We start from the raw sequence: 108,787 nt of genomic DNA on the forward strand, positions 1-108,787 counted from the left end.
AGTGGTGGGGTCTTCTGCTGGTGTAGCCCATCCACCTCAAGGTTGTGCGTGTTGTGGCTTCACAAATACTTTGCTGCATACCTTGGTTGTAACGAGTGGTTATTTGAGTCAAAGTTGATCTTCTATCAGCTTGAATCAGTCGGCCCATTCTCCTCGGACCTCTAGCGTCAACAAGGCATTTTCGCACACAGGACTGCCGCATACTGGATGTTTTTCCTTTTTCAGACCATTCTTTGTAAACCCTAGAAATGGTTGTGCATGAAAATCCCAGTAACTGAGTAGATTGTGAAATACTCAGACCAGCCCGTCTGGCACCAACAACCATGCCATGCTCAAAGTTGCTTAGATCACCTTTCTTTCCCAGTCTGACATTCAGTTTGAGTTTGGAATTCAGGAGATCTTGATCAGGACCACACCCCTAAATGCATTGAAGCAGCTGCCATGTATGCATTAATGAGAAATTTAACACGTGTGTATACGTATATATATATATATATATTTATTTATTTTAGGGCTGGCAAAATAACGCGTTAATTTCAATTAATTAATCTGAGAAAAAATAACGCGTTAAAAAAAAATAACGCAGATTAATCCATTCCATATTGACGTTTGACCCGGAGCCGTTCTAGCCACCATTGGACTGTAAAATAAAGGAGGGAGACGAGAATGTGCTGCCTGGATCATTAATTGGAATATTTACTTGTAAGAATCTTCTTCCTGCCAACCCTGGCTACCGAAATCTGGTTCCACTGATATGTCTGAGCTTCTCTCTGATGCTCTGAAACAGACGTTACAGGCAACACAAACACCGCTGCACGTGACGCTAGTTAACACTATACTCAACAGCAGCTAACGTTAGCCTACCGCTAGCTAGTAGCTGGATTAAAAACGGTTAAAATGCTGACAGCTAACGCTAAACGGTGTAAAGTTTGACTGTGTTTTACTGTAGAGGATTCAACACCGGTATGTAACAATCTGCAGCTGCCGTCGGAGAAACAACACAGACGCTGCGTTCAATGAAACTGGTAAACTACAGCCTTGTGGTGCATTTGAAGTTATTGTAAATGTCCTTTTCCCATCTGGTGGTTGTTTTTGTCGTTCAACAGCAATTTACTAGTGAAATAAGTTATTGTTATTGTTATACATTATTATTAAATCATTTAATTTTGACTATATGGCCTTAGCAATAAACAAGCCGTTCTTTAATGTCACCAATTTCGATTAATTAATCACAGAGTATGTAATTAATTAGATTACATTTTTTAATCGATTGACAGCCCTAATATATATATATATATATATATATATATATATATATATATATATATATATATATATATATATATATATATATACTCTATGGCAGAAACCATCATTCATGCTTTTATAACCTCTCGTTTGGACTACTGCAATGGAATCCTGTCTGGGGTCCTCACCTGCACTAAGAGCTGGCAGCACATCACCCAGGGGGGATTCTAGGATCTGACCTTTGGGGGGGCCCAGATAGCAGTTAAGCTAGGGATGTCCGGGGGCATGCCCCCGTACGATTTCTTTTTTTTTTTTTAAACCCTTAAAGCATGACTTCTGGTGAGTTTTGGGGAAATAAATAGACAGATTGAGACATGCAATTATGACAAACTATCAACAAATACAAGGCATCTGCTGTGAAAAAAGATGGCAACTACAAAGCATGATTATTGCAGCACATACCCAGGGGCGTCGGACTGGGGGGAAAAAGGGGACTGAGTACCCAGGGCCCTCATGTGAAGAGGGCCCAAAATATGCTAGAATGAATAGCTGTGGATGCATGGAGGGGCCCATAGAAAATGCCTTTCTACAGGGCCCAGAATTTTGAGCTATGCCCCTGCACATACCTTGAACTGGTAAAATAAGCCAACATATTTTTAGACAGGATTATTTATGTTTTTTTCTGCTGTTAATTTTCAGAAACTGATATGGTTATACAGCTAAATGATGAATAATCTAATCTCATAATGCCTCTGAACCAGATGGGTAAAATCCAACATCTCTTTTTCTTAAGAGCCTGGGCCTGATAATAAAAGCATTTACTCTAATACAACAACTACATTATATGATAAGTAAGACATCAATAAATCTGAGAAGACCAACTTTAATGATGAGCCACAAAACAATATTATGCAATACAGGAATAGGATGTATATAGCAGCAAAAAAAATACTTAAAGAGGGAAGGAAACTAGTCCTCCATGAAATGCATATGTAAATATAATGTGAATGGAATATTTTAAGTTTTTTAAGTGTTTTTGCCCGTACAATATATGACCACTTTCTCACATTTCTCTGGTTCTTCTAGGTCCCTCTCTTTGTCCACTCTCTCTCCATCCTCCTCTCTCCCTCTATCCCCCTCCCTCTGTCGTATCACTGACAATCACATACAAAATATTTTGTAATCAACTAGAAAATAATCTTCAAATAAAAGAGAAAACAAAACACAGTAGTCCTACTATATATATATATATATATATATATATATATATATATATATATATATATATATAAATATATATATATATATATATATATATATATATATATATATATATATATATATATATATATATATATATATATATATATGTATATGTCTTATAGGCTACCTAGCCATTTTCTCACCTTGTTCATCTTGCTCTCTGCCCTTCTCCCTCTCTATTGTCCTCACTCCTTTGTGGTATCAACCAGAAGGCAAATTAAATCAACTAATCAACAGAGAATGTATCGTGTAGGCTACCAAAGGTTATACATTCACCTATTTATAACATATGTGAATATGGGGTTGCTGTTCAGTGCAGTGGGATAATGTTAAAGGCTTATCTTATACTTTATCACCTGAACCTGGCTGTTTTCTTTAAAAAAAGAAAGGTATATCCATCCATGGGGAAACAGACAGTGAGTCAGGGTTTGTTGTTCCAGTGTTTCAGTTCTGATATGAATGAGTCTGATGATCTGTCAGGTCGAATTATTTATTTTTCATTGGCATTGACAGTTAAAAATAAGAAAGTGTCTGGTAGGGAGGTAGCTGCAGCGGCAGTGCTAGGCTATTTTTAGCGGTGCTCAAGCCGTTACGTCAGGCTATTAATAGCACACTTTAAAAACTTGTTGTAGGCTACTCCTAAGCTACATTTGCCTACAGTTAGCAATTTTGTCTAACGTTGCGCAACAAAATTGGACTCCTTGGTGAATAAGCCAGGCTAATTCAGATATGATTGCCATCATTGTGATCAGGGAATCACAGATTGGTTCCACAGATACTACACCTGTAGCCTACTTAACGTGTTCATTCGATTAGATTTAGATTTAGATTTCTATTCCATTAGCCATACCTTTTCAGTGGTTGAAAGTAGCCATACTCTGACAACCGAATTCCCCAAAGTTATCTGCGCAGACTGAACAGTAGGCTGAGGCGCCCTAGTTCAGGGAATTGCAGATAGGCTGTTGACTTTAGGCTACAACTGAGCTGAGCCTTTTGTCATTTATCCTATTCCATCGCTAAAATGAGGTTTGCAAAAGTAATAAGGTTTGAGCACTAAACGATTTCACAAAATCACAATGATAAGGACTTTATTTTTCAGGGGTGCTGAGATGAAAATGGCCTAGCGCCGCCTATGACATCACCCCAACCCTCATCCACCTTCACCGGCTCCCAATTAAGTCCTGCATCAAATATAAAATCCTCTTTCTCACCTACAAAAATCTCCATGCCCTAGCCACACTGTACCTCTCCGACCTCCTCCATCCATTCACCCCACCCCGAAACCTGTGGTCCTCAGACGCTGGCCTGCTCTCCATTCCCCACACCAGACTCTGCACCTTAGAGCCTTTAGTGTTGCAGCCCCATCCCTCTGGAATACCCTCCCAGCAGAAATCGCAGAGACGATTGATATCACTCTCATGTCTGTACAGTAGACTACTAAACGTAAAGCAACAACCATCAGCTGGCTAACTTATTAGCATGAAGACTGGAAACAGCTAGTTTGGTTCTGTTTGACGGTAACAAATTCTGCCCATACCAGCACTTTTAAAGCTCAATAATTAGCATGTTATATCTTTTTTGTTTAATCCATACAAAAACCAAAGTGTGCAAATGATAAGTCGCTGTTTTACAGGGAGTCAGGCTAGCTGTTTTCCCCTGTTTTCAGTGTTTATGCTAAGCTAACCAATCCAGCTGTGGCCATAGCTTAATAATCAGCATCATAGACTGTAAATATTTATAAATATGGATGACACAGCTCCCCAAAAGTAAAGCTAAAACATCTTGATCAAAATTGATCGATTGAAAATTAATACACGTGAAATAAATGATTCCCAAATATGGTTTCTGTCATTTTAGGTAGTTCTTATCAAGCTGATCTATGTTGAAGTGTTAATTTTCCTGATGAGTTTGGTTTTAATTAGTTATTTCTTGTTATAAAAAGGTGGTGTAACTTTAATATTGACAGCTGTGATTGACATGCAATTTTGTCCGGCGGATGTTTGTGCAGGACCTCGATACCACAGCTCCAACCCTGATCACAACTGGGCAAACTCTGGCTCCAAACAACGTCACTAGCGCAAAATGGCAGCACCTGTATCTGGAATGTTTTGGCTTAATTTTTGTACAGTGGGAGGAAATGGAGACATGTTGTCCAACTTCATAAACAGTCTATGTTTAGCAGTATGAGACAAGAAGGCGAAGAAGTGAATTTCCCAAAATCTAGAACTATTATTTTAACAGCAGAGGGGAACCCTCAGGGACATCTAGGACTTCAGGGAAGGCCCAACATATCAGCAATTTAAATGTCAGGTGCTGTTCTATGGGCCCTAATGCAACCCTGTAAAAGAGGCCTGATTGAAATGACTGGTTTTCAGCCTTATATAGTATGCTTATGAATATTTAGATGAGCTGTGCGCTGATTGGTTGAGCGAAGCACACACACACACACACACACACACACACACACACACACACACACACACACACCAATCTCCAATTTCTGAGATCTGCACGACCTAGATACACAAGACAAACTGGTCCCAGATCAGTGGCCTATGTAAATTTTAGGGCGTGACAAAGGTACCAGCTAGAACCAAATAAGGTACAGCCACCGAGTTGACTTCAACTATTGTTGAGATTCACCCATTTTCAGCAGCAGTTTCAAATTGTGAGATTTGCATAGGAAAGAGGTTTCAATGGGACTTTGAGGTTCTCTGTATGTCCTTTTTACCCACCAAACTGTCGTAATTCAACTATGACAAGGTAAACTCGGTTTTGCATTCTATCACCCCTTTAAACAGAGTTGTCCAATCAGATTTAGTTGTTATTGTCTCTAGGTAAAAAAAAAAAAAAGGTTACTGCTCAGTCACCAAGGGGGTAAGCTTCTCCTCGGACCGCGAACCTCCTATGGCGCCATTTTGATGCTAATAAGCCATCACCTCCCGTTAGCATTCCATTGACTGCCATTCATTTTGGCACCACTTTGACAACAAATAACTTTACATCTGAAGCGTTTAAAGACTTTATTTGATGTTTTTGTAAAAATAGGCTAACAATTGTGTCATAACCACGCGACTTACTGTCGCATAGTAGAGGAATTACCGTATAGTACAGGAGAAGCGCGCAGGCAGTTTCGTCTCACATTAGCTGTTTAAGTGTAATTACTAACGTTAACTAGCATTTTAGTTAGCAATAATTAGCCTGTGTCTATGTTATCTCATTACATATACCTATGCTCTCCGTCTCTGCAATATTCAGAATGATTGAGATTTCTCTTGGCACAGCTACCAGAAGACTTACAACTTTCAGATACGTTGCTCATGGCACATTTACGTCGTCTCTCTCAGTTGGAGGCTGCGCAGTAACACTAGCCATCACCGGAAAAGTGCTTCTAATGGCCTTCACTGGTCTCCGTCCAGAGCAACGGGATCTGTTGGTCCATTATATATATGTCAATGTCGGTCACTCATTGGTTAGGACTTCATGACAGAAGTCAGAAGTCCAGAGCTTGTGTGTTAATTTAGTAAGTGAAGGGTGAATCAGTCAATCACATTTCACTATTGTAGTGGGTGGGACAAAAAACATCGCCCTATGCCTTCCAGAAGGCCGCTGACATTAAGCTAGGGTCAGTGAGTGCGAAGTTAGAACGAAGTACTATGGAGGACAACTGCATTGTGGCTAGCTTGATAGCATTGCCTTTTTTAGGGCATGCTCTCAAAGATAAGTGATCGATAATCCGAAATGGAAGACAAAGTCCAGCATTGGATTTAACGGAAAAGGGGAAAAGGGTTGAAAGGCCTTTTAAGACTTTGGATTTTATATTAAATATCTAAGTAATGTTAGCCAAATAAGGTAAGCTCCCTGATTTATCATATTTTGCATAGCTTTTATTGTTATTTCCATTCTAAGTATGGAGAAAGACAGCCAATGGATTTGGGATTTTTGGAGCGCATTGAAGTTGTGTGTCGGAGCATGTTGTGCAGTGTGTTCATATCTTTAAAAAGTACCCCAAAAAACGTTGAAGGCCCAGTGTCAGACCCCACGGTTCGCTACTATCTAACCGTCGCCAAGGCAAAAAGCTCACCCAAAAAGGAAGTATAAGGGAAATTAAATAATTTGCTTCCCTTCATGTCAGAAACTTCTGTGGATGTAATTGTTTAATGCTCTGTGAGAAAACTCTGTCACCCCAGGTCTAATTTAAAAGTGTACAAGCCAACAGGGTTGGACTAACACTGACTTTTTAGCATCATAGTCAGCCATACTTTCTACAAGAATACTGCAGTGAAACATGAACAGAATTTAGAGCTGGTAGTGAAGAGAGGAGTTTGTAATCCACAGGCACTTTAGAAATTTACTGACTCATCATCATGGCACAGCACAGAGCAATGCAGCAAACATTGGATGCTGTGGTACTTGGGATTTTGAAAAAAAAATTGGTTGAGGTTTGCTTGCTTTTTAGTGTTTACTTTGCTTTGCTTTTGGTTTATTAGACAAACAATGGGAGTCTGGAGGTTTTCAGGAGAAGCATGGGAAGTAAGTGGAGAAAAAACAACATCCAGAACGTAAATGGGGGAGGACTTTTTCCCTTTCTATGAGATTTTAACCTATCTTAGAAGTTTAAAGAGGTAGGTTTTGGCAGAAGAACTGCACCATCCTAATGCCATTGTTTTACTACTTCCCACTTTCTGGAATATTTTACAGCCAGTTATGACATGAAACATTTTTCTGCCTCTTATCCAAATATTGCACTGGTAAGTAGGAAAAAATAGGCTGGAACTGAAGTACACTTTTGAACTGATGATGGATTTAAGCCCTCTTGAGAACCTTTTGAATGTGTAGGAGAAAGTAAGTGAAGTCTGTGAGATGTGAGAGATCCCACATCAATGATAGAGATTAATCAATAGTTCCACACAATGGCTCCAAATGAAAGCATCGATTAGCTTTGTCTGGGAGTTCTGTTACCAAGATGCACTTTGCAATATTGTCTGCCATTCAGGAAATATGCCTTTTCTGTATGTTGAGAGAAATGCAAAGAAAGAGCAGCTAATAAGGATAGATAAATGCCTTTAGACGCTTTAAGGGTTTACCCCAGAAAGCAGCCCTCCATTTTCTGTAAAAAAAACATACAAATTAAATGATGTAGAGTTTTTTATGTTTTCATTATTCCCTGCAGTGAGGGTAGTGTATAATGTTGTAGCTGCAGAAAAACAAACTGTGGGTTTATTGGCAGAAATCACATGAGATACAGTATAAATGATTAGATGTGCCTTAATAGAGAATATCTTATATAATAACGGAAAATAAAATGACTTATTTCACTGCATACTGTGCAGTTTACCAGTTTGTCTGTTAAAGGCAGCTGTGTAAAATCAAATTACCTCATGCAGAGATAAGTCTACTCTCTATATTTATCCTTTCTTTTCTCTCTCCCTATCTCTCTCTTTTTCTAACCATCTCTCTTGCTTATTGAGTAGGTAACCCTCATGACTCCTCTCCCTCCTACGCACCAAAACAATACTAGAACAGGAAAGAGAGCTGTCCGGTTCTCACCTGCCTGTGGATGATCATCGCAGCACACACACATGCATGGACGCAAATTGTGAAATCCATCAATAGAAATCAATAGGTAATTTAAAATGTATCATGACGCTGCTTTTGAGAGACTTTGAACTGATCCAAAGTATCACAAGTGGGTCAGTCACAGGGTCTAAAACAATGGATCAAAAGACAGCTAACTGCAATTCCATGTGTTGTCCTAAAATTGAATTTACTAGAGCCCTCCTGTGCCTCTGAAAACGGGAAAGATTGAAACAAAATTTTCAATTCCTCAGCCAAGCTCCAAAATATCACATATTTGATGCTTTTTCTTAAAGTCTGTTACCCAATACAGCACTCTACCAGCTGACAGAGTGAGTCCACTGCCAGCCAAATCATTGCCTCTTAAAAGACATGCTCAGTTATTACTCATACCTCCGAATCATATCGTACAGTACAGTACGAACACTGCCTCACTTCAACATCTGTGGGTTGTTTGGGTTTTGAGAGAAATATCAAATATGTATAAATGGGACTAAACTGTGCTGTGTTGGACTGTACTGAATTGAAGCATTTTCATTTTCCAGGCCTAGTGTCTCCTTTGGGTCCTGCCATTTGCATGCATCTGTGAGCTGCTTTGTGCTATAATTCTTCATGCATAAGTCAGCCGTCCTTTATGAGTCATACTATAATCACATCAAGCATATACAGCACTACACATACATATGCATTCACAGCAGGCCACTCAGAGTGCGCCTCTTATGGAAACGCTATCTCGCTTCCTTTATGCAAACTAAGCCGATGGGTCTCAAAGACTCTTGAAGTCCCAGAAGCTTTATGCATCTTCAACACGTGCTTCCTTGTCACATGCATGTCCTCCCTCCAGCCAAGCTAGTTGTTTTGCCTGTGACCTTTTAACAGATTCCCCTGGCATCACTGCAGCCTGCAGTCATTTGCAGTGTGCTCCGTCCCAAACAGCATAGTAAACGTTTCCAAAAGGGTCATAAACTGTATGTCAAGCATCAGAGGCAGTCCGTTTGATGATTTTTATACAGATGTGTGCATGTTGTTGTCATGATAAAAATATTTCAAGGGTGAAGAATTAGAAATATGCCTCCCACACAGACTGTGATTAGTTTGTTTGCCCTTTAGCATTGGATTAGGACTATAATTAGACAAATGAAGTATGCTAATGAGCACTGAGCTTCTGGAAAGCATATCTGACAGCCTCCAACAAGCGCTCTGCCAAGTCCATAATCTTTACCCCAAATCCCTTTTTTTTCAGCTTCTAATTTTTTCTTCACTCTATTGTGATCCCATTGTTAAAACGCTCATTGAGTTACATAACATAAGGTTTGTTCACATTGATATGGGTGTGAATGGTGAGGGGAGTTCTCACATTTATTAGTTGTTTAAGTGCATTTTAATTTGACCCTAAGCCCCCAGAGAAATAAAACTATTGCATAACTGTGCTCTCTCAGATGGAGATAAGAAATGTGTCCCCTGTCAGCACTGTGCTGACTGTCCTGGTGAATCATACTCGCACTCACGTACCTTTTTATGCTGATTCCATGATCCAGATCAGGCTGGTTTTCCTGTCTCCTGGCAGTCTCACTGTTCACTCACTGTGGACATTTCATCTTGTTTGAAATTTCATCTTATTTCATCCAACACACCAATCATTTTGGAGTCCTTCACAAACAAACCTTTTCACTTATTGTCTTATGTTGCTGGTATGCTGTTCAACTGTTTTGTTGCTGTCTGTTATTTCTGCTCCTTTCTTTTTAAATTGCATTGAGACCATGTCCAATGGTGATTTTAGACTTTAAATAAATTTGATTGATTGATTGATCGATTTAAAAATCATTAAAGTTATTTTTAGAACAATTTTCCATCAGACAATTGCTACTAGCTTTCTAGGCTAAACAATAAGTGCAAACAAGCAAGGACAAAACTCAGCCGCGAGGCTTTTAACTCACACAAGCAATAAGGCGCACATCACACCTGTTTTAGCATCACTTCAGTGGTAACCAGTTCATTTTAGAATTAATTTTAAAGTTCTGATCCTTACTTTTAGAGCCTTGCACAGACAAGCTCCTTATATATCTGACCTGATACAGCGTCACACTTCTGTCCCCCGCACTCATTTTAAAACCAGAGGGGATCGATCATTTCTGTCAGTGGCACCCAGGCTGTGGAATGCACTGCCCCTCTCTTTACAGTGTTCAAATTATGTAGATTTTTTTAAAAAGCAGTGGAAGACTTTGCTATTCAAACAGGTTTTTAGTTAGACAAGGGCTTTTATGGCTGTCTGATTTGATGTACCTTTGTTTTCCTTCGTATTCGTATGTCTTTTATTTATTGTATTTGACTTTATTGTGAAGCACTGTGATTTTTATCTGTGAAAAGTGCTATATACATACACTTTACTTACTTACTTACAAAAACAAAATCCCTAAAACAAAATCACCAATATCTTCAAAATCATCCACAAAAGCTTGAAATAATGAGATGTTAGTCAAGGGAAGAAAGGAAGAGCTGTTCACTGTTTCTAATTAAAAGGAGTTCACAGTATTCCTTAAAATCAATGGAAGCTATTTTCAATACTAAGCGTTTAGACCTCTGACAACAATACTCTGTAAGCAGTTGGATTAGTCTGACAAAAAGGAAACTTGGAAAGAATCAAATATAAAAATTCCAGGATTGATTATATTTTTTTTTAAAAAATAAAAAAAAAGGTATGATATCTATTTTGTTGTGTTGCATTCCTATAACATTGTCAGACAAGTAAAAGGAAATCTTTTTCCTTAAAAACCTTGGTTTTGCCTAGTGAATGTCTGAGGATCGTGAAGAAAGTTGAAGTGACGGACAATGTGCGATATTCTTTGAAGTTTTTGTTCTAACTTTGATGTAAAACCAAGAGACTCTCCTTCCCAAAAAAAAACCACATAGGTTGTTTGTACAAGCAGTTTACTACGACCTACTTACAATAGTGGCGGCAACCTCTAGTGGCTGTAGTAATTATGATCGGAGCAAAGGAGGAATTCAGGTGACAGAGTGTAAAGAGTGATTGGTCTGGATAGGATGGATGGTTCAAACAAATACAGGACTTTAACCCAATGTTGACCTTTACAATAACTTACATACACAAGTTACCTTGTAAGTTAAGTTACGTATGTAACTACATTACGCTACATTACGTAACTAACATACTTATTTTGCTAAACCTAGTTAATCAGTTTTTCAGTTACTCCGAAGAATGCTTATTACCTCAATCTTGGTTCTAATCACATTAAGAGAGTATATATATTATATATGGTCCAGCTGGTTCAAAGCTGATAACATTTTACATCTCTGTTCTTTTCCTTCTTTCTGAAAACTCCAGAAAACTTTATAGTGGATTTCAATATTATCCATGGTGCAGTGCAATTTGTTATCCTGAACATCAAATTAAAAAGTCCTTAGAACTTCTCAAGGGTCATATGGTGGCTCAGCAGATGGTCGTATGTGTCCCTTCAAGTCATGCGGTCCAAATTTTCACATTTGTTGCATAATGAAACCTAATCCCTTACACTCTACACCACCTAATCAAGCAAAAACCCCATGATAGCAATCTCATCATGGCTCTCAAGAGATGATGAATAATGTTTAGTGAATCCTTCAGTGGACTGATTTACCATTTATTAGCATGCTGCTAACATCTTGATGGGCTACACAATCAGCTTGTGGCTCTTAGGATATCATAATATGTTGTCATCTTGATTGACACCTTTACAGTTGATGAGGCAAAGGCGCAGTCTGAATTAAAGAATGTTTTCCAATAAATAGCAATTTTTGGGCATATGTTGTCTTGCCAATAGATAAGAAGATTGATGTTACTTTCATGTTGTGTACGGTAAAAAATGATGCTACAACCAGCAGCCAGTTAGCTTAGCACGAAGACAGGAAACAGCTACAGTGTATCATTTTTTACTCTTTTGTTTTGGATTAAACAAATACGTATAGCGTGTTATTAGTGAGCTTTAGAGGAGCTGGTATGCCGTTTTTGTTCAGATAAAGGACCAACCCTCCTGTCTTTATGCATGGATAAGCTATAATGAGCCTATAAACTATAACCTGCTACTGGTGGTAGCTTCATATTAAGCGTACAGACATTTACTTAAAAACATGTTAAATTTGAAACAGAAAAATTGTGTTTTTTTAAAGATTATTTTTTGGGCATTTTAGGCTTTTAGACATGAAAGGGGAGAGAGAGGGGGAATGACATGCAGCAAAGGGCCACAGGTCTGAGTCGAAGCTGCGTCGAGGAGTAGACCTCTATATATGAGCGCCTGCTCTACCAGGTGAGCTAGCCATGCGCCCTTGTTCAAATGTTTTGTCCTTGTAGATGTGTGCCATCACAGCATTCCGCCCTGGCATTTTCTGCATTTGAATGTGTGCCTGTATGTGCATGGCTGCCTGGGTATGTGTGTCTGTGCATGTATTTATTTGAGGACTCAGCTGCAAAAGGATTTAATTAGGATTGGATGGCTCCTCGTATTCCTTGTATTCTCAGCTATTATCCAGGCAGAACTCCTGTGGGACAAGCTCTCCTAAATTAGAAATGGAGAACTGCTTTTCATTCAAATGTATTCAACTAAGTTTCATTGTTGATTCATCTAACAGCAAAGGTGTCAGATTTGCCTTTGTCTTCGTATGTCAGGAACCTGGGACCATCTTGCAGCCATTCAACTACAATTGTTTTATTTAATCTCCAATAAAAGACAATGTCTTACAGTTTATTGCTTTAGCCTCTGTGCTCCATTAAGGTGGCATTCAGAATGATGACAAAGCAGCAATGGCATCGCAAGATTTTGCAATTTTCAAAACACTATTGCTCCATCTGACAAATGCCCCTTGATGGCTCTTGTTAATGTCATTTTTAATCCGCACATATCCCTGCTGGGTAGATGTCATGGGTAAAGTGGCTGTCAGCCATCTGCGGTATGACAGCTTCATCAGGAAAATATTGTGTGACTTGATGAGCTCACCTGAGATCTTGGTGAAGTGTGTGACACTCTTTTTGTGCCACTGTACAACTGGATTTGAAAGTGGTCTTTAACACTTGTGGGAAATAATTGCAGGAACTATTGTCCGTTGGTGGTTATAACAGCAAGACAATGGCGTATTATGGCAAGTTCATAATTTCCGATTCAGTGCAAACATAGTAAGTGTTGTTTCACAATGTAGATGTATTAGAACAGTTAACATCTTTACAACAACACAATAGTGTTCAACAATATCAGAATCTATTTTCTGTGCAAGTAAGTGTTCACAGATATTCAAACCTTAAAATAAAATAAAAGAATAAATACAAATTTAATTAAAATGACATAAAGAATAAAATAAAATGTATTGCACTTTCTAATGACGCCATCATCTATTTTTTACTTTGTGTAATATTTTATATTACTTTCATCCTATTCCGTGGGCTTTGTATATTATATTCACTATCCTACTTTCGAGGATAAAAGGCATTATGGGTCACTAGCAACATTTGGGGATAGAAATTGGTTATATTGTGACTAATCTGATCATGTTTGCTGGTTTACACACTGTGGTGCATCAGCTTACAGTAGATATCCCTTGCACACTGCTATCCTTCTGACACAACATCAACTTTTAAAAATTGTCATAATTCTCAGCACAAAGCTCCCCTTTTTAGAAAGCTTTCTGATCAAGTCAAGTCAGTTTCATTAATGTAGTGCTGAATCACCTGGCATTATTATCTCAGGCCATTTTATTATGTAGAGCAGGCCTACACCATACTCATCTTATAATATTCGCTCAATGAACAATCCTACCTGCCTACTCTGGAGTTCTGGGCTCAGTGCAGCGGCTCGGCTCTTCATTGTCACTGTTAGCAGCAAACTGGACCAGTGGCTGCTGCTGAGGAGCTACAAGAAAAAGTTGAATTCATAAACATGAACAGTGGTTTGCAGGCAACGTGTATTATGTTCTGCACGACCGCTAGCATCCGGCACTGCTCGAAACTAGCTTAGCTTACACGTCTCAACGTCTTCATTTCGCTTTTCACTGGCAAACTGCGCGCTGGTTTTAATGGAAAAAGTTCCTTAGTTTAGCACATTTGTCAGCGTCACTTTCTAGAGCTTTCCTTTACCCGCGGATCGCATCCTCTGACAAGCCCCGCTGACTAAAGTGTACGAGGTAAGGGTTTGTTTTTTTTTTTGTTTTTTTGAGGTGCTGCCGTGCTGTGAGTCAAAACATAATTACGTCATAATAACAAGACTGCACTCTGTAGTGGGCTGCATTAATGTAGAGAATGTTGGGCTGCAAGATTAAATAAATGAATAAAATGGGCTGCAAGTGCAGGCAGCCTAGGGACAGCACCCATGATATATTTCAACTTTGATTTTAACACTGCCATGACTGAACACCGGCGACCAAAAAAACTACTTTTAGACAAATGCATATTATGATGTTTTTCAAACTGTTTAATGCTATTAGCGAGTAAATCTAGTTCTGAGCTGATCAGAGACCAGTCAAGACACTTCCCTGCTGGCACAGACAGAATCATCAAAAAAAATGTCTTGGCTCCTTCCAGTTGAAAAGGTAAAACTCTCAATCAGCGCAGTCTGCTTTGCTCAGTGTGCCAGCTCTAAATGGTTGAAATTCATGCCCACTTACTGCACTGGTGTGTTCTATTTCGTATAGGCTTCGCCCTCTAAGATCTATCGCTATTGGGTTTATCCCTTCGCGCATGCGCAGTCGTGAAGATTTTCTTTCGCGCCCTGTGCCCCGCACAGGCCTCTCTTACGTCAGCAGATACTGTATATTACAGTGGCGCGACCAGAGATCTGCTCCCCATTTTTTCTTTAGCGACAAGCAGTTTTGAAGACTTCGAAGAACAGTGGTGTCCGCCATGTACCGACCACCGACCGCCTACATCCTTCCACCGGCCCACTGGCACCCCGCCGGCCACCGGCAGTTCTGCGGTTGCTTACCGCCGGAGGAAATGAAGCAGCAGACGATGGCAGCCGCGCGGACAGTCGAGTAAGGCCATCAGCGGCCTGAGGCGGCACCCAGACGGCCGGGAAGGGGACCCCTTTGGCGGGCACGAGTCCGCTGACTCAATCCCCCGAAGATGGTTCCCTTGCCGGCTCTCCCTCCTCCCAGTTGGGAGGACTGAAGCTCGTAAGGGCAGAGGATTACGAGTCCCGTTATGGCGACTGTCTCCGTCCCAGGAGAGGAGCACCACACCGGTGGCTTTTTCTCCTCTTTCTCTCCTCCACAGCGGGCGGGCTCCCTGCCCATCACTAGGTTCTTGTTCTTGACCTGTGCGAATGCCCAGTAGCATTCCCCTAACCAGGGAAATGGATGGCGGCCCCTTCACGGCGGCAGAGCCTGGCCCCATCCCGCTTCCGATGGCCCCCTTTTTCAGCCGACGGAAGCCCACAACGCCGTCTCCCCGAAACCAGGTCCATGCTCGCTCACTGACCGCACGTACCAGTGTACCGCCTAGGTGGCCGCAGCGCTGAACGATACCGTTTTTTAGCTCTGCTGTATCCGCAATGACCGCTAAGCTTGGCTGTTCCCCGCTGAGGCTGGGGCAGCCACGGGCTGTAGGTTGTGGAGGGGATGCGGTAACACACCTCCTACAGTGCGGCGCTTCGGCCACAACGGCGGCACCGAGGTGTCGGCGCAAGGAGACGGCGCCCCGCGGGCTGCGGTCTGCGCCTCTCCAAGCCCCGGCTCCAGCTCCACCTACGACGACGCTGTCATGAGGCTCGGCGGGCAGCACCCACCTCGCCGTTCCGCTAACGGCGGCGGCAGTGACGGGGCACCGGGAACGCGTGTCTCACTCCAGCTGGAGTTGGAAACATAACACCATTTTTTAAGGGGCACACAGTTTTAAAACACAGCTTTTTCCCTCTCAGTCAGTCTGCCTTGTCCCCCACTGGGCATCTTGCAGCCGCTGGACCCCACATTTCACCTCACACACTCGCAGACAGGCTCACCGCCACGCCCACAGGCAGTATGCGGTTGGAGCCAGCCACACTGTGTCAGAATTGTTAGGCATACACACACCCACTCAGAGTGCGTGTTTATTGCCTACTCGGTTTTTCTCCACCTCCCAACTGATTACTCGGAATGGTGAAAGTGATGAGAGAACGGGTCATGAGAATGCCTCACACACACAGGCCAGAGACTGTATATTACTATTATACAGTCTGTGAGACAGGCTCGCCGCCACGTCACATGCAGTATGCGGTTGGAGCCAGCCACACTGTGTCAGAATTGATATGCTTACACACACCCACTCAGAGTGCGTGTTTATAGCCTACTCAGTTTTTCTCCACCTCCCAGCTGATTACTCGGTATGGTGAGAGTGTTGAGAGAACGGCTTGTGAGAATCGCAATCCTCACTGCTGTGTAACAGCCGACATAAAGGCGTGTGCGTGCCACTCTCTCGGTCATGCTCTAGCGCAGGAAGGCTCAGCGCTCTCTGCTATGGCAGCAATCAACACACGGCTATACGCCTCAACTCGCCAGCTTTCCCCCGGCTCTTACCGGCGTGGTGAAAGCTATAATGCTATCTCGAGTTCAGATAACGGCTCTGATGCCTTGCACACATGCGGTGCCGTAGGCGGAGCCCGGTCACTCCCACACTGTGCAAACAACGGGAGCGAGCGCCCACTCAGTATGTGCGTGCTACACAGTTACTCCTCCCCCGGCCGTCTGGCGGGACGGGGAGAGCTCTGACTCGATGACTGCCCCGTCATGCATTCTCTGAAACTACAGCATAGCATTGCTATGGCAACAGACAACACATGGATGTGCGCGCTCAGAGCGGGGTGCAGTGTGGGAAAGCTTGCCACCCAGGAATGCATGGCTGTCAAGCTTATCACAAAAGGCTATACGCTCCAGTTTACCAGCCTCCTCCTCCTTTTCAACAGTGTGTTGGAAAAAGCTGTGTTACCTCAGGGGAGATAGCTGCTCTGACGTCAGAGCTGGCAGCGCGGCGGACAAGGATGCTTTTCTTTTTTTTTCTGTTCCCGTTTCTTCTCACACCGGGAAAGATGGGCAGACTAGAACCTTTCTCAACCTTTCTCAATTCAATTATGAACATTATGAGGCACCCATCCCACATGCTGACGGTCAGACACGTGTTTGAATGTGTATGCCACCACGTATGGCTCACTTCCGTGGATCTGAGAGAAGCATTTTCCACGTTCCACATTCTCCAAATGCATGAAGATGGCGTTACAGCCGTTACAGAGAAATGGGATCAAAGCCCCCTTCTTATTTGGACGATTTATTCAGTCCAAATAGTTTGGGCAGCACCTACAGACACTGAGTTTGCCATAAACTGGCAAAAAGAGCTTGCTGGTCCCCTTACAGACAACCACTATGAGAGTCAAACTGTCAGCGCCAAGGCTGGACGCACTAAGCTCTCTGTTGTCACGTATCACGCCTCATACGACAGTGTCAGCGCTGTCTGTGATGCGTCTTCTGGGCATGATGTCTGCGAGTCACGTGGTAGTCCCCCTGGGTCTCCTCTATATGAGGAAAATCCAGAGGTGGTTCCATTTTCAGCACCTCGACCCTAAACACCACAAGTGGTGGATGCAGACCATCCCGCCTTCTCTTCAGTCAGACCTGGCATATTGGGGAAACCTCCGGATCCTGTCAACCAGGGTTCCCCTTGGCAAAAAGACATCATACGTCACAGGGTACACGGACGCGTCCCTTACCGGCTGGGGAGGAATGTGCGAGTCACAGGTGGTGGGAGGAGAATGGCCACCTCCCTCTCTCCCCCACATAAACTGCCTGGAACTGCCCATGGTGCTGAAGGTATTGAAACACTTCACCCCAGTGGTAGCAGGGAGACATGTCATCATGCGGACAGTCAACATTACAGCAGCAGCGTTCATAAACCGCCAAGGCGACGTGCGCTCTACCCACAGTCTACCCACAGTCATCTGTTGTCCATCAGCAAGACCTAATGTCGAGGGGAGGGCCCTCTCACAATGAGTGGAAATTGAATCCCACTATCGCTCAGAAGCTGTGGAGCAGGTTCGGGAAAGCGGAGGTGGATCTGTTCGCCTCACAAGACAACACACAGTGCGCACTGTAGTTTTTCCTCGAGCACACGGGACAATCCACCCCTCGGCGTCAGCGCCTTCTCCCACCAACCCTGGCCCAGAACCCTGCTATACGCTTTCCCCCCGGTCCCTCTGATCCCTCGCCTCCTGGAACGCATCCAGGAGGAGAATCTGTCATTCTAGCGGCACCGGAGCGCACGAGCGCATCCTGGTTTCCAACTCTGGTTCAGCTGCTAGAGTCCCCTGGCAACTACCGTGGCAAGAGGACGCTCCGTCACAACTGAGCGGGAACGCTTGCAGAGACTAGGCTTGCCACCCTGCCATGGTGCACACTATTCAGGGCGCAAGAGCCCCCTCTACTATGGTGTGAGGGAGTTTTCCCTCCGCCTCATAAAAACGACACGGAGGAGGCGTCTCACCGACCTGCCCAGTGCGCACGTTATTCCAGTACGTTTTATGCACGACAGACATCAGACGAACACAGCGGCTGTTCGTTAACTACAGAGAACGCACACAAGGTGCAACTCTTTCGGAGCAGCATCTGTCTCGTTGACTGTGTGAAGCTATCACCCACGGCTGTAGTGCGGAGGGAGTGGAACCCCCCCCCTCTCAGAACATTCAGGCCCACTCCGCGAGAGCGCTACCAGCGTCCATGGCCCCCTTAGCGGCGTGACGGTGGCCGACGTTTGTGCAGCGGCCTCCTGGGCGTCCCCGTGCCCGTTCAGCCGTTTCTATCTACACGGTGCGTCTGAGTCCCCCATGACTCACGCAGTTTTATCCACACTTGACGGCGGATGATCCGCTGTCAGGTTTGGTTTTGCTGCTGTCTCCATCCTCCTGCACTTGAGTGGCTTGGAGGAATGCAGGGTTTTATGCAGCTATTAATTGTGATGTTAATTTTTGTCACCATAAAACATTTTCACAATCCACATGACATGGGCCTCACGATCAGTAGGCCTACTCATGATGATGACAGGGTTTTTCTCATCAAAATAATGTTTTGATTCATTAAACCTTGTTCAGTTGAAATAGGAAGATGAATTAGTCTATGTTCTGCTTGTGGACCTTGTGTCGCAGGTGGCGTTGACAACGTCAGCTTCGCCCTTAACCCAATAGCGATAGCTCTTAGAGGGCGAAGCCTATACGAAAATAGAACGATAGCTACGTATTGTAACTCCAGATTCTATGAGTATAGGCTCAGCCCTATAAAATGCGGGCCACCTTGCTTCACCAACATTGGCTGAAGAAAAATGCTGATGTTGGGAGCAGATCTCTGGTCGCGCCACTGTAATATACAGTATCTGCTGACGTAAGAGAGGCGAAAGAAAATCTTCACGACTGCGCATGTGCGAAGGGATAAACCCAATAGCGATAGTTCTTAGAGGGCTGCGCCTATACTCATAGAATCTGGAGTTACAATACGTAACTATCAATCTGCATTGTGAAGGCTTCACAGTGCAAGAAATACAATTTCTCAACTCATTTATTCAGACGCTTGTTGCGTTGACTACATAAATGGAACAATATTTTAAGAAAGTGACAGCTCCATAGACAAAAAAGATTCATATCTGGGGTTAACACTAGTTTGTATTATTTAAGCTTTAATCTTGCTTAAAAGGGACATTTGTAAATGTTCATAATAACATAAAAGTAAATAAACATGTTAAATAATGAATTTGTGTTATCAGCCTGACACTGTGTGCTTAAATATGCACATTTGGCTGCAATTTGGCTTTACTGTGCTTTGTAGATGGGCTGTAGATATCAGAAGTAATAGCAAAACCAAAAATGATTTAAAACAGTGGGACAGTAACGCAGCAAAAATAAATAAGCCAGGCAAGACTAATATAAAACACCACAAAACATCTGTAGTGTGTGTTCCTTTTTTGCTGCAGCTTGTCTCCATCTAGCATCTGTTATTTCGCCCCTGTTATAGCACAGTACATACAGTACAGTTGCTTCTGGGTTAAAAGTTCTGGCTCTTTCCAACAAACCCTTTATGTTTCGTGATGATGATGCATTTGGTAGTAATGTACTCCATCACTATATCACTTGTCTTCTTACTCTCAAATAGATACAGTGCAGAAATAAATTACCAAACCTAAATACAACCTTTTTTGTAAACAAAGGAGCTTTACCCCTCTCTTCTCTGGGTAAGTAAGTAATTAATGGACAAAGCAGCTGCAGCTGAGCGTAACACTTTGATGTAGGGCTATCAGAATGTAATATGCCCCTGAGGCTGACTTTTTTATTAGCCAGTGTTTTGATATAGTGAGCTGAGCTAAGGTTAAGGGCTCCTTTGTCCTTAAATCGCTGCAGGGAGCCTGTCTAATGACCCTGATTCCATCCTCCACTCCAACCTAATCTTACACACATCATCTGTTAATGATCAACATATATTTCTCCATTTTCATCCACCTCAATTTTAGTTTTTTGTATTACCTTTACATTTACTTGCTCAGTCTGTAGTTATGTATGTCTCTCTGACTGCTGTCAATCACATGCAGACAGATGGTAGCTTATATTTAGCCCAAATAGAAATTTGGGACATCTGCAATTCTGCACCAATGCCAATTCTTTTCCACCACATAAACTGAAAAGTATTTGCAGGTTTATGTGAATGGACATGCATTTGATGTCCACAGAAAGAAGTAAGACGTTTAAAATTCTTTGACTGTCTAACACAATTTCACATTTATTCAATACCAATAATTTAGTCTGAATATTATATGTCCCAGACTAAATTCAAAATATCCTCTACAGACATTCACTGCAAAAGCATAGGGTATTCAAACATGCTGTCTTAAAGTGCTCATATTATGCTTTTTGCCTTTTTCCCTTTCCTTTATTGTTATATATCTTTTTTGTGCATGCAATAGGTTTACAAAGTAAAAATAGACCAAAGTCCACCTTAAAGGGACTTACCATCTCCAACTGAAAACACTGTTCACAAACTGCTCCAAACAACTCTATTGTAGTCCAGCGTTTACTTCCGTGTCACTTTGTAACACACGTTATAATGCTCACCTAGCTGCTAGGGTTGCACGCCCTCATGCTCTGCAACTGTCTAGCTAGCAGTCCTTACCTAGCTACTGTGCATGTGCGACTCCCAACAAAGCTAGTACAGAAGTGAGATGTCTCACTCTGTAGCTAAAACAGAGAGCTCAACACACAGGGTGAAAAGAGGAGCTGCAGCAATGTGAAGTACAACAAAAATATAGTGTTTTTTGAAAATTAAACTATGTAAACCTATTCTGATATAACTTCTAAATACAATTGTGAACCTGAAAATGAGCATAATATAAGATAATGGATTTTAAAAACCCTTCTCATTCAAAAACTTCAAATTAACTTGTGTCGTTCCTCATCTGCAATATCCCGTTGCACCAAAGTGTAACATTCTAATTCATATTTGCCTTTTGCAGTTACAATTTATCTTTCCCAAGTAAAGCTTGGTCAGTTCTACCTGCTGGAGAACTGTCTAAGAAGAAAATCCCTCATTGATCCTCTCTGCTCTATATGTCTACTTTTTACAGCATTGATGCCAGCATCATTATCAGCATGGTTGCGAGGATGCTGTGAAAAAGTAAACTAAGGACAGTGCTGTAACACAGACTGGCAACTGCCAGGGGAAAAAGCAAAGGGATGTGGTAAGAACTCAATGGTATACAAAAAGAAAATGATGCTTATTAGGTGCAGATAGCATGTGCCAACATGGTTTGTACTGTAGGAAATGCTCCCTTAAAGAGCCAGACTCTGGGTTAGTAGTAGCCTACTAATGACTATCCACGCTCTTCACATTCACTGTAAATTTGGCTACCAGGCAGTGACAATTTCCACATTGAATAACATTAAAATGTAAGCATTGCTAACTAAAATGGGTTGCACCTCCACATAAATTTATTCTTGCATAGAGCTTTGTTGTTCAAAATTTAAGGACCAATTTTCTTTTTACAAAAATACCTTTTTCTAACTGACCCTTTAGGGTCTATAGCCAAGCTGTTAATTAATGGTTTAATATGGAGTTCTGAAATATAGCATAATGCTATATAATACATTATTTTTTATAAAATATCAATTAAAGCCACTTTACATACTTTGACATTTGAAAATATATTAAAGAGCTTATGTTCATGCAATCAGTTTGATATAAATAGGAAGAAGTCTAGATACCATAAAGCAGGTCTTATTTGTGCTACTCTCATGATACAACATGCATAACTGTCATTGGATTTAATAATTAAAATTTAATTATAAAACACCAGGAGAATCACTAGAGGGGATGGCTCGCAGTGATAGGGAAACTAGATAGCCGCTCAGGGGTGGGTTGCACACACTCAAACACATAACAGAGTTACTTAAAAAGATCAGTTTTTCACATTTCTCATTTGACACTTACCACTTTTGATTAATTTCACACATAATTCAGTTTGGTGTGTAGTGATGAAGCCATACAGTATCTCTGACTTTCTCTCTGTCTCAGTTTCCCAATATGTATCGAGTAATCTTTAGGTCCTAATACAGTACATTGTGTGGGACAAATGTGCTGTCTTATAGCTTTAGGGTGTAATATGTCCCTTAAACCCTTTAGAAATAACACGCCTGGGTTATATAGGCCTAGTTTTGCCTTCAGGGTAATCCATTTTTTTAAAATGATTCTAAAATGAATCAGTAGCCAGTGAAAGGAGGCCAATATAGGAGTGACAAATGAAATGTTTCCTTGAAATGGTGAAACCTTGAGGCTGCACTTTGGACCAGTTGAGATAACTCTGTCTTAAGCCCTATTCACATGGGACAGTATTACCAAGACATCTCATGTGATTTACAAATTTATAATTGCCAACACAGTGTCCATAATTCTCGCCTGGGAAAGAGACAGACAAAAGACCCCAAATCACTGAGATGTCTGTACGCACGGCACTAATACGATCACATAACCTCTGTGTTTGGCAAAATATGGTAGGTAATTTGCATTGAAATTTTAACTTGACAAATTATGGACATGACAGATTCACACAGGATTGAGATCACAGACCACCTATGCAATTATTACAAATTACCAGAGGTCCCCAAATACTAGTCTTGTGTGAATAGAGCTTTAGGCAGAGATACATTTGATAAAAACATGTACAACTTTCTTAAGGGCAGCAGTGCAAAAAAAGACCATATGTTGGCGATATTTCTTAAATGAATAAAGCAAGGCTGTACAACCTCCTATCATTTGAGCAGAAAAACCAAGGTCTGTATCAAATAGGTGACTCAAACAACTTGAATTATGACTTGTACTATTGCATTAAACCCAACTTATCTGGTGTCCAAAGAAGGAGAAAATCAGCTATTTTAAGTAAACAGTCAACTACAGTTGCATGTCATGCTTAATTTCAATTCTGATGCTGCAAGAGGTTTGGGACTTAAGAATCCTAGAGTTACCCCATACTATAGTCTATATGTACTGTGTGTGTGTGTGTGTGTGTGTGTGTGTGTGTGTGTGTGTGTGTGTGTGTGTGTGTGTGTGTGTGTGTGTGTGTGTGTGTGTGTGTGTGTGTGTGTGTGTGTGTGTGTGCGTGCCTGCCTGCCTGCGTCCGTGCGTGCGTGCGTGCGTGCGTGCGCGCGTGCGTGCGTGTGTGCATACATCTATGTCCATGCTAATTAATTGGGACAGGAACCAAGGGAGAGTGGATCTCCAGCTGCTCTTCCCTGCCTCTTTACCCCTGGGTTAATTCACTCCTCTGAGACCAATACACACATATGCACATGCACGCGCACACACACACACACACACACACAGAAAGAAATAGAGAGAAGGTGTGTCATGAAAGGGAAAGAAAATCTGAGGTTAAGACTGATATAGCTTAGAAGAGGCAAAATGGGAGTCAAAAGGGACATTTGCAGCTGCACATACGCCACTGAACTTGCTGTCAGAATCTTTTTGAGGTAACAGCCCCCAGGATACTACTATGTAAGCTTGGTACTGAATACAAAACTGCACTGGACTGTCACTGCAAACTTTAGATGTACAGTGATCAATGACACTTTGACTTTGGGGCTTTTTGCGTGCCAAGATCACCAAATGAAATAATTGTAGCCTAATGGAGCGCCCTATTTTCATGTGGTGATGGTGATATGAGCTCAGCAAATATTTGGGAAGTTATGTCTATTTCGATTTTAACAAATTTAAGATAGATATTACATTAATTGACTCCTCTCAGTTATGATAAATGGCCACAGAAAGGAACCCAATTTTACTTCTCTTTATCTGGGAGCAGAATTAATTTAGAAAAACATTACCAATATTATATTATTCATCTTGTAGCACCAACACTAAAACCTGTTAACTTGTGTCATGTGTCAGTTATTGAAAATGAGTAGATACTGGGCAACTTACTCAGGTGTTGTGCATGGTTCATGCTTCTTTCAGTCATGCTTTTGGAAAAATTATAATTTAATAAAAATGATATTGTAATAGTCTGCCTATAATGTTATAAAAACAGTGAACGGTTCGAGGCCTATTACATGTAATGCAAGAAGACCGATGGACTTCTACTGTACTACCGTACTGTTTTTTTCGTCGCAACGGCCGGCAGTGTTCAGTCAAACAATTATTTTTTAAATATTTTTAACGATTAATATAGCAATTATTTTTTTTATTAGTCGACTAATCTAACGATTAATTTCTCAATTAGAGATTATTTTCCCATTGCTCAATTATTAAAAATCCCATGGCATGAAAATGTCACTTTATGAGATTGTTTAACATTAATATGCGTTTCCCCAGCCTGCCTATGGTCCCCCAGTGGCTAGAAATGGTGATAGGTGTGAACCAAGCTCTGGGTATCCTGCTCTGCCTTTGAGAAAATGAAAGTTCAGATGGGCCGATCTGGAATCTTCCTCCTTATGAGGTCATAAGGAGCAAGGTTACCTCCCCTTTCTCTGCTTTGCCCGCCCTGAGAATTTGGCTCGCCCATGAGAGAGAGACATCATAGCTTTCAAACGAGCAAATTGGCAGTTGGTCAAGGCCAACCTGCAACCTGAAGCCAGATGTAGGCTATCAATCCAACCACAAAATAAAGTCACTTTCAGGAGGAATACAAAAATAAAAACTGTTAAAGTAAACAGAGCAAGTGCAAAAAGAGTAGCCTGTATTTGACAAGAGGGCATGACACAGGAGGCTCCAGGCTGCAGCCATACAGTCTCGAAAAGAGGCCGGCAGGTCCTCTAACTCTTGTGGGTCGCCATCACTCGCCATACATGTCTTTTCGTGCTGCTATCTCTGACTCACTCACTGGACCGTCGATCTGACAAAAAACTGCATGTAGGCGGAGAGCTCGGCTAACTTCAGAGCTACAGATTAGGTGTCCCTAGAACCCGCGTATCTAACAGTAGTTCCGCATTACTTTAGTTCCGCATTACATTAATTAATTTTTTTAATTTTTTAAGTTTTATTTATTTATTTTATTTAGTGACGCGTCGACGCAAATTATTTGTAATTTGACGCATTTACGTAATTGATGACGTCGACTATGTCGACGAATTGTCCCAGCCCTAATTTTGATGCGTTTTTCCGTAACCTTTGTAATTTTACAAATTAATATTGATATCGCAATATTCATAAATAATATCACAAAATCACATTTTGTCAATATCGTGCAACCCTAATTCCAAAGCACTGACTGTCAAATTACCACACCTATGAGCCAATCTGTGAAACACAGCCATCAGGTGCGCAAACACATGATTGCTTAATTGTAGAGACACCAATCAGGTTTAAGCACTATAAAAATGCAGCAGGTAAGTCTAGTATTTTCTGTACTGTATTTTCTGTTTTTTTCAGAGCTTTTTTTTATTTGATGTTTTTTGTTTACTGTAATTGTAACCTGTACTAGATACAGTATATTTGTCTATATGTTTGTCTATTGTTTGCTGAGCTAACAGTGTTATGCACACTAATGTAGTAGCATGAAAACTGGGACATGTTTTGTTGTGATTCTCCAAGTTGACTGATTTGGATATATGGAGAGAAATAAATTATATTTCTTCAGTCTGCAGCATTGGTCTTGTGTAGTGTTTGGTGAACTTAATGTATATTTGCACTTGCATCATGGCCCAGAATCACACCATAATCAAAAGTTGTTGCGTGTAGACACACTAAATATGATTTATTGTTGCCTTGCTTCTGGTCATGGTTTAACCAGGCACAACACATTGTATTACAAAAGTGATCTTTTAGAGCTTAATCATTTATTGAGGACCACAGGGAGGACTTTTTCCCCGTTGAACAGGATGAAATAAATTCAGATGTGTCAGATCTCCTTTAAAATAATCTGTAGGGAGCTTGAATACAGAAGGGGAGTTGATTACTAAGTAGGCCTATGTGTAGCTCTCACTCCACTAAGCATATTGATGTTGCCTGCTGGACCATGACTCTTATTCAATCCTCCTGTTATCCTCAGATTTACTAACACCCCGTATCCTTGGGGTCAATTTGACCCCAGAAATTTAAACCTCCAGAAAATGATTGTAATTAAAATGATCACCCAATTTTATGTGTCAGGTACTTGATGTTTCTTTGTTGACTACCTAAATACCCCTTTAGATCAAACATAGCCCGCCCTCTGCCCCCCTTATACATCCAGAATACCCTTTACTCAACTAAAAAATATGCAAATTACCATTAAATCACTGATTGACCTAACATTTTAAAGAAAGCTTTGGCATGTTTTTTCTTACTGTCCTTAACATGGTGAGCTTCCTTTTTAGCAGGTCCTAACCCAGGGCGTCCAGTGGGAAAAAATTATCACATGTAATTCTAGTGCCATTTAAACCTTCTGCCATGTCTAGTACCACCCTCATGCCCTAATTCTCTCTTCAGGTGCTTTCCCAGTTTACACCTGCATACTCCAGGGATAGCTGAACTGTGCATGCTACCCATATTTTGATACCGCATTTGTCCAGGTTGTTTGGTATGCATTGTATGAAGGGATAGCGCCAACGAAATGCAACGAGACATTTATCCACAGTCACGTGGGGCCTGCATTGTAATGAGAGGGTAATTGCTGGACCCACTTATCCCATGCATCCTGTATTGTTGAGAGTTTGTCACAAAGTGTATGACAGTTGGAAACATGGAATTTCTTATGTTGCCTTTGCTGTTGTTTCAACTTTTGACTTGGACACTCCTGCCAAAATGAGTAACTCAATTTGGGCTTGTAAGTGGGTCCCATCCAGGTCTTTCCAACTGTCCCAATACAGTTCAAGTAGGGAGAGGGACCATGATAACTTTCCATTTTTGGAAGGTGAACGTGTTCACTGGAGGCTAAGAGAGAACAGCATCTGCTGATGGATGAGAGACAACAAGATTGTCAACCCCTACAGTCTTTTTCTCATCAGAGGAGGATGCCTCATAATCATGATCCTCCTCAACATTTCTCACTCTCAGACGCATTCTCGTCTATGTCAATTTCCCTGTCAAAGAGCTGTGATAAAACCTTAGAGGTCATTTTTTCAATGGAGAGAATATAAAGAGAGAGCCCACAGAGCACTAAGAGAAATGGTTTTGAAGGCTGCATTACAAACAAAAAAATATTTGTTCTGCCCCTATGTTGTGTGAAGTATCGATGTCCTCACAGGAACCATATTTCCCCTCCCTCCCAGTGTGGGACATATCAGGGGTTCTCGCATTACTACAGGTGGTTATGGCAGGCCCTAAAGATTATACAATTGCATGTGATAGTTGCCTGAATATCAGCCAAAATAACCTAAACAATGTGTGTAAAATGTTCATATTTGCTATATGTTTCATACAGCTAAAACATCCTGGGACACCAATGTGTACAAAATGCATACAGGACATTGAAAAAATATCCTCATGTTCATTTTATGTTTACTTAGTTGTCTCCATTTAATAAGGAAAAGGATCCTGAGTCAAGGGGAAACCTTAACTCAGAAGTCAGAGTTACTGGTTTCTAATTTATGTTTGCCAATGAATGAGACCACTGCCCAGATCCCATCAGTCCCCACATGGGTCTCAGTCATAGTGCAACAATAAATGTAGATAAATATGAACACTAAATCAACCATACAAAACTAAAACCCAGATAACATAAATGCACACCCAAACCATTGTTATAACATTATTAAAACATACTTTAACTGGGACAGTTCAGAACATTACATTTTTCCCATGAGCCTTTGCATCGCTTCAGCACAGAACAGTTCAAAGGACCCCGCCCCTCCCATCCAGAAACTTAACATCCTTAGTTATCTCTGCTTAATATCATCTGTGTACTGCATACTTAAGCTGATTATTACAAACAACTAATGTGATTTATTAATGAATATGGTTCTAACAAAACATAAAATAATAGGTAGTGATCACTAAAAAGTTTAATTACAACTAAATCTGGGTTTACAGTGCAAAATAGACACTCCCATTACCGTGACAGCGTTGACGAGTGGATTTTGTAGAGGAGCTCTTTTGAACCACTCAGAGTATTTGATTATGAATATCATTTAGACAGGAACAAAATCATTTTTAGGCATTATGAAACCATCCACCTCTGGCGATATTTTTACATTATTTTGTATGGTCATTACTGAAGCTTCTGTATTACAAGCAGACAAGGAGAGGGAGAAAGAGAGAATTGACCTCTTGATAACGTGGGTGGTCATTACCACATCCAGAGGTGGTTGACAGGTACAAAAGGCTTCAGCTTACTCCAAATAGTCGATTGGAGATTGAAAAAGCGACAGCATTATTATATAAGTGCACATTGCAAGCAAAAAAAAACACATTTCGCCATAAGAGTGCAATATGCCGCTCAATTATCCAAAGCAGCTCTGATTCTATTTCAGAGAGAAAGATAGAGGCAGAGGCAGAACATGATGCAAAAGAAACCCCAATGTTTACCTCGAGCTTACAATATCATCATGTATTCAGTCTTTTATTTATCTGTGTATAACAATAACAGTAAGATCCTGTATGACAGATCCCATCATCACTCTTTTCCAAGCTCTTTTCGTCTGGATTTACAGTCAACACAGCATGAGTGAGGTGCTCCCATGTGTCAGCAAACAATTTTAATAAAGAATAAATAGTGTCAGTGTGACATAAAGAAACAAGACACATAAGGGACTGTCTCTGTTCTATCCTGCTGGTGTCACCACATGTCAGTCCCATATAAATGTCTACTATGCACTTACAGTATAATACGAAACAATTCAGTAGTAATAGAAAACATTGAGGAATAAGGGTAAATAAGGTACAATTTCTTTGAAAATGTGCTAAATGAAAATGAAATCCTTTATGACAGCTATTCTGCTATCTGTAATGATCAGTGGTATTATATAAAACTAGATATGATATATTGATTAATAATGAGTGCAAATCAAAACATTATATCCACCTCTCTTTCTCCATATCTCCTTTCTCAGAGTGAGGAGGAGGCAGCATCTGTCCTCCAAAAAGTCAACTCATAATGCGCTCCAATAGCTCTGATGTTAATATGTATCAACTACTGCGGAGGTGTAAAGTTTGTAATATTAGATGCCTGTGGACTGGGAGCTCACATTGTTCACATCTCCCACCTTCTTACTACAACACAAACATTTTCTGATGAAGTTTGGTTATTAAAAGGTTTCTGTATTTCTTTGTTCTCTTCTCACTGGTTAGAAGTGGGCAGGGCTGAGTTGAAATTTGTGATGTCGCCTATTTTTATGCAGGGATCTGGATTTAACAAACATCTGAATCAAAATCTGATGAATCCAATAGTTATGAGACAGGAGTCCATGACAGGAGTCCATGGTACAAATACGTATTTTTAATGAACTTTTTGAATTTATTCTCCTCTCAGCGTTGAGTTAAAGGAACACGTTGACTTATTGGGACTTTAGCTTATTATTCCCCCAGAGTTAGATAAGTCTATACATACCCTCCTCATGTCCGTGCGTGTCGTAACTCTGTCTGACGCACCCACCGCTAGCCTCGCTTAGCACAAATGCTGGAGGTAACCATCTAGCCTACTGTTCCCAATAAGTGACAAAATAACGCCAACATTTTCCTATTTAGATGTGATTTGTATAGTCACAGTGTGTACAAATAACAACGTCACATGAGAGACAGCCATATTCTAACCGTATACATACTGGGAACTACAGAAGGCAAAGCTACTTCTGCTATACAGTGATATTACTCCAACTCTGAGCGAACTCCAGGCGAACTCTCTACTCCTTACCACGGGGCTTCTCAGGTGCTACGAGCAAATCACTCCGCCCAAGTAGCAGAAGTAGCAGTGCTTCACCTTCTGAGAATATAATTCCCAGTTTGTATACGGTTAGAAGATGGCTGTCTCATGTGACCTTGTTATTTGTACACGCTGTGACTATACAAATCACAACATGTAAATAGGAAAATGCTGGCGTTCCAGCATCTGTGCTAAGCGAGGCTAGCGGTGGGTGCGTCAGAGTTACAACACGCACGGAGATGAGAAGGGTATGTATGGACTTATCTAACTCAGGGGGATACAGTGAATAAGCTAAAGTCCCAATAAGTCGGCGTGTTCCTTTAAACTAACGGGCTAGCTGACCATTAGCAAGCTTTTTAGCTTGTGCTATCTCGTTTTCCCTTTTTAATAATTTTGTATTGAAAAAAAGGTGTACAATGGGGAAGTAAACAGAACAGTAGAAAATAGAAAGAATCTCCAGGAACTACTTTTTAAAATTGTATTTACTGTCTTAAAACATTGTAATGGTTTTAGTCAGTTCCAAAGAATTGTTACTCATTAATGTATTACAGACCATGAATGCTTTTAACTTTAAACAGGCAATGAGTATTTTATATTTAAACTTGTCACAAATCTATTCAAAGCACCCACACCGATTATCTAAGTTTTTGAGTATCAAACTCAAAATATTGAATGTGAATTGTTAATTATTTTGTCATGAATATTTACAGTTATAGAGATATACTCGAGATTAGAAAAGGTTTTTACGGGTTTTATAGATAAGGGCCTTATTCTGCTTTGGAGTCTGTTCATGCCATATATTAGATTTTTGTTTCTTTGTCTGTAGGCCTGTTCAGCATTGGAGGGGACAGGAACCCTATGCCCCCACCCCACACAGACAAACACACACACTGTACAGTCTGCCACACCACTCTGTGTGAAGTTGCCTGATTCAGCATTCAAGTCATGCAGCATGTGTGTGATTCTTTGCCATCTCCGAAAACACAAAATAAAATACTGGGTCGTGTGTTATAGAGGTACTGCCACCTCCAGACATCCAGTCCTTGAGGACAAGCAGACAGATGTACCAACAGACAGAAAGAGCAGTGCCAAGATAAAAACTCCACCCTCTTTGGCACAACAGAAGGAGGACGGGATTGTCACACTCTACAGTATATGTGTAGCAGGATAACAGTCTTATGTGGCTTAGCGGTACAAACAACCTGGAGATCTGCACATGGAGCCAGAACAAATCAGTACATTAAAACACACACAACACATTTACAGTGTAATTTGTATTCCATGCTGTATCTGGAGGTCATTCAGAGGTTAGGAAATCTATTCTCTTCTGACCTCAGACCCCTAATTTGCCATGGCTGGTGTTCAGAATATGCCAACTATCTGTGTCACAGCCTCATCAGAAAGAAAGGGTGGGGAAAAAAATCGAAACCGTATGTATCGTGAAATCGATTATTTTCCTAGAATCAATATTTTCTTTCTCTTTTTTTTTTATTTTTTGTGTTTATACGGTACAGCTGACAGCGACTACATCATATGTGTTTCCAGCAAAACACATCGAAAGCAGAAAATGCAGAAAATACATGTTATGTATATGAAATGTCTCATGATATATTGTCTCCAGAAGCGTATTATTCAATTTTTGTTTTTGTTAAAGAAGGAAAAGAAAATCGCAATACTGAATACTATCGAATTGCAATACTTCTAGAATCGCAATGAATGAAAATAGCAATACAAATCGAATCGGCACCCATGTATCCTGAAAGAATCAAAACAGGACAAAAGCATATCGTCCCAGCCCTATCAGCAAGATTGTTACATATTTATTTGTTTCTTGAATCATTGTTTTTTTTTTGGAAGACTATAAACGTGACTTGCTCTAACTCTAACTTGTGGCTTAACTTGTGCTCAAAACAGGTCCTGTTTCCTCCAGCATTCACTCCACAGTGACTTTATGTCTTTGTAATAGCCTTTATTAAAAGACATACAAACATAACCTTCATAAAACCTGATAATAAAACCGTCATACAAACTTAAATTTACATCTAAGCAGCCCATTTACTGAATGTGAATGAATGTTGTGTCATTTTTAATGAGTGAACAAATGAGCTAACAGAAAATACTCCTTTGGCTGCCTGTGAGAAAACAATGATGGCGTGTTAGCCTTTAAATCAGCTGAGTTGGCTGACCTTTTGGGCTGAGCAACAGATACATGGAACTACTTAGCATAAAGTGTTGCGAATTAGTCTCTTTTTTTTGGTAAGGTTTTTTTCAGTTTGTTGCTATTTTTGACAGTTGTCCTTTTCAGTTACCGAATAAAACTGTGCATTACACACTGCTTTTTTTCCAGCCCAAAGCCTCTCTGCAAGGAGGAATGGATGGAAATTATACTGAACATCACATGGACACAGTGCCCACATGAGAGTCGGGAAAAGGGGCTTTATGAAGGAAAAAGCAGAACTAGCAAAACTCACACTGGAGAAAAGCGGCTTATCTTTTTTTTTTTTTTTTACCTCACTCTTCTTCTTTTCTACTCATTCTCCTGGTTCCCATGGTAGTGTTGTGTTGTCACGAGCACCTGACTCACAGCAGCTCTCTGGGCTGTGGGGGAGTTATCAGTGAGCCAAGCAAGATGCCCTCTCTCTAGGTAGCTGGCTACATACAGTACTGTACCTCTTCTGCCTCTTCCCACACAAACTGTCCGCTGGGCTCCTTACACAGACACATCATAGAGCCACATTGTGTGTCTTCATTCTTTTTCAACAAGGATGAAAACAAGGCGTCCTCGTGTGCCGTCACTACATCACTGTGTAGGCTACCTGACTTCATCAAGTCAATGATTAAAGGTAGAAAACCGACACCTTGCAGCACCTAAAAATAAAGTCTTCCAGCTTCTGATCCCATTTGTCGACACCAAACTGCTTACGAGAGCTTTCTTTTTCACTTTTATTCACAGAAAACAACTTATTTAAAGTATGATGTGGCACTATGAGGCTGAGAGCATAGAGCAGATGGTGTAATGAGATATACTGTAATAATCACACTGTCAGAGCTTCGGCCTGCATGTGACTGCACTTACACAGTGTCACAGCAATCATCATGGGCCATGTATTTTTCTATGAAATTGCTGCTTTGGAAAATTACAACCAATGCATTTAGGGTCATAGTGTGCTGTGGGTCTGCCAGAAAGTTCAAAGCTTTGCATTTCAAACGAATCCTATTGTTTAGTGCAGCCCCAGTCTCATTCTGTCACCGTAACATGAATAAATGGGCTTAGTTAGTACACCACAGCGTGATCGGTGCAAGGGTTAAGAGTTAATTCACAGAGGAGCTACCCAGGCTAAAAATATGTAGTCACTGTACCGTAAGATGCTTTGGTTAACAGCGCTGTACATAACATGTTCCTTCTGTGGCATACTAAAGCCCAATGTGGACCTTGGGGTTCAAAGGTGTGCTTACAGTACAATAGATTCTCCTGAAAAGTCTGACCTGATTTTCAGTTGTCATATAAACAGCCCCTAGATTCACACATATCCTAAACAAGTATGTAACTTCCTGTTGTGTAAGAGCAGTGAACAAAGCCCATTAAGCGTTATGTGACTGGGTTCTTCCTTCAACACTTCCTGTGTTGTACGGAAAACAAATGCTTATCAAAAGTACAGCTAATTTACATAATGTCTAGTTACATATTTTAAAGAATCAATATAGGTGAGGTGTTTTCAGTCTTTGTACATCTGAGTAGAAACATGTGGAGCTTGTGTGTCTGTGCTATGCCTGAATGCTTGAGGAGGGGATGAAAAAGGAGGGTTTTCCTTGGCAATTTTAGACCCTTTTTAGGGGGGCTTAAGCATGTCAATAGTGTTCATAGTGTCAAAAAAACGTTAGCTGACGTTCAGTAGCTAGTTCAGAGATTATCGGCTAAGGAAATTACTGATTTAGCAGGGGGGTTAACACTTTTGCAAGGCACTGTATCCATGTCACATTCTCATTACGGGCTGAGCCCCCCTAAAGGTCTGATCCTAGAATCGCCCCTGATGGTTTTACAGTATCAGACAATACCTCTCCACACATATAGATAGCTCTCAGAACTGAAATGATAAGCTTTAAATGGGCTAAAAAAAAGGACGTTTTTTTTTTTGTCAGATTGGCTTTCAGTGGTAAGAAAATCAGTACCAACAATTGACAATTCTAGTAAAGTGAATACGAAGGTAGGCATATGATTGTGGTCTTTGCTGTGCTGCAAACAGGATTGCCCTCAATATCAGCAGCATGCAGGCAAAACACAGATTTAGGCAGAACAGAACACACAGCTGAGCTAACATGCAATAGCAGAATTAGTACACGGTAGTAAAAACACCCCTTCATGTCAATTGAGTTCTGCTAGTAGCAGACAATGGCACAGTTCATCTTTCTTTCATCATTCTTACAGTCTGATCTTGAGGAGAAGATCACATTCACACCAGAATATGTAATGGGCATAGGAATGTGTCACAATAAGTAAGATGTTACTATTGTTATTATTATTATTATTATTATTATTATAAGTGGTAGTAGTAGTAGTTATAGTAGCAGTAGTAGTTATAGTAGCAGCAGTAGTTATAGTAGCAGTAGTGTTCCAGCATTGTCTGTACATTCCTATGATTGAAAGCACAACAAATGTCTACTATCGTTCTGATCTCAGCTGATAAACTGGACCCTGTCACAGCTGATATTGTACCACCATACAAGTGAGCCTAGTTTATAAATGCCAAGGGCACAACTCCATTCAGGCCGTGCTTACAGAGAGTAGAAACCATCGTTAACATCTGTCGCTACTGGCATATGCGTGTTCGTCATTCTCAATTATGTGAAATTTTCCAGTCTTCCAGATGTCCATACTGTACATGTACATGTGTTCCCTAACTAACACATGTGCTAGTGCTAGTTTTGCTGTTAACATTACCCCAGGCACCTTGAGATGGCCTGCTGCATGACTGCACCATGTGCAGTGCAGTAGATTACCTACTGTAATATGCATGCAATAGAGGCTGTCTGCCATCTAGTGGTGTACAGTGATATTAATGTTAATGGAAAGCAGCAGCTCAATGCGGGTTGGGATTTCCATACAGTGGATATATGAGCATGTTCAATAATCAATGTGAAGTTGACAAAAAATATGTTAAATAAGAATCAAATGAGTTTAATTTTGATTTACTTTTAATTAAAAAATGATTTCATTTTCTGTACAATAAAAATATCCAGTGGCACCATTTACTGGTATTGTAAAAAAAAAAATAGCTCCCCACCCCAAACAAAAAGGATTGAATAAATAAAAAACAGACAACTGCAATCAAACACTCTAAGAAATTGGCAAAATACAAGTTGTATTTCCAGTCCAAGAGATCTAAAGGTAAAGTGAATCTAAAACTGTGTAAATCAGGATTGGGATCAATTCATTTTCCTTTCATTGAAACTAATATGTACATTGAAATTTAAATTCACAAAAAAATCTGTATAGATTCTTACACACATCTTTACTGTAAAATAGATTCTGACTTGAAAATAGTGATAATGAAACTCAAACCGTGGCGAGTGTATACAGCGAATAATAATCTGGTCTGCTTAGTTTTGCAGCTCAATTATATGCATGAAATATCTGCAAACAAAAAAAAACATTTGAGCTGTAGATCTAAAATGCTTGATTCCTATGATATAGCAGTTATGAACCCACACTTTCAGATGGCCATAAAAACAACAATAAAGCATTGGAATTATCCAAAATCCAGATATAATGTGATGTAACTTTGCTTATCACAAACCGACAACTGGGTTGCCACATGAATAGTTAATGTCCTGCAAACTAACTATGAAAGTTGAGATTCAAAACCTTTAAAGTTACAAAACTTTAAAAACTGTGAGCTATGTTACCAACGTTTATTCTATTGGACAAATTGAAGGAAAGTTGTTTAAAAAGCAGGTAAATCACGTTTCATGTCTTGGAGTTTGACAGAACATTAGGCGCTAGGGGTGTGCAAAAAAATTGATTCACATTCGTATCGCGATTCAAGCTCTACCGATTCAAAATCGATTCATAGTATTCCAAAAACAAAAATTTCGTTTTGTAATGGCGTGTATACTATTGTCCTGAAATGAGTTTAGCTCGCCATACCCATAGATGGCGCTGTGTCGAATTCACAGTGACACCTGTCATAATCAAAAGAAGAGCGAGTGCAGCGGAAGTAGTTTAGTCGGCGCAAACAATGGCAAACCTCACAGAAAGAATCCATCCTCATTGAAGGCGAGAGTTTGGGCACATTTCGGCTTTTATAACCTCGAGGGGAAGAAATCGAGGAATCATGCTACATGCAGGCTTTGCAAAGCGAAAGTTAAGTATTTTGGAAACACCACAAACTTGAGAACTCACATGGTACGGCATCACCCAGAGATTAACATTAAAGACGTGGACGAACAACAACCTAAAGTACCTAACATGCCAGTCAACCAACGCACTCTCTTTCAATGCTCTAAACTCCCACCGAACTCTGAACGAAAAGCTCTTTTTATTTAACAGTTTTATTTTATACTTGAATTAAATGTATTTGAAAGCTGGCCAAAGCTTGGCACTCTGCAGATTTTAGTTGCAAAAGTTTTTATTTTTGTATGGAGACATATAAAGTAATATCAAACATTTAATCTGTTGTGTTTCTTTTCTTTTATATTATATGTCTACTGCAATCACATGGGAAAAGTAACTACATTTACATACTGTGAATCGTTTTTGACTCGAAAATCGATTTTGAATCGAATGTTGAGCCAAAAAATCAATATTGAATCAAATCTTGACATTTTCTGAATCGTGCACCCCTATTAGCCGCCAGGAAGATAAACATTCTTCAAAGCTAGAGCTGTGACACTTGTGTCACCAAATTATGCCTTAATGCACCAGCATAATGTCTTGCATCCCACTGCAGAAGGCACATTAAGATTTCATTTGGATGGGATTACCTAAACCACATTCAAATGTGATTTGGTGTGCAATCATTTCTTTTTGGATTAAATCAAACTGGAAAAGTGGGTGTATCATCAATGTGGGTGCAGGTACAAAATGGCTCCCGAATCCTCCAGTCTTTTTAAGGCTTCAGCTTCATGATTGAGGTCATGGTAAGAATTCTGCACCAGATAGAAAAAGGAGCATTTGTATGTTATAACACAGCATGTTAAAACAGAGATTACATTTGAAGTAGATGACTGGAACCCACCTTCATAGACTTCATAGTGTCATATCCATAGTAATGGATAGGGTGCTTTTGGCTCTTTGTGTTGGGGTATCCAAAACCAGCAATGTGGACCACATCACAGTAGTTGAGAGCAACAAACACAGCGAGGATACCCGTGGTAGGATGCACTGGCTGCTGAAACAAACAAAACTTAATGAAAGCACACTGCCATAATGCTGTGTCTCCTGTTCTGTGACAAACTTTTTAAAGCCCATCTGTATAGGATTTGAACATTTCTGAAATTGGTGACTCCCTGGCAGACAGTTGATAACACACAACTGCACCAAATTTCACTCGGATTATGGCGATTCCTACAAATAAAATCAGAAGCACTTAAAAATGATCATCATACACATAACAGCCTGACAGATTAAGCAGCTCTTGCAATACAATGTTTGTCTGTATGGTGTGTGATGTTAACTAAAAATCTACATGCACTCAAAATAACATTTCCTTGACACATAAAAGAGGTTATGAAATGAGAATGTATGTAAAAAGTAAAATGCTAATTGTGCATCTGTTTTGTAGTAAAAGCTAGTGTTGAGTGTTTTACACAGCCAGGAATAATAAGCTGAAGTGCAGCCACTCATTCCACCACTAGAGGGAAATAGAGGGCAACAGAAACAGCTGCTCCTGACCTTCACTTGCAGTTCATTAACACAAGCCTTCCACATGTACATAATAGGCTACAGTCCAATCCCCTCTGCATTAATCTTTGTGAACCTTGTACAAAACTTACAGCACAAATTTTATGACATCTTGCTCTTGTTCCTACAAAGATTGGATGTGCTTACTGTAAGTTGCTTTGAAATAAAGTAGGCTATCTGCCAAATGACTGTTATGTAACGTGAAACATCATGTGAGCCTCTTGCAAAACAAAACAACCCAAACACTTTAAAGGAACATTATAAAATGTGCAAAAGTGGGATCAAACTTTCCAGGTTATTTAAAACAAAGATAACCCTCATTTTCAGCTCAGCTTTTTTCAGAGAAGAGGTAATTAACATTAGGTAAAATATACAGTTAATGCACACTTGTGTGCACTTTACAGTTGTAATTCAGTCACTGCATATTTGTTCAACAATATGGTGTCTTCATTTACTCAACACTACCTGTACCCTTGACCCCTCTTCCCTCACAGCTTCCTAAAGGTCTATGTTGTGTGACAGAAGAGTTACTGCACGTTCCCCTGCAAACTGGGACTTTTCCAGCAGCTTATTCACTACCTTAGTATGGCCTCTTCTGAAGAAAAGCATTCTTGAGACCAGTACCAGAACAAGTAACAACTTCCCCTTGATGTATTTGAAGCAAAATACTTGAGAAATGTATTAACCTTCAGCTAAGAAAATAATGTATTAAAAGAAAAAAAACCATTATAGTGTATGCTGGTGCTTTTTTTAGTTGATTACCCTGTCCTTATTGAAAGGTTAAAAACATGTAGACTATTGTATTGCTGGAGTGTTATGTTCATCATAGTAATTTATTTCTATGTGTAGCTGCTATTTGGCTGCTTTTAGGCTTTATGCATAGCAAATAAAGAACAGTAGGCTATGTGTCCACTGTAATGTATACAGTTTTCTGCTTCATCTAGAAAATTTGAGACCTGTTGACAACCTTGTTATTTGCCTTAAGGAAATCAATGCCAGGATCAATGCATATGGTTCATGACATAACAGCCTGCCTGGATGGCACACAACTGAGATTCTGTTAATGGTAACATTTTGATTGCAATTTGAATGGTTCAAAACAATGGCCTTCAACCATAATGGGAACATTGTGGTCAACTCCTATTGTAAGGCACCACAGTGAAAAATAAGGAGGAGCTCCTTGAGACATGCCATCTAATTTTTGAGTCCTCAGACACAAAAGCATGGATATTAACAGACAATATAGAAAAAATATATGAATACATAAATTTAAATTATAAACAACAAAATAATGAATATAATAACTAGGGCTGTCAGCATTAACGCGTTAATCGTGATGCGATTAAAGGGTCGAGCATAACGTGTAAATTCTTTTTCATCACATTAATCGCATGCCGCCATTTATTAATTTATTTTCACTTCACTCGGCTTCGCTTCGTGCCTAACAGGCTACTATTTTGACCCGTTGCTGCACTCTGCTGCTGCAGGCTGCAGGCATGATAGAGAAAGACAGCAGCAACACAATTCTGAATGGCGCTTTTTATTTTCCAAAACTCCCAGACGGGTCGAAAGCCATATGCACATTGTTAGTGTTGGGGAGTAACGGAATACATGTACCGGCGTTACGTATTCAGAATACAAATTATGAGTAACTGTATTCCGTTACAGTTACAATTTAAATAGTTGGTATTTAGAATACAGTTACATTGTTGAAATCAATGGATTACATGATGATACTTCTCTGTTTCATGAGTTTATTCACTCTCTGAATAAATTAAGGCAACTCCATGCATTTTCCAGAAGCCCCAATATGAAAACGAAAAAATTTGCTATTTGCGTGATCACCAAGGGGGTAAGCTTCTCCTCGGAACGTGTAGCTCCTATGGCGCCATATTGATGCTAACAAGCCATCACCTCCCGTTAGCATTCCATTGTCTGCCATTCATTTTGGCGCCACTTTGACAGCGAATAACTTTACATCTGAAGCGTTTACAGACTATTTGTCCATTGTTTATTTCTAAAGAAACACGACAATGTATAAAAGGCGCCATTACCTTGTAGCTCACGTTATGGCTCCGTAGCAGACGATTTTGTAAAAATAGGCTAATGATTGTGTCATAACCACGCCACTTACTGTCGCACAGTAGAGAAATTACCGTATAGTACAGGAGAAGCTCGCAGGCAGTTTCGACTCACATTAGCTGTTTAATTACTAATGTTAACTAGCATTTTAGTTAGCAATAATTCGCCTGTGCCTATGTTATCTCCTTACAAATACCTACGCTCTCCGTCTCTGCAATATTCGGAATGATTGAGATTTCTCTTGGCACAGCTACCAGAAGACTCACAGACAGGTTGCTCACGTCACATTTACGTCATCTCTCTCAGTGGGAGGCTGCGCAGTAACGCTCAGCCATCACTGGAAAAGTGCTTCTAATATCTTTCACTGGTCTCCGTCCAGAGCAACGGGATCTGTTGGTTGTTTGATATATATGTCAATGGTGATCACTGATAGAGGTAGAGATGGAGCCAGAACCGGCACAACAAAGCCAGGGCCGGATTTAGGGACAGATCAGATGGCCAGAGACTTGAGACTTGACTTGGACTCGAGCTCAAAGACTTGAGACTCGACTTGGACTTCCAAAAAATGACTTGTGAACATCTCTGATGTATGCTTGTGTGTATACATGTATATATGTATGTGTGTGTGTGTGTGTGTGTGTGTGTGTGTGTGTGTGTGTGTGTGTGTATATATATATATATATACATATATTTATATATGTTAACACATCTCCACCCCAAGCAGAAAACAGTCTGCTAAATTCCGCAGATTTTCATTCTGTATCACCGCTGAAAACTGTAAAAAGGATTCCGTTTTGGTCTGCTGATGAGTGTGTCATGGTGAAGGGTTAAATTTAGTGTTGGTAAAACATGAAACAAGCCAAAGACCAAGAGGAAGGGTGGATATGTATTATTGGTACTGTGAACACATAAACTGGTATCACTAAAACTTATGTTGCATGCTATTTCCCAAAGGGATTAGTCAGAATGAGAGATACAAGGAGATAAAAGAAAGGACAATAAACTCCCGCTGTGATGACGATTACACCCTCTGGCTAACTCAAAGTCGAAAAGAGATTGCATACAAATAACAGGGCATCCATGGGAAACTTTGTTGCATGTCTTCCACCTCTGTCTCTCTTCTATTTTTTCAAATCTATTTTCAACTGAAAAGAAAATGGCAATATCCCATGTAACGCTACGTAAATACCAGTATTTACGATTGTCGAAACCATTGATTTTTACCAAGACTAAAGGTCCTTTGTATACTGACTATTCATTCAGATAAGATAATGTAAATAAACGAGAACAATTTCAATATGATCTTATTGATTTTTTAGACTTTACCTATGGTACTCAGCTGCTAGTTGTCAAGTGTTGGGTCTATGCAAATTCAGCTCATATGCGAAAAGGAGTTTTTATCAAGCGTCCAACTCTTTAGCCATAACCCCTTAGATGGCAGAGAGACAGACTCTCTACTTCTGGTTTCTCTGATAAAAAGAACAAAAAAAAAAGAAAAAAAGAGCACAGTGTAGGGCAGTGTGTGTTTAGTATCTGTGTGTGCGTGTTGCTATGCTTAAGTGCACTCATGTTGAAATTTTGCCATATCTAGGCAGCCTTTACAAGCAATTGAAACACAGTTTCTTTACTGTACTCTTCATTCCTCTCTAAAACATTACACCATCAATTTGCTTTTGCACTGAGCCCGTCTTTTTTTCTTTAATTCAGAAACTGAGGACCCCACAATGGGACACAGCTGACATTCTGTGTGTATTAGCCTCATGTGGTCGCCAGCACACGATCAAACACCACAGGTCTGCAGCGGACCGGCGCATAGTTTGGATGTAGGCCCACGGAGCAGGGGGGGGGCGGGGTGTTTGGGGCAGAGGCTTGGGTTTGGGGAAAGGGGTGTGAACATAAGAGTTATGTGTGTGTGCATGTGTGCCTGCAATGCAAAGGAATGAAAAGGTGGGGAGAAGTGGCTGCATATTTGTGTATTTGTGTGTGTGTGTGTGTGTGTGTGTGTGTGTGTGTGTGTGTGTGTGTGTGTGTGTGTGTGTGTGTGTGTGTGTGTGTGCTGAGGTGGTACTTGTCTATCTGGCAAGTTCATTAGCTGAAGGTGGTATCTGCAAAGAAGAGGTCTGCTACAGTAAGGACTCCTGCTGGTATTTTGAGGATGAGGAATAACAAAAGACTGCGACTCCACTGGTTGCAAAAAGTAGTCGGCTTACATAGAAGCCTATGAGAAAATGACCCTACTTCTCACTTGATTTATTACCTCAGCAAACATTTTCAGATAATGGTCTCAATCTCTAGTTTTAAGTCTTCTTCAATACAACATGATGTTCATTTTGTAAATTATGGACCTATATTATTATATAAATTATTTTTATCTATTCTAAATGTCCCTAGATTTCTTTTTGTCCAATTATTTTTTCTCATTTTAATGCTCTTATCAACATGGAAAAGTGGATCGGCTTGCTTTGTGCTTTTGTTGCCTGGCGTTGATGAGGGGGCGAAGAATTGGCATCAGCTGTGTGCTTGGCCATCATTTGGTATTTCAGACTGGACGTGCTGCGATGATAGCTCAGTTCACAACGACAAAACACACAGATCACTTTGGTCTTGTCAATGGAACCATTTGGCAACTTTTTAAAAGTAAACTTTCCATTCAGAATCTTATTGGCATCCATTTCAGCGTCTCGCACTCACCATCCACTCAAAACGTAACGTTAGCCTACTACTCTTTGGCCGGCTCGCAAGCCCAAACAAGTGTGTGCGGCGTGCCTGTTGTTTTGTTTCCGGTCTAGCTAGATCCGGTGTGGTGTTGTAGTTTCTCTAATGTTACTAGTTGTTGCAACAGCATGGCCAAAAAGAACGTTAATCTCGCGATAAAAAAATTGCCGCCGTTAAAATGGGTTTGCGTTAACGCCATTAATAACGCGTTTAACTGACAGCACTAGTATATATATATATATATATATAGCATCCATAGTCCAACACCCAGGGACCAGCTCTTGTTGTGATGCCAGTACCTTCCTCTAGGGTAGCGGCAGGAGGAGAAAATGCAAACTCCAATAAAGCTAGCTCAGTTTCTGATGTTTTAATACTCTTAAAGAAAGCATAATGTTCTGTAACTGTCTGTAGGCTCTAGGTCTCCCCATTCCTTTATCCCTCCATCTTTCTCCTTCTCTTCCTTCCACCGTTCCTCTCCCCGTTGGCCCTTTCCAGACAGTCTGTGCAGATGGCGCAGAGCTCCTGTCGGGCGAGCCCGCTGATTGCCTGTAGGATCGCTGCCTTACCACTGCTCACTCTTCTCATGCACCAGCTAGCGTGTGTGTTTGTACTGCAGTCAAACACACATGCTGCAGTCAACCCCCCCCTCACTCTTTGACAAAGAGGGCTCAGGAGAGGGGAACAAGCAGAACCAAAACAAAACTTGGCTCGGGCCAACGTCAGAGACAAGATCCCTACCAAACATACAACAAGACCCACTTGGCAGATGGGATGCAATGGGCCAATAAAAACATCTACATGACTAATGGTTCTAGTCAAATCCCAGGGTGGTTCAAAATCCAATCACCTCAGCCAAAGAGTTGAGGTCCAATTTGTGAAACTAAATAAATCAATGGTAGCCTACACTTAAAAAAAACTTCATGTGTTATGTTTTCTCATTGCACAATCACTGCTCCTCAGTCATAGTTTAAGGTTATGTTTCCATTTTTGTTTGATATGTTATGCTAAAGTTACCTTGTATTTCCTTCACTTTATCCTTTACTCTCATGTTTGTTTTATGGAGCCAAACATGAAACAACAATGAATATAACAATAAAGATCGACTAATCTGTTGACACAGGGATTTTTCCTGAAAAAACAGCAATAATCAGCTTTACAGAAACGAAACACTGGGAACCGTACTTTTTTCTAAAAACAGAGCATCTGGTTGAAATGTATACAATATTTTGGCTTTCCTTCAAAAGCCAATTATTTTCCCAGGGATTCACTGTGCAGCCTAGAAGACACACAAAGCTTATCATGTAATGAGCTGCCAGAATGCCAAGCAGAAGCTAATCTTCATCATGTTTTGCAGTAATTGGATCCACAAAATTGCTATTGACCCAGCTACATTTCAAGAGAAATGCCTCTTTCAGTAAACTGTTTATCACAGCACTTAAGACATATCATTCTACGAGCTGTGGCTAATCGGTGGATGCTCCATCCAGCCTTGTTCCAACATTCATGTGGGGAGTAGTGAAGGGGAAAAAGAGGACAAAAGGAGGTATGGGAGAAAGGGAACAAACAAGAAAGAGAAGAGAGAAGGTTCTAGTGGGAAAATTATTTTAAGGTTGACAGAAATGGTAAATATTAATGAGCTGCAACAGAGGAAAAGCATTGCCACCACAGTTACAGTTCATGATTCTCAGTGACGTGGAAGTGGATCTCTCACCTGTTTACTTTTGGGGTGCAGTGGGATCCGGAGCAGTTTGTCTGCAGTCTTGTGCAGAAAGTGGGGGTCCAGCACTCTGATTTTACTGATGTCACCCAACCAGATTTGGGGAGGGGGCTTCCAAAAGCCTTTCCTGACCTGGAAAGCACACATAAACATGGATAAAGATAAGACACCAGGTGTTGTGAAATTGAAATGAAAAAAAGGACAGAAATAAGAGTAAGTAAGAGTAAAAGATTGCTATTTTTAGTTAGAAAACTGAGTTCATTTGCAGAAACATAGAAACAATTGAAGCTATGATGCCCTTATGTCTGGAGGCAACCAAATTGATGTTCAAATTAGCAAGTAATGACCCTGCAACTATTAGCAGAAGGAAACCGGTGGTGCCGTGAGCAATAGAGTGAAGGATGTCTGCGATGGAAAATACATTTAACTCTGAAGGGCACAGGCATCACTGAAGTAGAACCTTTTAAGTATTTGTTCCTGAAGAGAAAATGTATGCTTAGAACGGTTTTGCTTCAGTTTCTTTGTTAAACCATTTGCATCCAAACTGCTGTATTTCTGTCTATGAGATGCCGGGCATTACCAGAGATAAGACGAAAAGCTACTGATTGCATGAACTGTAATGAACACATGACACTGTCATGACACAGTCATGACACATGAACCCTAACCCTAACCATAACCATAACTTGGCATGACAAAAACCGAATAACACTTACTAAAAGAAGCGTTATGTCATAAACATTTATGACTTGTTTATAATGTTTATGACACGTTCATGACAGTGTCATGTCACTCTTATGTAGCTACCTTCAAGTAAAGTCTAACCAAATCTTTTAAGAGAACTCCAGTGATTTTCATCATCACCATTCTTTGATAAATAATTATCCTAACAGTTCCTGATATGGATGGCTGGCAAGGGCTGGAAAAGAATCTAAAAGGAGTGTGTTTATGTGAGACAGAGAGGGTTGGAAAGAAAAGTGAGACGGAGTGAGATGGAAAGCTGTGTGTGTGTGTTTGTGTGAGAGAGAGTGCATTCTCACACATATCCTGTACCCTCTTCTCATTATAGAGGATCTCTTTGAGCCAGCGGAGATCTTGCGGCTTGAAAGGCACCAGGACCATAAGCGTGCCAGGCTCGTTGTGCAGTCCAGGGTTGTAAGAGGCCGACTCGGGGTAGAAGAACCTCATGCTGGTCTTGTTACCCACGTCCTCCTCATAGCCTCTCACTGGGGCATCGTTCAACCTGAGGCAGGGACACAATGCTATATTTAGGGAAAAAACTTGTCAGGTTTGTTTTATTTCCATTTTTAGCAATTACTCATGTAGTAATATTGGAGTTTTTTTTCTTTAATCAAACAGTATTATCACATCATGACCTTTGCTGTAGGTAGGATTGCGAAAATCCAGGATTTAGCAAAAAGATTTGAACATCAACAACTTCTCAGTTCCTCCCCCTTTTCCGTTAAAGCCCAAAACGGTCTCCGAAGCCCCTCCCCCCACAAGGGAGAATGAATGCGTGTGCATGAGCAGTGATTGAAACGCAGTTAGACACCCACCCTGGCCCTGATTGGTGCATCTGAACAGGGAGCGGTGCATTTTTACAAATCGCACTACAGGCTGTAGGTGGTGCCAAAAAGACAGATTTATTTTTAAATTACCTGCTTCATGTAGTTCTACTCGAACATAGGTTCAGTTTCACCAAATATGACAGAAAATTAGTTTTATAAGGCTTACCTACTGCACCTTTAAAGGAAGCATTTTCAACCTGGGTCTTATTCTCCTAATTGTCTATTCTGACTTATGCTAACTTTTCATTTGCATTTGACATTTCCCATCTCTCTTGTATAAATTTGGTAAACGCAACTCTGGCTTAACAACGTATATCAGTGTTAGCAGTCTGAGCCTCATAAAGCTTTACAAATAAACTGAAAAACTCATTTAAAATCCCATATGCATTTGTAATAACACAAAATACAAATAAAATACAGGCTTGGAACAGAGCCTTTCTAAACAGCACACCGTTTTAATTTTCATGACAGGTATAGTTTTTTGTATGCTAACAAAGTAATTGTTGCACTGGAATATGGAGAGTAAGGAACATGTTTGGATTTTTTTCCCAGAAGGAAATGAAAATTGCAGAAAAGTTGTAGAAGCTAGTACAACAGAGGCAAGACTATAATGCCAGAGCTGTGCCTCTTAGCTACTATAAAAGATCCACCGGCTAACCAAGCTTGTGTGGCTAGTTAGTAAGCTAACTGTTTGGTTAGCCAACAAGTAAGCTGTTCATCTGAACAAATAACAAAACATCTATGATCAATCATTTCACAAGGTTACATTTTTTCCTTTAACAAAAGTGTAAAAACATTAATTTCACTTAGGGTGACCAGATTTCCCGGAACTAAAACCGGGACACTTTGTGCGTGACCGTAGTGCTCGTGCACGCACACACTTTTTAACGTGAACATGTGCCAGCCCATGTCAGACATAGACACAGACAGATTAGACACAATTTTGCCAACAGCACACGTAGGCCTACTGCTCACAACATAATGGAGTATCTCAGTTAATATTCATGAATTTTCTTGGTATGTAGCCTACATATCTAAGAAATAATATTAAAAGACATTGAGTGAGTTTCGTGTGGGACCAACTTTATTTTTCAGAATTAAAGCATTCTTTTGGAAAATGCACCCACTGAACTTGTGAAAAACTTTGTGAAAAGGTATTTTTCATTGCATGGCACTAAACAAATTATTTGGAACTGCTCCCACAGGCTTGATCTTAAGTTATGGTAAGATTTTACGGTAAGGGTACATGAATTATGAATTCATGCATGAATTAATTCATGATTTGTGCATTACTTCATTCCTTTATATCTTATGAATCATCAGGAATTGACATGAGTTCATAGCCTCTCATTCATGACCTCATGCATGAACAACACATCAACTAAAGCATTAGGTAAGGTGGGTACATCATTATGCACAAGTTGTGTTCAAATCAGAATTTGCGCAGTGATGACCACATTTTCTTTCAGAAAAATAAATAATTATGATCATGCTTAATAAATCACAATTCATAATGATGTGCCCACATACCTAATGCTTTAGTTGTGTTGTTCATGTATGAGGTCACGAATGACAGACTATGAACACGTCAATTCCTGATGATTCATGGGATATTAAGGAATGGAGTAACATCATTAATCATTAATTACATAATGCATAATAATACATAGCCTACATCAATTAATTCATGCATTAATTCATGATAATTCATGTACCCTTACTGTAAAGTGTTACCGGTGTTATTCTAACCAACAACACACACAAATGTAATCTCATTTGATAGAGCAGACAGCTTCCATATTGGAAAAATGTATTCCGTATACAATATTTGTTAGAGGAGTGAATTTGCTCAAGAATCAATTTGTTGGCGGAAAGCCTACTGTGAAATTGCACACAGGTAAGATTGGCCTGTGTCATGAGTAGCGCCTTTAAGGTGGGAATGGTCATGCGCTTCCTCTCGTCAGTCCATGTGTTGTTCATGAGCGAAAAGATCAGCTCAACGGGACCATTTGTGTCCGGTAGACACATGGCGAACTGACAAAGGAGACCTACATTTTTGAACGGAATCTCCCTGCTTTTGAAATGCGCGAACATTTCCACCCAGCGCTCGTCCGTTGACTTTCCAGCGGACAGGAGGAGGTGGAGGGACTGGTTAAAACGAGACAGATAAGAAGAGGCATTGTGACAATGTTTACTAATATACATTGTAACGCTGGCTGCACAGATTATGCAGACGCAGACCGCTACGATTGACTGACACACAGACACACAGACACACAGACACACACACACACACACACACACACACACACACATACACACATATTGTTAAAATCATACACTGGATGCTTCATTAGTCTTTTTACATGGGTTTAGTTAATGATTGGGCTTTAATAAGACCTGCTATGTAATCGCTGACAACCGGGACAATTTCATAGTGGTTAGTGTAAACCGGGACATTTTAGCGTCCCGACAGGCTTTTGTCAGGACTCGGGACACACAACTCAGAATCGGGATTGTCCCGGTCAAACTGGGACGTCTGGTCACCCTAATTTCACTGTTACTTGATTCCCCCAGCCAGATGAGTGTGATTCATATAAGCTACTGTTTCTTCAGTTAATGTTTGCTCTATTTCTGCCTGTAAGGAATTATGTTATGCAAAACTAAATATTCACAGGTCGATTGTGGTGTCAAGTTGACCTGTTGATGTCGACTTTAGCAAACATTCAGGTAAAAGGGAGAAGTCAAAAGATTAGTTCAATCCGAACAAAAACTGAGGTTTCAAAAGTGCAGTGTTACAGGAGATTTTGTGTTGGGCTTTTTCTTAGCTGGGCACAGAGAATTCATGTAGTCTCCACTGCATTAAATCAGCAACCAGGATGGTTTTTCAGGTTCTTCTTTTCGCTCTAGATATCTCCTGTAACTTTCCAGAGTTTCTTTTAACAAATTATTGACAACTCTTTTAACAAACATCCTAACATATTCCTTGACGAAATAATTAACACAATAGCACAGCCTGAGACCCTGCACTTTGGAAACCCAGTGACGTCAAACTCTCAGGCATGCATTGAATTCTGAATGTCAATAACCTTACTCTGCTTGGCCAGGGAACGATTAGCTTCTAGAGAGGAAAAGATGTGAGTGAGGGAAGGGGGGGGGGGGGCTGATGGAGAGAGAAAAATGCATTGTGGCCAGGCCAAATTCTGACTGTTTGAAAAAGGCTAATAAAAACTCAGAATGCATGTGTTCATTCCAAGGCTGTAAAGTCAGATTTGCAGAGTGCCTTTGTCCCTGAGTAAACTAAACACTTTCTTTTCTCCTTTAAAAGAACTAAAGAAAAGGTTTGCTAATTGCTGAGAGAATGGCTCTGTTTTCAGGGTCAGATGGTCACACAGTTGGATACTGTCCATCATTAGTCTACTGTCAAGTGAATTTATATCCTGATTTCAGTGGCGGGGAAAATCACCACATTGCCTTTTTAAGGTAATCTAGCAAGTATCTCTCTGTTCCTTATTTATCAACCCAAACAAGCATGAAACATTAGAGTGGTTATGAAGAGGTCTTGGGTTTAACAATGGTGTTATCAGAAATGATTATATAGTACAGTCACCTCCTAAAAATGCATAGCTTGGAATGGAATCAAAAAGCAGCAAAGCAAGTTTAGAAAAAAAATATTTTTTACCCTAATGTATTCATCTTCTCTACAAACAAACAGCATGTCATAGTGAACAGTACTAATAATAACTGAAAGTAATTCATGAGGTGTTCTCCTACGTGCTTACCGAATGACCACGTCATATTTGTTGATGGTGCTTCCCAAGGAGCTGTTTTTAATAGCAAAGCCATTGCCTATGACAACACAGGTTCTGCATTCAAGGCTGTGGAGACAAACACCACGTAAATGAGTGTTTTAAAGTTTTGTACAATGAGAAGCACCCTCTCTAGAGACATAAATGACAAAATATTTATCTAGAGCAGAGATCTTCAACAGGGGGTCCGGGACCCTTAGTTACTGCAGGGGGGCCCCAAGTTATTGTTATATATATATATATATATATATTTTTTTTTTTTGTAAAAGTTAATATGTATACAAATATACATAAACATGAGTCCAACATATTATTAGCAAAGATATATCGGCCTATTTGTGATTTGTTTTTAATTTTTGATTGACATTGATGACAGGCTTACTGGCCTGTAGTTAAGGTAGCCATCCACAGATACAGTTAATCCTAAGGATTCACTGTGCTACATGTATGTTTAACATTAAAACATGATGTGTAAATATATGAATATGTCAATAATTATAATTTTAATAGCTTTGTATTGTATGCACCATAAAAAAAGGTATGGAGTGATGAAGGCTTTAGGCCGCCCTACATGTTATTGTAGGCCCAGTTTAATATGCAACTCAATTTTATACAATATGTTTGTACAAACATATACAAATTGTGGGGGGTCCCTGCTCCGTCTCTCTTTCAGCCAAGGGGTCCTTGGCCTAAAAAACACTGATTGAAGACCCCTGATCTAGAGCAGTAGAACCCATGGTTGCTTTCTTGACCATAATGATGGACAGTTATGTAACTAAGCACTAACAGCTACCCATAAGTGCCCATAATAACAGTGATGAAGTCATGCAGGACTGAAAACGTATTACAGGATGTGTACCACAGCTGGAACACATCTTCGACCAATCACAATGTTTTGTCCATCCTGTTAATCCTGGATTTATAGTATATTGTAATTACTACTGCAGTGCACTGTGGACTTAGTAAATCAGTAGAAACCTGGGTTAATAAAACATTGAGCCAGGTATCATGAGCTAGGTTGGCTGAAGTGTGCTCACACTTACTTTGCAATGTTGGCAGGTACCTCATCATTTCCAATTACAGCAAGAACTTTCACTAGCAGTGGCTCTGAAGAGAAAGCGAGAAATGGAGTCATTTAAATGGTGTAATTGTTTGAAAACGTTGAATACTGATGTGCAATTCACATAAAAGACTGTTTGTAGTGCTTTGGCTGTAATACAAGGTAAAATACATGGTTAAATTCCACAATGACTGAATTGCTATGTTTTTTATCAAAGCACTTTGACTTGACTATAGCAGTAAATCATCACTGTCAGATATGGTCACAGAATATAAAGTGTCATGTAGAAATAAGTGAATATTTTAAAAAAGGATAACACATACATCTTCATACAGCAACCAGTAATACCAGGGTGTAGGACATGTGCTGAGTAAACTGAGCAGAAAGAGCAGGGGATAATATAAAGTCAACATACCACTGCTCTTAATTCCATAAGGTAATGCCAGATTTGACAGATGCTTCCGCCAGAAGAAATCCTCCATTTTCAGAAAGAGCTGCATCTGTCTGCTAATGCTGCATGAAACATGTCAGAGCAGGAATTACAACATAATACTGCAGTGCACTGTTTCACTGTATAGATGAATTATATTACAGGAGGGGTTGTGGCTGAAAGAGAGGGGAGGATATGAATGAGGCGTAAGACAGCAAGGATAGAGAAAACTACTTTCCATTTTTTGGCTATAACAACTATCAAACCACACAATGGACAACACTAACTGTGCTGCCAAACAGTACAGTGTTCATATTGGCGCATGGAAAAGCTTGTCTTCGCTTTTCCAAATGTTCTGGTATCTATTAAGCAGGTAGTCCAGACTCATTATAGGTGAACCAGCCATTTACATGATGCCATTCAATAGCAATTTCCCTCATTAAAAGCCCCTGTTGGCATTTCTCTGCTGAGGAGAGGGGAAAAAACAATAACATTCCCAGAGCCTGTGGAGTGAGACAAATGTGGCAGGTTGTAATACGTGAAACAGTTGCCTTTCTGTGTTCGCTGGTTTCAGACTCCAGCTGTTTATGACCTACTGTATTTGACAGTGAGTTTCTAAGACATTTATTAACCTTTTGTGCCAGCTAGCTCGTCGCAGGAGATCAGGATAAATCTCCGGGAAGGAGTCTAATTAGAGAAATGTCACTCTGATTGCCTGGAAGGCCTCCCTGTGACTGTAATAACTGATGTGAAACCCCTAGAACAATCGGTCAGCGACTTTATGTAAGCATGACCGCATTTTCTTTAACAGTGGTTAACACAGGGATTAGTAATCTTGAGGTCAAAGGGTGGGCAGTGGTAGATGGTCTACTGAGCTGGAGAAATAAACAGTGACCTTGGAGGAGGTTGGGACAAACCACAGATGGAGACCATATCAGTATTTTGTAACAGAACATAGCCCGCAAAAAAAACAAAACAAAAAAAACAGTAAATATACAGCTGAATAAACTGATAATAGAGCATGAGAAAAAAAATGAGAGGGGGCTCAGGGCTGTGGAACAATGATTACATGTCAAGGCAGACAAACAAGCTATTGTCTGGCTTCCAAAAATGTAACTTTATCAAGAGCTCATTCTTAGCCAACATTGGTTTTTATATTAACCCTCCCTCTCAACCATTTAATTAACACATTCCACTTGAGTTACTAAAACGTACATTTAGATGGCAAATTGTTTCTTATAATATGTCCTGTTCTTTTTCAATGAAATGTGCTTTTCCATCATGGCTGGTAAAGACCAGTCCTAACGCACCGAGGAACCTGGAACCTTATGTTTAAATAAAAATATTGGCATATTTTTCTCCTTTAATAAGCCATCCACTCCCTCCATTTTGTAAAAACAAAAACACAGACATGCCATTACTCACTTAAAGTTAAGGCTCTCCCACTTCTTATCGGTTAGCCAGCCACCACACAGCAACTTGCTACTGTTCAGAGACTTGCTGGTGCCTCCGTAGCTGAAAGACAGACAAGCACCACAAATGGCATTAAAGTTACTGCTGACTCCATAAAAACAGTGTGCCAGTAACTGGGTCCAGAACACTCAAAAAGTGCAAGAATGGGCATGTGTGAGGGCCTAACTTGACCAGCAGCTTAGACGTCCAGATGATTGCGGGTTGTCCTTTTAACTTTTAGTGACTCAGCACTGCACAGATTTCAAGAATTTACAGTTTTACCAGCAATGGGCATGACTGTAATTGTGTGACCTCAATACCAAGAGCAACCAAGAAAAAAAAGAAATGGGTGTGTTAGTGTGTGTGTGTGTGTGTGTGTGTGTGTGTGTGTGTGTGTGTGTGTGTGTGTGTGTGTAATTACCTCTGAAGTATGCCATAGGAGCAGTAGTATGTGACAAAAGAGATGAAGAAGAGGATAATTAGGAGAAGCCACCAAGCTGGAGTCAAAGAAGAGAAAAACAGAAGAAAATGTACAAGAATAAAACATCACATCCAACACATTCTAGTTTCAAATTCTTGACACATTAAAGTGCGATTTCTTCAATGTTATGGCCATTTATGTAAAGGGCCCTGCAGTGAAGGACCCTATGAAAGAAAATAATCTACTGTAATTGTGATTTTTATTGACAAATAAAAAGCTTTTGAAAAAAGTTACCACTTAACAGTTGGCATCCCATTTAACGCAGGTGTGCTTTCAATATCAGACGGGGTACTGAAAAATGAAACTAAACTGAATATTACTGGCTTCATGCAAATTCCACTTGCTATTTAGCTGCTCAGGTCCACAGGAAATGCTGCACCCTCTATGGTCTCAATTTGACAGCAGTGAGTGACACTCACAACTTAAAGACAACCGTTTGAATTAACACACATTACCTATTCAGTAAGACCTAAAATGGTTCTTCTCTAATTTCGTAATCAGTAGTATACCTTAGAGTTTTGACAGGTCAGTATGATAATAGAGTAGAAAGCTACAGGTACCACTGGCCACCATGCACAAACTTCCAAAGTAATAATAATGGATACTTAAAAGAATAGTTTAACATTTTGGGAAATACAAATCTGTCCACAGTTTGATGAGGAGATTGATACCACTCTCATATGTGTATACAAAATATGAAGCTATAGCTATATTTAATATGACACTATAGCTTTATATTTAGTGTATGTATATACATATATACAGCCGAGCCAGCTGCTGGTTAGCGTAGTTTGGCACAAAGACAGGAAAAAGGGGGAAGTCCAAAAAAACTAATAATTAGTTTAATCCGAACAAAAAAACAGGTTTCAAAACGACAAGTTGCAGTGTTACAGGCGGTTTTGTGTTGGGCTTTTTCTTGGCTGGGCACAGAGACTTTATGTAGTCTCCGCTGGATGCATAGCAACCTCACTGTGATCAAAATATTTCTTTGTAGACAAAACAGCCTATAACAAGTACCAAGAAATGTACTGTAACTGACATTCAGTGGCAGACTATATTTAAATCAAGCAACCTTGAATGCCACCTGTACTCTTTTGTACAAAAGAAATCACTGCAAATGGTCTCTGTCTATGGTATAAAGGCAGGAGCCCTCTCATCTAAAACAAAATCTAAAGAGCATCAACACAGCTTTGTGTTTGTTTTGTAATTTAGTCAACATCTGGAGTGAACAAGGCTTGCAATTTTTGAGAAGTGACTAAATGTTGTGTGGCCGAAGCACAGTAGACGGTAGTAGGGATAGTTATCATTGTGGAATCATTGTGCAGTGCCATTCTAGACCAATGGTTGTTGATTATTTCAATATGTGACCTAAGGTCAATTGTCTTAACATTCTGCTGATTTTAAAGGCAAAAATCTCGTGGTACTAAACACAGGTTACCCAATAAATATACAATAAAATAAAATAGTGGTTAGAATGTTAAAGATCGGATCATTAAGGGCATTTTGGTCCATAATCCCCTCAACATCAGATGAGAATTAACACAGAGCTCAGATTAGTGCTTTACTGAATATCAAGAGAGGGAAAAGATCCATTTAAGTAATCATTATCAAATCAGCATTAACAACATCTGATAATTAAAAAAAAAAACATACCAAAAAAGAGCTTACTTTTAGTTGCCTTCTGGGACATCTTCACATGCTCCATTGACCTATCATGTCTACACAGTGCATGAGGTCATCCTGGGTGAGGGGTACAGAAAGGAGAAAGACCAAATGTATTAGAACCTCCTTCAAACTGCTTCATGATAAGCATTCTCCCTTTCTGAGGAGATGATTTGAAAGAGGATCCACCACAAATTAAAATATACAGCGTGTATACATTGACTCATGGTGGGCATTCCATACCCACATTTCAAATAATTGCATTGACTCGCTTAGATAGAGTCAGAGTAAGTAGGAGGATCAGAGCAAAAAATGAATGCAATGAAGCAAAAACACAACAGGAGTGTGCATACCACAGAGAAGGGGAGAATAAGAGAGAAAAGCTGAGAGAGAGAGAGAGAGAGAGAGAGAGAGAGAGAGAGAGAGAGAGAGAGAGAAGGGCAGCAGATGAAGGCCGATCAGTTTAAGAGGATCATGCTGGACTAAAAGACGCTTGGTCCATGAACTGAGGGATATTTGCAATCCCACATCACATCAGCTACAGGGCTTGCTTGGTTGCTTTAGAGATTTCAGATTACAGTGAAAACCAGATAAAAATTCATGGAACCTTACACACTTTTGACTATTTAATGCACAATGCACATCTTATCAACAATCATCCTGATTCATGATTTCCAGAGGGAGGCCATAGCCATCCACTCAACCAAAGCGTTGCACAAAACATGCCTGGCACTGCTTCAGGGCCAGCCCATCACTGAAAATCATTAGCGAACTGAAGGAGTTCACAGCTGAATATCTATTTTGAGACGTGCGTGTGTGCACATGTACTCGCTACATTGCAATAACAGTAACGTAATACGGCTGTAAATCTACCAGTAAATCATGCACGCCCCAACTTAGAGACAGCGAAGGAGAAGAAACCACATGATTAACACCCTCAGAAAGACGCTCTGCACATATAACTGCAATATTTAGACACTCAAGCCCTTTCCTGTTAAACAAAACCATCATTTCACAACATAAAATATGATATGATGCTGCTGCCTCCTGAATCAGGGTGTAGTTTCTTAAAGTTAGAACATTAAAGTGTTTTCATTCTGAACCGGACATGAGGCTGGGATGTGTTTGTTTAGAAAACTATGAAAACACAAAAACATGTCTAGAGGAGCACACTTCAAATGCATCTTTTTCTCTTATGAAACAATGAGTCACAGTTGTGTTGTCGGGTTTGATGAGATAGCACACGTGCTCATTAGTTGACAAAGCCATTAGTCAATCGTCCGGAAATGTAATCACCAATAATTTGTATTGTTATTGTTAAAAGCTGTGGTAGACAATTTATTTTTGGCATTTTTGGGCAGAAATTCAATAATAATCTTTCAGCATATTGTAATTCAAGTGGTCTGAGAGAAGACTAGACTTCTGCATCTCATTTTGGCTCTGTTTTCAGACTTTAGAAAATCTAGCAAATTGAAGCGTACGTTTACAAAAAATGTAAATGAGGTTCTCAGGGAACAGCCACCAATTACAAATCAACAAAAAAAACATTACTACAGAACATCTTACCTTTTCCCTCTTTCATTTCCGATTAGTATGTCCTCAGTGGTTCATATGTAATGAGTCGGGGCTTCTCCCTGTAGTAAAAGCAAAACATAATTTCATACATGAAAGCCACAGGAGACTATCTGCACAACTAACTTGTTATGGTTTGTTTTCTGCTTGTCTTTGGACTTGATTAGGGTACTAAAATAAAACTGCCAGTTGTGTATTGAAAGTAACAGGAAACTCCATACATGCATGGCAGATCATTTTGTATAGATGAACTAAATTCTTACAGTCTTGGATATGGGCTGATCTTCTAGTCTTCAATTTGTAGCATACAGTTAAAGCTAAAATGATTATTATGGTTGATTGAAAGAGATTCAATTTGATAATTGGTGAACAAAATGTAAAGATTTGCTGGGAGATTAACAGCAAGTCGGACAAAACAAGTAATTTAAAGACGGGAATTTATGATGGCATTTTTGCAATTTTCTGACATTGTATAGACAAATTAATCATAAAAATAACTGACAGATTAATTGCTAAATGCAAAATAATTTGTTGCAGCCCTACATAGTATAGCCCTATAGCCCTCTATCAACATCCTGTATAAAATACTACCTATCACTTACAGCCTCCTCACCCTCCTGAACATGAGGGAGTTTAAACAGCTGGACATACAGGAGGCACAGGACCCCTCACAGACATAAGAGGCAACACAAGAGCAGAGCAGCATGGCTGTGTGTGACACTGTACGACGTGTGGGGGAAGGAGGGGCAGCTGGGAGAGCACAGGGGGTCAAATGCTGCGCAGTACGATGCCGGGGGGCACGCTGGCCTGTTGACTGACACTGGCAAGATGTGAGGGACCAACAGAGTAAGATTTAGTCCTGTCAGAAATGCCCTTCACCACAGACCTACTTAAAGCATTGCTGCAAGTCTAACCGTGGGTCACCAAAGAAATGCAGACAGACCACTTAAAGAGCTGAGTCACACACTGTAGTGATTAAAGATGAGTCAGGCTGCACAGTGGAAGTAATTGGAGCAAAAGCACTGCATGGGAAAATATTGTCAGGGATTTGTTGGTTCTTTCCTCCCACATTCCAAAAGTAGGCGAGGGCTGACAAGGCTAATACTGTAGGTACTTGGCCTAAGTAGAAGAACATGTAATTATCAAGCTAATTATTAAAGATTAACATTTATTTTAAGATAGTGGCATTACTATGAGCTCTATATTAAGATAGTCTTGTTTTATGGTAGCTTTGAGTAAGGATGTAAACAAATAATCATTATTTCATTCATATTAATCAATATTACCAATTAAATTGCACCATTAATACTCGCTGAGCAAAAAATACAAGGCCTAACAGATTTATTGTGAGATTTATTTGGGTCGATTCTAAATGGGTAAAGTCATTGCAACGCGGTCAACACAGACAAAAATGATGAAGTTACAGAAACTAAGTATACACTATATAACCCAGAACAATACAAACAATCCCATACATGTTGTGTACGTTCTGGTATTCACACTTCTGTTTTATATTTGTTAATCACCTTATGTTTAAATTAACTTTTTTTATCGGTAGATTGTGTTACACATTTTCATGTCAATTTCACAGTGTACAGTAGATGAGACAGGGTAACTCCCTGCAGGGTTTTTGTGGTATCATGTAAGGGCAATTTTGATCCTAGGATGTGGCTTCTCCTTCAATATCCTAAGCTTCTTTGTCAACTTCCATGTTCCCAGATTTCAGACAACATATTATTAGTAATCCATACTAAAAGATTTTTATCTCTACATCTCTAACCAATTCCATATATAGACAAAGAATTAGCTATAGGCCTAAACTGCTTTACTTTTTTCTCTTTTTTACTCAATATGTAAAGTACCCCTTCCTGCTATCCTGTAACATGCAGTGATTTCCAACCAAAGGTAGTTGCACCCCAGGGGGTACTTCTGCAGTTGCTTAAGGCTGTTTTATGGTTTTGCGCAGGCTCCACGTAGAGCTTTCGCCGTAGCCTATGTAAGTGGCCTGATGTTTATACTTGTGCGCTGGTGTGTGCCTCGAGCCGGCATGTGTGTGTGTGTGTGGGGAGTGTGTGGTAGAGCGAGGGATAAGTGAGAGAGAGATGGCGATTAGCTTCGGAGCGAGTACCGACTCTAGAGTCATAGTGAGAGAAACGAAGTGTATCCCCTGTGTTTTCTGACCACGGTGGGAAATCTTTAGCAGGAAAATGTAACCCTCTACTTGATTTCATGTTGTTTATGGAGAAGGAGAACCAGGAAATGAGTCAGGGGAACTGCAACTCTACCAAACCACGGCTGAGTGACGTGTAGTTACATTTTCAAGAGGCGCACGTCAGGCTACGACGTAGGGTCCGGCGTAGACACAGAGGGGTCTGCAGGGGTATGCCGTTGATTCAACGCAGAAGCACAAAAAGGCCTTAAGGGGTACATGGAAAGCCTAGTGTGAAAACTAGTTAGCAAGCGAGCAGGGAAATCTAAACAGTTAGCTAAAAGTAGGCTAATGGAGAAATGGTTGAAGTCATTCGCTAAAGGTAATGAATTAACAGCTCAAATAGGTAAATGTAATGGGTAAACCGTCTAAATAGTTAGCTACATGTGGATAAATGGTTGAACTAATTAGCTAAATGCGATGGATAATTTTGGAACAGTCAGCTAAAATAATAAAGATTTCAACTAATGAATGCAATGGATAAACAGTTAGCTAAACATATTGTATTATTGGTTTTAACAGCTAAATATTACAGTCCAGGGGTTTATTAATAAATTAAAATGAATTAATGTATCATTGAGGTGAATAATTGTCATATGCACATTTAAGGACGTTACTTCCTCAACAAAAGATGCAAAAGAGGAGAGAAGAGTAAATGATGCTAGGCTACATGTGTTCTGACTCAGATATAATTAGAAAAGTTGATCCAAAGGAGAGTTGAAAGCAATACAGAATGCCTGAGAGCCTTACTGCAATATATTCCATTATGTTTTTATGTTTGGATTGTAATCTATGTTTCTCTTTACATAAAGATATTTGCAGCATACACTGATTCAGAAAAAAAGTAGAAATAGGTGCATAAAATTCACCATCACAATCACTTTAATTCTTTTGGTGTTATTGGAATAAATAACACTTCAAAAAATCTTTTTTAGAAAAAATCTCAACATAAATCTGGTCACCCTATGCTAAAAGAATGGATACATGATGGAATTAGACAGCTAAAAGTAGTAAATGGTTGAAATAGATGGCTAAAACAGTTGGGTAAAAGCTTATAACGTCTAGCTTCTGCCACTCAGTCAGTGCAAATGCAAACTTGAACAAACCAACCGAAACACCAGTATCACTTGTATAAAAAAAATAGTCAACTATTATATATCCAATATTGTTACAGTAAGATAACATCCAGTTTGAAATCAGATCAAATGAACACATTTAGAACATGAGGGGTGGTGTCGATGCGTTGGTGTATGAGTCTGACAGGGCTGAGGGATACATTAGAAAAAAAAAGGTTGGGAACCACAGCACTAACACACAGACATATAAACTATGGAAGTAAATCGATTTCATTGGATTTTGAAATTAAAAAAACATTGAATTTCTAGCACCAACTTATGTATCTGAATTGTTTGCCTCTGAATTTTAAAAAAATTTCCAAATTGTCAACAACTACTTTTCACCTTTATTTTTCAAAGTTCATACATTCAGAATCAAAAATTCAACATTAAAAAAATCCATATAACAAATTCAGATGCAAAATACAATGTTTCAAATCCAGTGTTAACATCCGGGAACCCAAGGAAAAGCAATCGATTCTAGAATCTAGATCGGTAGTAGTGAACATTTGTTGTTGAAAATTTGAAGAGTAAAATTAGAGGCAAAAAATTCAGATACTATCAGATAATATCAATGCATAAATATTCAGTGCTAGAAATTCCGTGGCTTTTAAATTTCAAAATCCGATGAAACATATTTACTTCCTCATTTCCACACTTATGGTTAGCCTGTGGTTTTCACTTTGTTGCTTCGCTTCTGCTGTAACTGCTTCATAATTGATGCTGCTTGTTGATGCTCTCCGCAATACGCAGAGTTTGCTGAAGCGGGTAATTGCATTGTTTCATGGCATGACCAGATATTTTATAAATATTTTAGATAACACAAAACAACTAAATGGTGGTAGGTAATATATCTGATTTCATATAGGCCTATTGCTTTAGTAAAAAAAATATTTTTTCAGGGCTCTGGCTCTCACCTGAGACCATTGTTGACGCATATGCAGGACGCAAAAAAACAAAAATTACTGTTGCACTAGTCTGGACATCTTACCATGCCAATGTTGTAATAAAGGTTTCCTAAATGCCATGTATATAAATTTGCTGTCAACTTACTAATTGATTGCACGTTTTGTGTAGATTTGGACTTTTATACGTTTTATTCCACATTGTTTAAACGGCGAAGTGGATCTCCTGATCGCTGTGGATTACTTACTTACTTACAAAATACGGATCTTTTTTCTCAACGTGTCTTAACGTTTTACGGTGTGACTGTGCTTGGTTTCTGCGTTTGGAGAGCCATCTCAACAGACTGGAGGTCCAACACTGATTGTTCACGGTTACATTTTAGTTGAATTTAAGTGTGGGGGCAGTTTGCCACCGTCTGTCTATTGCGTTCCAAGACAGCCGTGCCGCAATTGGATTTCATAAGGGCGAGTTGTTAAATTGATACAATGTAATTTAAGATCTTCTTTAAAAATAAACATATGTTTATTTAGCATGTTTGTTTTGTCCATATGTGCTCGTGTTGTGTTCCCCAAGTGGTAGGCCAGGTCTCAGCTTCTACAATGAGTTTTTTTTTTTTTTTTGCCCCCCCCCGGCTCAAATGTCAAACTCCGCTTATGCTCTGCGCCCATCCTGTGTTCCTTGTCATCCACATTCCATTATGTAATTTAGGTAGGTCTTTGTATCTAAAGACATCTTCCATGGTCAAGCTTTCTTAGCCAGCAGCATATCATTCATTATTTTTAGTCAAATCTTCTTAATGTGGCAACAGGGTACTATTTTTGATGTTAAAATTAAATGAATTTCTATTTGGATTTGGATTGGGACATCTAACTATAAAACGAGGAATCTCTGCGCGTGTGTCTCAACGCATGCGCAGCACAGCAGCAGGGACGGGGAGTTGCTAGATCCCTAGAAGGCTCATTGATTGCGGTTAACCGGCTACCGGTGTTGTGCCAAAAAGTGGTCATCCTCTAAAGATATATTGCTGTCCACCCTTATCCTAGAAATCTAGACGCACCCTAGCGGCAGCAAATGTACTTTGCAGCCAGGGGGTCTAGCAACTCTCTGTTGGCTTGCGAGCTGGAAAAACCCAACTCTAGTCAGGCCAATGACATTGTGTATAGAGTCAGTGGGCGGGTTTAACATAATGACGGCCGAGTTGCAACGGTTCTGCGTGAATTCCCTGCTACTTGAAAACAAAGAAGATGGCTGCTGCTGCTGCTGGCGAATAGCGGTCTTTCGAATCGGCTATGGCCACGACTCTGGAAGACTTGGAGTTAAGTTAATGGCACTGAAGTCATTCTTAAAAAAGGAAGATGTGTTCAGACTTTCAATATGGTTTTCAATGTCAGGATCAATGTAGATTCAGTAAATTGAAAAAGAATTTGCCTGACAATATTTCACTCATTCGATCATATTTTTTTTTGAAAGATGACATCATGGTTTACATAATCATCCTCACACTCATTCATAATCAAGAGTTGTGCCAAACAAAACAAAAATGAACATGCCTCACACTAACAAGAAACGAAGAATCCAATAGGGGAATGCAATGGTGGCAATGGATCAAAAATCTGTAATCCCAAATTACCTTTTTTGAAACAACAGCAGTTGAAATTTCTGCACCCAGTTTGGGCAGTATGCGTACAGTTCCATTTCTGTACCATACGCTGTCACATCAGACCTCATCGTGGCTAAGTTCCTATTTGTCCTGCCTCCTACATAAAAGTTTGAGACAATATTTGCTTTCCACTCTGCAACTTTGGCAGTTTGTCTTTTATGATGTGACATGCACTGTCCTGATCCAGCTGGGAATATTTGTGGCACATTGCCAAACAAGAACAGGGATCTTATCAGCTATTTCATCTTTGGAAGGGCGAAATGCAGTTTAAAGCCACTAAATTACATTATATGACTTCATCTTATCTTTTAATGTTATCCTGCAGGTTCTGCAGAGCTCATAAATGAACTCTGTTGTTGTCGCAGGTACCTCACCTAAGGATATTGTTAAATCATTTACAGGTATATATAGGTGGAGAGATATAAATGGAAAAATGAAAGCCCTTTTCATAATATCTTCTTGATTGTCATATTGATCTTGTTGCTGAATGCAAACTTGCGATTAGTTAACTTCCTAAAGCAGGCGCAATCGCTTGTTTGCTAAGAGCACTGTATTCAGAATATAAAATATTTTGACAGCAATTTTTAATGTGTGATTGTGTAAAAGTGTTCACGAACTAGATACCAACCTTTCGTGAACTTGTGAATTTCGCCAGCCGTCTTCTCTCCTTTACGGAGACAGACGCTGTGTGCACAGTGGGCTCAATGGTGTTTTCCTTCCTCCAACGTCACCTTCCAGGCAGCTAACCCTCACCTTAACCCTTGAAACATAACCATTGCCACGCTGCTGAAAGGCGACGTTGGGGGCTAAAAACACCAAACTCTGCACGGTGGGAGGAGCTGTGTGTGTGTGTGTGTGTGTGTGTGTGTGTGTGTGTGTGTGTGTGTGTGTGTGTGTGTGTGTGTGTGTGTGTGTGTGTGTGTGAGCAAGACACAAGTGACAGAGAGAAGGAGGGGGGCAGGAAAAGGAAATGGAGCTGAACGTGTTTTAAATAGCGTTTAAAAACATATATATTAATAACGAAACGCAATGTGCTGCGGCCGGTGTTGATAGTGCGGCGCACTGCCATGCATTAGTCTATGTGTGGGAAACACTGATCTACAGAAAACTGTCTTTTATCAGTACAAATCGTCTACTCTCAGCATGTTATGTGAGTTTGTGTCACATACCAGAGGCTGCTTTGCCTGGCCTTAAACAATTGGCAAGTTACTTTAAAGGACAATTCCGACACAAAACAAACCTAGGGGTTAATAATGGATGTGTACCCACTCTGTCGTTCTCTGGGAAATGTTTTCAAGCTAATTGATTGTGTTTGTAGCTTGAACGACGCTAGCGCGAACTGCTGGTTAGCTTACAACGCTAGTATTTGGGGCACAGGGAAAGTAAAATCTAATCGCTATTTATACCACTAAAAAGGCTCAAAATATCACCAAACTTCAACGGTAACATAATGAGGGTCCCTACATGTTAACCGAAGCATTGAGAACTTTGTAAGTGTACCGACAGTTTATTGAACGAAGAGCTGCGGGAGCTTCATGAAAGGGCTACAAGAGAGAGAGAGCTATGCCGCAACAGAGCCTCGTACTTCGGGAAACCAGTCATGACTTACAGCTGGCGATGCCAACTAAAATCAAAAGCAATTTGCACAATATATCTGAAATAATCGCACCGATGTAAAACATAACTTGTCTAGTTTACTTACTCAGTGGATAACTGTCCATCTGGTCCCTCCGGTCTGGGTCGCCTTCTCCAATTTATTTTCAGGACATGGAAAAAAGTTTCCCTGTTCATCAGAGAGGGGGAATCTTCAGACTGTAGTCGGAATTGTCCTTTAAGTTTGAGTTTAAACAGAGCTGCTGGTCAAATATTGACCTTGTCAAAACATAGTGTGTTTTGAATTTCGTGAGCTCCTATCTCGCTGGCTTGCTCATCACCATGGGCGTCAGTTTGGTTTGAAATGTGCTGGGGACAGAGACGCATTCGGAAGTACACTTCCAGAAGTGCTGGGTACAATGACGCATTCATTTTTTTTTTTTCTCTTGTTTTTTTTTTCTCATGTTTTGAAAGACGCTGTCCTGTAGCTTACTAATGAATATAAACGTGGTTTAATGTACGTAAACAATGATCAATGATTACCAAATTTCTCTCTCATATTGCTCCTCATAACCACTGAGAACTGACACAAAAATCTAACCCAAAGTCCAATTATTATGGAGGTTATCTGACATTAAGCGTTTCTGCTTCATTAGAGCCTATGTAAGGAAAAAGCTTAACATGGTTTAAGGTACCTAAACAACGATCAGACATCACCAAATTTCTCTCTCATATTGCTCCTCATAACCACTGAAAACTCTCAGAAAATCGAACCCAAAGTCTTATTATTATGGACGTTATCTGACATTAAGCGTTTCTGCTTCACATTTTCAGCAGGGCAGCGGAGCGGCTGTGGGTTGACTCCCCACGGTTCTCATGGGGTTTATAAGTCATAACGTGAAAAAGTTTAACGTGATTTAATGTACCTAAACAACGATCAATCATCTGATTCCGATCAAGAAGTCTGACCTTGTCACTTGACCCCAAAAAAAATATGATTTGGGCCACTTTTGCCTGCAGTCTGAACCTAGCCTTATATATGTAGGTTGAGAGATGAAATGAGTGAGAAAAATGAAAGCCCTTTTCATAATATCCATTCTTGACATTGTCATATTGATCTTGTTGCTGGCTGCTAGACTACACAAATTACACAAATTGTTCTTTGCTTAAACTAAAAGGCAGACTGCAATCGACTGACTGATTCAAGGACAGGTGCTTCCCAGTGTGTGTGTGTGTGTGTGTGTGTGTGTGTGTGTGTGTGTGTGTGTGTGTGTGTGTGTGCGTGTCTACGTGGATCCCTTGACCTTGTGTAGTAACAAAAAACAAACAAAGTCCCATTAAATGCAACATCAGTGGTTAAGTTACAAAAGAAAAGACAGTATTACTGTAATAAATAGAAGTCTATTGTTAAAGTAACAGACATATCTGAAACATACTACAGTAAATGTATACTCGTCAGTCAAATGTTGTGTTAAACTACATTCAGGAGTATGTACTGTAGTGTAAAAACACATCTGGGTTTTGCAGCACTAAGGAACACACAGGACTGATGCATCAAAAACTATGTATATGACTCTGTTACTGTGTTATCCATGCAGCAATGCCAATGCAGCTCCTTAGTCTTTATCTATTAACATTGGCCAAACGTATTTCCCCGTGTACCCTTGCCTGATTATTAAAGTGAGAAGAGAGAAATGATAGGCTAACTGGAAGCTCGTGGTTTAGTTCCACTTCACGTCGGATTCAATGTCACTGATCACAGGACATAATAACTCTCGGTGGTTGAATACATTCAAGAATACAAAGTCAATATCCTTTACAGACATGATGGCTTTTCCAGCCCAGTCTAGTCTATCTATCCATCCAACCGATCAAAAGGAAAACATAACTAAATACACTGATCCAAATGTACAAATAAAGGCTCGTGCCAGCCAAATTAAATTTCCTATATTGTGATCCAATGAGACCAGTTATAGCAGATCAGTTGTGCCCCATGCCTCCCTACAGGCATGTAGGCTAGAAAACTCCCACACACAGGCATCTCTAGGTTAGCACGAAAGGGTGTTACTTACCAGCAGCGCTGCCCGACAGATGAGCTCTAATCCGTGGAACAAGCCTGTTGTACTGTACAATGACGTTGCAGCCAAGTTCACGTTGCTCTTGGTGACACACACTGCGTGGGAACATGCGAAATATGCGTCTGCCTGTAGCGCACACACCCGGGTAGAAGCACTGGTGTGATGTGACGGAAACAAGAAAAGTACACGCTAACCACAGGATCGTTTACAGTTGGTCTGAGTGGCCTGGAGTCTGTCTGTAGGAACGTATAGCGGTTCACTGGAACGATTTCTTTCCGTTACAGCGCGTTCCCTTTTCACTCAACGCAGGGACGCATGCGCATGTGGTTACGCGCACTGGAGAGAACAGATCCAAATGCCAAATGTACAAGCCGAAACTTGGCGGTGCTGGCGTTGAATTTTAAGTTCACAGGTTGTCGAATCGTTCCATGTGATCTCAAGTTTATTGTGATTATATGCCCCATGCCTCCTCAATCCGCCTCAAACTGGACTTGTAGCCCAGAGGAACAACATCTGGAAATACTTTGCTGTTGGCTGTGAGATTCTTCTTTTAAACCTCTGAATTTAAACGATAACAGTGAAACACAGGGACGAGCAGTGGTGGAGGAAGTACTCAGCTCTGTTAGTAAATGTCCATAATAGCAAGTCTACTCATTATGCAGAATGGCTCTTTTCAGAATAATAGCCTATGTTGTTGGAGTATTATTTTTAGTAATGAATGATTAATATGTCATCATTTAAATGTTGCAGCTTATATAACCTACAGCTATGGCTTAATTAATAAAAACTCAAACAAATGTATAATCATAATTTATTGATTGATTGTATTTTGTCAAATGAATAATCAAATAAAGCTTTTATTTTACTTTAAGACTCAAAAAAGTAACACAGATAGAAATGTCCAGGTCCGTTCCACGGCTCCCATGGTGACTAGCAGCTGATTGCTTTTCCATACTGTTGGTGTTCCACAGCACACCAGCTTGCCGTCCTGTGACCTGAACTCTTTCCTCTCTTTCATTTGTTGCTTCATACTGAAAGTGCTGGGATGCTGACACAAAGCATGCCTTTTCAGGGGCTTTTGTCAGCTATGTTTAGATATTGCTTTAGTCTTAGGCCTAATATCAAAAGTTCATGTGGGTATTAGTCAGTCATCAACTTTATTCTAGTTTTAGTCCGTTTTTAGCAGACTTAAACACATTTTAGACTTGTCTCAGTCATACAAAAATATTTAGTCAAAGAAAATATGCAACATGTTATTCTAGTGGTAGACCAAGAATGAGCATATCAACTTTATTACAGCTCTCATACTTTTATTTTGACACGTTAATGTTACTTCCAGTCCAGAGCGCATTGGTTTTAGTCAACTTTTGACTTAACACGTAAAACCAAAATAACATTATAAACAAAGTATAATCCGTTTTTCGATGAGACATGTCATTTAGCTGGCGCTTTTATCCAAAGCGACTTACAATTAAGTGAAAGGGAGGGGAACATGTTTTATTTTAGTGGAGAGGGAAACCAGAGCACATGGAGAAAACCCCATGCAGACACGGGAAGAACATGCAAACTCCATGCAGAAAGGCCCCGGGCCACCAGGGTTCCCACCCAGTACCTTCTTGCTGTGAGGCCACGGTGCTTACCATTGATCATTCCTTATTGTAATTCAACCACACACAGTGTTGGGGAGTGTTAGAATATATTTTGTGAAAAGAGTTAAGAAGAGGTTTTATAGTTTATGGTGTTTGACCTTGTTGCCTTTTTATGCATCCTGGGTTATGAGAGGCCATCTAGTTTTACAGTGATTAGACATTATAAAAGGAGTGTGAGAAAGATCTTCTCTGATCAGGGGAGGGAGCGAGGCAACAATGGTCAACGTTTTGCAAGCGCGGGATTTGTGATACAAAGTATGGAAAAGACCTGGCTCTCATGAAAACTCCTTAAAGTTTGCAGGAGATTAAAACACACAGGTGTTCAAATCCAACAATAGCGACTTGTTTCATTGAGCTGAGAATGGGAGAAGTCAAGGTCATTTTTCATATAGTGTGTTACAAACCGTTAGGAGCTGGCTGTAGCCAGAAGATCTGGACTGTATCCAATCGATGACAGCACCACCAGAGGATGAGATGGAAGTGAATAAATAAGGCAGATTTTTAACTTAGGACATCAGATGCTGGGGGAATCTTTGACTGACCAATAGGTGAAAGGTAGACCTGTGTAGTATCTGATCTGTATGCATACACTCTTGTATTTTGCAATATCATTTTTCACTAAAGCTTGTTGTTAACTTTAACTGGACGAATCCTGAGTCTTATTTCTCTGATCTACCAGTAAACAAACACCATCCAGAGTGAAGTGGCCATAAAATTGGAGTCAGATTAAGTCTGGCCTTTTTTAGGGCCAGACTGGTCAATTACAGTAACATTTTAAAATAAAATCCTACAGGAGTAACGGAATACATGTACCAGCGTTACGTATTCAGAATACAAATTATGAGTAACTGTATTCCATTACAGTTACAATTTAAATAGTTGGTATAAACTAAAAAGTATTTAGAATACAGTTACATTGTTGAAATCAATGGATTACATGACAATACTTCTCTGTTTCACGGGTTTATTCACTCTCGCAACTTCATGCATTTCCCAGAAGCCCCAATATGAAAACGAAAAAATGTGCTATTTGCGTGATCACTGATAGAGGTAAAGATGGAGCCGGAACCAGCACAACAGAGCCAGGGCATGCTATTTTATAGTTGACGTGCAACTTTACATTCTCCTACATGCTGATTTACTAGCCCCGTTTGTACGGAAGTGCAAATCACAACAGCAAATAGAAAAACGCAACAGCAAATCATAAAACACAACAGCAAATAGGAAAACACGACAGCAAATAGGAAAACACAACGGCAAATAGGAAAACACGACAGCAAATATGAAAACACGACAGCAAACATGAAAAACACGACAACAAATCATAAAACACAACAGCAAATATGAAAACACGACAGCAAACATGAAAACACGACAGCAAATCATAAAACACAACAGCAAATAGGAAAACACGACAGCAAATAGGAAAACACAACGGCAAATAGGAAAACACGACAGCAAATATGAAAACACGACGGCAAATAGGAAAACACGACGGCGAATAGGAAAACACGACAGCAAATATGAAAACACGACAGCATTAACTTCTACCGGAAAAGGTAGGGCCTATCTAGCAGAGGACGGACCCTCCTGATTGGACAGGCGGACTGTCTGTCTTTTAACAGGAAGGAGAGGTGAAAAACACGGAAAAGCGCCTACTTTTAACAGAGAGATAGTCCGTCTGTCCAATCAGGAGGCTCCGTCCTCTGCTAGATAGGCCCTACCTTTTCCGGTAGAAGTTTTGTACCGTTTTGTTTTCCTATTTACTGTCGTGTTTTCATATTTGCCGTCGTGTTTTCCTATTTGCTGTCTTGTTTTCATATTTGCCGTCGTGTTTTCCTATTTGCTGTCGTGTTTTCATATTTGCTGTCGTGTTTTCCTATTTGCTGTCGTGTTTTTGCTGTCGTGTTTTCATATTTGCTGTCGTGTTTTCATATTTGCTGTTGTGTTTTCCTATTTGCTGTCGTGTTTTATGATTTATCGAATTGTTTTCCTATTTGCTGTCGTGTTTTCATATTTGCCGTCGTGTTTTCCTATTTGCTGTCGTGTTTTCATATTTGCTGTCGTGTTTTCCTATTTGCTGTCGTGTTTTTGCTGTCGTGTTTTCATATTTGCTGTCGTGTTTTCATATTTGCTGTTGTGTTTTCCTATTTGCTGTCGTGTTTTCGTATTTGCCGTTGTGTTTTATGATTTATCGAATTGTTTTCCTATTTGCTGTTGTGTTTTCATATTTGCTGTTGTGTTTGTTTGCTGTCGTGTTTTCATATTTGCTGTCGTGTTTTCATGTTTGCTGTCGTGTTTTCATATTTGCTGTCGTGTTTTCCTATTTGCTGTCGTGTTTTCATGTTTGCTGTCGTGTTTTCATATTTGCTGTCGTGTTTTCAGATTTGCTGTCGTGTTTTCATATTTGCTGTCGTGTTTTCATATTTGCTGTCGTGTTTTCAGATTTGCTGTCGTGTTTTCATATTTGCTGTCGTGTTTTCATATTTGCTGTTGTGTTTTCCTATTTGCTGTCGTGTTTTCGTATTTGCCGTTGTGTTTTATGATTTATCGAATTGTTTTCCTATTTGCTGTTGTGTTTTCATATTTGCTGTTGTGTTTGTTTGCTGTTGTGTTTTCATATTTGCTGTCGTGTTTTCCTATTTGCTGTCGTGTTTTCATATTTGCTGTCGTGTTTTCCTATTTGCTGTCGTGTTTTCATATTTGCTGTCGTGTTTTCCTTTTTGCTGTCGTGTTTTCATATTTGCTGTCGTGTTTTCATATTTGCTGTCGTGTTTTCAGATTTGCTGTCGTGTTTTCATATTTGCTGTCGTGTTTTCCTATTTGCCGTTGTGTTTTATGATTTATTGAAGTGTTTTCCTATTTGCTGTTGTGTTTTCATATTTGCTGTCGTGTTTTCATATTTGCTGTTCTGTTTTCCTATTTGCCGTTGTGTTTTTCTATTTGCTGTTGTGATTTGCTCTTCAGGGCCACCGTACATTTGACATGCTAGCTAACGTTAGCTAAAATTAGCTCATGGTCGTTTAGACTGGGTTAGATTTTTGTAGTATGCAGTTCAGGACTACAAATACAAAAATCTATCTGCTTGTTTAGGTACACATTCAGCCAGTTGGAACAGAAGAACACACCAGAATAGGGCTGTTTAGTAAGCTGTATGTGATGGCCGCATTCCTACTTATAAAATGCAATTCAATGTGGAAGTAATCCAAGTATTCAGAATACATTCAGAATATGTTACTCAGATTGAGTAACGTAACGGAATACATTACAAATTACATTTTTGGGCATGTATTCTGTACTCTGTAACGGAATACGTTTTGAAAGTATCCTTCTCAACACTGACCACACATTACCTATAATGTATTATATTTTATTATCCAGTATTGGCCAACTACTGTTACAAGGGCTTAGTATGAGCAGTGAACATCTAACGAGCTGGGTGATCCAGGCACAGGCCCAGCAGGGAGGAGGTCTACCATGCTCACCATGAACTCTAGTCCAGTCTGCAGGGCCTGAGGAGATCAGACCAGAATGAGAGAGTCTCCAGTACACTTTAAACAACAGGCTAGTAAATTTAGCTTGCTCGACTTTGGGTTAGGTTTGGGTTAAAACGCAGTGTCTGTAATGGGCGCTAGGGTTAGGGGCTAAGTTAAGTTTGGCTAAACCTCCATATGCAAGCAATGTCACATTGTTGTTAATATTACACCAGTGTTTTTTGGAGATGGCTTAAGGAATAGCTTGACATTTTGGGAAAAATGCTCAGTCGTTTTCTTGCCGAGAGTTCCGTAGGTATGAGAAATGTGAAGCTACAGGCAGCAGCCAGTTAGCTTAGCTTAGCTTAGCATACAGACTGGAACAGAGGGAAACAGCCTAGCTGGCTCTTTCCAATGGTAACAAAATCAACCTACCAGCCAGCTTGTTATTGTACCAGCACCCCTGAAGCTCACTAGTTAACACGTCATATGGCATTTGTTTAATCTGTACAAAAACTAAAGTCTAAATAATGACAATTCACCATTTTGTGGGGTGTTATGAGCCAGACATTGAGGTGTCTCTTAATTTTTGTAGTATTCTTCCCAGCTATTTTTTTTATTTTGCCATGAGGCTTCTCTCCCAACAATACTTACTTTTTCTTTCCGTAGCATTGTATTTGAAAGTAGTCCAAATTAGAGATGGTCCGATACCATTTATTGCTTTCCGATACCGATACCTGAACTTGCGTATCGGCCGATACCGAGTACCGATCTGATACCAGTGTGTCATATATTTTATTATGTTTTAACAACTGTATACTACTATCCCTGTATGGATGTGATATTATTTCTATCTTTGTTGTCGGTCTGGCTCAGGTTAAACTCTTTGTGAAACATGAATGCCACAGAACGTTCTTTTATTATCCAGTTTGACAGTCAGTTATAACGGAAAAAGAACATAAATAAACTACTTTAATGTATTTTTTCTTTAGGGCTTTATTACGCGGTATCAGATTGGTGCATAAACTCCAGTACTTCCCGATACCGATACCAGCGTTTTAGGCAGTATCGGAGCCGATACCGATACTGGTATCGGTATCGGAACATCTCTAGTCCAAATGTCAACCCATTCATGCTGTTGCCATCATGTACGTTTTCAGTCTCCATCTCTTGTAAGTCAAACTATATAGCTGTAGAGTACACACTCTTGCTAGGTCAAGGCTTTAGCACACCATTGGTGGTGCATTGATGGTGTGTAAAAGTTGCCAGCCAAGATGAAAGAAATTTGCAAGTATCCAGTGACAAAAAGGAGATTTGGATTGTGATTTTTTTATTCCATTTTAGTTTCCTGTTTTGTCGTGTCATCTGGAAGAGGATTTGTTATGGCAACAGAAAAAGCCTCTTAGAACATCTGTGTCTTTCAGAGATTAGTCTGAATATGTTATAATGTTGGCTTAAGAGGCGATTATCAAAGGTCTTTTATTGTGGCGCTAAATGTCTGTTGGCGTTTAGGGATAGGGAAATGGGAGGATGATACAGATTAATAAAAAGCAGAAAAAGAGAACATGTAGACAGATGGTGTCTCATGTAAAAAATGCAGCCCTTGCCTGCATCAAAAAAATGATCAGGATCACAAATGTCATGCTCCAATTGACTCAATAAACACCTGACATTCCACATTATAACTGATACACATTCAAATGCCAACATTCTGAAATGAAGCGCTGCCCATATATTTGAATAACAATGGAAGGTGCTGCTATGGGCATTTAGGGCTAATCATACCTAACAGAGAAATGAAAGTTATTGTTTGGGTGGAGGAAAGAAAGGGTGTTTCTATTCTTCAACATGTTCAGACTTTGTTTTCCGAAAGCTGAGCTAAAAACACTCAGAAACATTATACTATGGAGAGATCACACATCTGTGACTGGCATCTCCTCATAAGCACTCTTGATTGGATAGAAGAGGAAAATGCACCACCTAGTGGTAAACACTATATGTATCACACTATTGTAATCATTTCATCCACAGTATCACCCACATTAAAGTAATCTTTCAGTTTTTACTCTGTTCAAAGGAGGATCACATGCATTTATGGCATTTTAGTGCCCTCTATTGTAAATATTAACTATGGGCTACAATTAAACTGAATTATGTGTAACAAGCTCAGACTATAACCACACATTTTTATGATATGTCCTCATGGTTTAACCTAGCCCAGAACACACTGTAGGCTACTTCTCTAGATCTTATACAGGAAATGTCACACTGCTGCTTGAAATAAACAGTTTCCTGTTCATCACACACGCTTAGTTTGGGTTATGCACATAAAAAGAGGAAAAGCCCTAGCATCACTTTGCTTTAAATCCCAACATGATGTGATAAAAGGGTCACTTAAGTTGAGAGAGTTGGTTCAATAGAAGCACTTTTCAATTCAGAGCCACTTGCCCTTTATCTCCGTCATTGAAGCTTTCATCTCTCTTCTCTATCTCTTCCAGCGGTATTGAAGCCTCAGTGGGGAAATACTTTGACATCAGGTTGTCTTTTCTTGGGCTGCCTTCTCCACCTAGACCATTGGTGTCCATGCTGCAATCAAATGTCTTCTCATTTTTAACCAGGTCTTTCAGGTCTGGAGAAGACAACAAGAGCAGAATATTAAGAAAAACTAGCCCCCCAAAAACTGTAAGGTAATTTGCAGATGGGCTTCTTTTTTGCAGCTTACAGGAACCACAATAATAACTTGACATATTTAGGAGAGAAAAAGGCTGAGAGCATGCTCAAATTATGCTTATAAACCTGGCCCAAAGAACATAATCTTTTCCATTACTCACACTTGAGAACAGTCTTGTTGACGAGAGCATAACCTTGGTCAGGATTTCTGCTCAGGTCAATGTAGAAGTAGAACCTCAGTTCCTGAGGATACTGAGAGTGGGACAGGTTCTGAACCAGGGGAATAATACGATTGGACATAGGTCCCTCTGCCAGAGCCTGATGCATCATATACTTGCACCAATCATCCTGCAGGAAGTGAGGAGTGATAAGGAGAGCCCTTAAGTGGCTGTTTTGCACAGCCTGGCATAACTCTGTGGACATTGCACCTCCTGGACAGGTGTCCCTCTGCCATAGAAAGCACCTTAGACTACAAGGCGACGCCTCCAGAAAAGAGACCAGGTGTACAGCCTCTTCAATGTCACTGTCCACGGAGCTGTGGCACACAAGCACGTCATACTTTCGGCTCCATCTGAGCAGTGAGCTCAGAGCAGACTGTGGCTGTTGTGGTTTTGAAGGGAATGTCTCAAGTGATGATGATGATGAAGATGACAAAGAAGCACATGACGATGTAGATGAAGGTGAAGTTGTTACGCTGTCGACAGAAGACACTGACTTTTTTGCTTCTTGTTCACGTCGCGCTGATACAGATGCTCTTGATTTCAAGACTTTCTGGATCCAGCCTGAAACGAGAAAGACAAACTATTTCTGTTACACATGTTGATAATGCTCAATCCTTCCTAGTCCACTTATAAGTCATAAAGGCTAAGTAAGCATGGAGGTTAATACATATAGCACAGTTACAGATAACATACAACAATGGTGTTCAAAAGGATAAAGATAACTTTATCTTTATCCGTTTGAACACCATTGTTGTATTTTATCTTATTTTACATCAGAAATGAAAAGACTCACCATGCATGTCATCATTTTTCGTTTTGTTTGTTCAACGCCTCGCCAAAATCCTTTCAGAAAAAATGTTCAATGATCTCATCTGTTCAAAAGGATATTCTCTTCCCCATACACACATTGCCTATGGTAGCTGAACAAATAACTGCAGCAACAGAATGTAACAAAGACAAAGTGAAAACTTGAGTGATTGCTACTGACATCCCCAGAAAAAAAAACGGAAGTTGGTAACTGCTGAAAGAGATACCTCAACATGTTCAGTCAAGTTTCAAATGCAAAGTGTCATAAATATACTTCACCGAGCAGATAGTTAACCCTTTGTTAGAACCATGCATATGGACAAAAAAAGCTGATTTTTAACAATAAGAACATTTCCTAGGCTACTTCCCCAGGGTATTTTATAAGACTACTTTCTGATCTGAATGTTTGTTTTTTTTTTAGGAAGAAATAAGAGGAAGGACAACATGAACCATTGTTCTCCACACTTACAAACCCAACCATGCACTAATATGCTAATGTCAAATCACCAAGCCCATAAATAAGACTGTCCCAACTTATTGTGTGTTTTACACACAATGTAGGCTACATATTCCATGCAATGTATATGTGTGTTTTATATGACTTTTTTTTCGTTTCTTTTTTTTTAAGATTATTTTTTTAAGCATTTGTAGGCCTTTATTTAACAGGACAGCTGAAGACATAAAAGGGGAGCGAGAGGAATGACACGCAGGGCTGGACTGGGACAAAAAATCGGCCCTGGCATTTTTGGCCCCACCATGATTGGTCAGACACATTCCCTGCAGACAGTCCTCTTAAAATATGCGTGCATTCTATGATATGAGTTGCCTAGTGTTCTGCGTTCATGTAATAGTTTTGGATCCTTCAAGAGGGGTCTCAAGACTTATCTGTTGATCTTACACTTAAATAATTCATTATTTATGGTATTTGTTTAATTCTTTTTTTATTATTGATATTTGATATTGTATTATTATTATTATTATTATTATTATTATTATTATTATTATTACTATTTTGCTTAATATTGGCTTAGCAACTTTTAAAAACAGTTTTCTGTTAATTTTAACTATTGTAAGATTCATATTTTGTCGCTTTGGACAAGTGTCTGCTAAATACAATGACCATAACCATAACCCTTCCCAAAAGCTACAATAAAGCTGAGAGTAGTATATGCCCTGGAAAACAGCACCAATACAAGAGAAGCTAATTAAGCAATTCAAGGAACACTGATGCTTGTATCAACACTGATTTTATAGATCACACAGACTTTCAGCTACCCAACAGGCCAACCGCTAGCATTTTCAATGTAAGCTTAAACATAGGTTACCTGACAGCCACTAACTTTAATGTTACAGCCAAACTGCTTGTTGTCGTTATGACGTGAGGCGCGCATAACGCGCGCACACACACACACACACACACACACACACACACACACACACACACACACACACACACACACAGGTTTGTGGCACTATCTTTGTGGGGACCCGTCATTGACCTAATGCATTCCCTAGCCCCTTACCCTAACCTTAACCATCACAACTAAATGCCTAACCTTAACCCTTACCCTCACCCTAACCATAACCTAATTCTATCCCTAATCCTAAAACCAAGTCTTAACCCTCCAGCATTTTGGTCCCACGAATATAGTTTAACAAGCCCCCCCCATTCATTTCTATTGCGCAGATAAGGATACAAACATAACTTAAGACATTCGAAAGTATAAAACAATTAAGATTCGTCAAACGACACAGCAGTGGTGGGGCTGATTTTCCACGGCGACGAGACTGCCTATAGGGAGGAGTACGAGGAGGTGAACGCTCTGAACAGCGGTGCCAGGGCGGCCTCTCCCTGAATGTCTCCAAGACCAAGGAGGTTATTGTAGACTACAGGGAAAGGACACCCTCCAGTCGACAGCAACAACACAGTGGTGGAGATAGTTGACACATTCCACCTGACCTGACATGGGCCAACCACACTACAACTGTCATTAAAAAAAAAGCTGCAGGAGGTACAGGACCCCCCAAACATGCACCAGCAGACTGAGGAACAGCTTTCTCCTCATGTCATAAGACTGCTTAATAAATAAATAACAGACACACACACACGCACACGCACACACACACAAAGTGCAACCCAACCTCTGCAATACCCACCGTCTTGACTATATTTCAACCCCCTGTGCAATATTGATTGTATGTGCAATAGTCACTGTTTTGTAAATAGGCCTTGAATGTACTATTTTGTCTTTTTATATTTACTGTTTTTCCTTCATTGTCTCTTATATTTGTGATTGACATATTTTATTATATTGTAATATGTCCCTTACATTTTCTTCTTACTGTTTTTCTTCAATGGAGCCTTAATGAGCTTTTTAAATGTTTGTACTTCTAACAGTGTGACAATAAATATCTTGAATCTTGAAACGTTCATCATACGCACAGCTGGACATTTCCTGCCTTTATAAATAATATGTAAGTTATAACTTACATATTATTTATAAAGGCAGGAAAGATAAGCTTAATTTATCTCATGCAGGGAAAATTAAGGGGAAAGTATGAAGGCAAGCTGGTAAAATCTAAATCTGTATCTAGAAAAGCTTGTCCCCGAAGGCACATGTTCAAACTGTGTAGCCACTTCTCACTTTGAGTTAAAAATGTGATATCCTGTATGAACATGTGGTCCCTGCACAGCCAAGTGTTCAGTTACCAACTAATGTTGAATCAGAATTGCTGGGACATTTTTACATCATGAAAAGTCAGTGCAGGTTTATTGTGTTGAACCAGTTTGTGGCAGAGTCCTGCTTTAATTTTCAAATTTTCTTTCAAGATCAGGTGGAATATAAAAAAATGACAAAAAAAATGGTCCTGTCTCTAAAGATATGTACAAAGAAAAGAAAGGAGAAGAAAATGATTTATTTCACACTGTTAAAATATTTTATTAAAAATATGTCCTGCGTTGAAAATTGTAAAAAGTGTGTAAGTGACACACAAAATGCAAAGTAAAAGTAGGCTTCTCAATGCAGAAAAAAATGGCCACTGTGATTGTTATACTGTGGAGTATGTACTGTTTATGTATTGTATTTTAATCTTCTTTACATATGCTACTGTTGCGTGATCTATGTATCAAATTGTATAAATTGATCATATTTTTCATGTTAAATATGAATTTGTAAAGTAACGACTAGCCTCAGTAGTGGCTAAAAGAAATATAGTGGAAAATAGCAGAAAATGGAAATACTGGCATAATGTAAAAGTAATCAAATTTGTACTTCAAGTATAGTAATTGAGTCAATGTATTTTTTTTAACATTAACTCAGTACACTGGTTCAATATTATTATTAAAAGGAGAATATGTTAAAAAAAAAAAAAAAAGCTTCGCTTTGAAATCGCGCATGCGCGAAATTCAGGAAGAAAAAAAAAAAAAAAAACCGGAAGAGCGCGTCACTTCCCTGTTCTGCATCTGACGTGTCTAAAACAGTTTTGCATTGGTGGTGGATATTACTCGTTGGGGATTTATTATCTATTGGGCTCATATCTGGTAAGATTAAATAGTTTGAAGAGTAGGCACTAGCACTTTAAAGGTTTACAGACCCATTCATGCATCGCAAGGCTTCTGTTTCACCTTTTTTTCCCCCCGTGTATGTCTCTTTACTCTAGATACGTGGTGGCAAGATGCTAGATTTTTTCACCATCTTCAGCAAAGGAGGGATAGTGCTGTGGTGTTTTCAGGGAGCCGGGGTCACTGAATCCTTCACCGGGCCTGTCAACGCTTTGATCCGCTCCGTAATCCTTCAGGTGGGATATAGTGACAGGTCAAAATCCTGTGACAGATGTCTGTGTTGTCTTAAAATCGTTATGGCTTGGACAGCTAACGTTAATGCTAACGCTAAAGTAATAGGTAGCAAAGCTTAGCTTACTGCGTAACGTAAGTGTAATAAACAAGCGACGTTTGAGGTGTGAGTAGCATAAAAATACCAATATTGCGAATTGTAGGCAAAATGTTGCTATAGATTGTGATGCAATGACTTATTTCACATTGTTAGGAAGACACAGACATTAGCTGTAACGTTAGCAACAACGGCGTGTGTGTTTAGCTCCTGTTGACATGTCAGAATCAGAATCATAGTTCTTAACTAAGTAAGTTTTCACTTGCAAGGAATTTGCCTTGGTGTATTTGATGTATACAATAAATATGTTAAAAAGGCAAAGAACATAGTCAAGTATTTATATTCACTACAGTCAAGAATATATATACTAAATATATATCAACGACCAATGATGTTTGTGATGTTACAGGAGCGAAGTGGGAACAATTCATATACTCATGAGGCCTTGAGTCTGAAATACAAGCTCGACAATGAGTTTGAGTTGATTTTTGTGGTAAGTCTCTCAGCTGCACACTAAATTAATTCAACACCATTGAGGTGTGCAAATCTGCAACTATTATACATATAAGCTATTCATGTTGTTTTGGGTTTTACATGTTGATGATAACTCTTCTCCTTTCCTTGTCTCTGGCCAGGTGGGTTTTCAAAAGATCCTGACGCTGACGTATGTGGACAAGTTCATAGATGACATTCAGCTTCATTTTAGGGATCGTTATAAGAATGAGCTGGAGCAAAAGGGGGCTTTGAAGCTAATCCAAAACAACTTTGAATTTGATGATGACTTTAAGATGCTTCTCAGGTAAAGTCAGTTACACAGTTAACAGGTGATTTTCAACGCAAGTGATGTCATAAAGTATACCCCATATTAGAAAAATAAATAAAAACCAGACTGATGTTTGCTATGAGAATCAAAACAACATTTAGAGATGCTTCATTAACCAACATCTTTTCTTGTCCTGCCCATTCTGACACACATCAAATGTTTACCACAAGAGAGGCGGAGGAGAGCAGCAAAGCTCGCAGCCACGCCACCATGCGGACCTTTAAGGAGTCTGAGAAATCTCAAAAAACTGTGAAGTCAATGATTGAGACCAAGGGTGGGGAAAAAGTTAAGGAACCTGGTGGAAAGAAGAATAAAAATACCAAAAAGGAGGGTAAGTGATGTTGGAGCTGGTTGTTTTAAAAGTGTGTGTGTGTGAGTGTGAGTGAGTGAGAGACAAGATTTTAATCTTGATCCTGACTTGATTTGATATTCCAATTGTTGCCAGCTCCTGCAGCTGAGCCTGTCAAAGTGGATCAAGGCAAGGCCTCATCCTCTGGGCCGAAAGTAGTCGAGAATGGTAACCAAGGCTTGACTCCTGAGGAGATCATTCAGAAGAAGCGAGAGGAATTTATTCTCAAGCACACGATGGTGCCTACTGCAAAACCCATGTAAGAGTAAATACATTCATGAATGTCAAGCAAGATATAGTTTAAATAAAGGCCATTCGTACAGGTATATTTTGATTTACTTACAGCAGTGTAGAATGGGCATGCACAGAGCGATTTGTATCGAGTCTGTGCAAGTTTCATTTCAGCAATAAGCAAAGTTTTGATCACCAAGTGGATCATTTACAGTTAAACCACAATTTTGAAGAGCACGAAAGGCATTATCCTCAGATGTGATGAAATTAAATGCAGGTTACATACATTGTTATTGGTTTGCGTGTCCTTATTAGAGTCAGAAAAATGATTGTGTTTTTCTACTATATTAATATGCATTGAAATGATCACACTTTCTTTTTTACAATAACTAGAAGGTTTTTGTCAGTCTCACAGTGTAAAGCATGTCTAATTGTTTATTTCTGATTGCTTAATTCTGATAATCTGTCATCCCAGTCACAGTAAGTCCCCAAAGCCTCAGAAGCCTAAGGAGAAACAAATGCGTGTTTGGGACATGGGTGGTAGCAGCACCAAGGAACTGGACTACAGTGGAAGGAATGGAGATGGTTCCCAAAATGGTGGCGATCAGAACCAGGACGCACACATTGACCTGGTATGTACCCCACCCCTCCAGTCCCCCCAAAGAGATTTTTAGTTAAAGAGACTTCTCCACTAATCACATTACTAATGTTAAAATAAATTCCTAAAATAAAGTCGATGTCGACTCAATGTCCTGGGTGTGTTTCAGGGGATGCAGCTAAGCTCCATGAAGGGTGACCTACTGTCTGTGGACTATGAGTCCAGCGAGGAAGAGGAGATGGAGGTTGAAGAAGAGGAGAAAGTGGTTATCAGTGAAACAAGCAAGACAAGGTAAGAGTGTTTAACTGTTAGATTGTTGTTTAAAGCTCCGTTGTGTAATGTTTTAAGGTGATTCTTAGCAAAAAACCCTTTGTTCTTTCACAAATATGTGCTCATTCGTATGTAATTACTTCCACCTACTAATCAAAGTATTCTTGTAAGCGTAGAATCTGCCATTCAGAATACATATGAGCGAGTCGCTCGTATGTATTCTGCCATGTTGCGCCTAAAATACGTTAGCCAAAGAGGGACATACCTCCGCCTTTCGTGCTTTTAAACTCAGTGGCACTGTGACGAATGCCAGGGGGAGATTACACGTGACTGCCGGCAGATTTGAAAGCCTGTTGAAGATGGAGGATCACGCTGATACTTGCATTCGTTTGGGAACCTGATAGCTGATGTTAGCAATGAAATGGTACCAAAATAACGAAAACGTAAAACTGTTATTACACTGGAAGGAACACTCAACGACGAAGTCGTACTTCTTGGAATAATACGGCCACCGTAGGAGTTAAAACGCGATCGGATTGGGAGGGGCTAGAAAGTAATATTCAGTTGGTTGTCATGTACAATTTCACCGCTAGATAGGATAAATTCTTACACAATGTAGCTTTAAGGGTATATTACTATATAGGTATGCTATTGTTACAAAAAACCTGGCATGTCTTGCTTTACGTTTTACAATGAACCATTGCCTAGCTTTGTTTGTTGATTTCAGCTCCAAAAAGGCTGGTGGTTTTGGGGGCATGTTTGGGATGCTGAAGGGCCTGGTGGGCTCCAAGAGCCTGACCCGGGAGGACATGGAGTCAGTACTTGAGAAGATGAGGGAACACCTCATTGGTATGATATCACAGCTCTCTCTCACTCACCCTCTTGATTTTCTGCATCACTTAAAAAGTGCATTGTCTCCTATTCATTCTTCTCCTTTATGATCCAAAAGCAAAGAATGTAGCAGCTGACATCTCCTCCCAGCTCTGTGACTCTGTAGCCAAAAAACTGGAGGGCAAAGTCATGGGCACATTCACCAGTAAGTACACTTTCACATACCCACAATCCTCCCCTGCTTTCTTCAATTCTTTATTTATTTGGTGCAAGGATTAGTTGCAACACAATGTGCGTCTTCTCTGCCTTCACTCCTCCGAGAGCACGGGCCTACATGCTACATGCTAGGAAATGTGATTACAGTAATGCGTTTTCCCCAACATTGTATGATAACCACAGTACATCGATTAAAACAGGATCATCCCCTCAGTTTAACTACACAGCATGTGATTTAAAATGTTGCTCCGACCAAAATGTTGTACTTGTAAACATCCCACATATGGTGAAGTTAAATGGGATTAGTGTTGCAAGACCACTTGCATATTTTATATTGTAGATGTTTTTATTGAATTAGCCCCCTTATTTGTTGGTTGAGATTTAGCAGTAAATCCATACTGAGATTCACAACAGTGCGACTTGCCCATCAGCCTCTCTGTGTACAGTTTTCTATTTATACATGTTAGTCTCTATATCAGTTCTCAATATTAGCTCATGATTTTCACAACCAAAGTGTACTTTAGAAGGTGTACTTTCATTATCCTATTGATGACAATGAAGTATTATTTGGGTGCTCTCACCCTAGTCCAAAGCTCAATATAGTCACTATAATCATGTCATTCTAACAAAATTAGATCATTTGTGTAAGTAAATAACAGTATGAATGCATTATGTAGGGATACCCTAACTGTGTGTGTGTGTGTGTGTGTGTGTGTGTGTGTGTGTGTGTGTGTGTGTGTGTGTGTGTGTGTGTGTGTGTGTGTGTGTGTGTGTGTGTGTGTGTGTGTAGCTGTGGCCTCAATGGTAAAGCAGGCTCTGCAGGACTCACTGGTGCAGATCTTGCAGCCCAAGCGAAGGGTAGATATTCTGAGAGATGTCATGGAGGCGCAGAGCCAGCGAAGGCCTTTTGTCATTACTTTTTGTGGTGTCAATGGGGTTGGAAAGTCCACCAACCTGGCCAAGGTGAGTTGTCATTGTTAAAAGTGTAATGACATGTACTCCAAACTCAAAAGAGACCATTTTCCTCCAAGTGCCCCAATGTTCCTGTGGTTTGCTGACCATTTACCCACACAGGCAATCAGTCCGAGGTGTGTGTGTGTGTGTGTGTGTGTGTGTGTGTGTGTTTTTTTTTAAAGGACAAATCCGGCGCAAAAATGAACCTAGGAGTAAATTACATATGTGTACCGAGTCGTCCGCTCTCTGGGATTTGTTATCATGCTAATCAAATGTGACCAGTTTCATCGCAAAGCGCTAATTAGCTTACAGAGCTAGTCGTCGGGGCACGAGGAAAGTAAAAAGAAATCGCTATTTCTATACCACTAACAAGGCTCAAAATAGCACCACACTTCCATGGTAGCATAATGAGGGTCCCTACATGTAAACCGAAGCATTGAGAACTTTGTAAGTGTACAGACAGTTTATTAAAAAGATAGATAGTACTGTTCATGTATACATGCGGGCGCCATCTTGGGAAAGCAGTCATGACCAGTCGAACGACGAACAGCCGTACAACCAGTAACCAGTAACATAGCTCAAGCACGGCGTTCATCGTTCGGCTGGTCGTGACAGCTTTCCCAAGATGGCGCCTTCGCTATGCTACCGTGGAAGTGTGGTGCTATTTTGAGCCTTGTTATTGGTATAGAAATAGCGATTTCTTTTTACTTTCCTTGTGCCCCGACGACTAGCGTTACAATGATAATGATATGAGACTTGATATCGTCTTAGATTTTGGATATCGTAATATGGCATAACTGTTGTCTTTTCCTGGTTTTAAAGGCTGCATTACAGTAAAGTGATGTCATTTTCTGAACTTACCAGACTGTTCTAGCTGTTCTATAATTTGCCTTTACCCACTTAGTCATTATATCCACATTACTGATGATTATTCATCTAAACTCTCATTGTGTAAATATTTTGTAAAAAGCACCAATAGTCAACCCTACAATATCGAGATATTTGGTCAAAAATATCGTGATATTCTGTTTTCTCCATATCGCCCAGCCCTACTCGGTACACATGTGTAATTAACCCCTAGGTTCATTTTGCGCCGGATTTGGCCTTTAAGGAAGAGGGTTACATTTCTGAGATTGAGTGCTATCATCATGGGGGGCATCGGTCAGAATGCATGAGCCACGAGCCTTCAGTCCACTTAACAAAGTTTATTTCCACACAAGAAGTGGTGATGCAAATGATAAGGACAACAAAAAAACACACATGGGCCGGTGAGTCTAGAAGAAAACAAATACAACACAAATTAGAACTAACAAAAGTCAATAGCCTCACAAGTCCATCGTCAAGAAATAAGGATAAACAAAGCTGTCAGTTTATTAACTTGGACATGTTATTAAGAATCAACATGCAAAATATAACTAGAGATGTTCCGATACCGATACCAGTACATGCTAAAATGCTGGTATCAATATCAGGAAGTACTGGAGTTTATGCACCGATCCGATACCACGTAATAAAGCCCTAAAGAAAATCTACGTTAAAGTAGTTTATTTATGTTCTTTTTCCTTTTATAACTGACTCTCAAACTGCATAATAAAAGAAAGTTCTGTGCATTCATGTTTCACAAAGAGTTTAACCTGAGCCAGACCGACAACAAAGATAGAAATAATATCACATCCATACAGGGATAGTAGTATACAGCTGTTAAAACATAATAAAATATGACACGCTGGTATCAGATCAGTACTCGGTATCGGCTGATACGCAAGTTCAGGTATCGGAATCGGTATCGGGAAGCAAAAAATGGTATCGGGCCATCTCTAAATATAACTAATCTGACCAGCTGCCCCATGTGAAGGTGAAAGAGAGTGACTGAGAGGGTGCAGCCTGAAATAAAGAGGGACCAGGTGAACTCAATCAGGTAATTAGGGGTGACAGGTTGAAGCATAAAACCACTCAGTAACGAAGAAAGGTACAGGAAGTGAGAAAAGTAAAATAAGACAATAATTGAAAATAGGGATCTTTACCAGTGTGGAGCCCTTTCTCATTTCCCAAATTTGTACGTCCTCGACTCCTTGATCCTCGATCCTCTGGTTTGTGATCCTGGAAATCCTTCTCAGCGCGCCATGTTGAAGGATGTCCCAATTCATAAAGTGCACATCGAGGATTGAGGAGGCTTCTTGGACAAGTTATAATTGAGGATACACCGACGTATCCTCAGCTGATGTCGTTTTACCCGTGGCATGTAAACAACGAGGCGTGACAGAGCGAGCAGAGGAGAGAGGGAGAGAAAAGGGGAGAGAGAGAGAGAGAGAGAGAGAGAGAGAGAGAGAGAGCGATAATAGAATTATATCCGCGGACCCGTGGTTAATCTAATGTTACGAATCAGGTCGGTCGGATCATACAAATTAAAATTCTGATTAATAGCGGGTCTTCAAATATTTGAGTTGGTGTTATGGGTGGGCCACGCAGACAAAATCAATATTTTCAACAATTATTTCAACATTATGTCAGGGGTAGCCGTGCATTGCCAGACATATCGCCACAGCGCTGTGTCAGCACTAGAGTATGGTCTGGCTACGCCACTTATCTATTCTGGGATAGGGGAAACAAACGCTCTGGCTTGTTTGTATTTCTTTAAAGCAATCACAATTGTCTTGGACAGTGCAGATAATGTGAGAGAAGCGCTAGATGTAAGCCAGACTTATCATACTCAAGTATTAAAAAAACAAACATGTTCTATTCAAGTGTTCTAAACAGTGAGCAAGTATGAACAACAGCATGACAAAATGTCAAAATGTCTTCTGTGAAAAATGGCCTATTCTTGAATATGTAAACAGGATTGTTTTTATTTTTTTAAATATTTGCCCAGCTCTAGATGTCAGATCTCTTGCTTCAGAGTGTACATTTTAAATATTGGTATATATGTTTTACACTTTTCTTCTCACGTCCACATTGTGTCTTACCAAATGTGTCTCTGTCTTGCTTCAGATCTCTTTCTGGCTGATAGAGAATGGTTTCACTGTGCTGATCGCAGCCTGTGACACGTTCCGTGCCGGAGCCGTGGAGCAACTCCGCACTCATCAGCGCCGCCTGAACTCTCTTCATCCTCCCCAGCAGCACGGAGGACGCCCGGTAGTCCAGCTCTATGAGAAGGGCTACGGGAAGGATGCTGCTGGAATTGCCATGGAGGCCATTGCCTATGGTAAAATACTTTCTTTACTGTTGAGTAATTATTAACTGTAAAGCGGTGGTTTCTTGTCGATTCCACTTGCCATTTCCATTAAAACGTAACTCTCGCCAAAATGCAACCTAGGGTCTTCTTGTGAATGTAGAGTCAAACTTTTGTTTAAAAGCATAATTAGGACGTAAGCGCCACTTTTAAGATTTACCGTATTCTCGTTTTTCGGTCAAATGGCCTTTTGAATGGGAGTGCAAGAGGCACTACTATGATAGTATACAAAATTGCTATTTTTCAAAACGCTAAGAAGGCTCGAGGGAACATGAAAGTTTGCTCGAAGTATCACCAGGGGCTCTACACATGAACTTGAGCATTGAGAACATTGTTTGTGTACACAGTTTACTAAAAAAGGTTTTGAACAACTCACTTTAGCAGTTTGTTTTTCCGCTCGCCGCCATCTTGCCAATCAATCATCATCTCCGAATGCAACGTAACAGTGAGGAGAGTAAAGATGGAAAGCTCCTAAAGCTTAGTTCCATATAAATGCACGGGTAATTTGTTGTTTTGTCGTTAGTGAAACACAATATTGACCTTGTAGTTGAAAAAGGAGCCTTATATAAGAATGACATTTCCTCCTATGGAGTCCGTTCATTCGCATTCGGAGATAGACTCTTTTTGACTGGCAAGATGGCGGCGAGCAGAAAAACAAACTGCTAAAGTGAGTTGTTCAAAACCTTTCTTTTTAGTTAACTTTGTGTACACAAACAATGTTCTCAATGCTGAGTTCATGTGTAGGTGATAACTTCAAGCAAAGTTTCATGTTGTGTCGAGCCTTCTTAGTGTTTTAAAAATAGTGATTTTGATGCTATCATAGTAGCCCCTAGCACTCCCATTCAAAAGGACATTTGACCAAAAACGAAAATACGGGCAATCTTAAAAGTGGCACTTACATCCTAATTATGCTTTTAAACGAAAGTTTGACTCTGGTACATTCACAAAAACACCTTAGGTTGCATTTTTGCGAGTTACGCTTTAATGATTCATATCACTCATATGGTAAAATCACATGTACACCTTCTGTGTTTCATCCCTCTAGCGCGCAACCAGGCCTTTGACGTGGTGCTGGTGGACACTGCTGGGCGTATGCAGGACAACGCCCCCCTAATGACGGCCCTGGCCAAACTTATCGCGGTCAACATGCCTGACCTAGTACTGTTTGTTGGAGAGGCTCTGGTGGGCAATGAGGCAGTAGACCAGCTGGTAAGACCACTCACAAATTCACACTTTATTTATTTATTTATTTTCAGACATGTTGAGAAGAAATGTAATTGACGACTGACACTGAGGAGAAAGGCAGTGTAACTTGAATGGGAATTAAGGTTTTCCAGGAACGCTTCAAATCCTTTACTTCACAGTTTACATTAGTATGTGGTCACTTACTAGACTAAATAACGAAATGCTGTAGGATGCAATGGATTTCTGTTATTCTTAAACTCTCCAGCAAAGGTCAGTGATCTGTTGTCATTATAGCGGACAGATGTGTGTTTTCCTTACCTCTACACTTAGTGAGATGGTAAGAGGGCGCAATACATATTAACTTTGGAGTCATCAGTTTTCCCATGAATAACTCAACTTTCTTTTTTCTCGTGTCCTCAGGTAAAGTTCAATCAGGCTCTGGCAGACCACTCCATGTCTGACAAGCCTCGCCTCATTGATGGAATTGTTCTCACTAAGTTTGACACCATCGACGACAAGGTATCTTATGTATATTCCTATCCGGCTTTAACTAAGTGGCCTCTAAATGATCTTTAGATGCAGTTAACCCTTGTGTTGTCCTCGGGTCAAATTAAATGACTTGTTTTCAATGTTTTTTTATATTAGAAATATGGGTTTCTTAACAACCAAATTGCCCCAAAATAACTTGGATGCATGCATGTACGTTGTATGGAACCCATACAACATATACATCCATGCATCCATGTTCTTCGCAGGTAAGGTTAATGATTACTTCCATTGAATTTTGGTTGTTTTATTTTATTTCATGGCATTTGAAAATAAATAAATGTTTAAATGGTTTCAAAACAGCATCCTGACCAAACTTTGACATAAACCAGTCTGTGATTCACTCAACATCCTCTGATTAGTCAAAATTAGGGCTGTCAATCGATTAAAAAACGTAATCTAATTAATTACATACTCTGTGATTAATTAATCGAAATTAATTGCATACATAATTAACGGTGCCTGAACCGATACTTTTTAAGAAAGTAAAAAAAAAAAAGAAAAGAAAAAAAAAAAAAGGGTACTAAACAACAGTTGGTGACATTAAAGAACGGCTTGTTTATTGCTAAGGCCATATGGTCAAAATTAAATGATTTAATAATAATGTATAACAATAACTTATTTCACTAGTAAATTGCTGTTGAACGACAAAAACAACCACCAGATGGGAAAAGGACATTTACAATAACTTCAAATGCACCACGAGGCTGATTGTTGTTGTTGATGGTTTCATTGAACGCACCGTCTGTGTTGTTTCTCCGACGGCAGCTGCAGATTGTTACATACCGGTGTTGAATCCTCTACAGTAAAACACAGTCAAACTTTACACCGTTTAGCGTTAGCTGTCAGCATTTTAACCGTGTTTAATCCAGCTACTAGCTAGCGGTAGGCTAACGTTAGCTGCTGTCGAGTATAGTGTTAACTAGCGTCACGTGCAGCGGTGTTTGAGTTGCCTGTATCGTCTGTTTCAGAGCATCAGAGAGAAGCACAGATATATCAGTGGCACCAGATTTTGGTAGCCAGGGTTGGCAGGAAGAAGATTTTTACAAGTAAATGTTCCAATTAATGATCCAGGCAGCACATTTTCGTCTCCCTCCTTCATTTTACAGTCGAATGGTGGCTAGATCGGCTCCGGGTCAAACGTCAATAGAGCTCAACAGTCCCGCCCCTCCTCTGAGAGACCTTGGGTTCCGGAAGTAAATTTCCCATTCATTTCTCCCATTGACGTCTGGAAAAATCTGTATATAAAGAGTTTTAGACCATGCCTTAGGCCAACCAGGTGGTACGTGACTCATAAGCATACAACGTATAATTTCGAGTAAAAAAACGAACAGAAAATCCCAAAAAAGTCAAAGGTGCAAGACTGTGTACATATCGTCATCTCCAGAGCGAAGGAACTACTCATCCCATAAACCACCGCGTACCACTGAACAAAGGAAGCTAACGTTAGTTTAGCTAACAGCTAATTCGGCTAACCGCTAGCTGAGACAACATGTAATAACTTTAAAAGACCCTCAAAATAAAACCTGAAAATAACCGTTAACATATATAACGGCTGTTACGTCAGCTGTAGACGGCTTTACCCAGTGTTAAGTTTGAGTTAACGTTATTTTAAACTGAATCAAGCTGTCAGCTAGCGGTTAGCCGTATTAGCTGTTAGCTAAACTAACGTTAGCTTCCCGGCAGAGGCTAACGTCAGAAGCGTGGAACAGATTGTGATTCGTGCAGTGTCGTAAATCCTCATGACGGATCATGCAGGCAGCACAAATCGGGTACTGACAACCCAAATCGGGTAGTGCCCCATGATTTGTGGTGTCTATATGAGCATATACAATCACTGAGTCATGCCGGCATGCTGGTTTTAAGTCTACCATCGATGGTTACGATTTTATGGCTTATACTCCAATTTGTCAATGGAGAAATTGCATTGTTTTTTACTTCCGGAACCCGCTGTGGGCGGGACTGTTGAGCTCTATATGGAATGGATTAATCTGTTTTTTTTTTTTTTTTTAACGCGTTATTTTTTCTCAGATTAATTAATAAAATTATTTTGACAGCCCTAGTCAAAATAATTCATATCTGCTTTTTTCAAATTTCAAAAATTAGGTGTGTCATTTCATTAGGTTTGACCATGAATAATAATTTAAAAAAAGCATTGAGAAGAGGGACAAAAAAGTTTAAAAAAGCAGATTTCTTTCTTTATTTGTTTTTAAACGCAATTTTCAATTTTGACCCGGAATGACAAGTTCATGGACGACGGTGAAGACAACACAAGGGTTACAGATTTGTCTGTGGCTGTTTTTATGACTTATAATTTGCAGCTGGAAAGTCTGTAGCTCTCATGCATTCTTCCTTGCTCCTTCACAGGTTGGTGCTGCCATCTCCATGACTTACATCACAGGCCAGCCCATTGTGTTTGTGGGCACAGGGCAGACCTACAACGACCTGCGCAGCCTCAACGCCCGCGCTGTCGTCAGTGCCCTGATGAAGGCTTAAGTGGCTGCATGTCCTGCTGTTTATTCATCGTCGCAAAGAAGCCAACAATACCTTTTTGCCACGCTGCTGTGAGATGTTTCCAGCCCTGCTAACCTGTTTCTCATCTTCCTGCCCGCTCTACTTTGCATCAAATGAAGAACTCATGTCATGCACAGGACTGTATTCTGCCAGTAAAGGACAAGTGTGCACTTTGAAAGACAGAACATTTTGCAACAAAGCCAGAGGGGCGTCCCTTTGAATCATTTCTAAACTTCTGGGCCTACACTGAAAAAGTACCTCAGACCAGCCATTTTTAAACAGTGGTCACATCCAAATGACATTTTAGCTGACTAAATGGACCTAGGCTTTAAATGTCACCAGTTTAATGGTTAACACAGTAAAGACTTAAAAAAAAAAAAAACAACCCTACCTGGCATTTTGTCAGTCAGTTTTCCCCTCTTCATGTAAATGAGGTCAGGATGTGAAGGCTTGCTGGATGTGACATTTCAGCGGATGCCTTTTGCCTGAGGAAAGCTTAGTGACCATTGTGCCTAATAATCCATTTCCTGTCTTCTTAGTTAACACTTTCACTACATGGGTAGTTATCCATCAAGAGTACCATGGCAGGTCAGGTCAGAAACCTGTTTACAACATAGAATCATAAAGTAGGCATGCATATCAACACTTATGATGTTAGCAGATGTTGTACTCTCCTAATCTCTCCAATCCAAAAATGGAATAATGACAAACTAGTACACACGTTCTGGATTGATTGTTCTATGAAAGTTATCTCCCAGAGCTTCTTGCCTACCTAACACAGTTAACATATTTTCATTACAAAATGGAGACTTTGATTCCTGAGTTTATAGTTCATGAAAAGTGGAAAGATATTTTGTAAATTAATTTTTTAGTTCTTGCAGGTTGTCCGTAGCTTTTCAGACTACACCTCCTGTGTAGTCTGTGGAAGTTCTATGCGCCTTTTTATTTGTTTTCTCCTCAGATTTACTCTTCATTTGTAAGAGGAAAATATAAGTCTTAAAATATCTCTAGCCCCCTTTAATTTGTGGTAGTGCAATATACCAGAATCAAGAGTTAAACAGACGATTTGAGCTAATTTATGAGAATGTAAAAATTTCTAAATAAAGCTGCTATATGCTATGACAGCCTGTAAAGTGGAACCTTTTCTGTCATATGTTGCAGGGACACATGGTCTGTAGCTCCATTACAGACTGATCCAGTATGATCATCAACAGATAACATAAGACATGCAAACAAGACAGGACAAATGAGATACCAAACCATTTATTTTGAAAATAGTACTTATAAATACTATGTCAGAAAACACATGCAAGTATTAAAAATACAAAAAAGGCTTACAAAGAACATTTTTAGCACAGGAGTGGCAAAGTGATTGCTACTGGCTGGGAGCCTCTCTGCTGTCTTCTGAACATCTGAGGATAGAATCATAACAATGTATTTGCAAACCAAGTAACCATCCATCACTAAGATAAGTGTGCCCATCCCAATTCCCCATCCAGTAGTGTGCAAGTTTGACTGGTTTTAGGGTAGAGCATGACAGATAATCCTTGTGATAATCCAACGTGATATCATGACTTCGCGTAAACATACTCGCCCACTTTCTTTAGAAAAAGAACAACCAGATGGGTTTAGGAAAAGAAGAACGGGGTTGGGTTTAGTAAAAGAAAGCGACGGTTGACTTTAGGAAACGTGACACGAGGTAAACGTGACACGTGGGACACGATCCCCGGTCTCCTGGGTGAAAGTCCCGTTTGACCCATCCGCCACCCCGACCAACCTCCCTTTCATACAACTCACTACGGCGTCAATTCACACGCAATCGCAAGGTAATGTAAGTCAACGGCGGCCAAACGGCATTGATAAACACGATAAAAAGCGAGTATGCGTCTTGATAACACGGCAATTTCATACAAATTGGCGTGTCATACATACGCCACTTCATGAGATCAGTTTGAGATTGCTTTCAGTTAAGATCACCTACAACTTCTCTTCCCGGGCAGGTAGGTCAAGGTGATGCAGTTTGATTTCATCATTGTAATCCAAAGCCAATCAATGGAGAAAAGTCAACTGTCAGTGGACTCAGATCTATAATTTGTTGTCAAATTGAAGTGAGAACATACCATTCCATCATCTGCATATTTAAAACTTTCATTTACTGTAGATTCGCAAATGTTGAGCAACATTTAAATACAGTGCAGTGGGACAGTGAGTTTGGCTATTGGCTATTACTTGCTTCTCCTTTCCCTTTTAAAGCAGAACTAATAAAAAGGAAAATCACAGACACCTGTGAAACCCTGTCAACAGCTTTTAGGTCTGCCATGGCCCAAAGTTTACCCGCATTCTTAAATCCCTTGATTGAAATCAGACTCTAGTACTACTCAAAGTACACTGATCTCACGACGGAGCTGTGGAGGAAAAGGACTGATAATGATCCCGACTGTGTGCCTGTCAAGAATGATGGGCTGGGGCAAAAAGAGAAGGAAGGGACTTAAGTGAGCAGTTGAAAAACAAAGAGCATCAACTGAAATGTTGCCACTGACTGCCATGCATGCAATACTGCCAAGTCAGTTGTATCTTTGTGTAAAGGAATGCCAGCAGTTCTTTTGATACTAAAAATCAAGAACAGACCTGACTTTTCTATCTACCAGCATGCAGTAAGACAACAAGAGCCTTGGACAGTACTTTACTGTATTATTCTGGAAATGTCTCTTGCAAGTGGCCACTGCCTCAAGTCAAAGAGAAGCATTCAGTCCTAACCTTGAAGGAGGCTTTTCTGTGTGTTAAAGCCGTTCTGCTGTTCTTCCCCATTTCGTGAAGGAGACCCTGCAGATAAAGATAAAGACAATTATAAAATGCAGGCAATTATCATTCTCATTCCTTTCAGAGAGAAGAACTAGCAAGTTAAGCCGATCTACTAAACTGAAATATAATGAATCCCACAATTTATTTTCCAAGAGAGAGGCTGACAGAAAACGTATGTTATGAAACCGGGACTACCGACTACAATTTATGCCATAAATAAAATCTGCTTCCAGTCTAGTTTTAATGCTTCGACTCTGGTTTAACCCATGTTATAACATATCCACCAGACTGAAAAGATGTCCTGCTTTTTTTGTTCCCTTTCTGGAATACATTAAACAGTCGGATACTATTTACGAGTAATTTTCTATTTAACTAGAGTACCCAATGAACACAGTAAATTCCACACGAAAATTTTTGATTATTTAGTTTAAGTTGTCAAACAAACAAATGCATTTACTGTGCACTAATTAACCTGGTACCATAGTACCAGTAGTAGTAGTATTGTTAAATAAGACCAAACTATCTCTTGACTGCTTGGGAAAGGGAAGTTTGGGGTCCCCTGCTGGAGCTGCTGCCCCAGCGACCCGACCCCGGATAAGTGGACGAAGATGGACGGATGGATGGATATCTCTTGACTGGAAAATGCAGAACCCATTTTGACAGCAAAAGCAACCAAGCATTGAGTAGGTCAGTAACATTTATTTCTAAAGTGCTCTTTACAGGAATAAGCCACAAAGTGCTTCACACGGCATAACACAAAATACAAGAAAAAAAATCATTTAAAAAAAGATAAAATTACCATGTGAGCACATGTTTAAAAAGACCACAATACATAATAAGAATGTGATACACAATTAATATTACACAATAATACATAAAGAGCAGACCAGGTGCAGACAGGTTAACCAAATGCCTCTGAACAGGTATGTCTTTATATTAGTGCTGTCAAACGATTAAAATATTTAAATCGCGATTAATCGCATTCATTTTATAGTTAACTTGCAATTAATCGCACATTTTTATCTATTCTAAATGTCCCTAGATTACTTTTGTGCTTTTGTTGCCTGGCATTGATGAGGGGGCGGAGAATTGGCATCAGCTGTGTGCTTGGCCATCAAGTGGTATTTCAGACTGGACGTGCTGCGATGATAGCTCAGTTCACAACGACAAAACACACAGATCACTTTGGTCTTGTCAATGGAACCATTTGGCAACTTTTTAAAAGTAAACTTTCCATTCAGAATCTTACTGGCATCCATTTCGGCGTCTCACGCTCGCCATCCACTCAAAACGTAATGTTAGCATACTACTCTTTGGCCGGCTCGCAAGCCCAAACAAGTGTGTCTACCTAGATCCGGTGTGGTGTTGTAGTTTTTCTAACGTTACTAGTTGTTGCAACAGCATGTGAAAGAAACTACAAAGTTTGCAATGCCAAAAAGAACGTTAATCTCGCGATAAAAAAATTTACACCGTTAAAATGGGTTCGCATTTAACGTGTTTAACTGACAGCACTACTGTTTTTTTTTGTTTTTTTTTAATCCACAGAGCTACACGCAGAGCTTTCTCCGTAGCCTACGTAAGTGGCCTGAGGTTTATACTCTTTATATGTAGGTTTAACGGCGTCAATTTAACACAGGAGCATAAATTTGCCGTAACACCTATACTTTGTACAGGATTTACACTGACATGCTATAGCCTATGATCACAACCTGGAGGACAATAGCAACACCTGTAGATATTAGGGTTGAACAATTGTTCTGAATCCAAATCGCAGGAGGACTATTATGTGTTAAAGCACCATTCTGAATTAAGTATTGTGGTGCTGCACAGATGTCCCGGCCTACAAATCGTAGTCTACAGACTCAAGGAAAAGTCTGTTTGCTACAGATCCTCGCGGAAAAAAAAAAAAAAAAAAAAATCACACCACGATCATTGTAATATATTTTTCAATGAAAATGACAATAATGATGCAAGAATTATTATTCTCTCCAATATCGTGAAACATATCCCAACTGCAATATCAGTCAAAATAATCGCAATTAGATATTTTTCCAAATCATTCATCCCTAGTAGATAGCTTCCATCATACATGATTTACAAAGACAGACTACAGCTTATGAATGAATGAATTAATGTATTGGTCCTAACAAAAGGGTAAGGTCAGAAGCTTCAGCTTATATCAGGCCCCCCCTTCTCACATTTTTAAGAGTAACAAACAAATTGTCAAGGAAAAAATTGATAAGACAAGAAAAATTAAATAAATTATACAAAAAAAAACTAAAGAACACACTTACCCAGATAACTTTCTACATACATGCATACATATAGTGTGTTTGCATATGCATGCATACACTTACCTACATATACACACACACACACACACACACACACACACACACACCCATATGGGTCAGTACATACAGTATATTGCTACCATAAGGTATATCCTAAATAATGATAACCATAATGATAATAATGATGTTCATCATCATCACCATTATCAACAGTCTCACAGAATAATACTACTCAATGTCTATACTTATCTAGTGTCATGTCTTTGAACCCTTTTTTACATTTGAAGACATTCCTAATAGGTTTTAAATCCTCTGGTAATGCATTCCATAACTTCACGCCACAGACAGATATGCACCTGCTTTTCATCACTATAATAACCTGAAGGACAATATCAACACCTGTAGATATGTTTTCTTTAATCACACAGGACAGCACATCATATCATCCTTTTTAATCTGCAGGGACCAAATAGCTCATATTGTAATGTTAGCCTAATCATCGTTACTCATAGAGCGATCCAGCGATTTAGTATTGCACTCCCATTAAGTTGGGGGACTCGCAGGAGTCCCCCAAGATTAAAGATTAAAAAAAGAATGGTCAAAATCGAAGCAGCAGAGGCCCCCTATTTTGAATTTTAGTTCTAAAAGTAGTATAGGTCAAGCTCCAACAACAGTGGATCCTACATTATCCATAATGCAACTAAACATCAGCCCAATCCCAAAGTGAGCCCTGAGGACTAAGGACTAAAAACTCACAGACTTAATTGATCTCAGGTGCTAAGTGAGTGAGTGTGTGAGGCCACATGGGCTCAGATAGGTATTAATGGGATTGGGACAGCACTTCACGAGCTCACATGTTACCTCGGGGACGTTTAATAACAAAGATGTTGCTGACACTTGCCGGTTTGGAAATTTTCATTTTAAGTTTGTTGCTTTCCACACGGCCAAGGCACAGGAGACGGCTGCCTGATTCCAAATTTTTTTCAAACTCTTGTTTTACAAGCTGGACAACAGGTTTGTCTGTGTTCCGTGGTCGTGTGTCGTGCTGTTGTTTACCTTTATAATTTCTGGATTTCCCTATGGTCTCCGCGGTAAACGTCACAACGCTTTGAACTGTGGGTAATTCCCTTTGGTAAAGTCTGCATCGATGCAGACTCACGGAAAGGGCTCGGTAAGTGTGTACTCAAACCCTCACGCCCTTTGAAATTCGACATTGGGACAGCCCTAAGCCCTTAACGAATTTCACGAGGACGCACACCAAAGTCCGTGAGTCCGGACTTTGGGATTGGGCCACTGTCTTTCATTAGCCCCCGCCTGCCTCCTAAATGCCCACTTCTTTGAAACCCCACACCTCTAGTTTGACTCCCAGGCCCAAACTGAGACAACCCTGCAGAACACACCCTCTCCTACAGTACAAACAGGCACGCAAATGAACTGTGATCGACTTTAATCCTCCTTACCCCAGCCATTGGTTGACACGTCACGGTTGCAGATCTCATTGGCCAGCCTCTCAAAGTACTCGGGTAGGTCGGCATACTCGTCTCCATAGGAGATGACCTTGATGCCCTTGTCCAGCATGTTGTCACGCAGCTTCTTGAACTCACCCACGTCCTCTCGCCGTACCAGCATGAAGTGTTCAAGGTCCGATTTGTGTTTGACTGCCTCCAAGAACAGAGCCTGGAAAGTCGTGTCGTCTACTGTGCGCCCGCAGCCGAGAAACACAAAAGATTTGGTCTCGTACAGCTTCTGGATCTCCCGCTGTTGAAACCAGAGGAGATAGATATATATATATATATATATATATATATATATATTTATTTATTACTTATACACTTATACAAAAGCTACCATTTCAAATACATCAAAGTGCGGAGACGGCAATTTGGTCATTGACACTTTCATCGACACAGCGTTTAGTACAGAATCTTGCAGAATAAAAGTCCTTTTATCAGAAACATAACCAATAGTGTACAATTTCAGGGCTCACCATAACTTCAGTGTTCCTCAGTACATTCTGGTAGCCTGCAGGGTGCAGTACAATACCACTGGGGTTGGTGTAAACACCATGGATATGCAGAACACTTAACATCCGTTTCTCCTGAGCCCACTCCAACACCTAGACACACACACACACACACACACACACACACACACACACACACACACACACACACACACACACACACTTACTTAACAGTCCACTGCACTCAATCCTGTTCTGGCTGGGCTGGGAGTAAAATCACTGAACAGCAGTTAGAGGATATTAGCCCTGATGGAGACAAGGCATAAATACCAGGACTGAGAGGCAACAGGTCTCTCAGAAAACTCGGACCAGTTTTTGCAAATGTGTGTTCTATTTAACAAATAATCAACCCAACTTGAAATGCACTGGGACATAAATTACATGATTGAACATTTTTCATTTTGCAGAGAAACGGGTCGGAAGCGAAAACCCGTTTCCTAGGCAAACACTGGCTTCTCCTTCATCCCATTCTTAAACCCAAAGCAAATATTGTTCAATCTATAAAATTTGACAACAGCTGGTTAGAACTTTAACCTCCACCTGTCAGAGACAAAAGTCTCTTTCAGGACAAAGCATTATCAGTTTGTCTCGGCCAGCGAGGAACTTCACTGCAAGGTTACGTCATGAATGTAACTGACTCTGCAGTGAGTGAGTTCACCCATGTGATCAGAGGACAACATACTCTTCAGGCCCCCTCCAGACTAGTGCGTTTGTGATTTGAGATTAAAATCATCTGTGAAATATAACTTGAACTTTGAAATGTGTCAGACTATTAAAAAACAATACAATCCAGGTCTGAACTAACAAAGTATTTGCTTAAGTGACCTTTGCACTCATCTGAAAAAAAGCTGAGTGTATTGTGGCAGAAAAGACCAATCAATGCCATAACAGAATCCAAGCCCTGTTTACCTTCTTCTCATCAGTTAGGTCCAAAGACTCCAGCTTGGTGCCCTGGTGAGCTGCATAGATCTCCAACAGGTTGTCAAAGTTAGTAGTGAGGACCAGCGCACCACTCTCCATTAACTGCAGCACTGAGCGCAGAAGATGTTTCCCTGCATGCTCCATCTTACACTCCAAATTGTCAAACACCTCGTATAGACAGTCCTTGAAGAATGTTGATCGCACGTTGCCTGTTCTCTGTAAAATAAAAGAGAGAAAATGATAGGAATAATAAAGAACACATTACTTACTATATGAGTAGATGTGACAAATTGTTCAATTGGCATGCTTTTCACACAGCTGTTTTGTAGGTTTTTAAGTTCAAACATCATGAATACTGTATTAGATTGTTTGGTGATGTTACTGCAAAAAGTGGCAAAGCGCAACGCACAATCCTACTTATACTAGATCAATCGCCAGCTAAGCACCTTTAAACAGCACTGAATGCAGTATGATAACCGCAACAACAAAAAAATGCAGCAAACAATAAGCAACACTGTGATCTAGTGCGCCAGGAGGAAGTAAAAATTGCTATGAAAATAAAATAAATAAAGATCATTGGAGCACAGATCCTGAGGCTATCATATCTAGGTTCTGAAGTACACATGGTTGTGAAGTATTTCACTGTTGCTGCAATGTAAGACAGCTGTCCTACTGCCTTCTCACAATAGAAGAAAACTGTACCCCAAAATATGCAATGATTTGTTAAGTCTTAACACAAGAATGGCCAAATTGTAGTAAATAATCTGCACTTTCCCAAGTTTTAAAAGTGGATAGGATTTTCCGCCCTAAAATGCTGTGTGTACTGACTGAAAACTGATTCATAAAATAACCTCTGGCAGAAACAATTAAGAGATAACCATACCGTGTCATTGTGAGCTACGTTTGTTACTTATTTTATCAAATATTTACTGTACTCTGAGTATATTTTTAGTGTGTGTGGCCCCCCTGGGAAGTTAAACCCAGACTCTGTCAGTTACCACACATTACCATATTCACTGGAAATGTCATGTTTAACTTGTTTGAACATGAGCAGAATTACTGTATTAGTTTAAGGGTAAGTATATCCTGTTAAAATATTTAAGTACCAATAGGATATTGTCAAATTTACCACAACTGTGATATCAAGTACACTTTCACATACCCACAACAAGCAGCCTTTTAATGGGATTGAACTCTTGAGTACACCGCTTTACTTATCATGCCATGTGACCTGACCATGTGTGTCTTTAAATAAATGTGTGTTTGAGCCCAGGTTGAGCAACAGTTACATGATATGATATGCTTTGGATTACTACAGATTGCAACTGCAGAATAATTGCTACCACAAACACTGGAGAAAATGAGTGTAGTGCAATTTCCCCATAAAAAACTATTAAAATAGTAGTCTAATCAACTAATCAAAAAGTAGGTCAATTTTGTTTTGTTTTTGATGTTGTTAATATAGTAGAGTATGTATAGTTATACAGCCCAATCAGCACTCCTATTTGTAGACACATTAGGTGTAAAGATGTCAGCCTAGTTACTATCCTTTATCAGGAGTTTAAGCCCAAACTTGAGTAATATATAGTTGTAGTTATATTGAGACTCATATAGTCATGTACTCCAGGCCCTATTTTTTTTTTGTTTGAACATGCTTTCACCAAGACTTCTCCTTGGCATCACCCTCCACAGGAATTCCAACTGGCAATCCCAATTTACTCTCAAGTAGAGACTTCAGGGGTGTGTCAAGTGTGTGCCAGTTTTTTAAAAGTATCTACTCATGGGCAACTTTGTTCTGTATCAAACACTCCATCCCCCTCTCTGATTCTGACCACAGCTCGTCAAGTAGCAACTCGCATACCACCGTAGTTTGCTAAGAGATTATGGGTTGTGACTACACAGTCGGAATCTCACCCTTACCTGGCCGAGCCTGTTGTAAAAAGAAAGTCTGGCAGCTAAGAATAGCAAAGTGCAGTGCAGAGATGCAGTGACCAAGGTGATCCTAGCACAGGGAAATGCTCCGCTGGCTTCCAGAGATTACAGCTCAAATGGGCTAAACAGCGGGAGTCCTTTCCACAGGAAGAAGCTCATTATCCACATCTAGTGTCTACAGCACCCATCCTGATCACTGGGTGTCATTGGACTGTCTCAGGACTTATGTAATGACCAAATGAAGTGCAAGTAAACAACTCTGGTTTCTAAATATTCTCTTAATATATTTTATTAGTTTTATGCTAGCTCTGGACTGCGCTACTGTGGACATGCATACCGTTAGCACAAAACAGTGCTGTTGCTACTAGAAAATTCCTATAACACAGTGACTTAAAGACCACATACTGTAGCTTGATCTTGACAGTTATGGTTAATTTCACAATGACAGTTGACTTGGGTAAAATAAACCACGACCGTTTCCTTTAGCAGCAAGGGACGTAGAGAGCTTTATCATTTACAAATCTCAGATTATTATCAAAGCCAGTACTAACACATGATCAAATGGTTCCTCCATTCACCCAAAACATTGTTAATATTTCTTGCCTGAATTGTGCAAATAAACAAGTTGTTATTTGCCAAGGTCAAATGTGTGAGAGGATTTACAAAAAAAAAAACGTTCTCGTTCAGTTTTAACTTCAGATTACCCTCATTACCTGGCACTGTGTGCCTGCAAACCACAATAATCCATTTCAAACACAATTCCACGAAAAGTGGGTTAAACTCTCACAGCTGTTAACTAGACTGGAGGCAAGTCTCTCACACCCTCATATGCTTCAGTTTTCTTAGGGTATTTTGATATTAGGACATATTGTCCAATTCCATATGCCTTGGGGAAACGCTATAACTCACATACTTAAAGAAATTCATTTTCTTGGGTCAGAGGACATCAATTAATGTCTAGTGCGAACATGTGTTCTTAACTGCATCAAAGGGGGGGGGGGAGGGAATTGCAGAAGGGTTTTGTGAATGGAATCACTACAAACTCATGTCCTCGCCTGTCATTTACAGTATGCTTGCTGTTTGAGTGGTGCTTTAACTCTGTCTGAATGGAAAATCTGGGCTAGGAGGGGTGGGGGGCAGCTGGTTCACATTATTCTATGCTTGTTTTTTTTCTCTCAGCATGCTAGAGCCTGCTGTGTCTATAGCCAACAGCAGTGGGCTGGTGTCTGCACGACTGTGGATTGAAATAAACACGCTGGATAGAGCCATAAAAGCGTTGCTTGTTCGCTTTGTGACAACAGGCCGGCTGAGGGCGGAAACAAAGCTCTTTATCAATGTCAAAGGTGCGATGAGACATGACTAACACAGGAGGCAAACTGTATTAAGGCTCCCATCTGCCAGCCCTGCACCAGACTAGACCAGTCCAATATAGGAAGAGAACTGAGTAATATGGAAATCCCAAAATGTTTTTTATCCATTTCCTTTTGAAAATGATTTGTAATAATCCAATTCGTTTAGAGCTGCAAGGTTCTGTAAAAAGGAGAATCCTTTTTTTTTTTTCAGGGTTTCCACGAGGTCTTAAAGTCTAAAATTTCAAAATCAAAATGTTAGGCCTTAAAAAGTCTTAAATTTGCTGAAGCGTTGTGTTCTAGGTCTTACATCATTTTTAACAAGTCTTAATTTCCCTACCTCTTATCAGGGGCGCACGATTCAGAAAATGTCGATTCCCGATTAAAAAAAACAATTCACAGTATGTAAATGTAGTTACTTTTCCCATGTGATTGCAGTAGACATACAATTAAAAAAATAAAATATGAAATCGATTTTTTTGGAATTCTATGAATCGATTTTGACGAGCTTGAATCGCGATTCGAATGTGAATCGATTTTTTTGCACACCCCTACCTCTTATGCTCATTGAAATGTTCCTGCAGCGCTTTACAATGTTCTTCTTTAATTCTGTGGTGTTGTAGTTCTTTCTGTCGTTAGTCCAATTATAATTTGCTGTATTACGACTACAAATTAGACCAATATGCAACTTATATTGCAGCCAATCTAGACACCAGTCCTATAATGCCAATGAGGAAATCTGGGAATTTTTTCAGACATTGTTTCCACACACACTGACATTTTTTTTACGTCACGATATAGGTCTTAAATTTCATTCATAACGGTCTTAAAAAAAGGACTTGAAAAGTCTTAAGTTTGACTTGGTGAAACCTGCAGAAACCCTGTTTTTAAATGTATGACTTTCTCTGACTTATTAGGGAACAATAAAAAAGAAATTGGTTGCCTCTGTCAGGGATGGTGATGCCCCGTGTAAGGATCTTGTTGTGTTTGTATGGTTGCTTGGTTTTGGTGGGCTTGATTGGTTCATTAATTTTAGGCGACAATAAGATGTGATGTTACTACGACAAAACATTGGTCTTTTTGCTGTCGGTGATGCGACTTTGGAGTGAGATATGAAAATGAGATTGCGCAGAGGTATGAATTGAAATTGCTATCTAATATCAATTATGCAGCCTTATTCGCAATAGCAATTTCATGTGATGTTTGGTTTATTTTTATTTTTTTTACCTGTTTATACAGTACTGCTGACGGCGACTACATCATATCCATTTCCAGCAAAACAGAGCGAAAGCAGAAAATGCAGAAAATCCATGTTATGTACTTCTTTACAATTTAAATAAATGTCAGACTGAAAACAATTTGTTTTTTTAGAAATGTCTCATGATATATTGTCTCTAGCAGTGTATTATTCAACTTTTGTTTTGGTTAAAGAAGGAAAAGAAAATTGCAATACTTGGTACTATCGAATCGCAATACTTATAGAATCACAATAAATGAAAATACAAATCGAATCGGGACCTTGTCCACACTTAAAAGGCGAGTGGTTCAGTTTTTTGTAATGAACCAAAAGTCTCATATATGATGTCCAGCTTGTTGTATTTTCATTTCTCTTTGGAAAAAATATCATCTGAATTTGGATGAACAAATTATTACTAAAACCAAGAACAGGAACAAAGTGAAGACCAGACCGAAGCATTTGTGGCCTTTGTGCGAGTACTCAGCAGCGACATTTAGTTAAGTATTTTCATTAAAAGGGACCAAGACATTTTGGTGCACAGAAAATCTGTTCACTGCAGGTCTGTACGCTGTATATCTGCTGTAAACCTTGATTAAAACACTAATGTGGTTCAGCTCATGTGTCTTCATCCGGGTGTTTTTTTTCCCCCAACATCAATGATGAGAAACAGAAAACAAGCCTGATCCTTGCATGTGTGATTGATTCTACATGAACTGATTAAAAACAGAGTTTGCATTGACCAAAATTCATTTGTAACAAAAAGTCACAAACAAGCCTTGTGTCATTAGCTACATATAGGTATTTTAATGAGATACGACTAAGATGTCTTATCTCAATTTGATGGAAGTTGAACAGAATGTCCCTGGCTGAGAAAAAGGACAGTGTGCTGACAGTCTGTCTGCAATGTGTTTGTACATGCTTGACAGGGTAGTGTATAGAGGAAAGGCAAGGAAAAAGGCTCAGGCAGTCTTACCGGGGAAAGTTTCTGAATGAGGTCATGGGCCACATGAACCAAATTCTTATCTTCCTGCATGTGCTTCTGGAAACGCCGACTCTCCTCTTCCTCTAGTAGGTCAAAGTCATTGGCTGCATCAAGCAAGGCCTGGATGAGGCCTTTCCAGGAGCGGAGTGCAGGGACTTGAGGGGCCACTGCAGAGCTTACCCCCGTGCCAATCACCAAGACTAGCTCGGGGGCTTGCTTGGTCTTCAGGCTGGGCAGAAGTTTCCTTTGAGGCAGGCAGAGATTGAGTGATGATGGTTCAAAAGATGGTGCTTCCCAAATCCTTCCACACAGCATTAAACAAACCATTTTCAAGCAGATTAACATGCAGTGTGAAACTAAAACCTAGCTTTAGTTAGGACCGGAAAAAAAAGAGGAACTCAAGAAAACAAGATTTGAATCAGCCCTGTAGACAAAACTGATGCATGAGTCATGGGCAGACTGTGCCGCTGGCTCCAAAGCAGCGCCTGAGCTTAGCTTACCTGGGCTTTTTTGCATTTGAGTCTGCATCCTGAGAATCAGCTGCAGGTCGCTTCTCAGTTTTCACTGCAACAACGGAGGCCATTCAGGTCCTGTAACAAGAACAGAATCAGCCACATGCTAAGTCTGATGACTACACACAGCAATTCTGCAAACTAAGTGCCACATGCATATGTTGCTTGACTGAAACAACCTTATCATATTGGAATTAGGGCTGTTAAAATGAACGCCATAATAATGAGTTAGCGCAAATTCCTTTTAACGGCACAATTTTTTTTGACATAGCATACGGCTAATGCTGAGAACCCTCCCCCCTTGCCAAAGGCAGACCAATATGCCCATCTGTTCTTGCTTGATGGGCTTAAGTTTGCCATGTTATGCTTTTAGCATATTTTTTGAGCATACAGTACCTTTGAGGTTACTCTGGAAAATATTCTAGTAAGTATTTGTCATTGTTTTCGATTGTTGCAATAATATTAAACATTTGCATAAACCAAGCTTATTTCTCCACTCCCAATTGAAAAATGTCCCTTTAAAACATTTAGAACAGATAAAAAAAAATTGTGATTAACCGTAAGTTAAATATGGACAATCATGTGATTATTAGCGATTAAACATTTCATTTAATTGACAGCCCTAATTGGAATCATGTCATATAGGAAATCATATTTGAAATAGCCCTGCCAGGTCAAAGCATCATGGCAAATGGAAACAGTGCTTCCACCTGTCCTACTCCCATATTGTAAAACGTGTGATTTGTCTGTCTCTTTTTTTATTATAAAGCAGGTCTAGGTGCTATATAAATACTGTGAAAGTATCAAAACGCTTAATCCACAGAGAAGAGCAGGCAGCCAGTATCCAAAAACGGTGCCTTTAAATGGTCCCTCAGGACTTCTGTACGACTGTGATGTCACAACTATATTATATTGGTAGAAAGTGCCTCTACAGTGTAGAGTGCGGATCGGGCCGCATTTTTCTGTCTGAGCCCGGCCCGTGTCCGACAGAGCAGTAACCGAACCCGACCCGAGCCCGACAACCATTAAGATATTTATGCCGAGCCCGACACAGTTAAAATCTCATTTTATTTCCTCATACTAATGACACATGTACGTTTGTTTTTGTGGAAAGCCCGCTTTTAGTGAGAAACTGTAGGAAGGCATTCAGAAATGTCAACAGATGAGCACATCAGCGCACACGGGGAAACAAGCGTACGTCACAGCTAGGCCTACGTAAACAAATTTCCGCACACAGGAAGACGGATGTTAGGGTAATATTTTAAATGTATTTTAATCACAAAAACGAACCTTTGCATCAAGTGAAACAAGTCCATTGGCTACCTACATAATAATCCGTTTTAAATTTAAAATGTGCAATGCCTTATCGCTCACACCGAACCCGAACATCATTTCAATATATCTGTCCGAACCACCCTCTATCCATCCTCTACTACAATGCTGTTTTAATCATTCCCCGGCTGCAATGACGGTGCAGAGTGCTGATGCAAAAGACCCGGAAATGCTGACCAATCAGAGCAGACTAGTCTTTTTCTGGAGGTGGCATAAAGAGACAGGATCTAAAACAAAGCCTTTCAGACATGTATATTCAGATAGACAGTATCTGGAAATAATGTGTTTTTTAACAATGAAACATGTAAACATGTTCTAGTGGAGACTCAAACATGAGCTGAAAATGAGCATAATATGGCACCTTTAACACCGTCCTCATTTAACAGGAAATATATATAAAATAAAATATAAATTTCCTCCTGGCAACACACCTTTTCTGATGACACATGCTGTTTGCCATTGTAAAAATACAACTTGCAGTGATGTTATTCTTCCTGGAAACTGTGACAGACAAGGTGACGTTAGCACGTTGTATTAAATAGCTGGTGATTCCCTAATATTGTATTCTTAACTTTAACGTTAAGTCAATGCCCCACTGGTCCTACAGCACGCATGCGCGGGGAGTTAGCTAGCTAACGTTAACACAGTCCATGTTTTACTAACATTTATTTCTAAAGAGACAATAGATTACTGTACGTTAAAGCTAACGGTCACGAAAAAGGACAAGGTAACGTTAACAAACGTTGCCATGACTTACCTTGATATAGGTAACGTTAAGATTATGTCCAGTGTTTATTTTTGTTCAAGTAGAAATCCTTTTGATTCGAAGTCAGCGAAAGCCAATTCTATATTAACTTGAGCCACGTTGAATCATGACGTTAAAGTGCATATGGGCATCGAGTTGAGTTCAGACCTTTTAGCTTTTGATGGTGTTAATGAAACCTGATGATAATTTAACGTCAGCGGGACCGTAAACCACCAAAGAATAACGAACAAAGAAAACTCAACTAACGTTATCTTAACGCTAGTTTGTTTTTTGCTTTACGCTAAGTTAGCTATCTCCGAGGTTTGTCAAGAGCCCGAAACTGTGTCTGTTTACTTGTCATTCTGATGATAGAGTAATCCAAGCAGCATATATCCGTGGTTAAACAATCTCTTTAACTAAAATTATATCAGGTAATCTCCCCCGTTATAAACCAATATGCTCTCAATTTTCCCTACTTCCCGGCTGATCCAATAACCGTCTATGTTTAAGTTTAGCGGAGCTGTTGAAGTCACCGCCTGTGGTGATGTGCACCCGGTCTTATGATGCCTTCAAGTGCTGTACGAATAACTGAATTTAGGTATATTGACCCGCATGGGAAATCTTGGTGCATGGCGGACACAAAGCAGACTCGTCCTTCAGTTAAACTGAATACAATATATCAGTTATTAACAGGAACAGCGCACGATTATGGCAAATAAATCGGTATTTTCATGCAAGAGAGATGTCAGGATTTAACTTGTACTATTCCGAAGTCATTTATTAATAATGCATTATTCTGTAATATTTATATCCACGTATTCGTGTACATATTATAGTATTTAGTCCTCCACTGCATCAAAATATATATTAATACATCTTTAGTTTTTTGCTACACAACAACAAAGCACCATTTTAAAGGAATGGAAGTGACTATGTGACATCGAATAAGGGGAAGAGGCTATCAACTGACAATAACTTACAATATATTGTAACGTTAGCCCAATGTAAACTTTTGTTTACACCACAAACTGTTGCTTACTCTAATAAATTATTGTGCAGATTGCAGCCTTTTGGAGACAGTGGCACGTCTCTTTTCACTCTCTAATATACAGTAGCATCATTCAGAAATCTGTGGAATCAAATGTATGCAGAAATCAACCAATCATTCTTTGTGTCCAAGCTTAGCCTTACATTAGACAATTGAAAAAAGAAATAGTCAGAACTCTTCTTTTTTTTTATCACTAAAACACTTTTGTAGTTAAGCTGTTATCGATAAACCCAGCAACAGACTTTTTTTTTTTCTCCAGATGGCCTTTTCCCCCACTAATACATATGCTTTTCTCCCTGTCCCATAACAGTAACACGTCAGTATAGACTACTACAGGAAAACCGCTTCTAGTCTGCCATCTTCTGTTTAAAATAAAAACTGCATTTTTGTAAGTATTTAAGGCAAAAGTCACAGCTTCTCAACAAAAACAAAATCTTTGCTTTTAAAATCCTTCAGGATTTTTGACCGATGTAAACCAGGTTGTATGTTCTATCAAATGTTGCAAAAAAAGAGTTACTTACAAATATGCTAATGCTCTTGTGTCTAAGTTGATAACTGATGTGGAAATGGTACAGAAGTTTTGAACCACTCTGCTAGTGGTAGTGTCTCCCTGTACACCTAGCAAAGTTAGACCATAACAAATCCAGGTAAAGACATTTTTATGGACCCCACAAAAGATATTGCCGTAATTGAGTACTAATACTTATTAGTACATCAAATATTTACCCTGCGAATGTGGGCCCCATTGCACCAT

The 108,787-nt window shown here is 39.9% G+C and overlaps 4 protein-coding genes across 7 annotated transcripts; 1 reads left to right on the plus strand and 3 right to left on the minus strand.

The window, feature by feature from the left end:
• Positions 1-35,566: 35,566 nt before the first annotated feature.
• On the minus strand, positions 35,567-66,997 carry st3gal4 (ST3 beta-galactoside alpha-2,3-sialyltransferase 4). Of its 3 annotated transcripts, XM_078246580.1 has the most exons (13): positions 66,395-66,997; positions 64,432-64,512; positions 56,834-56,901; positions 55,259-55,345; positions 53,546-53,621; positions 53,098-53,187; positions 51,658-51,755; positions 51,226-51,289; positions 50,156-50,251; positions 45,859-46,048; positions 44,800-44,937; positions 37,627-37,776; positions 35,567-37,537 (listed from the first exon to the last, which is right to left on the minus strand). In XM_078246580.1, the coding sequence occupies exons 4-13, from the start codon at positions 55,308-55,310 to the stop codon at positions 37,451-37,453; spliced, it is 1,041 nt and encodes a 346-aa protein (XP_078102706.1). In that variant the 5' UTR covers positions 55,311-55,345; positions 56,834-56,901; positions 64,432-64,512; positions 66,395-66,997; the 3' UTR covers positions 35,567-37,450. The 3 variants fall into 3 exon arrangements, with proteins under 3 accessions (XP_078102706.1, XP_078102705.1, XP_078102707.1); XM_078246579.1 differs by lacking the exon at positions 64,432-64,512; XM_078246581.1 differs by lacking the exon at positions 64,432-64,512 and having other exon boundaries at positions 55,274-55,345; positions 66,395-66,993.
• A 5,425-nt stretch (positions 66,998-72,422) lies between these two features.
• Positions 72,423-75,446, minus strand: tirap (toll-interleukin 1 receptor (TIR) domain containing adaptor protein). The gene is made up of 3 exons (XM_078246582.1): positions 75,207-75,446; positions 74,354-74,974; positions 72,423-74,151 (listed from the first exon to the last, which is right to left on the minus strand). Exons 1-3 carry the CDS (start codon positions 75,211-75,213, stop codon positions 73,952-73,954), a joined length of 828 nt encoding a protein of 275 aa, XP_078102708.1. The 5' UTR covers positions 75,214-75,446; the 3' UTR covers positions 72,423-73,951.
• A 3,213-nt stretch (positions 75,447-78,659) lies between these two features.
• Positions 78,660-91,995, plus strand: srpra (SRP receptor subunit alpha). The gene is made up of 15 exons (XM_078246584.1): positions 78,660-78,761; positions 78,881-79,018; positions 79,520-79,603; positions 79,746-79,909; positions 80,104-80,264; positions 80,379-80,541; positions 80,989-81,145; positions 81,281-81,402; positions 82,109-82,230; positions 82,331-82,417; positions 83,219-83,391; positions 86,371-86,584; positions 87,657-87,820; positions 88,217-88,315; positions 90,710-91,995. The coding sequence occupies exons 2-15, from the start codon at positions 78,896-78,898 to the stop codon at positions 90,836-90,838; spliced, it is 1,962 nt and encodes a 653-aa protein (XP_078102710.1). The 5' UTR covers positions 78,660-78,761; positions 78,881-78,895; the 3' UTR covers positions 90,839-91,995.
• A 108-nt stretch (positions 91,996-92,103) lies between these two features.
• On the minus strand, positions 92,104-107,548 carry fam118b (family with sequence similarity 118 member B). Of its 2 annotated transcripts, none has more exons than XM_078246586.1 (8): positions 106,998-107,548; positions 104,897-104,986; positions 104,388-104,640; positions 98,885-99,112; positions 97,940-98,068; positions 97,413-97,710; positions 93,614-93,679; positions 92,104-93,318 (listed from the first exon to the last, which is right to left on the minus strand). In XM_078246586.1, exons 2-8 carry the CDS (start codon positions 104,977-104,979, stop codon positions 93,305-93,307), a joined length of 1,071 nt encoding a protein of 356 aa, XP_078102712.1. In that variant the 5' UTR covers positions 104,980-104,986; positions 106,998-107,548; the 3' UTR covers positions 92,104-93,304. The 2 variants fall into 2 exon arrangements, with proteins under 2 accessions (XP_078102712.1, XP_078102711.1); XM_078246585.1 differs by having other exon boundaries at positions 104,388-104,697.
• Between the last annotated feature and the right edge of the window lie 1,239 nt (positions 107,549-108,787).

Source organism: Sander vitreus, chromosome 3, assembly GCF_031162955.1.
Source record: "Sander vitreus isolate 19-12246 chromosome 3, sanVit1, whole genome shotgun sequence".
NCBI lineage: Eukaryota > Metazoa > Chordata > Actinopteri > Perciformes > Percidae > Sander > Sander vitreus.

What these genes read in the sequence shown, in the direction of transcription:
- srpra (XM_078246584.1), top strand. Translation starts at nt 78,896, where the DNA reads ATGCTAGATTTTTTCACCATCTTCAGCAAAGGAGGGATAGTGCTGTGG. An exon ending in TAAAAATACCAAAAAGGAGG is followed by an intron (nt 80,265 to 80,378) that starts GTAAGTGATGTT and finishes AATTGTTGCCAG; the next exon opens with CTCCTGCAGCTGAGCCTGTC. An exon ending in AGTCATGGGCACATTCACCA is followed by an intron (nt 82,418 to 83,218) that starts GTAAGTACACTT and finishes GTGTGTGTGTAG; the next exon opens with CTGTGGCCTCAATGGTAAAG.
- st3gal4 (XM_078246579.1), bottom strand. Translation starts at nt 55,310, where the DNA reads ATGGAGCATGTGAAGATGTCCCAGAAGGCAACTAAAAGTAAGCTCTTT. An exon ending in TTATGGAATTAAGAGCAGTG is followed by an intron (nt 51,290 to 51,657) that starts GTATGTTGACTT and finishes CTTTCTCTTCAG; the next exon opens with AGCCACTGCTAGTGAAAGTT. An exon ending in TCCTCTATAATGAGAAGAGG is followed by an intron (nt 44,938 to 45,858) that starts GTACAGGATATG and finishes TGTGCTTTCCAG; the next exon opens with GTCAGGAAAGGCTTTTGGAA.
- fam118b (XM_078246585.1), bottom strand. Translation starts at nt 104,979, where the DNA reads ATGGCCTCCGTTGTTGCAGTGAAAACTGAGAAGCGACCTGCAGCTGAT. An exon ending in TCAAATGCAAAAAAGCCCAG is followed by an intron (nt 104,698 to 104,896) that starts GTAAGCTAAGCT and finishes GCTGTGTGGAAG; the next exon opens with GATTTGGGAAGCACCATCTT. An exon ending in ACCTAACTGATGAGAAGAAG is followed by an intron (nt 98,069 to 98,884) that starts GTAAACAGGGCT and finishes GTGTGTGTCTAG; the next exon opens with GTGTTGGAGTGGGCTCAGGA.
- tirap (XM_078246582.1), bottom strand. An exon ending in CAACAAGACTGTTCTCAAGT is followed by an intron (nt 74,152 to 74,353) that starts GTGAGTAATGGA and finishes TGTCTTCTCCAG; the next exon opens with ACCTGAAAGACCTGGTTAAA.